The 134,176-nt window shown below is 37.0% G+C and overlaps 3 protein-coding genes and 1 long non-coding RNA gene across 12 annotated transcripts; 3 read left to right on the top strand and 1 right to left on the bottom strand.

The window, feature by feature from the left end:
• The first annotated feature begins 32,899 nt into the window (after window positions 1-32,899).
• On the top strand, window positions 32,900-55,296 carry LOC121265343 (L-2-hydroxyglutarate dehydrogenase, mitochondrial). Of its 3 annotated transcripts, XR_005940652.1 has the most exons (6): window positions 32,900-33,313; window positions 34,625-34,906; window positions 35,081-35,517; window positions 52,856-53,015; window positions 53,802-53,964; window positions 54,974-55,197. XR_005940652.1 is itself a non-coding variant. In XM_041168934.1 (5 exons), exons 1-5 carry the CDS (start codon window positions 32,996-32,998, stop codon window positions 55,085-55,087), a joined length of 1,311 nt encoding a protein of 436 aa, XP_041024868.1. In that variant the 5' UTR covers window positions 32,900-32,995; the 3' UTR covers window positions 55,088-55,296. The 3 variants fall into 3 exon arrangements, 2 of the variants coding, with proteins under 2 accessions (XP_041024868.1, XP_041024869.1); XM_041168934.1 differs by lacking the exon at window positions 53,802-53,964 and having other exon boundaries at window positions 54,974-55,296; XM_041168935.1 differs by lacking the exons at window positions 32,900-33,313; window positions 53,802-53,964 and adding an exon at window positions 33,357-33,532 and having other exon boundaries at window positions 54,974-55,296.
• Window positions 55,297-72,466: 17,170 nt separating this feature from the next.
• Window positions 72,467-80,234, top strand: LOC121264848 (myb family transcription factor PHL7-like). Of its 6 annotated transcripts, none has more exons than XM_041168157.1 (7): window positions 72,468-72,980; window positions 73,134-73,388; window positions 77,919-77,995; window positions 78,078-78,120; window positions 78,199-78,262; window positions 78,377-78,446; window positions 79,709-80,234. In XM_041168157.1, exons 2-7 carry the CDS (start codon window positions 73,154-73,156, stop codon window positions 80,009-80,011), a joined length of 792 nt encoding a protein of 263 aa, XP_041024091.1. In that variant the 5' UTR covers window positions 72,468-72,980; window positions 73,134-73,153; the 3' UTR covers window positions 80,012-80,234. The 6 variants fall into 6 exon arrangements, with proteins under 6 accessions (XP_041024094.1, XP_041024091.1, XP_041024093.1 ...); XM_041168158.1 differs by having other exon boundaries at window positions 72,469-72,980; window positions 78,205-78,262; XM_041168156.1 differs by having other exon boundaries at window positions 72,469-72,980; window positions 78,078-78,126; window positions 78,205-78,262.
• On the bottom strand, window positions 77,870-115,607 carry LOC121264850. 2 transcript variants are annotated; one of them, XR_005940565.1, is made up of 3 exons: window positions 115,486-115,579; window positions 114,124-114,167; window positions 77,870-78,538 (listed from the first exon to the last, which is right to left on the bottom strand). It is a non-coding gene; the product is annotated as an uncharacterized LOC121264850 (long non-coding RNA). The 2 variants fall into 2 exon arrangements; XR_005940566.1 differs by lacking the exon at window positions 114,124-114,167 and having other exon boundaries at window positions 115,486-115,607.
• Window positions 115,608-118,162: 2,555 nt separating this feature from the next.
• LOC121266216 (protein PHYTOCHROME KINASE SUBSTRATE 4) lies at window positions 118,163-120,232 on the top strand. The gene has a single exon (XM_041169987.1). The coding sequence runs from the start codon at window positions 118,298-118,300 to the stop codon at window positions 120,035-120,037; it is 1,740 nt and encodes a 579-aa protein (XP_041025921.1). The 5' UTR covers window positions 118,163-118,297; the 3' UTR covers window positions 120,038-120,232.
• The last annotated feature ends 13,944 nt before the right edge of the window (window positions 120,233-134,176 follow it).

The following is a 134,176-nucleotide window of genomic DNA, read 5'->3' as shown; positions in this document are numbered from 1 at the left end:
AACAAAAAAAAGGAGAAAGAGAGAGAAAAGAACGGGGAGACCTCGAAAGTGAATGACCACAGAAGATAAACAAAAAGCAAAAGGATAATGATATTGACAACATGAAGCGACAAGTTACAACGTGAAGCGACAAGTTACAAGCTTATGATGACATACAATATAAGTCAACTAGATACGACAGAAAGTTGTGGAGGCGCAAGCAAACCAAAACCTGATCAGATCATATTCCAGTGGAAGTGGCAGATAGGGATCTCCATCATTACAACGTGCCAATAACGCCAAATATTACCTCAAAGAAAATCAACAAGGGACGTAATGAGGTAGCTAATTAGGCCGTACGGAGACAACAACCACCAAGATGTTGTCAAGTGTTGCCCACCTGCTCTAGAGAGGTATGAGGAACTGTTGGAAGGGGTGAAGATAAGAGGGTGAGATGACGATAGAAGGGTAATTTTGGAGCTTAAGAAGAAGCATTGCGTGCTGGAATGTGAGAAAATGAAGGCTGAAAGCGAGGTTGAGCTTTAAAAGATGAGGTTTGGAACTAAAACCTCGAACAACAGAGAAGAGCAAGACTCGTCAGCAGAGCCGGTCGAATTGCAGCTGAGGAGAATCAACCATCAGCGGGCGCGATTATGTCCCGCAGAGTTACCCCTAAGGGCCCTTGGAATTAGATCCCTCCTGAGGAGAGTAGCCCGTTCCACAGACACTTCGTCCGGGGGAAGCTCCCTCACACTCAGAGCCCTCAAATTAGATCAAGGATTCCAGAGGATATGAGTCTTCATTCTTTCCAAGCCCTCAGTATAACCAAAGTGCCAAGCATCATCGTGGATACCACGGACATACGACAGCTCCTCTCGCAGACCCTAGATGGTAGCGTCAAGGACCTCCAAAGCGCGTCTAGCTTTAGCCTGATCAGTCTCTAAGTCCCTCCTCCGTTTCCTCTCGTCTAGGGTCTTTTTCTTGTCTATCAGAGACTGGGAGATCTTTTCGAACTCCCCCGACAACCACTTGTACGACCAAGCGTTAGAGCCTTACTGCTTGTGCAACTCCAAGTTTTCTGCCAGTAGCCGCTTAAGCTTTTGTTGACAGTCTTCAAGTGAAGTTTGTATCCCATCCCTCACCTCGAAGGCAAGTGGCACCTTGAGAAGAAGAAGGCTAGCCTCATCCTGGGACTTCAACATGTCAACAAGGGCCTCATAAAACCTCTTCATTCTTCTTCCGCTCCTCTGCTGCACATCGTAAAGCCAGCCAGGTGAGCGAGCAAAGTGCTCAATTCTCACTCGCCACCTTCTCTTGGCCATCCTCAATAAACACTGCCAAACGCTCCAAGCCCTGCCATAAAAGTCTAGGTCAAAATCGAAGAAGCAATCAAGCAAGAGGCACATGATGTATTCACGTCTATGTCGCAACTCCCAAGAAACAACACGATTAACCAGCAGTGAGTACAAACACAATATCGATGTGTTACCAAATAGTCTTTTCTTTGCCCTCATGTCATTCAATCTCAATCCAATCGTTTTCCCATCAATGTCTCTTTAGACTACATCATTCATGGTCATGGATAATATGCGAAAGTAGCAGACACTAAAACCTCAACCTTGTGATATGGTCAAATGTTTCCTAAAGGCATAAATAAATTAAGATCATCAATTATGAGCTACAGGACTCACACGATGAAGAAGTAAGGATCCATTCATTCACTTCTCTTGTTGGTTGTAAAAATACATGTAGTATGAAATACATGCTACGGTAGAGTTCTATTTCCAAAAAGAGCATATGTCTAAACTCAATACATCGTGCATATTTTAGTCTGGTCGTTATATCAATGCCTAACCCGAGTCCTTCAATTTCGTCACTATCCAAAGAGCCAAAGAGGATATCACATCTGGCTAAATATAAGCTACAAAGAATATGGGCTATCCATGCATAGTCTTAACAAATAATAAAGACCTCAACTTAGCCTAGCTAAGGTGACATATATATTTGTGTCAACCTTCTCTATATGCTAAGTAAGTATCAAGGGACACAATGTCTCATCTCCGCTCACTACCTAAGTGCCAAAGGTGATCGCTCATGTGAGTGAGTCGATCTAAGTCTGTTGACATACATTTTTAACCAAAACCTCAAAAAATTCGGGGTGAATATGTGTGCTCACTAAATGCTCCTAACCATGCCACATGATCATAAAACACATCACTATCATGTGTACGACGAGCAATACCATGAGGGAGAGAAATCCTGTGGTCAACTACAAATGATTAAACCACAAGTCTAAAATGGTATTTAACAACCATTTCTCTCCATGCGTAATCGCATATTTAGTATCTTTCCAAAAACATGCGCCTACCAAGAGACTCTACTTTTATATATAAACAAAATTTAACACAACAATTAAGTCAGTGACTTATCATGAATCTCATTTAGGGTCAAACTCATAATTTAGATTTTAGTTAGCAAGTCCAACTGTGACTTTTGGAAATATACAAGGTGACCATAAATATCATTCAATAAATTTAATTTGTGATTTCAAGGTTTCAAAATGAATCTCATGTTTCAACAATAGCATGTGAGATAACCAACCGTTATCTTTATTACGTGTAATGCTCGTCCTTATGGTGAGACTTTTGGAAATAGTTTTAAAAAAAGAGATGAGAAATACTGAACTTTTTAAAACTTTTTCATTTCCTTCCCAGGATATAAAAAATTCTATGATTAAAAATTTAACAGCTTTATAAATTAAAAGAGAGTTTGCAATGGTATTCATTAAATAATAAAAAATACAAAGTCTTTTTAGAGAATATTCTTTCATATATTACGTAAAAATGTGCCTAGGCTTCTGTCACATTTCCCTTGGGCGATATCTATCTTGATACTTCATCCTCATTTTGTTCCTAGGAGGGGGAGGGGTATACATAAAAATAAAATGAGTTGAATATTCAATAAACATTACTTCGTACTGAAAAAATATACTAACATAGGTTTTCATTCATGAATTTATTATTCATCTACATACGTTACATAAATCATTTATTTCCTTTGAAAACATTACAAGGTAGAGTTTTTCTTTAAAAGGGTTTTCATTTCTCATAAAACATCTCCCACACCTTATGGGTTCCTTCATAAAAGGCTAAACAATTTCATAACATTCAATAACTATTATCAATTTCCATTGGCCAATACACACAATTACGCCCCGTGTGTTGGGGTTAACAGTCTTTTGAACCCGAATTCTACCTGTGGCCACAAGTTGAGAACCCTTTTTAGTTAGGGGTAGCACTGAGTGCACTACTAGTACTACTTATTTTGCATTGCAATCTGTCCAATCCATTGGTACCATCATTCATTCCGTCATGGCTAGGCCTGTGCAAAAAACCCGAAAACTCGGCCTACCCGAAAGACCCGAACAGACCTGTCTGTTAAAATTAGTTTGGATTACATTTCAGGTCGAACCCATTAAAAATCGATTTCAACACAATCAACCTGCCTGTTTATAAATTCTCAGTTCAAACCCTAGTCATCTTGCCCTCCCATTCTCTTCGTCATCACCATCGCTGAATTCTTCTTGAGGGCAACAAAAGCACAGGGGTTCTCTCCCCAGTGAGGGTGCGGCGTTGCCACAGGCCCACTGACTGCAGCCAGCTTGTCGGTTACGCTAAAGTTCTTTTCCCTTTTTTTCTTCATCATCTTCTTTTCCTTTCAATGTCTTTTGCATCATCTGGGTTCCAACAATTCAGATTTTATTTGTTCAGAGGGAGTTTCAGATATGACACAAGCACACAAACATAGAGAGAGAGAGAGAGCTTTCATTTGCATGTAGGTAGTACTTCTTATAAGCAAAGAAGTTACATGTACCTCCAAAGGCGAAGCGTGAATGTGATAGGTGAACCTCTGGTTACGATTGGAGAGCAGCTAGAGAATGGGTGCATTATGTATAGATTGAAGTCCTCCATGAGCATTGGGATGCAACGAATTGAGAATAAAATTTCCCCAACAGCTTGGTCATTGTCCTTAGAGTCTAGCCAGTCCAACGTTTCTCCGACTTCTGAGTCTGATGACCACAAAGGTTTTTCATCTTCCTCTTTCTCTTCGTCTTCTTCTAGGTCTACATAACTAAATGTATACGAAGACCTACACAAAATAAAAACAGAGCAAAGCAAAGAGAAATTTAGAGAAGACTAGATTTCTCTAATTACCATCCTAAAGTCATCCTCCCCATTCTTGTAAAGAACAGGGCAAAGAGAGAGAGAGAGAGAGAGAGAGAGAGAGTTCGGACAAATGTCGGATGAGGAGCACCATTTTGAGTCAAAGGGCGATGCAGGAGCGTCAAAGACCTAGCCCCAGCAAGCTGGTACCATTTGTAAGAATGGCTATATCGTCATCAAGAATAGGCCTTGCAAGGGTGGGCTTGCGCTTTGAGGGTGGGGCTCAATTAATGAGAGAGAGAGAGAAAAAAAAAACTCGGTTTGACCCGACCCGAACATCTTCGGGTTAGGTTGTTGCTTCTTGTTGGTGGGTTGGACTGGGTCGAGCCCAAACCCAGCTCGGATTGACCGAGTTGCAGCCCTAGTCATGGCTATTACATAGCTTCATATGTTAAAACATTTGTTTCCTTTTAGTCCTTTCATTTTCTTTATTTTCATTCATTAGTTCATTTCATTTTATAAACATCATTTAGCATGAGCATAAGTTTCATCAATAAATATCATTTCATAGCATCATTTAAACACCATTTTTTTTCATAAAAAAAATGATTTTATTTTCATTTTCATATCATTTAGAAAACTCTTGAAGTGCATGAACATAATACTTACTTGGACTTCATGTTATTTTCATTTCATGTAATCCAGTCATGTGCATGCCAAATGGTACATGCATTCATAACTTAACGTCATTTCCTTTTCAAGTGTATATGCAACTTTAACTTAAGAAAATGCATAAAACCACTCTTAACTTGGATTTTCTTCACTTAAACACTCTCTATTATCCAATTCCTTCCTCCATACATTCCTTCACTACCTTTTCTAAATTTCAAAGCCATAGCTTGTGACCCATCAAAGTCACACTTCCAACACATGACATTCAACTTCATGTTCTTATATTTTAAAGTGAACCTTTATGCTTCACTTTAAAGGCAAAGACACAAACCCTATTATTACCTTTATCATTCCCTTCCTACCAAACAATCACTTCTGATGCATAACTTGAACCATGTTACATAACTCAATCTTAGCCAATACATACATCCCTTTCTCCATTCATGTGTCATATAACCCAATACTTCAATATGGCACAATCTAAAACTTCAACCATTTTCATCATATAACAAAAGACAAGCATAATATACAATTTTAAGCCAACTTTGATGCTTAAACATTGTATACTCATGTGTAAGACAAATTATACATTATATATTGTAAACTTGTCCAACACGAATACTATGTTTCACAAATCCCAAATCAACACAATCCTATCCAAGTATACATGTACAACCAACCAAAACACTCATAGACATGGCTTCCCAAGTTATATATATATATATATATATATATATATACATGAGACATTCAAAGTACACAAAGCTACTCATTACACACAATCAATCTAATTACACATGTACCCTACCCTTTTTATCATCTAAGATCAACATACAGTTCAGCAATCTTGATATATTCAACTTCAAGCATACTTCACTTAAAAATCCAGCCCATGACACCATGTACTATCAACATATTTCTGTAATCACAATACTAACATCCAAATCAATTAAAGAAAAGGGAAAAAAGGAGCTTACTAAAGAAAAGTTGATGTCCAAATTAAACCAATGGTCTTACGCAATAAAATTATGTTACGATCATGAATTCAAGGTGTTTAGGTGCTAGAAATAGCAAAGAATGAAAAAACTAAAAGAATAGTACAAGACTGAAACTTCTTGCAGTTGGAACTCAAATGTTGTTTCCTTGTTCCCCTTGTTGTCATGGTTAGCATCCTTGCTTCCATGACATACTTGATGTGCGATGATGGTTTACATAGGGGAAGGGAGAGGAGTGGCTAGAGAATAAGATGAAGAATTGAGAAAATGTACCAAATAGTCACAAGAAGTGAATTGGTTAAATTATCTAAGTGTTTCAGGACTAATTTGTTTTTTGTATTTTTCCTCTTTTTTCTTGTTGCTCATGGAAATTTAAGGTCTGGGAATGGTATATAGACCATGGCTCAGGTTCTGTGAAGAAGAACAATAAAGGATCAAGGGAGGACAAGAAAGAACTATGTTGTATCTTGTTTCACTACCTATTTCTAGCTACTGACATTTGCAACTTGGGTTGATTCCATGCCTACTTGAAGCTTCTATGGTAGCTGAATGATGCTTTTACATAGTATTTTGGGTGGAGCATCTAACTATTGTGTGAGAGAAAGGAAATTCTATGATGAAGGGTTGGATAAACTACTGCTATTGCTATTTATTTACTATTATTGTTGTTGTTGCTGCACTAGAGCTTTCTAAATCTATCATAGGTTTTGGTTGTTCTCTGCTAGTGTATCTATTTATTAGTGCCTCAAGAAGTGCAAATAAGAGATGGTGGCTATAAGAAGAAACTTAAAACTAAAGAGAGTTGGAGTTGAAGAGAATAACCCAAGAGCTTGAACTTGTTGGTTGGTCTGCTGCTATTTCTATTTTATTTTTTGTTTTGTAGTTCACTAAAGGTGACTGCTAGATGTTGTGGTGGCTGAGATACTTTTGAGGTGGTTTTTAAAGGTAAATTAGTGACTAAGGTGGTGAGATTTGAGAGGAAGGAAGTTTGAATTTTTTTCCCTACTGATGCAACAAGATTTGTTGCATTGTTCACGTCAGTTTAAGCTTGAAGAGGTGGCTCACAAGTACACTGATTCTAATGTTTGATGTACAAAAATGGAGGTTTAAACCCAATAAATAACAACCAATATGAACACATTGTTTCACAAATTCTCAAACCCATACAATCATCACGCTCCACAATTTCTCAACCTCCACAATCCCAACACTTCACAAGGCATCCTACCACTTCACAAACTATACAATCATCCCATCACTTCATACAACACAATCAGATCATAAACTTCACATTCACAATTCACAACATAGAGCATATTTCACAACATTCCATAACACCATATATTTACTTCTCATTCCAAAAGACATGTATGTTGATAATAAATATGACTTAGCCAGTAAGCCACTAATAACCTAAATTGGAGAGAGTTATACTGTTAAATCGAGGGGTGGTGCTCCTGGTGGCTTACAGTTGTACAACCACATAGGCTTGTTGCTATTGTTGGTGGTTCTTCATGGTGGGTCTTTTGTTAATGGCTCTCGATAGGGGTGAAACAAAAAATCAGTGAACCGGTAAACCGAGCCGGACCGAACTGGTGGGTTTGGTCCTGTATCAGGTTTGGTCTGGTCCAATATCAATTTCGATTTTTCTTTTTCTATCACTGGACTGATTCATATATATATTTTTTAATATTTTACATTATATAAAATATTTTTTTATATATAATTATATATAAAATAATTTTGCATTATAGGAAAAATTACTAATTAATATAATATTAAATTCTAAAATCCCATATAAATAACTATATATTATCACTATAGTCTAATACTAATACTATATCACTATATATTATAATATACTATAATATATCACTATAGTCTATAATATAATTATAATATATGTTATAATATACTACAATATATTATTACTATATTATTCTATACTATAATACATATACTATATAATATACTGAAAAAACTGGACTGAGTCGGACCGGAATTGGTAATACCAGTTTAGGGGTGTAACCGGTGTTGTATCAATTTTTCAAATCTCAAAACTGGACCGAACCAGACCGGTTACACCCCTAGTAGCTCTTGGTGGTGTAAGGAAAAGAGGTAGTGGCTGGCTTGAGATTGAGGGGGGTGGAGCTTGGTCATGGGCTTCCGATGGGTGGAGGAGAATATGTGGTCTGAAGTGGGGGTTGTCTAGCAGTGCACAGTGGAGAGAGAGAGAGAGAGAGAGAGAGAGAGAGAGATGCTGTTTTGCTATTGTTTCATATTACACAAGACAGGGCTTTGGTGGCATTCGGTGGTGGTTTAAGGATGGAGGAGATGGTGGGGCTGCCAACTAGCGTGACGAATGAGAAACAGAGTTGGGGGAGAGAAGCCGAGCTAGGGGAAAGAGAGTTTCTGCTAATGGAGGAGCAATGGTGGTGGAGGTGGTGGAAAGGGGCTGAGCTTCGGTGGAGAGAGAAGCAGAGAGACGGGAGAGAGATCGAGAGAGTATTGGGAGGGAGAAGGAGAAATCTTGAGAGAGTGGGGGGTCGAGAGAGAGAGAGGAGCGGGTAGTCGATCGGTGATGGTGTGCTAGTGGTGGCCAGGGTGGCTGCTCCCAATGGCGCCTAGCGGCTTGGCACAGGGGAGGGCGAGAGAGGATCGACGCTGAGGGGAGAAAGGGAAATAAAAGAAAAGAGAAAAGAGAGAGTGGAGGGGAACCAGGGTCTTGGTTAACAGATCCTAGCCCAACATTTGGTATTCCTAATTTTAATCTAAGGGTAGAGATTAAACATAGAGAAAATGAAAATAAATTAAACAACAAAAAGTAGAGAAATGAAAATAACATGGAATAAGACTACATTTAAAATTCAACTTTGATATATTGATCCAAAAATAATACTTATCATTATAAAGTAAAATGATGAGTTTTAATAAATAGTTCTTAGAGAAATAAAATCATCTAAATAAATTGAGTTTTTAACATAAATTAAAATGATGAATCTTAATAAATATTTCTAAGAAAATAAAGTCATATAAATAAATGAACTACCAAAAATATATTTTATTTTCAGGGTTCCAAATTTAAGAGGCTTACTTTAAAAATTAGGGTTATTTCAATAACACTAAAAATATCCCATATAAAATAATTTTGAACTTTTAAAATATTTTGAAGATTTTGAAACACTTAGCTAGATTTAAAAATCATCCCCTAAATTTAAAAACAAAGATTCAAAAATAAAGACTTTTAGGTGATGCTCATGACCAACATGAGGGGAAAAATGAGCGGTTAGTCACATTAAGGGTAAAACGATTAGAGCGAAGTTTTGAATACCGTTTCAGTCAAAGCATTGGAACGAAATATTTCGATACCGGTACAATTTCGGAATAGTATATACATGGATAAATTATATATATATATATATATATATACATAAATTATATTCTAAAATAACAACAAAATAAGTTATAAACTCAATAATACTTTTCAATACAAATCTTAAATTTTAATAACACACATGTAAAACTAAATAATACTTCTAAGTTTTCAATCCAACTATTAAAATAAAATCACTCATTTTCATCAATAAGACAATAAAAATCAATATTCTAAATGGTAATCAAAATGTTTTCATCAATATCACCATTATCATCAACACTTGAATCGCACGGAAGGGTAACTACTGCCTTACTCTGATAGTAAAAACAGTGGATGGCTCATGGCTCGATGCACGATGCATTGGAAATCAAAAAAGTGAAAAACCTATTCCTAAGAGCATTCCCATTGGATTCCCGATAACCTATTTTTTTCCTATAATTTGAGAAAAAATTTAGGGAATGCTCTCAAAACCTCCCTTCGTCTGGATCCCTATTTTAGGGAAAAGATTTAGGGAATGAATAGTGGTATTTGGGGAACCACTATTCATCCCCTAAATCACTTTTATCAATATTTTATTCATTTCAATTAAATTAATTCTTCTTCCAATTATCTACACTTTCTCTCATACTCATATTTGTTATAATTTTAAATAATAGTTTTAAAAATAATTTAAATAACTTAATTTAAATAACTACGAAAATATAAAAAAATAACAATTTTTAAAATATTGAAAATAATTTAAAATATTTACAAGAGTAATAGTTCAAAACATAAGAAAAAATATTGAGTAGTTAAATTTGTAAATGGAAGTGAGAGAAAAAAGTAATAAAGAAAGAATAGAAAAATATTATTTTAATAGAATAGAGAATGAATAGGGAATGAGATGTAGAAGGTTTTTGAATGATGAGTAAAATTTAGGAAAAATTTTAGGGAATGTACTTTTTAGTTAAATTATATGAAATTTTATGGGGAACCCAATGAGAATGCTCTAAATACTAACTCTGTAAACTGTAAAAGAGCAAAAGAAGGGAGAGGAAAGGAATTTTTTCTTCTTTAGTTCTCTTGAAGCTGGGCATCGATTGAAGTGTTTTATAGATGACCATCAGTAGCACAACAGATGATGGCTGGAAGGGTAAAGGAAAACTCTATTCATAGTTCGGTTCTACCGATCACACGCCACACGAAGATCCACCTGGCAACTCGATTCACTTCTTCCATCGGTCCAATTCGAAATTCAAACTCACCATCTCCCCAACACTCATTTCCCTATCTAGTTCATCCCTCTCTTGCCTTCCCTCCCCGACACCCCCTCTCTCGCCTCTCCCTTCCTGAATCAACTCACCATCTCTTGCCTCTCCCTCCCTGACACTCCCTTTCTTGCCACTCCCTCCCTGAATCAACTTCTTCCTCTCTCAATTCTCTCCCTCCCTGAATCTCGAGACTACCACAACTGAGTATCATCTTGTCCCTCTCTCAAGACCTTGACTACCATTACCATGAAGGCAACTCGACGGAGCTGGACTCCCAAAGCCACGACGATGGACTAAGCTCAACCCCCAGAAAAATCACATATCTCGACCCCGAGAGAAGCTTCCTGCCATTGTTCTTCACAAAGTTGATTTGGGTAACTTTTTAAATGTCGTGTAATTTTTTGAGTGATTGTAATCTCATTGTTATGGTGATTGTAATCTAGGCTATGGAAATATGTAGATATATGGATTGATAACGCCACTTTGAGAAATGAATAGCAAGTGTTTGTAAAAAGACTCAAAGAAAACATTCTACCCTAATACTCCCGGTGCCCCTCAATTTGGTACCCTTGATATGTCTTATGTAGAAGGTATTTTTTGGCAATGTTGTTTGCCTAATGAATTTTGCATGGGGTGTACTTTCTAGAGCTATTTCCGTGTGTATGGATCACTTTATTTTGGCACAAGGATGCTTATGTGATGGATCATTGTCAGCCTTTGAGTCACTCTCTTCAGCGGTGTGTTTATTTTGTTAGAGTCTAATGATTGGATGCTGCAATACATTCTTCTACTTTTTTATGTTTAAAGGTTTAGTTAGATATTATTTGTGTATTATTACACTGATTTCTCTTTTGTAATTTGATACTATACTTTTTCCTTTTTTTTTTTATAAGTGATACTATACTTTTTACTTTTGTGAATGGTAAGGACTAAACATATGCTAATGTGGCTTTGATGATGTCTTCTACTACAAATGAACTCATCTAGGGTACTCTATTAATTGGTTCAAATCTAGGTTGACCAGATTATATGAACTTAGAATGGATAGGACTGTGAATTTAAGACACTTTGCATTTTGAAAAGGAAATCAGTTTTGTTATCTTGAAGCATCTTTTGGCACATAATATTCTTAGTACTCTCTTTTCTTTGTTATTTCTTATATAATTAAAGTTTATTGAAAATGATTGTTCTTTTTTACTTTCATACGTAACTTCTAACATACAACAAGGTGAAACAAACAATACTCAACTCAGCGAAAAAGATAAATGATAAAAGATCATTTCCTTTGTAGAATTATATTTTCCTTCAATTCTCTATTAATCAATAAGTGCTAATGTAGAAAGTAGAAGTTTTCCATATGTTGTAACAACTTAAAGCATATGATAATTATGTTTTCAATTAGATTCATTGGAAAATGCATGTAAGAGCTTGAAGACTCGGAAATTATTTATAATATGGGGAGGATGGAGCTGAGACCCAAGTGTAGCTGAGTTTAGCATTAGTATCACTGAGGCGGTAGATAAAATTAGTGCTTTTGTAGATAAAATTAGGGTGGTGACATTATGTGCATAGATGCCCATTTGACCTAGTTTTGGTTTTAGTCAAGTAAATTATATTTTTAAGATTTATAAGTAAGTTTACCTTTTTTTTTTTTATCTTTTTTCTCTCTAGTTTTTGAGAATCCAGAGGTTGTACTCATCCTTTGAGACAAGCTTCTATTGAACTTCAAGTATTGGAGGTAAAGCTATCTTACGAGGTTGAATGCAAGAATATCTATCCATTTGTCAGTGAAATATGAGGTTTCCCTTTTCTTTGTTCTTCTCTTAACTATGTATGCCATGACTTTGTATCTTATAAAAATTGAAATCTGCAACTATCAATCTTTCTAGCTATGCTTAAACTATGTGGTAAATAGACTTTGCATTCTTGAATTCCCATCTATTTTGCAATGTGCACCCAAAGTATCTATTTACCAATGGCACAACAACCTATGTTTATCTATTTACCAATGACAATGTTTATCTATTTTTCAGCAAATGACAAGTTCAATTACCAATATCGGTTCAAGTACGTGGACTTCAAGAGGGAAAGACAAAGCAATTTTGGATAGACCACTTTGTTACTGTGGCATTCTATCGAAACTCCGAATCTCTGGAAATGGTAATAGTTTTGGCATAAGATTTTAAAACTGCTCAAACTATAAGATCAATAAACAATGTGGATTTTTTGAATGGATTAATCTTGAAAGTCAACAAAATTCATGCTGTAAGATAAAGTTGGAGTTAGCTCAATAAAGGAATGAGCGGTTATTTCATGAACTTGTAACGATCAAACAAGCCAAATATAAAGCAATGGAGAAGAAGTATAAGGGAACCTTAAAAGCGTTGTTGACATCGGAGCTGTTTTTTATTGTGATTTTTGTTGCAATTTTTATGTATCCTAAAAACATTTCTGTATGTCGGGCAATGCTTCGACTCATGTAAGCTATTTTAGTTTTGGACAACTGATTGTAATGAACATGTGATATAATTAGTTATATTTAGTGAATTGAATGAACATGTGATGTAATGAGTTGGCTTTTGTCAATGTTTTAGAATATTATGGATATGTCTTGTACATGTTTTGACATGGGGGCACTCTCTGTCTTTCTTGCTAGTGCAAAATGCTCAAGTTGTAATGCATGCAGATAAGCGCACTTAAGCATGTTGAGTTCCTTGGTTAATGTTTTACTTTACTTTTTGGCGTCAACAAATTAATTAAGATTGCAGGCAAAAATATATAACAAACTAATTAAGAAGAATCCTGAAAATGCTACAATTAGACACTATATATACATGCAGCAACTTGTATATTCAAGATACTTCAACCTATACATGCAACAACTTTTTTTTTCTATTTTTTGAAACAAAATAACTAGTATTTTATATACCAAAAGGTGGCATACCAAAATTGAAAAATATTGGATCGAGCATGATACGAGAAAGTCACAAAGCAAGACAATAATCCTAGGAAATGTAGTGGTAGCTCTTTTTTTCCCATTTATAATAATGAAATGCAGCAAAACAAAGCAAAACTCACAAAGAAAGTCACAAAGCAAGACAATAGTCCTAAGAAATGCAGCAAAACTCAAGGTTAGCACAACCTTCAATAATCCCATTCCATTCCACCAACAATTGTTACATACAACCACAACCTCTAACATAAATTGTAATAAATTTGCACAAAATACTTCAAGATTTTTATGATTTATAGAATAATGATTTTTATACAAGTAGAGCACCTACAAATCTGTACATTCTTTACAACCACAACCGCCAACAAAAAGGCTCCAGATCTTCACAAAATACTTCAAATAACCCATAAAAAATAGAATAATGATTTTCATACATATTCAACACCCACAAATCTATACATTCTTTACAACCATAACCTCCAAAAGAAAACCTCTAGATTTTCACAAAAAACTTCAAGCAACCCATAAAAAATACTTCACAAATTTTCATCATTGTCCGATGGTGTTTGTTGTGTGACATTACTATATTGGGTTTCAATAACAACATCTTCAACGTTAGCACCAACTTGGGGGTCGGGACCTCACCAACTCCAACTTGTTCATCATCAAATATTTTCCTGCAAGTCTGATTTTCAAAATGCCAGAAAATACACATCTATAGAAAAGAAACAAACACTAGTCAAACATATATACAATTAACTTTAAAAAATCGAGTACATGTTTCTTCTTTCTATTGGTTGCGGCCTTCTTTCTTCTTTCTCTTCGTTGGGGGTCTCCCTTTCCCTCGAACAATATGAGGGCTTAATATTTTCTTGCCCTTATCCACAACGTCGCTCTCATTGACCTTGGTTGAACCAAACTCAAATGGTAATCCTTTAAAATTATGCTCAAACTCATCCAAAACCCGCATGAATGCATTAACATGGTTATCACTTGGGGATACACGCATTGCTAATTTCAAACATCTCTTAACCACAACCTCGTACCATCGTGCATTCGCATTATCCCGCAAGTCATCATAGCTACTTTTGACAAGTGTGTATCTCCTCCTTAAGTCTTTCCTCCACCCATCCAAGATGTACCTCTCTGGCAACATATGAATCTTCTTCATTTGACAAACGTTAAATATATGCCTACAAATAATGCCCCTCATCTCAAACAGTACACACGTGCATTTGATATCACATTCCTCCTCGTTATAGTAAACTACATAATGGGCGGTTTTGACATGGTCATCCGTGGAAATTTCATCCAAGACATCGAAGGTGGAAATACAACCATGTTTGCTAACAAGTATGCAATTACAACAAATCATCTCCCACACCTCCCTTTGAACTTCTTTAAACTTGTCATTTGTATACACCGCTTGAAACTATTTCTCAATGTGGAATGGGATACACATGAGATAGTTTAGTTGCATGAATTGAAATCAGTTGTCGTCTCTACTTCCATCTTCTTCCTCAGGGCATTATCAAATTGATTGACAAATTCCTTCAATGTTGTAACAGAATGCATATATCCATCGAAAAAAGTATTTATGCTTTCAGACCGCTGTGTAATGCTCATACCAGCCCAAAACACACCCTTCAAGTAAGCTGGCACCCAAAATGATCTCTCGATATACAACCCTTGCAGCCACGCATTATCACCAAGGTCATATTTTTGAATTACTTTCCCCCACTTGGCATCAAATTTTGCATAGGTATGCAAATTATATAGGGCACTCTGAATGGCAGTCTTCAACGCTGCGTTGAATTGGGAGTGAGATCCCAATTTCACGGGCAGTTTCTGCATGATATGCCATAGACAATATCTATGGCGAGTTTCTGGGAATACAATCGCAATGACACTCTTTATTGCCCGGTCTTGGTTTGTTATGATTACTTTTGGAGCCTGACCATTCATGTTGCCCAACCGTGCTTGGAATAACCACACAAAAATACTTGTATCCTCGCTTGAAATCAAGGTAGCCCATAACAGTATAGACTGCCCAAGATGGTTTACCCAAACAAAGGGAGTAAAAGGCATACCGTGCCTATTTGTTAGGTACGTTGTATCGAAGGTGATCACATCTCCAAAATACTCGTACGTGGCCTTCTCTACAGGCGAAACCTTTCTCTTCATTGGGGGTCTCTCTTTCTCTCGAACAACATGAGGGCTTAATATTTTCTTACCCTTATCCACGACGTCGCTCTTGTTGATCTTGGTTGAACTGGACTCAAGTGGTAATCCTTTAAAATTATGCTCAAACTCATTCAAAACTCGCATGAATGCATTAACATGGTCATCACTTGGGATACACGCGTCCCTAATTTCAGACATCTCTTAACCACAACCTCGCACCTTCGTGCGTCTGCATTATCCTACAAGTCATCATAGCTACTTTTGACAAGTGTGTATCTCCTCTTTAAGTCTTTCCTCCACAGATCCAAGATGTACCTCTCTGGCAACACATGAATCTTCTTCATTTGACAAACTTTAAATACATGCCTTTAAATAATGCCCCTCATCTCAAACAGTACACACATACATTTGATATCACATTCCTCCTCGTTATAGTAAACTACGTAATAGGTAGTTTTGACATGGTCATATGTGGAAATTTCATCCAAGACATCAAAGGTGGAAATACAACCCTGTTTCCTGACAAGTATGCAATTACAACAAATCATCCCCCACACCTCCCTTTGGACTTCTTTAAACTTGTCATTTGTACACACCACTTGAAACTACTTCTAATGTGGAATGAGGATACACATGTGATAGTTTGGTTGCACGAATTGAAATCAGTTGTTGTCTCTACTTCCACCTTCTTTCTCAGAGCATTGTCAAATTGATCGACAAATTCCTTCAACGGTGTAGCAGAATGCACATATCCATTGAAAAAAGCATTCATGCTTTCAGACCGCTGTGTAGTGCTCATACCAGCCCAAAATACACCCTTCAAGTAAGTTGGTACCCAAAATGATCTCTCGATATACTACCTTTACAGCCACACATTATCATAAAGGTCATATTTCTGAATTACTTCCCCCCACTTGGCATCAAATTCTGCACAGGTATGCGAATCATATAGGGCACATTGGATGACAGTCTTCAACACTGCATTGAATTAGGAGTGGGATCCCAATTTCTCGGGCAGTTTCTGCATGACAAGTTTCTGGGAAAACCATCGCAATGACACTCTTCATTGCCTAGCCTTGGTCTGTTATGATTGCTTTTGGAGCCTGACCATTCATGCAGTCCAACCATGCTTGGAACAACCACACAAAAGTACTTGTATCCTCGCCTGAAATCAAGACAGCCCCTAATAGTATAGACTGCCCATGATGGTTTACCCAAACAAAGGGAGCAAAAGGCATATTGTACCTATTTGTTAGGTACGTTGTATCGAAGGTAATCATTTCTCCAAAATACTTATACGCGGCTTGACTACTTGCGTTAGCCCAAAACACATTTCTAAGTTGCAACTCGTCATACACATCCATCACAGAAATAAATCCATCATTCATCTTCCTCATCCTCTTAAAGTGATCACTAAATGCTTCTGTAACAACCCCACCCTACCAAGCATGAGGCCATTACCTTTGACCTATTCTTTCCCTATTATATCTGTGTATATATATATATATATATATATTTAAAGTAACATGGGATAAGTGTGAACATATTATGCATGTACTCTATGTTTCTAATTTAACAAAAGGAAACACCTGATAGACATTCTATTCAACATTTTTTATAAAGGACTCTCAGAGTCTATCATTCATTCATCAAAACGTAACTAGTCCTAAATAAGAAGTGACTCAGCCCCTACAATACATACAAAAAGGTGTTAAGTCAACGTATGGGGGGTTACCATCACCCCACCATAGAAATTACACCATACCAAAAGATATATTGTCTAAAAGTTAATTCAACAAAATGTCCCAACACGAGACCCATCCTAAAACATAAAATCATAAACCATCATCATCAAAAGGGTCGAACCAACAGGGGAACACTAAGTATTGGCCCCTCCCTCCTCGGTAGTGCCTGGCTCCGCAGCCTCTCCATCAATACCTGGACATTTAAAACATAAACACAAAGTGAGTCTAATACTCAATAAGCAGTACACCATGCTGTTAACTTACTAATCACCTAATCTTTGTCTTTTACAACATGCATACATAAAAATTTGCTAATTTTTTACAATGCTTTCATACATAAACGGTTTAAGGAATAAGCCATACTTTCATGCATAAACATTTAAGAAATAAGCAATACTTTCATACATAAACATTTTAAGAAATAACTATACTTTCATGTTTCACTTTCCTTTGGCCAGTACATACTATTACGTAACGTGTGTTGGGGTTAGCAGTCTTTTGGACCTGGACTCCGCCCGTGGCCACAAGTTGGGAATCCCTTTTAGTCAGGGGCAGCAATGGGTGCACTACCAGTATAACTTACCCGGCATTGCAATCTGCCAAATCCTTTGATACCCTTTTCATTCATATGACCATTACATATTTTCATACCTTAACCTTCGTTTCATTTCTTTCCTTTCTTTGCAGTCAAACGTTTTTGTTATCTTTCCTTAGTCTGATGCATATGCATTTCTTTGAAAAAGAGCATTTCGTGTCATGCTATGTATAAGTAAGGCGTTAGTTATTTGAGAGAGCATCTATGAAAATCTAATGATTTAGAACCTATTTGCATGCATTACCTTATACATATACACACAATTATAATCGATAGAGTGCTTAAAAGGGGCTACCAAGAAAGGTTTGTACATAATATATACCTTTATGCGTTCTTTAGAAGAACATTTGAAAAGAGAGAGAGACATTTTTTCATAAGAGAACTTTGTGTAAGGAGCATGGTCATAGCTACTTACCTCAATGTATCTCGACACTTCCAACTGAACAGTAGGTCCTATTCCAATAAATAATAAGTGTGTTAATACTCATTCAATATCCTTTAAGCCTCCCTTTAAACGAGAAAGCCATGAGATTAACCTAACTCCCTTTCCACACTTAGCATTATCCCAATTAACTAACCTCTCTTCTAACCCTTACAAGAATCACATAATTAATACTAAAGCATGTTAGCTGTCCATGAAGGGGTCACTTGGGTATTTTATATGGAAAGGTAGTTGAGGACTCATGGGCTTAACAAAGTTTATTGGATTTTAGCTTACTTTGAAATTAATAGAGATAAAGGCTCAAATCTGGAAATTTGCTTAATAAAGGGGCTTAGGACATATTTGACATCTTGGACAAGCTAATCAATTTAGAAATACATGCCTTTTAGAATAGCTAGTTGTCCTTTATTAACCTAATGCTCCTTCTACACTTAGCGTTTTCCCAATTAACTAACCTCTCGTCTAACCCTTACAAAAATCACATAATTAATACTAAAGCATGTTAGTTGTCCATGAAAGGGCCACTTGAGTATTTTATATGGAATGGTAGTTGAGGACTCATGGGCTTAACAAAGTTTATTGGATTTAAGCTTACTTTGAAATTAATGGAGATAAATGCTCACATCTGAAAATTTACTTAATAAATGGGGTTTGGACAGATTTGGCATCTCGGACAAGCTAATCAATTTAGAAAGGCATGCCCTTTAAAAGGCTCACTTGTCATCAAAACAAGGTATACACATGGGATTAGTCTTGCTGGACAGCTCACACACAATAGTATAACATGCACAAATAATTATCTACTTCTAATACCAACTCATACTATAAATCTAGTGACATTGGAATCAAAGAAAAGTTTGTTAAAACATAATTATTTGGTTAAACATAGCATAAAACAGCTAGGTTAAACCCATTAAGTGAGCTTGAAAACTTTAAACACCCAAGATTATAATTTACTCATTTAATACATTTTAGAAGCAAGCTATAAAATTAAAAGGAACCAGGCCAAACCTTTAAACCAATCCTCTATCATCCTAATAACAAGTCACCAACCAGACCTCAACACAAAACACATGGCATCAACATACCTATATATATATATATACATATATCAAAAGATTAACTAACATCACTTATGACTAACCAAGTTAAATAGCAAAAATACCATTTTTGAATGATAGGAAAATACATAGCAAGATAGCTTCAACACACTCGGTTTTGGCAAAAAATAGAGCATTCACGTTTATTGACAACATAGATAATAACTATAATTAAGATACAAGCTAAAATAATTTAGTTGGCCTCCAAAATCAAAATAAAACCAAATGGGTCAAGCTAGGGTTTTTACCTTTGGTGAATCCTTCCCAAAACATGAAAATGGAGAAGCAGAAAGGGGGGTTCAGCTTAGTGAACTAGAGAGCACACGAACCCTCGGCTGGAAATCCAAAACCGAAACATCAACAACAACAAAAAGAAAACCCATTTGATTAAACCATGGCTAGGTTTGAAATACACAAAGGAGAAGGGTTAAGGGTACTCTTACCTTGCTATTTTTCTCTTGAGAAGAAGAAATATGGGTGATTGGCTTAAGATTGGAAGGAGAATGGAAATGGGAAAGGACGGGTGGTAGTGTCGCACGGTTGAGGGCTTGAGAATTTTCTTCTTTTCTTGCCTTAGAAGCCGACGGGTTCAAGAGAATAAAGATTTAATTGCTTTAGTCAAACCTTGTTTCATAAGCTAGGGAGGATGGATGGTGGGGATCAAGTGTGGAAAGATATTTCCCTTACCTACCTATCCAATGGTGGAGGGAGCTTGGGCCATTTCTTGAATAAATGAAAATTAGAGGGCTTAAGAGAAAAATATTGTAAGGTTTTAAAGTCATGCCCTTGAATTATTTTAATAACCCACATAAAAATAAAAGCACACCCATCTTAAAATAAAATAATAAAATAATAAAAATTTTTATCTCAAAATATTTAACTTAAAGAATTAATAAAATGATGTAAGGACTTACGTAGCAGGACTCGAGTATTACAGCTTCGCCTCCTCCTTTACCCAGCCTCAAGTGTCTGGTTTTGTCAATAAAATTTCGACAATTTTTTTCTTGAAATTCAAGAATCTCAAACCCCCCTCATCAACAACAAGTGCTCCAAAATTTTTGTTCATTCGAATACCTGCTTTGTCATTCAGATCTCTTTGACTGTATTCATCTAAACGCTTGTGACTTCTAAAAAATTTAGACTTATGTGGACTGACAGTATCATGATTGTGAGTATTCTCAGCAGTGGTCAAAACCCAAATACCCTTTTTGTCCAAGTGAGCGTTTACCTTTAACTGTTGGTCGCAGCTTCGAGATATTATTGTGACTCGGATGGTACTTGCCGCCATGTGCACACCCAATTGTCACATACTTCAGTTTCCAAATGCATCTCTCTTCGTCCTTTGTGTGATAACATCAAAACCTTGTTGCTTGACATATCACTTATAATATGGCAGAAGCTCTTTATCAGTGGTGAACTCTATACCAGGTTTTGGCTCCTTAACTCATTTATCATCATCTGATATTTCATTAGTTTCCTCGGCCTATGCCTCTGCCTCTTTATTTACGTCCGACGAAGTTTCTGAAAATGAAAATGTATATTTCATATTAGAATTTATATTATAACACTGGACGTTTAATAATTGGGATAAAAGTCTAATACCGTTAGTCAGGTGACAGCTTTTATCAGTCATGTGTGATGTACTTCCAAAATTCTTTTCACTTTCAGCACCCAATGGCAACGGCACAATTGATGATTCACTTGCTAGTTTGGGAGTCTTTTCAAATCTTGTTGACTCATCCGAATTACTCGATGGTGGCATCGATAGATGCTGTAATGAGGCACTATGTTCAAATAAATTAAATATATATAAGAAAAAAAAACTAAAAAAGATTAAAAGGAATATGCCTGGTAGGTATGTGAAACTTGTGTGGACTCCTCCAGATTACTCCACGGAGGGTAGGGTATCATTAGTCCAAAATGTGGCATCGACGGAAGTTGTAGGTAGGCACGATGTTAGAACATCTAAATGCATATAAGGAAAAAAAAACCTAAAAACGTTTAAAAAGAATCTACCTAGCTACCCCAAGCGTATGTAAATAGATTTGGATATGCATTTTGAGGCATGATAAATGGTGGGTAGTACGGGTTTCCTAGACCATAATATGCCTAGAATACACAAATAAAAAAGACATTTAACTATGTATAAAAAAATACATTTAACTAAATGGCAATATCAGACACAACGGAAATTCCAAATGATCAATATGTTTCATACCTGAGTCAGTGAAATCGATGTAGAAGGTGTAGGTGCTGTTTCATCTTCCTCTTTGTCCATCCCACTGTTCAACTGAGTTTTTAGGACAAAGTTACTAAACAAAAAGACATAAATTATTACACAATTGAGTACGCTAAAAGCATAGTGGTTAAATATAAATCTTCAACTTAAATCTAGAATTTAAATACTTCAGTTTAAAAGCATGGTGGTTGAATGCTTTAAACGCATAAATCATTCCACAATTGAGTACGCTACTTCTCTCTTTTTCTCTTGCCTATTTTTTTTATTTGTCAAATATTACAAGCTTCTTTTTATAAATCCTAAAAATGAGGAGATAAAGGGGGGGTGTTTGGTAGATCATGCATTTTGCGCTCAATAGCGAATTATGTTTATCGCTACTTTCTATCCAATGCAATTCTATAAATCTCTTCCCCCACTTCTCCCACCCCTTGGTAAGTTGAATTTTATGAACCTTAATAGATTCTACTTCAGTGAATCAATAGACAATCACCATGTAAATTTTCCATTAAAAAAAGCAAGTATAAAGGAATCATAGTTTTGAAATGAATTACAGTGGTCTTCATTAATAGGTAGGAATCCCTGCACTGCATGTTTATTTATACATGTAGCTGAGAAATAAAGATATTTGTTGTTCATAAATGTAGCTGGAGCAACAACAAAAAAATGATTACTTGTTCATTTAAATTACAAACAGCTTACATTTGAAAACTAAAAGAAAAAAATAATTGGTTTTTTATGTGATTTTCTCATACTTCATCAACTCTCAGAAGTTACACAGCGCATAAAAAAAAAAAAAAAAAATCAGCTCGCAATGGCACTCATATGTGCAACCCAATTGGCTTTTAATACAATTCCCACTCTTACACAGTGCATAAAAAAAGTTACCCTATACTAACACTCCAAGTTCCAAGTTCACAAACAGATTGAGAAATGAAACCTGTCAAATATATAGACAAAATAGTAAAAATTAATAAAAAGACATACTAAAAACACTAAAAAAATATGCACCTAGTAATAACTCAAATAAGTCACAGTTCATAAAATTCAAATTCTAGTAGACAAAAAAAAAAACAAAACAAAAGCAAAGAAAAACCCAAACTTTATCTACTGTGATTTTCGGTGCTTCGATTTTCTTTGCAAGAGTTGATAGAGGGCAATAAATCTCTCAAATGGGAGCCCCATGTAGAATCGAACAACAAGCAATGATATTGGAAGTGAGCTGAATGCCTGTGTGAGTTGAAAGAAAAAAATAAAAACGAGATTGTAACACATAAGAAAAATGAAAATGGGTCAAAGATTATAAAACAGAAAAGAAAAAAAAAAGAGTAAAAATCTGTGAGGTTGAACGTAGAGGTGAAGGTTCATGGATGCGAGCTAACGTGGCTGTGGGTCGGTCGTGGCTAGGTTCTCGTCGGCGGTCCCAGACAGTGGTGAACGTGAAGAGGCAGCTAGCGGAGGAAGAAGAGGCTACTGGCAGGAAGAAGATGTTTGCTTGGCAGAAAGTGGGCGTGGGGGGGGGGGGGGGAATAAATTTGAAACTGGGTATAATTTTAGACTATTTAGATTTAACTAAACGTACGTTTAACATGTTAAAAAAAAAAAAAAAAAGGAAGAAGAATCAGAAGAAGAAGAAGAAATGTCACACCATGCTTTGTGTGGTGTATGAGAAAGATAGGTGTAGAGAAGAACTCAACGGTAAAACGCCCCTAAAGTTTTGTGTAAATTACAAAACTGCTAACCTATAACAACCCCTATTTAGCATACCAGGCAAAATGTAGATTCCGGCCGAAACACCCTAGTACGACCAATATTTGCCATACCGAGACAGTAACCGATACAAGAGAAGGTTGTGCTTCGTACCGGATCAAATATTGGCCATACCGGCCGGTACGGTACAATTTTTAAAACATTGGATTAGAGTCTTTACCCCAAGGACAATCACAATAGTCTAGCTATTACTTTTAATGATTTGTCCAAATTGCATCACAAACTCACTGAAGGCAAAGTCAATTTATGTTCATGAGAACATGTAACTTCTTGGATTTTTTGAGATACTTGGGATCATCATTAGATAAAAATAATTGCACTGCTGGTTTCATTAGAGTTTTTAGAAATTTATGATTTAATAAAAATATTTTTGATTTCTGGATGACGAATAGCCCAATAGGAGAGCGCCATGTGTCACCCATTTGAGCGACACCACCAGCCGGTTTCACCAAGTTTTTAAACGCCCCAAAGATAGCTGGAAATATTTTGGACAACAGCAAATCACTTGTGGTCCCATTTCCACCCTTCATTTGATCTTCACTTACACATGTCATTAAAGTACAACTTTGTAAGAGGTGTGCGAGACAAGGAAGCTCCATGCCAAGACCCACAACCTGCTGCTGCACGTCCCTGCCTTGTACAGAAAGTACTCTCCCTCTCCTCTAGTCCTTCCCAGTTCCCAAACACACAAGCAAGTCACACTACACAGCCAACCCAATTTGTTGGTAGGAAACTGAGTGTGAAGTGTGTGGTGAAGTGAAAAACTCCTAAACCTCTAGCAGAGAGCCTCAACTTTTGGTAAGCTAGTTTTCTCTCTATATTATTATATATGTTAGATGATTAAGTTAGTAAGTTATTGAAAGATTTTCCGTAGAAAAGATAGTAACGATAGTTTGAGTTTAATCTTTGTAAGTTAGGTTTTCTAATGGCTTAAATGACGAGTACAAGTTTTTGATGAACTTGAAAATGAAGTATATTTGTTTGGATATATGAGTTTTGAAAATGAAGTATATTAGAGTTAGAATACCACTTGGAGTTAATACAAGTTTCGGTTAGCATATTGTTGGAGGTTCATGAAGATGATTCAAGTTTTTGGTTGATAATTTTGAGCTTATATAGGGGCTTTGTGATGAATTTAGTTGTGGTTTAAGCTTCTAACCTAAGCATAATGTGCAGCTATGTGGTTTTTGTTTGAGTTACAGTTAATAGACAACTAGTGTTGGGCATTGTTTTGGTTAGCATCTCTATGGGTGATTTGAACTTTGAAATGGTTTATAGATTTGATTTTTTTATTGGGTTGTTTGAAGTGTTTATAACCAGATTAAGTGATGAAAGGGATTTCCTTAAATGTTTTATGTGTTTATATCATGGATGAACAAATTTTTTAGTTATGTTCTAGAGATAAACCAAGTATTTATTTTCGGGTTAAATGATAACAAGTACGAAATTAGGCTTAAATGCACTTAGTGATATGTTTATGTTTAAAAAATCTGGATTTGGTTTTTTCTTGGATTTACAACGTGACGAATCATATTCTAAAGTCAGAAATGGATTTAGAATAGAAAATACACGTAGTTTATGAAGTTTGTTGAATTGCGGGCCCAAAATGCAATTATTGAAAATTTAGGAATGAAAATACAATTTTTGAAAGTTGAAGGACTATTTTGCTATTTTGCTAATTTTGGAAGTTCCTAAAATTATTGATCATATTCTCATGCTTAATTAAGAAGTCTCTAATCTTGGTATACACTTATTTTAGCATTTAAAGATTTCAGTGTTTAAGCTAAAGACAGTCTGTAGGTTAACTTCTAACTTACTAATGGTTTATGATAGCATGATTGATGATAAAGGTTGTACTATGATTAATGATTATGCTCTAAATTTCATTGATATCCGATTTATTTTTTTTTTTTTTTATGTCGGGGAACCTCTCTAACGCAATGCCCTTCATACCCACCCCTACAGAGTAAACCTCGATCCCGTGCACCGCACCCTCGGAAGTTTTCCTACACAGAATTGGTTAAATCATTGGCTTTTCACAGGGGGTGTGGCCCCAAAGAATTATTTGCACTCATGAGGTATTAAACCTTAGATCTTGAAGGGAGTAAGACCCAACGACCAAGACATTCACCACTTGGGCTGCAAAGAATATTCATGTCATGATATTCTGTCATCTCTCATGAAGTATATGTACATGCCATAAAGCATGAGTTAAGCATAAAAAATATTTTATCACGAATTCAATGCTAGGATGAGGGATTATTCTAGTGAAACTCTTCTGTCCATTATGGAGTGAGAGCACTAGCATTGGTTTCTCTATATGTATCTTCAAAATTACATCTTTTGAAGATTGATTTTGCATATCAAGAAAAATCCTCATATTGGATTATGCATCTTTGAACAAAATAATAATAAAATATTATTACTTTAAATTTTTTTTCTTAAAATTATTATTATTTTTATATATTTTATAATTAGCACCATTTGCTCAAAAATAAAAATTCCATATATCTAAATATTATCAATTTCATATATCAAAATGACCAATTTTATCAATAAATATTCATATGTACTAAAAAACACTTTGTATCCTCAACTTAATACAAATTTCATATATCAAAATCATCTTAATACAAATTTCACAAAGTTGATTTTAATAGGTAGGAGAGAGAAAAAATATTAAAAATAATGTTTGGAGAGTGAATAGTGCTTCTTCAAACTTGAAGAAGCACTATTCATAGCTATTTAAAAATTTAGAGATGCATAAGCCAATATAGATGAATTTAAAGACATATTATGTGGCGCTCTCGACCCCCACGTGTTATTTTTTGTGGAGTTCGTGACACCGGAATGATGACCACACGGATCACGCACCCCAACGACCAGTGCTCAAAGTGTGTACAACATACAATAAATGTACAACATAATATTCGCAGCGGAGAAAATAAAAGGTCTTTCTTTATTAAGTACTAGAATTGTACAAAAAGCAGTAAAATAATTTTACAAGAATTTTACAGTCTTCCGATAGATAATTTAAAGAAAACAAATAACATAAAGGAAACAAGTCCCAAAACGCTGAACAACATATCATCGACTTAAGCTTTTGGTAGAGTCGGTCCTTCAGGTTCATACTCGGGCTCTACGTCAAACTCTATGGCACCATAAAACGGAACCGTATGGTAAAACACCACTATGAGATTATGACATCTCAGCAAATAATCAACCAAAACAACATCCAAGAGATTTAAAACACATTTATATAAACACGCATCCCCATACGGACAGAATAACAACCCACATTCATTTTCTCAAAAATACCATTTTTATACTTACATCAAAATCTCATTTTTGGTCCCAATCATATTTATTATGAAATTACGCATGCACCACGGTCTCCCCTATGGACCGTCCGCACACCCTGGCTCTCTTCGTCACATCACGGGCATGAGACTTCATAACGAGCGATGCCCAGTTCCGTGCCCAGCGCGTACATGGCCAAGCATCCCCTAACCTCGCCAGCCAAAAGGTCATGGAATCGGTACGAGAGCGTTACTGTCTCGTCCGTTCCCGTCGTCGCCCTACGACAACTCAGGGGATGTCATGTCAGTCTGTTACACTCCCGAGTGACTAGAGGAGCTCCACCGAGATAATACCCCATCTCGGCTTGGGGTCGTGTTACACACGCACCCACATATTCAGTAACCAATGCAACAGACTACGTAACATCACAACACATTTTAATAAAACCATAAATATACAGTTCAATCGTTTAATAGGAATATATAATTCATTTAGTCATTAATTTACAATTTCACCATTTCCACAATACACGTCATACCCCGTCCTCCACATCGGCAAAGGCCCAATTCCAACAATTTCAACAGTTACAACCAAACGTTTTAACAGCCCATGACCCATTTCCAACAGATCATTTCAATCAACAGTTACAACAAAATTACAGTTTACAAAATATAATTACAACAACTTTATTATTAAAAACTGAGAAATTACATACACACGAAGATGAATATTTCTGAAAGATCACTCGAAAGGGCGTTGCTCAAGGTGGCGGCTCAACGGCGGCACACGGCAATTACCAAAAATTTCACCAAAAACCCGTTTGAAATTACACAATTATAGAAGAAAACAGGGCTCGGCAAAGCTTCACAAGCTCACGGGTTCACCAAAAAAATTCACAGAACAAGACACAAATCAACAAGAATAGAAGATGGCTAAGACAAGAGAGGAAGATGATGAACTCGAAAGGTTTTAATCAAACAACCCGTGGCCTATTTATAGGCCAAGTATGGCGGTGGGAGGAGCCGCGTGTCGCACAGGCGGAAGAAGAACAAAAACGCAGCAAACCGTGCGTGGTAGTGCGAGTTGACAACAGGCGGAAGAATGGACACAGAGAAACCATGGAAGCTCGAGGTGGAAGGTGGTGGTGGCCGTGTGAAGCCACGGCTTGACAGCAAGGCTTCAGAGCCTCCATCGAACGACACGGAGAGGAAGAGGCAAGGTGGAGGTGGCGGCTTGCGGCTGAATTGCGGAACAAAGGCTCGGATGGCTTTGGCAGCAGTTGCGTGGAGGAAGGAAGAAGAAGAAGCCTGTAGAAGAAACTATAAGAAAGGAAGAAGAAGGAGCACGGCGCAAGGGAGAAATAGATGAAGCCCTAGTGGTCATCCTCCAAAACGATGCCGTATTGCTAAATGGGAGCTGGGTTCTCACGGGCCGCACGGGCTGGGCCCTGCTGGGCTGGGCTTCGGCTCAAACACACACACACACACAAGGCTGAGTTGGGCTTCGGGCTTCACACAACACTAAGCCCAAAAACAAACACTCACACACAGCCCACAATAAATAATCACCACAATAAAATTACACACAAAAATACTAACACATATATAAAATAAATAATATTAAGAAAATTAAAAACCCAACATACCAAAATAATTAACAATAAAATAATACACTTAAAAATAACATAAATAAAATAACACAATAACATAATTAAATAAATAATTAAAAACCCATAAAAATAGGGATCTCACATATTATGCAAATATGAAGATAAAGATAAAGACGAATAAGCCATTACTAGTACTCTTAAATGGAGTGGAATCTCCTGAGTTGATGAACAACAGTCAACGAGTTTTGAATGAGATCAAAAGATTTTCTGAGCGAAGTCTTGATGAGAGCATCTAATGTTGATGGGTGCAAAATGAATAAATACTCTTGTAATGGTTAATTCAAACTACCTGAATATCTTTATATGACATATTTACAGCTAGTCAAATGTTTAATTCAAACTACTTGAAGACCTCTTTATAACGTATTCACAGCTGGTCAAAGGGCCTGTGATGTGGTGTTGTAACCAGAAGGTGCACATTGTATATGGGGGAATCATGAGGTATCCACCCTTGTAAAAACAAGAATGAATGAAGATGTTTTATGAAAGGAAACATCTCATGCAAGTATAAGATTCTAATGATGAAGATGTTTTATGAAAGCAAGCATATCATGAAAGTATGAAGCTATGATATTTTTTTTAATGTCACTCATGCATTCTATAAATATGTAATTATCATTTGTATGATCGGTTTTAAGTAGTGTATTTCACCCCACTTGTACTTTGACATTCATTAAGATAATAAAATCATTTGCAACTCCGTAGATGTAGGCACGTTACCAAACCACGTACATTTTTGTGTCATGTGATTGATTTCTTGTTTTACTTTACTTTTCTTGCATCATTGCTACAAAATTTTGTGCATTGCAGAGTCTACAACTACGGACTCTATCATGGTTTGCGGTGCTCTGTGCGCGACAGAGGGTGGCCATTCCACACCTAAGGCATTGCCCAATAGTTTTAGCCAACAACATTAGAACACGCCGCTTTGACAATAGATATTGTGGCCAAGGCTTGGTGCACAACAGAAGTCAACACATCAGCCAGCTGAGCATGCCCCACTGGCTAGGTGTGCAGCTCTGGCGCACTGCATGCATTAGAGGCAGCCACAACGCACCTAAGTGCCTCTTGCATCTCTAGGTGTTTGCGTAACGTGGCAGTGGTGCACACACTTACCAGTTCTGGATCACCTGTGATGTTGCTTGTTGTCCCGTGCAGCATTACGGTGCGGAAGACATGACCAATTCTAGCTACGATACCGGTTGTTGCAGCACCAGGGGTGTAGAGGTGTAGCACCAATGTGAAGGCAACGCAGTCCACTTATGTACATTGTGCACTATTGGTTGGCACTATGCCATGGCAGCCGAGCACCCAACGGGTGTGCGTAATGCTCTTGTCAGCTTTACACCGATGTGCATGGTGCCAGGGGAGGCACAATATCGGTAGCATCACACCATAAATGACGCATCAACGACGCACCCAGATGGTGCTCACTGTTCCACCTAGATCATGCAGCACTTTAGGTGTGGCCAACATCATCTAGCACGAGCAACACTGTGGTGCTCGATTGCATTGCCCCGGGCGTGATGGTCCACGTTGTTGCCTCGTGCGGCCCAACACCGATATGCATAATCACCTCTTGCTTATCAGGTAGCCTTGGTTACCAAAAAAAATGACATGCAAAAAAAAAAAAAAAAGGTAATAAATCGCAAATCATGCCAAATTAAGCCAAGAACAATCGACTCAAACTCTGGTAACAATGTTAGAAATGCTATATTAGAGTACAACGAAAGCGTTTACCTTAAGCAGTTTATCATAGATCTAATATGGTTGTTTTGTGGACTTGCATAGTTGATGGTAAAGTGTGTTACGTAGTAATACAGGAGCAGAACTCACAAATCCTACAGCCTAAATGCTAGGACTAGATAGACGCACATTTTGAGTGAGAGATTTTTGTTCTTGTAAGAGTGAGTACCCACTTAAAAGTTAAAGGGGAGGGGGCTATATATATAGCCGCTCCAATTGTAACCTCCGGCTGGCCTTTAAGGCCAATCATCAAGGCCCTAAGGGAATTTCAATTACTAAGCATAACGTATGGCTTTTAAGTCAGGTGTTACTTGCCTTGCAACCCACTTTATTACACCTTCAAAAGATAAGATTAAATTAAATCACAAACTTGAATCGAGATACCAAAAAATAAAAAATAAAAAATAAAAAATAAAAAATAAAAAAGAAAGAGTTGAGAAATTAATAAAAATAATGAGATTAAAAAAAGAGAGAATGATGTGACATATTTAAAGTAACAAAAAAATTTTAACTTATATAAAATATTTTTAGATTTTAAAATTAAATGAATGTCATATAGATTTAAAATTAACAAAAATGTCATCCAAGCACAAGAAAATCATAAAATTGCCATTAAAATAGTTCAAAATGGACCAATTGTGCTAGCCAACTAGGCGATATGTACACCTTTAAGTGATTTTGATACCCACGGTGTGACCAAAAGTGCTAGCCAGCAAGGCGAGCGAAGGGTGATTGAACCAAGGGAGCAAGTGAAGAGTTTTCGCACCCGTGGCAATAAAAGCGTGCTTGTATCCAATGATCATGTCGGGGTGAGCAACAATAGCTCATACCAGGTAAGCAAATAGGGCTCACTCGATGGGGTGGTGGGGGGGGGGGGTGAGGAAACGTGATTGTCCTTGGGGCCATTAGAAGTACTTGATTTGGGCAACGACTATGTTGATCAAAAGTGCCCGTCACACTTATGAGTGAGCAATATGTTAATCAACAACACTCAACACCTCAGAAGGCAAGCAAAGCTCTCATTCCAAGAGACGAGTGAAGCACTCGAACCTCGGGCGAGAGCTAATATTAAAGAAGTGCTTGTCCCTAGGGGCGAGCAAGGCACTTTTGCTTGTGACCCAGCAAGGCAAGTGCTCGCACCCTAGGGCGAGCAAAAGTACCTAATCCTATGGGAGCTTGGCAAATAGTACCAGCTCCACAATAAGTGCTCCTTTAATGGCGAGCGCATTTAAAAAAGATTAATGAAGTGATACTTGTAAAAGTGCTTGTTGCCCTGGGAGAGCAACAACATCCCACTCCCAGGGGCAAGTACTTTACTAGCATAACATGCTCGAGAATTGTGCTCGATGGCTGTGGGAGCTCAAGCAAATCATATTAGTTCAACTAGATCTAATGCCTATGTGGGAGCTTGGCTCTTGAGCATGTAAAGCGTACCTAATCTCCATAAGTATTTGATCTCTGATCAGGTTGATCTGATAACCCTCCAATCAAATTGGTGACTTAGGATATCCAACCCTTGATCAATCTCATGCCCAAGGATGCTCGAACCCATCTCAGAACCAAGACAGCAGTGCCACAACCAAAAATCTCCATCTCAAAACCCATCTTAGAACCATCAAGTCCATGGTAGAAATGCTTACCAGAAATCTCCATCTTGTACCCATAGGAACAACAACAACGTGAGTCTCTGGTATGAAAGTGAAAATATTTCTAGTTGCTTTATATTTCCATCTCTGCCATGGTCACGGGTGGTGTTGTGGTTAGAACTGGTCACGTCGATGTAGTTGCCCATCTCTGGTGTGGGTAGCGTCATTGTCAACGAACAATCATAGTTCTACCATTTCTTTAAAGAATAAGAAGTGTGAAGCTGAAGAAGAAGAGATAGAACATAAGAATGAATAACAAGAAGAGGATAGATAGAGAGTGGAGAGCGTGAGAGAAGATGAAGTTTGAAGTTGGTTTTGGAGATAGATTCTCATGCCTATCGTTCAGCTTCAAGAGGTGTCAAAAGTTGGTTGGTTTAATTTGGATTAAGGTTGTTTCTGTCTAATTCAATTTGTTGTAAAGATGTATATTAGTTAATTCGAATATGTGACAAGGGCATTTTAGCGTAACCTGAGTCTCTTTCAGGATCATTTTGGTCAGATTACCATATGTAATAAGGCATTTAGTCTAATGTGGAATCTATAGAGGGATATTTTGGCACAACTCATCATATTCTTACAGACTCTAAACCCTCCATTTTGTATTAGGAGTTTGGCTACTGGTACCGATAAAAGGTATGATAGTTTGGACCGATAATTGTAATTTGTTTTTTTTTTTTTTTTTTTTTTTTTTTTTTTTTTTTTAAATATCTGCAAATATTTTTGAAAAATAAAAAAATTCACAAATTCATTAATAATCATTTCATTAACCATTAAAAGAAATAAAAAATAATAATTGTTTCAACTTATCGGAAGCATCGTTTAATTTAGCATTTCTCTTTGTAGTAGATTGATCTTTTCTCTGTTACTTATAATTCTCACACATTATATATTATATATTTTTTTTTAATTTTTTTAATTTTCTTTCTAATTTTATTATTTTTAAATTAATTGATATATTCTATTAATCTACACATCACATATTTTGATAAGAAAAAATAATAAAAAAATTAAAAATATGAAAAATAAAAATATGATGGGTGATGCGAGAGGATGATAAGGAAAATTTTTCTTACGGGTGAACAAAGCCGCTTTCCATGATACCCGCATGGACCGTAACTATTGCTGATGATGCCATCCTAGAAGCCAGACCCTCGCTCCAGAAGAAAGCAAGAAAATGTTGAAGCACGCGCTTGAGCGTCTTCTGAGAAACTCGGAGAGAAATTTACGATCTTCGTTCTTGCTATCATCATCAAGAATTATGAGACGGAGGAGTTTGTGCACGAAAGCTGTCCGAGCAGAGAGTGGAAGGGAGAGAGCGGAGTGCGTGGTGATTGGGGCCGGTGTGGTGGGACTAGCAGTGGCCAGAGAGCTCGCCCTCAGAGGCAAGGAAGTACTGGTTCTCGATTCCGCCCCCACTTTCGGCACCGGCACCAGCTCTCGCAACAGCGAAGTCATCCACGCCGGCATTTACTACCCTCCCCATTCTCTCAAGGTCTTTCTTCTTCTATCTTCTTCTTTACTTGCGAATACAATCCAAGTTCGAAGTTTAACGCTTGGAATCGCACTTTCGCCTTGCTTCTATTAAATCCGGCCACGCTATGATTCAAAACCGATTTGTTTCCATCATATAATGATAATTACCTTCTGGGTCAAGACGAACCGGTTGCACAGCTTAGCCATTGGAAAGGAAAGGCGGCAAGTCGGAGATATAGTAAATATTAAAGAAAAATAAGATATAGTAAATATTAAAGGAAAATATTCCTGTGGTGCTTCCCAATAAACCCTGATGCTGTCTAATGTATTATCTTGGACTTGTTACTTAGCTAGTACGTCCAAGCTAGATAAAGGGTTGATTTAGATGGTCTCAATTTGAGAAAGCTCGATAATGGTTTGCCTCCAGATCACTCAATGAATAATCGAAATAAGCTTCAGCCGGATACTTGGATCATTTACAGTTCATTTGTTTTTTGAAAACTTCTAAAGCATAACACCTTCATGTGCCAAACAGTTAATGGTGCTACATGGGTGTTACACTAGTGGCATTACGAGTAGCAGGACTCTTTTGGATGACTGAGCTAGTGAAAGACAATAGTCAAATGCTAAATCAACCAATCAGACAGTATTCCGTTCATTCACAGTAGCAAAAACTGTAAAGGACTGTTATTCAACTACTTATCATGTTATAACTAGATACGAAGGCTGACTGAAGGACTGCCTAGCTTTCACACAGCAGCATGTCGGCAATGTCATCATCTGTATAAACATTGACATAGGAATATAACATATGTGCGGAGCTGAATCCTTATTCAGTACATATGAAAAACTGGTAGTTATAGAATGCATAATCATATCATATGGTAGTTATAGAATGTATAATCATATCATATGATTCACTGGCCATTTCTTCGACTAACTATTCCTCAGGTGGATAAATTAAGACTAATCATAATTGTTCCTCTCAGAATCCAATTTGCTTTTTTGATCTTCAAAGGTCCAACCTTCTAAGTTGACATAATTTATTACTTTCAACTTACAATAAGGAAAACGCTTCATGTAAACATGTAATTGATTTGACCAATCTGTTGTCATGGCTACTTGGAAGCCATTTAGTCATTTTTGACGTTCTCCACTGAATGAAAGGGAGAGAAGAAGGGACTTTGTGGATCAGTAGTATGGTCACTCTGTCTCTCACTTGTAAGATTTGAGGCTTTCGATTTTACAACGTTCATTCCTAGTTTTTAAACCGAACATGATATAAACATTTTGTATTTAGTCTAGAATGTAACTTCAACCATTTTCTCAGGCAATTCTCTGTGTAAGAGGAAGAGAAATGCTGTACGAGCTCTGCTCTGAGCATGACATTCCTCATAAACAAATTGGTAAGCTCATAGTTGCCACTGGAGCCTCAGAGATTCCAAAGTTGAATAATTTAATGAATCTTGGAATTCAGAATGGGGTTAATGGCTTGAGGATGATAGAGAGTTCTGAAGCCAAGAGAATGGAACCTGAACTGCAATGTGTCAAAGCCTTACTATCACCTGTTTCTGGGATTGTTGATACTCATTCCCTAATGCTATCTCTAGTGGTATGAACTTCTATTTTTATTGTTTCTTAGATTGAATATTTATGAACTAATTACATGCTTTTATATATTTCCAATACATCTTTGCTGGAGATCTGTTCTTCATTCTATGAAAAAATTATCTATATTTAGAATTATCTCTATATTGACAGGGATATTACCCACATGTGGGTCCAGGGGGAAGCTGAAAGTCATGGAACAACATTTTCCTTTAATACTACCGTCATTGGTGCCCATCTCGAAAGAAACAACTTGTGCCTCCATGTTTCTGATACAAAACGCCTCGAGAACTGGAATGGAAGATTTCTACTGCACCCGGACCTAGTACTCATTCCAGAGTTGGTAGTGAACTGCACAGGCTTGAGTGCACCTGCCCTTGCAAAGAGATTTGATGGCCTGCATAGTGGAGTTATTCCCCCTGCATATTATGCCCGGGGCTGCTATTTCACACTCTCTAGTACCAGGATCCCTCCTTTCAGTCATTTGATATACCCAATACCAGAAGATGGTGGCCTTGGAGTGCATGTTACTGTGGATCTGGATGGGCAAGTCAAGTTTGGTCCAGATGTTGAATGGATCAAAGGTATAGATGATATTTCAAGCTTCCTGAACAGGTATTTCCTTTTGTTCTGTGCCTATTTTATTTGATACTTCCCTTACTTATCCACAAAAAAAAAAAAAAAAAAAAATTGATACTTCCCGTATTTTTTCAATTGAGGGCTAAGTTCTATCTAGAAAAAGGAAAACACAGGAGTGCTTCAGTTATACATTTAACTTGATCAGTCACTACCCTGATTGAAGTTTTGAACAAAATGCTTTACAAAGTGTACTGGAGGAGAAACTCCTTTCACTAATTTAATATTTTATGCATTAATGACTGAAACGAGTTTCTCGGGTCTGGGATTTTACTGGGTAAAAGACATGTTGCATTTGCAGGGTATCTGGGATTCCTCTTAAAAAAAAATGTATATTTATATGCTTTGATTTTTCATATATGAAGGTAATGTCTGAGGTAGAAGTACCTTAATTTGTTCTGCGACTTCAGAAGTTTTATTATATGCATGTAATCACCTAAGCAGATTAGGGATGACATGGAGTTTATTTAAATTGTGTGTTGGAGAGGCCAAATATTGAGTGTTCTGTATAGAAATGTGGTGGCACTTGTAGGATAATTCGGGTGGAGTATTAAATGTGTGGGAGACAAAGGGTTGGGGTAGTTGTAGTGACTTGCTTTGCTTTTGGAAGGCGTGTTTTGTCCCAATAGGGCTTGGTGTACATTGGATAGGTCTCTAATTTCTCCTTCTTTGGGTGATGTTCATTTAGGGGCTCTCTATTATGGGCTAGGTGTTCTCTCTTGTATACACTTAGTGTACTTGGTTACACCTATTGATATTAATATATTTTTACTTATCAAAAAAAAAAAAAAAATGTGGTGGCAAATGTAGTCAGGGTCACATACAGTGAAAATATTTTATTGGTTTGCAGAATGAAATGGTCATTTTGTGCATTTGAATGTGCATGCTTGCAAAATCATTTGGGATAAATGCTTTTTTAGGTTGTGATGATGTTGATCAATTGAAATCAAATTAGCTGACATGTGTTTGTTTATGCTTTATCTGTTGGTTTGTCTCTTTGTTTCATAATGATCGCATCTATGTTGTTAATTCCTATATTTAATGCTGAACTTTTATTTCATGCTAATGCATGGGGTTGACTTCTAGACTGTGCTTTGTGGTCAATATCATTTTCGTTATTTAGGTCTGATTTACTTCATTCACCTTGTGACTAGACATCTATGTGCTTTTATGGGATTTCTGGGAATAATAGAGCTTTTGCCTGTGGAGCTTTAAGCTGTAGAGTTTTGCCCAAAAGCTCTACTTTTATAAATTTGTATTTGTTGGTAAACACGTCTAAAGAGCTTTAAAACTATTATGCTCATTTGGTATCCCAAAAAAATGCTTTTACAAGTAAGAAAGAACAAAAAAGGACACTTAAAGTTTCTCATTATCTATGAAGAAATGGAATTATAATAGTTAATATGTGCTTTAATGAAATAATACTTTTACTTATATAGTATAATTTTTATATCAAAATGGTTAAAATGAGTTTATTAAAGTTCTTAATGGTTTGATTTCATACTACTAACTTTTTAAAACTATTAACTGGGTAAAAGACATGTTGTGTTTGCACAATCTCTAGGGTTCCTCGCCTAAAAAATTTTTGAAAACTGACTAATTTTTTTGGAACTTCATATAAAATAGTTTTTATTCCTAATACGATAGAAAAATTCGTAAATTGATCTAATATTTTTTTAGTTTAATTTCACATTGCAATAAAATAATATAAATAAATACGAATGATTAATAAAAACTTCTCATTTATACCATAGTAACTCCAGAGGAATTATTACTGCAGGGCAGGCACAAGTAATATATTTAAATTTTTATGGCATCCTTCTTTCATCTATTTTTGTAGTTTGATTAGGCCCAAGTCATAAGCTGGGCCGGTTATATATACTATATTGAAAATATGTTTACGGTATTATGAACCATATGGTTAGAATATTTTTTTTTTGATAAGTAATAAAGAACCATATGGTTAGAATATATTGGGGAGTATGCAAACTACCAAAATGAGAAATTACAGAGCATTTTGTTTTCAAGAACAAAGAATATAGCATCAAATAGGAGTATACATGTTTACAATTTAAATATTGAAACAAAAGTGTTGATAAAAATATTCTTTAATATAACTTATTTATTATATAAACTAATAATAAGACAAATACTCTTTTTTTTTTTTCATTCCAATCTTTCAATTATTTAGAAATATATATATATATATATATATATATATATATATATATATATTAGCATATGAATAAGAGAATAAGTCATAAGTTCTAGTTGCATGATATATTGTTATGAAAAATTAATTGTGAATATACGATAGTGCACATTACTAGCTATTATATTTATTAGTGTATTATAGGCATAGGACAGAAATATCTAGTTATGGCATAGAAGCTATTGTGTATACATGCACACACATAGACAGACACAGACACATAAATTGTAGTAGAAGTATATAAAAATATTGAACTACAAGTTGTAAGTGATATTTATAAATCACAATATGTGTTATCATTTACATAGAAGAATAAAAACCATATTATATATAAAATCAATTATATGATTCCCTTGATTATAGGGAAATAGTATCATCACCTTAGGTCATTATGCATATTATAATTAGTTGATTACTACCAATCAATTATAGTTCTATTAATCTATTAATAAGCCATAGTGATTGCGCTATTTGACCTTCAGTGATGATAATGTTAATTGCAATAAATACATACTATATATACAAGTTATAATGTTAATTAGTATATTGTAAAAATACTGGCAAGACTTAACTCCTTTTTCTCTCTTCCAGCAGATCAGTATAACCTCCTCCCTCGGTCCGGCCAATGCCGGACCTGTCCATTGGTTTTTTCCCGGTTTTTCTTTTATTTTCCGTCCATAGCACCGAGATGCATCGATCTGCTGCCTACCGGCCTCCTACGACTACCACGTGCCCCACCACCAGATTCTCCAGCCGTCAATCTGTCGGACTGCAGAAGAAAACTGACCAAAAGAGCGGCGCTTATGTCTCACGCGCGGCTCACACTGCGCTTGGGTCTCATGCGCCACCGCACCATGGGGAGTCTGCCGCCACCACGTGCAGCACCATCGGGGTCAGCGACTTTGGATCTCTTAGATCCAACTTTCACTTTCTTTCCAAGAGTGGTGCGTGACCTACATGCGCCTCCACAACCAGTGTCGGTCATTTGCCGGCAAATCAACCCATCTTCCGGTTGCTATTTCTCTATGTTTATGCTTTCCTTAACCAAAGATCAAGATAAAATGGGCGTGAAAGTCTCCTTCAGCCAGTCTAAACTAGCAGAATGTAGTACACAACAATCCACTACGACTTCTAGTTGTAGTTTTATAGTCTGTTTATCAGACTATGTAAAAATCGCTTCAAGCGGCTTCCTCTTTGTGGGAAATGGGTGGGAGCCAAATCTTTGGCTACAGATCCCGCTGTTTTATTTTTCTGTTGTATGTGTTGGTTTTGGGATGATTGTTGGGGGCTCTCACTGTCAAGATAAGTAGAAATATTGTGTGAGCCTTGTGGTTTCTCTCTAATATATAAACTGTACAAAGGATTCTATACATGGAAAGAACTATGTATATGCAAATTCTATCCCTATACAATCTGTCAAATATTAAGCTAATTATTCTGAAGAGTAAATCAAGAAAACAAATATGGAAACAAGTATAGAAACAAATATGGACAACAAAGCTGTGCATTGATAGCCCCCCACAAATTGATGCGGGTTGATCAACCAGCATCAATTTGCTACTTAGGAAGCAATGTCGATGACGAGTGAGAGCCTTGGTAAAGATATCAGCAATTTGTAGTTCGGTGGAAATATGCGGAAGAGTGATAACACGAGCTTCAAAGGCTTCACGGATAGAGTGATAATCTACTTCAATATGCTTTGTGCACTAATGATAGACAGGATTGACCGTGATCAATAACACTTGTATTATCGGCATGTAAAGATGTAGGATCGGTCTCAGAGAAGTCTAACTCAGCAAGCAAATCTCAAAGCCAAATAATTTCGGAACAAGCAAGAGACATTGCTCGGTATTCAGATTCTGTAGATGACTTAGAAACTCTGTCTTGCTTTTTACTCTTCCAAGAGATCAACGCATCACCTAAGAACACGCACCAAATAGTGATGGAGCGACGTGTATTAGCACAAGCAGCCCAATCAGAATTGCTATAACAACAAGACGGGCAGAAATGCCCCGAACATAGTGTATGATCCTACGGATAGTAGCCAAATGAAGATGACGGGGAGCCTGAAGAAACTGGCTGACTTGCTGTACAGCAAAAGAAATATCTGGTCTAGTGATAGTGAGATAGACAAGGCTACCCACCAACTTTCGATATAAACTGGGATCAGCAAGTAAGTCACCCTCCTCTTTGCAAAGCTTGACATTTAATTCCATGGGAGTATCGATAGAGGTAGCTTCCTGTAGTCTAGCTGTAGCCACCAAATCACTAGCATACTTATGTTGATTGAGTGAAATACCAGAGGAACTATGATGCACTTCAAGACCAAGAAAATACATGAGAGACCCAAGATCTTTCATATGAAAGGATTATGAGAGATGAGTCTTGAGCTGGACAAGTAAAGCAGAATCGGAATCAGTGATCATAATATCATCAACATAAACCAAAAGGACAACAATACCCATGTCTGATTTCCGAAGAAACAATGAAGTGTCATACTTGCTCTGCTTGAAGGAAAATTGTAATAAAGTGGTTCGAAACTTATCAAACCAAGCCCTTGGAGCTTATTTGAGATCATAAAGAGAGCAATGAAGTTTACACACATTGGAGGTCGGAGAGGGAAACAATCCCATGGGTGGCTTCATATAAATACACTCTTTAAGGTCCCCATGAAGAAAAGCATTCTTGACATCCATCTGATGTAGTGGCCAATCATTGGAAGCAGCAAGAGCTAGGATCGTATGAACAATGGTCATCTTAGCCACATGAGCAAAGGTCTCATAATTGACACCATATTCCTGATTATTCCCAAGGGCAACAAGCCGAGCTTTATAATGATCTAAACTTCCATCAGAGCGAACCTTGACTGAGTAAACCCATTTGCAACCCAGCGGAACTATAGTGGAAGGACAAGGCTCATTGTCCTAGGTGTGATTGGCCTCTAGAGCGGCAATCTCTTCGTGCATAGCTTGTCGCCAACAGTCATGCTTGACATCATGTGAGTGGCATGTGGGAATATCAAAATTGGACAATATAGCAGTAAGAGCTGAAATAGAATTGCCAGAAGAGAACCCATACCTATATGGGGGTACAGACACTAGAGGAGAGCGATGTACCAAAGGCTCTGGAGGCGCTGCAACTGACTGATTCCGATGCATGTTAGGATTAGATATCGGGTGAGCCACCGGAAGAGACTGTGGGTGGGAGCGTCTTGTATACACCATACCTAATTTAAAGCGAGAACTGACTTGATGAAGATCTAAGAATTGTTGCTCAAAGGAGGTGAGGACCATAGTAGAAGAATAGGGCACAGAAGACATAGGAAAGAAATGTTGATTTTCAAAGAAAGTAACATTCCTAGAAATGTGTGTGAGATGTAATGTAGGATCATAGCAAACAAATCCCTTTTGACACACATTATATCCCAAGAATGCACATATAACAGATTGAGTAGATAATTTATGTCGCTCATGAGGAGGTAAATGAACAAAACATACACAACCAAAGATACGGAGATTATCATAACTAGGTTGCTTAGCGAACAAACGGAAATAGGGAGACTCCATGTGTGAGACTTGGGAAGGTAAATGATTAATCAAGTGAGTAGCAGTTTTCAGATCCTCGACCCAGAACATGGATGGAACAGATGATTCTAACAAGAGAGTACGTACCACATCAAGAAGATGACGATTTTTGCGTTCGGCTACTCCATTTTGTTGGGGAGTAGTGGGACATGAACGTTGATGGATAATACCTTTAGAAGCCAAGAATGCCTGAAACTCAGTAGACAAATATTCACCACCAGAATCTGTGCGTAATGTCTAATAGTCGCAAAAAATTGATTGTTGACATACGCTAAAAACTCAGTGAAAGTACGAAAAACCTCAAATTTAGAGCGAAGAAAATAAACCCAAGTGAATCTGCTATGATCATCAATGAAAGTCACATGGTATTTAAATTTTTCATGTGAACTAACTGGGGAAGGTCCCCAAACATCACTATGGATAAGATCAAAGTATTGAGAAGCTCTACTGGCATGCAAAGGAAATGGAAGAGTTTTGTTTTTACCAAGTTTACAATAATCACACTCAAGAGATAAAGAAGAAGAACGTTCTTTATTACCAAGAAAGCCAGAGTGCAATACATGAGATAAGATCTGAGTCTTGGGATGGCCTAAATGATGATGCCACACCAAACTCAGATTAGGAACATTATTACAAGCAAAAGACTTAATAGAAGAAACTAGAGAAAATGCTAGAATAGGTAAAAATAGTGGAAACAAGCGCCCTACTTTAGGTCCCTTCGCGATCGGCTCCCCTATGACCTGGTCCTGCACAACACAACCATCACCAGAAAATTAACAGCACAATTGTTATCAATTAATTGACCAATAGAAATAAGATTTGTGGAAATTTGAGGAGCAAGAAACACATCAGTAAATGTAGAAGAGGCATCTCTGACAGCAGCTATTGGCAAAGAACTGCCATTGGCAGTTTGAATGGCAGATTGACCAGCATAGGGTCGAACATGACACAGAGTTGTGGGAGTATTCGTCATGTGTTTAGAAGCACCTAAGTCTACGTACCAGAGTTTAGTAGAATTTTTACCTTGAAATCCCATCGTAGATAATGCCAAAATTAGCATTTGTTGCACCATTTCTGGTGTGCAGTAATTTGCTGCAGGAGGTGCAAGATCAGAGGAAGTACCTGAGAAAGAGCCATTTTCTACAGAAGTCACTGTGGGAGGAATAGTAACAGAAGTCTGGAATGCTTGAGCCTGACAATTATGTGGGTGGATGCAACATTCTTTGATAATGACCTTTTTTCTTGCAATAAGAACAATATTTCTTGGGACAATTGGCAACAATATGCCCATATTCCTTGCAACAGAAACACTGCAAATTTTTAGAAGTCATAGGTGACCTTTGTCCTTGGGCAGCATAAGCCACAGTTGCCGTTCCAGAACTGCCATGAGATTGCTCCAGAATAGCTTGAGTACTTAGACGTTGTTCTTCGTGAAGTAACTTACCAAAACAAATATCAAGAGAAGGAACAGACGATCTGTTCAGTAGAGAGGGGCAAACATATTCATATTCCGGGCGTAGTTTCATAAGAAACTGATCACGCCGACTAGTCTCGTGAAGAGTACAGCCCATGAAGGAGAAGCCTTGAGATTGTTGGATGTGTCAGGATTGGATGTTTGGGCGACATCCATGCCATCAATATGACCCCAAAGATCTTTTCCCTTGAGGAAAAGTTCAAACTGAATCCAAGACAAAGCAAAACAGAAACAGCAATGGAAATCAACTGAGACCAAAAAAAATAAACTAGAAGTTTCGGAAGTCACCAAAAAAGATCAACAAAGAAGCCGAAAGCCACAAAAAGTGCTGACCAAGCCGAGAAAAAAATCCCATGTGATAGTTGCTGCACCCAGACCAAGTCGAGAAGCCCACGGGAAGTCACCATAGATAACCAGACGTGCCGAAAGTCACAACTACGAGAAAGCCAGAGCCGAAAGTCACTAGAGAGCTGCGATGTCAACTACGAAGACACAAAGACGCCAGAAGCACCACCAGAGGGCTGCTCCGACAGTCACCCAACCACAGAAATTGCCGAAAGGCTTAGAGAAGGTTGCGTTGACAGCCACCCAATGACAGAAAGTGCCGAAACCACCAGACTTGAAACGTGATTGCCGAAAGTCTCAAAAAAATTGAAGGCGGCAAGAAAGTAGGAGACGGCTCTTGATACCATGTCAAGATAAGTCGAAATATTGTGTGAAATAGCCGAATCGTCGGCCTTGTGGTTTCTCTCTAATATATAAACTGTACAAAGGATTCTATACATGGAAAGAACTATGTACATGCTAATTCTATCCCTATACAAGCTATCAAATATTAAGCTAATTATTCTGAAGAGTAAATCAAGGAAACAAATATAGAAACAAGTATGGAAACAAATATGGACAACAAAGCTGTCCATTGACACTTTCCCCATTGAATCTTGTATTTTGTAACTACTTAGTTTATATATGAAATGCTTGCTTGCTTATAAAAATATATATATATATGAAATGCTTGCTTGCTTGAAAAAAAAATTAGTATATTGTTATATTTATTGGTGTATTAAAAAAGTTGATATGAGTATAATAAGATCATCACTTTAAGTCATGGTATTTACTATATACAAGTTATAGTTAATTAATAAAGTAATTTAATTATAATTCTATTATCAAACAAATATTAGTTATATTATTTAACTTTAGGTCACAATAAAGCCAGAATCAGTAAATATTTACCCTATATAAAAGTTATACACATGTAACATGTAAACATATATCCACATGACAGTTGACAAGTATAACATATAATACATACATAAAATAACTGGATGAGTCATATAACTTGCAATAAATAGAAGCTAATGGTACAAAACTATATATATACATATACCTAGTTATACGAAATATCCTATACATGCCTTGATAACCTAACAAAATATATTATGCAAGGCAAACTATTACTAACCGCATTATACATAATTAAATACATAAAATACAGCTAACATGCAATACATATATTACGATCTCTAAAATGAGCTGAAACGAGCCATGTCAAGCCTATATGAATTTCGTTCATGAGCCTAGATTAAGTCGAGCAGCTCGTTTAATATTCAAGCCATTATTAGTTTTAACAAACGATTAATTTATTAAATAAACTGAACTCAAACCAAGTATATATGAATGGGGCTCGAGCCGTTCATTAATAACTTTGTTCATTTATAGCTCTACCTTTGTTTCTCCATGTCAAATGACCTGCCGCCTTTGTCATGCTTCACAACATGTTTTCACCTTGAAATACAACTATCATTTTTCTGATTGTGAGTACAGCGACTCTATGATTTATCTCTTCAAACTGTTCACAATGCTCAATGATACGAATGCTGCAAAAAAGCCCTTGGGGGTATGTTTGGATAATTAATATTTTGAGATATTTTTGAGAATTCTTGAAAAAAATAATTTGAAATGTGTTTTGTATTGGGTTTTTATGAAAGTAGGTAAACAAGTCTTTTGGATAAAGATGTTTTTAGATGTGATTTGAATAGGGGATTGTATAAGTGGGTGGGTAGATTTGAAATGTTGTTGGATAAAATTTGTGAGAGGCATTTTTTTGAGTTTTTGTTAAAGTTTATTTGTGTCTTTTTTACAGAAACTGACGCAATGAGTGGATGAAAAGTTTATTTTTTGAGAAATAGAGAACCTTTTTTGTGCTTAAAAGATGTTTGGGTTGAAGTTCAAAATTTGTTTGAAAATTTCTGAAAACAAAAGGCAAATCAGAAACCTAGCACTAGATTTGCTTGAAAAGTTTTTCCAGTACACTACCAAAGTGATATCATCATTCTAAACAAGATCTGTGTAAAAAAAACAAGCAAAACCAAAAAAATAAGATCAGCTCTTGTCCAGATTTTGATGATTATCTGGAACATTTTTAGCAAATGACGTTAATGAAGTATGAAAAGGTCCATTGGATTCTAAACTTAACCATGGATTTGACTTCTCAGATTGACTTCATCATTTGTATGGACCAAAGTTTTTCTGATGATATTCGGTGGCCTTTTAATTTGATGATATTTTGGCCATAGTGTAGTTGAATATTAAAGAGAAAAAGAAAAGACCGAAAAGTCCGAGAGAGAGAGAGAGAGAGAGAGAGAGAGAGAGAGAGAGAGAGGGGGAGAGAACCCAGAATTAGGGTTCTTACTGTTAAGAGAAAACAGAGAAATTAGTGAGTGGAGCTTCAAGATTGGTGAGAGAGAAAACAAAGAGAGAGACACCCCGATTGCACTTGTAGGCATGTCTCGGAAGCCTTTGAGTAGCGGTGGCGTGTGAGAGAGTATCCGTTGGACCCAGTTATGGGTGCATTTTTCTTTGTATATGCAGATATGGTGACTCCAAAGATGTGTTGTTTGGATGGAGGGCGTCCATTTGAGGATCAATTTGTTGAAGAGACGCATTAATTTGTTTAGCCCTTGCAACATAATGCTTTGTTATGGCATATAAGATCTTTTTGTTGGATTTATTAGATTTTGGTTTTTCTTTTCTTTTCCTTTTCACGTCAATTAGTCTCTTTTGTTTGATCTGTGAAGCTTTCTCCTAGTAGACTGTTGTGTTTAAAATGTGTGGTTTGTGGCATCTGATGTTCTGCTCTTGCTCGGCTCTTTTGCGTTGCATACCACCTGGTTGACTAAATGTTTGAAAAGAGTTTTGCGCGCTTGTAGCTTCTGCAATGACGTCTCTTCTTTAGGAGATAGTTTGTTCCACTCTTTTTGCGTTCCAATTAGTGTTGTTGTTGGCGGTTTCTGGCCTCTTGGTTGCTGTGTGGTTAATGGCCTCTTGTTTCTGTTTGGCAACTCAGATTTTGTGGCCTTTGTGCTGTTAATTCAACTTTGTTAAGGCCAGACAGCTATTAGTGTGTTGATGTAACAACCCGACCCAAAAATTAGGATGTTTTCATATTATTATTATTATTATTATTTTATAATATTATAGAGTTTTGTTTGAATTTTAAATATCATTTCTTCCTATCCCAACCCGTTAGCAACAACCTCACACTCATCCTAATCCCTTAAATTGATAAATTCGAATCCTATTAGGAGATGAACTCGTATGAGAAAACCCTACCATAGTTTTTCCTCTATAAAAGCTCACGAAGCCTCTTATTAAATGCACCACAAACCAGATCCACGCACTCAGCCACTACACAGCACCCTCACCGACAGTTCCTCCATGTCAAGACCCCACAGAAAACTGCCATGCATCACGCTGCCATGCACATGCCCCTCATGCACGAAAGCAGCCCTGTTTTGCACCCATTGAACAGAGCATCGTCAGCAACAACCATGAAAGGCCACGACTCGACGACGGAGCCACCGCAGCGACTCCACTACGCAGACCATGCATGACCGCGAGAACCACCAGGGCACGCCGCCAACCACCACAGAAGACATCGGCAGTGGCTCTTTGGCCGTATACTTCTACTGCCGTCACCAACCACTTCAAGGGACATCGGAGCACCACCCACGGTGACAGAAACTGCCGACCGTCCTAGCCCCGTCGCACCCACTCCCTTCCGGGTAGCCTACCGCCGTCCGCCACCCTTGCCTCACTCTTTTCCTCTCGGTAAACATCACTCTCTCTCTCTCTCTCTCTCTCTCTCGGTTGCACTGCCGCATGGTTCATTTCCTTCGGCGTCGCACCACCTCAGACGAGCCCCCAGTCGCGCCGCCGTGACCCCCGCCAGCAACCCAGAACCGCCGCACGTCAGCCTCTCTCTCAGTGAGTCCTCTGCCTCGCACGCGTCTCCCGTTGCCTCTGTTTCTCTACATAACGTATTAGTTGCTTTTTAGGTTTATTTTCACTCAGTGCAAGTGTTTAAAGGAGATTACTTTTATACCCTTTGTAACCCTTTCCCATAGTATCTTCAGTGTTTTTAAGTACGATTACATTTATAACTTATTGTTTAAATGTATGTTAATTTATGAATATTAATATGTCATTGTATTGAAGTTGAGTTTATTTTATTAAATAAATATATTAGTCATGAGCTCATTTTACAAGAAAGTGTTTAAAGAATTGGAAATATATTTTTAAAGTATACTTTTAAGTCTAATATTTTAGTTAATTTTTCCTTTATCAATTTAGTAAGATTTTAATAAAATTAATATGTTAAGAATATTTAAATGATATTATTATTTATTCGATTCTTTGTTTAATTATGTTAATTATAAGAAAGGAAACCTATTTTAAGAATTTAAGTTTTTATGACTTATCTTTAATAGAATTGATTATATCTCAAGTATTATACTAAGTTATATTTTGAAAGTAAGAATATGCTATTAGTATTGTAAATAATTTAAGATATCAGTATTCATTGTTTTAGTGATAAACAGAATATTTATTTGATTATGTTCTACGATGTGAATTTTTTTTAATTAAATAAAACTTAGTTTAAGAATTTAAGTTTATGAATTATTTTGAAATAGTTTGAGTATTCATCTAAATTATAAATAAGTATTTTAAGTAATTTAGATACCAGGATTTATTGAATTGTTTAACACTATCTTTTAGATTGTAGATTTAATTAAGTAAGATATTAGTATGTGTTTCCAAACCAATTTAGTGATAGTTATTATTTTGTATAGGTGTCGAGTTACGAAGTGATATTCAGGAAGAAGCACAGCGAGGTAAGTAAATTTGATCATAAATTAGGATCATCACAGTTAGCTTATATGTATGTATTATCCAAGCCAGTTCATTGATAGCCACTATTTATGAACCGCTCATGTCATATGCAAGCATGTCATCTAGCATAGCATACGAACATGTCATTCCACATCATGTTTAAATTCAGAATTTATGATTATGTATGTAGTATGTCATGCATCTCATGTGTATAAGACACGTAAGCCATCTTAATTTTAAGTGTAAGATAAGATCAGATCAGTTAATAAGATGGCCATTCAGATGCATGGTACCAATGCAGTTCAGTTCAGGGTGGATGTGCAAGCCACGAACTCAGTCGTGGTCCACCATAGTATGCCAGAATACTATCAGCGGCTCCCCTTGCGGCCGCAGGATGTGGGGCCGGTGCACAACCTTGCACACAGGGTTAAGTGTGTTGGCCAGTCAGATAAATCAGTTAAATCAGATAAATCAGTCAGATCAGTAAGTTAAAACAGGCATACATAGCATAAGCATCAGTATGAACAGTCATGAATTTTAAGCTCAGCATGAAAGTTTTTATAAAAATCTTATGTTTATTACGTTTACGTTGTGGTAGATTTCTTGCTGAGTCTTCGACTCATTTTAGTTTGTTTTCATGTTTTTTTTAACCACCCAGGTGAAGATGATGATTACGAGCAGGCAGGCCAGGAGTAGAATGAGCATTTATTTTAAGTTCAGACTTTCTAAAATAAAACATGTTTTTATGACATGAATTTATTCAGTTTATTTCATTAATGTTTTGGAAGACAGTTTTATTAGACGTTTTTCCGCTTAATAAATTTCAGTTTTTAAATTATGAAATTATGGGATCTATTGCCGGGTTTATTTTATGAAAAACACGTGACACACCTAGCCTACGGGAAGGGGGTGTTACAGTTGATCAATTTTATTGATCTTTAAATGTCAGTTGATGCGTCTCCTGTGCATCTTGGTTATTTTGTTTGAATGACCAAGATATTTAATCCTTCAAATTGGATTGCATCATTGTTATGCCTTTTGATGATGTTTTATTGCTGTGCTTTGCTACTATTTCCCATCGTAGGTGGCTGGACAACATCTTTTAGTTCATGAATCAAGCTTGTTAAAACCAGTTTAGGTCTTAATTTTTTTGGTTTATAGAATATTGGTTTAAGTAGACAGGCTCTCATTTTGGGTTGCATCATGGTTATGCATTTTAAAGGTGCTTGAGTGAGAATCACGGAAGTTGGGTGTTTATGTTTATGCCGATTTCACAATAACTTATTTAATTTGTCTCTATACCTATCTCCCTCGGGACGAGGGATTTGTTAGAGCTTGCTATTCTAAAGGGGAGTAGATTATTTGTCTCATCTAATGGATGAGATTCTTTTTCCCCAAGTCCCCCTTTTTGCATTAGGGTTTCTAGTCCCTAAGACATGCTTTTTTAGGTTCTAAGGTATTTAGAGCTACTTTGTCTTCTTTTAAGGGGATTAAGCTACCCGTATCTCCCATTTAAAGGGAGTTAACTTGTAGTGTTGCATTAGGACCTAGGGTCCTGAATGCAAGTATTAATACACACTTACATTATCCTAAAAAAAATATATTTTATCTCAGTGACAGTATATTAAGTGCATTGTTTTATTATTATTTTTTATAAGTAAAAGTAAAACTATATTGATAGAAATAGGCATAGCCCAAGTACACAAGAAGTATACACAGAAAATGCCAAAGTTCCACTAAGCTCTAGTGAGGGATATGAACAAATCTTGAAAACTGTCCTCATTACAATTAAGACCGAAGCCCATGAAAATAAAGTATTATAAAAGAATCTCTTTAGCTCATCCAAGGAATGCTCCCGGTTTTCAAAACACCTCTTATTTCTTTCCATCCACAACAACCACATAATGTAAATGGGAATCATTTTCCACATAGCGACAATGGAGCATTTCCCCTAATACCTTTCCAGCACCTAAGAATATCCACAACTCTTCTAGGCATAACCCATGCCACACCAGTTCGGTTAAAGATCTCATTCCACAAGAACCGAGCCACCTCACAATGTAACAAAAGATGATACATAGATTCCCCGTTTTTCTTACACAAGAAAAACCAATCTATAATGATGAGACCAAGTTTCCTCAAATTATCAGTGGTGAGCAATCTCCCAAGAGAAGCAGTCCATACAAAGAAAGCAATCTTTGGAGGGACCTTACACTTCCAAATAGCCTTCCAAGGAAAAGAATGATCATTAGAGAATCCTGAGAGAGCCTTGTAATAGGAACGCCCGTGAACCTATTACTCCCAACAGGAATTCAAATCATCTTATCCTCCGTCACATTACTGAATGACATCAGCATACAAGGAATCGAAAAAGTCAGCAAACATTCCAAGTTCTAATTCATGAGCTGCTCTAAAAAAACTAACATTCCAATGGAAAGAATCATTAGAACACACCAACAAATCAGCCACAACAACCTCTTTATTACTAGAAATATGGTAAAAAGAGATGGAAAAACACACCAAAAAAATCAGCCACATCAAATATCGTGTCAAAAGTAAACACCATGCTCATTTCCAACTGCCAACATGCAAAGGTTGGAGAACCCCTCCCATCCGGAACAAATATATTTCCACAAACCCACACCATATGCCCCCTAACTTCATTAGAACACAAACCCCCCTCTAGCTCCCATATTTTGAATCCATAACAGCTCTCCACAAGCCTTCCCTTTCCCAACGATATCTCTATAACCATTCCCCTAAAAGTGTTTTCTCGAAGGTCCTCAAGTTGCGCACCCCCAAACCACCACAAGTTACTGGAGAACATAATTTATCCCAACCAACAAGATGAAACTTGGCTTCCTCCCCAATACCTCCCCAAAGGAAACTACATATAGTTTTCTCAATATGAGATGCCACACCTACAGGTAGTGGAAATAAAGACAAAATGTAGGGATGTTAGATAAAGTGCTTTTGATAAGAGTTAGGGGAGGTTTGGATAGTGAGTTGAGATGAAAGTTGAAATTCGAATAAAATATTGTTAGAATATCATTTTTGTTTTGGGATTTGGAAAAGTTGAATTGTTTGTTATATTTTGTTTGGGAATTTGAAAAAGTTGTAATGATTAGATTAGATGAGATGAGTTGAGATGTTTTTGGTATCCAAACAACACCTTAATCTACTGCCTTTGACAAATAAATTATTTTCCATCCTGACAACCTTCTATCAATCTTTTCTAACACACCATCCTAGATAGAGTTCCTCTTGAAAGCAGCCTCAATGGAAGACCAAGATATTTCATGGGTAGCGATGATACCTTACAGCCCAAGATGTTTGCCAATCCCTAAATATTAATGTAACGCTCCAATGGAAGATCCAAACCACATGAGATATACTCTAAAAGGACTACTCAATGATACAATTGGAGCCCTATTGGAACCTTATAAAGAGCAAGAACTCCTCATTCCCAAGCCATGTGGGATCGATCCTATACACCAGCTACTCTTATCTATCATATGGGGTATCATAATTAAACATTGCACGCATAGGAACCCTTTCAGACTTTGAAAGAGTCACCTTCAAACCCGAAACAACTTCAAAACAAAGCGAAAGAGCTCTCAAATATTGAATATGACCACAGTCCGGCTCACCAAAAAGTGAAGTATCATCAGCAAAAAGAAGATGAGAAATATTAACACCTCCCACGGAATAACTGGCAAGAAGACTTCCATCAACAGCAGCACCAACATGCGACTAAGTGCATCCATCACAATAACAAACAAAAAAGGGGAAAGAGGATCCCCTTGTCTTAATCCCCTAGAGCTGTGAAAAAACCCCCTGATGCTGCATTCACCAAAACTAAAAAACGAATAGTAGAGATATAATGCCTAATCCATGAAATTCATCTTTCTCCAAAACCTCCCCTCTCAAGTAAGTAACACACAAAGTCCTAGCTGACATGATCATATGCCTTCTCTGTATCTAATTTGCAAAGGATCCCAGGTGTAACCGCCTTGATTCTACTATCCAAACATTCATTGACAATTAGAACTAAATCCAAGATTTTTCTTCCCTTCATGAAAGCATTACGAGGTTTTGATATAATGCTACTCATAATGGTTGTCATTCTAAAGTGCATTATTTCCCTTTAAATTTTAAAATATTGCAACACACTGACACTTTAGTTACATCCAACAATTACAGACATTGCTGGAATATGATTGGCATAATGAACTTAAATAAAAAGCTAATTATAAACTAAATTAACATACTATAGAATCATCAATTGTCCTGAAAATTTAAGATGGTGAGAAATTATGAGTTTAATCATTCATTTAATACTTCAATAATCCCTCTTCCTTGTGGACCCAGAAATGTGAGGCCAAACTCATGACCTACTTAAGTACATGTGGGGAGAATAAAGAGTGGGTTCCAACACAAATCCACTTATCTATTATCATTTGTCCTTAAAACTATAGCTGGTGGATCAGGATGAATTTAGTCATTTAATGATACTAGTGAAGAAAATATCACGGACAGTTGTTACAAACCCAAAAGAATTCTATATGTGCTGCCCATAATTTTAGCCCTTGGCTTCTTGAGGGAATTTTTTTTTATTATTCCTCCATCCTAATATGTGGTGCGCCATCATATGGTAATATGTGCTTCAAGTGCTGTTTTTAACAGAGTAAAAATAAAATGATTTACTTAGAAGTGCAATGTAAGAGGCAAGGAATTCATTCGTATGTGCTTTTCAATGAGTGGTTCCAGTTGCTTTCTGACATGTTGGATTCTTTTGGCATTGCTTTCACTTCATTGTGGTATCTTTGCATAAATAAATGGTATTTGATACCAAGGAAACCTTGATCCCAGGTTTGAGTATTCTGTATGCCCTGATCGTGCCAAGCGATTTTACCCAGAGATAAGAAAGTACTACCCGAATCTGACAGATGGATCTCTAGAACCGGGATATGCTGGGATTCGACCTAAACTGTCAGGACCTCAGCAGTCTCCTGTTGATTTTGTAATACAGGTTGTTTCTTTCACCCTCATTTTTTATGTGAACTTATACCGTTGATAAACAACCAAGTATTCCTGAGCCTTATTATTGGCTAGAAAATGCATGCATGTCAAAGTAGCTTTAGATAATAACTCCCACTCGTTTAATGATACCCCTTTTGTCAAGTAATTAATTTTGGAAAAGCTTAAATGGCTTTGATTGGCATCTTAAAAAGTTAAAATTGATAGTTGTGAGTCGGGAGCTATTGGATATCATGCACACTGAAACCAGAGACAGATGCATTTACATATTTATGAAATTTCATTATTGTTTTTCATGCGTATGAATGTTTGCAATGTTTATGGCTTAGGTTTTTTAATTTTCCATACTCTTTTATCCCATCGTAGTTTTCCCAAAATTAAAATGCTAACAATGAGGCCAAAGGCTTCTGCTGAGGCTAACAATTCATGCAATTGGAGATGTTAAATCAGTCCCGGCCTGCTCTGATATAGAGTATCAAAATAATAACGTGAAAATATGATTGCCGATGTTGGTACTTTAAGTTGGTGTCAACATTGAGATGTGGTACTGGCACCTTTCCATGTCTTCATTGCAGGCCTCCTTTGGTTTCTTCCGTCATGGTTACAGCTATGTGGGTTATTATTTTCAAGAGATGTGGAATGACACTAGTGTAGGGCGTTACCACGAAGAGATGTGAGATGAGATTATCTTTCTAAATCCAGGCAATTTACTCTTAAAATTGCCATTTGGTTAGCATACTTATATTATGCCCTCTTACCTATCCGTGCTTCTGAACAGTTGACAGGTTAGAGGAACTTCAGTGAGAATCTTTTTGAACCTGGTATTTAGAGAAGGGTTCAAGTATCATCCTTTTGAATCAGGGGAGTTTGGAATTATGAGCTAATAATGTCCCATGGAAATGGCTGAGGAGATATGCAGTGAAGAATTATTCTTCTTGAATGTAGGTGATGGGTTTAGAAGATTGGAAAGGGAGTGGTGATTCAGCTAATTTGGCAAGGGAGGGAAAATATTATCAAATTACTGTTTGTCCTAAAAGTTTAAATAGAAAATGATAAATTTATCACTTAACCCTTATTTTAACAGATAAAACTTTCTTCAAATGTAGAGTTCTAATGGGACTACTACTATTGTAAAGAAAACCCCTAGTTGATGGGCTGTTTTTGGGCTCTTCCTTGAGGAGGGATGAGAGGAGTGTGATTTCCTATTGGCATGATGGTATTTGGAGACGTTTTGCTGAAGTTTGTTACCCCAGATGTATCAACCAAGTTGGAAATGTTTGTTATATAGTTTTCAGGGGATTGGGAAGTGAATTAATGGAAGCTCCTTTTTCGCATATTTTTCACTGGCAAAAGACTTTGGCATCAACTAATTACAAAAATCTTGAAGGAAATTCCTATTTTAAGGTGACAAGGAATGAATTCGAGGAATAATGCTTTTGTGATGCTTTGTATGGCTATGCTTTATGTGGATTTTGGAGCATCTGGAATGAGCCTAATAATAAAGCATTGAAGAGTGAGGAGATTTCACTTCGTTATTTTTTATAAATTTTCTTGACCACTATACATTTGGCTTTTGGCACATCTTGGAATTGACTATTATCTTTTCTTGAAGTTTTTATGTTTAAGCATGCTTTTTTATCTTACATTTGTATGCCGAGTCTTTTGATCCTTCTCTTTGGTGTACTAAGGCTGCCATGTCTTTTAAAAAAAACTAAACTTGTCAGAAAATCCCGCCCCAATTTGTCCATCCCCAAATGATATTGGGCTGTCTTTCCATTTAAAACGCAGTGAAGTGGCTCCCTCAATTGAGATGGAACTGTAGTTTAAATACATGTGTATTAATAATATGTAGAGTCTAGTTTTGTTCTGTTCTTTTCATGGGTGCTGCAGAGGTAGTTGAGGATGGTATAGCACTGGGTTAAGTGGCTAATTGTAATTTCATTGATGCAGGGTGAAGACGCTCATGGGATACCTGGTCTTATTAACCTTTTTGGGATTGAGTCACCTGGTTTGACTTCATGCTTGGCAATTGCAGAACATATTGCTGCTAGATTCTCGAGATAAATTACTTTGATAAGATGGAAGTCCATTCTGTAATTTATATATATTTGAACGAAAAGATCTGTCGATCATGATTCTATATGTCTTATGCTGATCGTAAGTTTTTTTTTTTTCGTTTCAGTAAGCCATTCCGATTTAAGTTTCGGAACAAAATATATGGATTCAGAGTTCCCATTATACTAAGTGTAAAAAATTCGTGTTTCAACAATTGTTAAACTTCACCTTTTATTTGTGTACAACAAGTTGGCAACTTATCCTTTGTTATGCCAAGTTTGAGCTATCATATAAGTTGATATAATTCGGGTCAACCTCATATTTCTAAATTAATGATTAGTAGGTTCGACTACAATTACCTGGCATGTGGTTGTTGCAGATGATTGTTGCTTGCTCATAAAATTATACAAAGATTGTTGAAAGCATAAAACATAAAAATCTAAGTATTCTAAGCTATTACAAAAATACAAGTAAATCTAAAACTATTACAAATTAATCTAAAACTATTATAAATTGTCAAGTAATTGAAATGAATAATATTACAATATTAGAAATTGTATATGGTAGACTAGCAACTTAGCAAGTTGACTTGAGTCTTGAGATAGAAATTTGGGGGTGGTGGGCTAGTGAGACTGTGAGAATATAAAACCTGAAATATTAAAAGGAAAACAAATTAAAATTACAAATAATATAATGATTATATATATATGTAAAAACAAAATATAAACATTGGGAATTTGGGATGAAACTTGGCCAAGTGAGGGTGTGAGACAATAAAACCTGAAAAACAAAATAAGAAAAAAAATCATAAATATAAATATTATATAGATATGCGATAAAGTTACAAAATTAAAATTACAAACCAAGACGAGATTGAGATTGAAGAAGAGATCATTGGGATTGAGAATGTGAAAATGAGACTATAAAAGCTGAACAAAGACAGATGACAACCAATTAGAATTACAAACAATAAATATTATATATATACTATGAACAAATAAGTGAATCATTATACAAACCAATAGTAATGGTGGATAGAACGGAGAAGTCATATTGTGGTCGATGTAGACATAGGGGCATTTGTCAAAGTTGTCATTACAACAATTAAATTTGAATACAAGTAATAACACAATATATTATAAGTAAAAGCAATATTATAGCAATATCAAAGGTAAGAGCAATTGCTAGATGCAGGTTGTGAACCATCGGTCTTCTCCTCAAGTCTCCACAAAGTCTACCACATCCGGAATATGAATTGGCTTCCCTTTGATTTAATTTTAAGTGCAGATCAATGCCTCTACAGTAGTAGGAGACAGTGAACTCCAAAACTGATCCAATATGTGTCCCCCGATACTAAAGGCAGACTTTGAGGCTACTATGATAATAGAGATGACCCAAATACTGTGGGCTATGTCTCCAAAGATGGGACACTTGACGATATTGACCTTCCACCAAGACAATATATCAAAACCCTACGTGAATAGGTGCATCTCCGCTGCCAATTATCTATCTAATTCCGACTGTGTGTCTGAAGGCCGAAACTCTGCAAATTTATCCAATCTCTCACCCTACCCTAACCTACGCTTTTTCTCCATCCCGACTTCGGGAGGAGGTGATGCGGTAGGTGTAGGTGTAGGTACCGGAATATTACCACCCCTGAGTGCGGCAAACTTATGAAGCAATCTTTTAAGAGTTTCCCTAACCCTTACTGCAATATGATCTGCTTATGCCTTCCCATTCATCAATGCCAATCCATACACCATACTATCAATTTTGTACTCAAGAACAATAGCCATATATAGGAAGATATTTAACTTACTCAAATCCCCCCAATATTTGTCATACTTAACCCGCATGCTCATTGTCATTTCCCACAGCCGTGTTTGGTCAATCCTGCACATTTCATCTAATTGTTTTTTCACCTGACATACTTGCTGACAAAACTCATTAGATGTAACGTACAAAGAACCGAAAATGGTGGTTGTGACCTCGTCGAAAAGTCTAAAAACTTCTACAAAAATCCCAACAACCACATAATCATCATTATTAGACTTGCCCAATCCTCCCTCATCACTGAAATGGTCGACATATTGTATGTCCTCCTCACCCAATAATTTAAAGGTCTTCTTAAACTCTTGACTCATCTCCAACATCAGAAGGTTAAGTTCCATCTTGTAGGAACATCAATTCACAATCCCTTCTTGTATTCAATATTCGTAGTCTTTACAACCTTGAATTTATCAAGCTGTGTCGGTGAGGATCTCACAAACCTCACCGCAGTTCTAACCCTTGCAACCGAATTATACACATCTTTCAAACTGTCGGTCACAATAAGATTTAGAATATGTGCATCACATCTCACATGTAGACAATCACTACCCATGCTTGTATTATTGTCATCTCTAAACTTTTTCTTAAGATACCTCAAAGCGTATCGTTAGAAGAGACATTGTCTTACCAATCCCCACTCATTTATCGCGACCTCCAAAGCCTTCCCAATGGTCTTACCTTTTGATTGACAATTTGACAAAACTTGAGAATTGTTTTTGTTTAATTGCCAATCAGAATCTACAAATGTGCCGTCAAAGACATATAATTAGAATTTTGGACCGATATCCATGTATCGGTCACGAGGCAAACTCTTTGACCCTTCAATTGGTTTCTCAACTGTTTTCTATGTATACTATATAGTTTCATAATATCCTTTGCCACCATGTGGTGAGAAAGAATGTCAAACCTAGGTTCCAAGTACTAGAGTATGTTTGGAGCCCTTCACTCTCCACAAACCGAAAGGGTAACTCGTCTACTACCACCGTATGAGCTAGATATCTCCTATACTCATCTAGATAATACTTAGTATACGCCTTCAATGTTGCCCTCCCCATTACTCCCATCCGCCATTTTTTAAGTCAAATCTCAAACCTTGATTTCCTTGTAAAGAATATCTAATTGGACTCTTTTTGCATTGTTCTTCTAAGTACACCTTCAATTGGGATATACCATATCTCCTATAGTGACATTCGTACACTTTACCACAATAGTTACACTTAGTTTGGGGTTATTGAGATCACCATCTTGTATTTTGGTAAAGTTAGACCACATAATGGAAACTAGTTTCTTACTTGGTGGCCCATGGGTGTAGGATTAGAGGTAGGGTCAAGGTTAGGGAGTCTAAGAGAGAGAGAGAGAGGTCAGAGGTAAGAAAGGGAGAGGGAAAGAGAGAGAGAGCTGAGGGAGTCTAAGAGAAAGAGAAGTCAATAATTTATGCATTAAATAAAATGACGCCATTTTGGGAATACTTAAAATGGAGTCATTTTGTTTGATGTATAAGTTATATATGTGTGTGTGTGTGTGTGTGTGTGTGTGTGTGTGTGTAATGTGCGGGGTAGCGTGAATGTAGACGGGGCCAAGCCTAGTCCATCCTTTGCACCCATAGGGGTGCTTGAATGCGGATGAATTGCCCCGCCACCCGCATCCGACGAATGGGGCCACTGCCTCGCCCAGGCGAGGGTGGGGTGGGGCCCTGTTGTCCCTTACAAATAGCTACTTCATCCTTTTGAAGATATTGAAGTTTAAGGTTGAAAAATTCTACTAGCCATTGCCTAATCTTACAGAACTGGGTTCCTCGGTGTTGGATCACTAGGCCATTTTCAATGAGTCTGTCTGGCATTGCAATCTGCCCCTCTATGTTACCTAATGCTCATGGATTATTAATATTTTAAACAATGGATTCATTCACGAACCTTTTCCTTCCCTTTCATCGACTCTTCTATGTCTAGGTTTTGGTTTTGCATTTTATTATACAAAAACATCTAAGCTTACTTGATCTTATGAAGATACATTTTTTACATAGACTTATTCAATAAAATGAAATGAACATAGACGGAACAAAATAAGGGGTAACCCAAAACTTACCTAGATTTTCAAGTTTCCAAAACATTGTTCTATGTTTGAGGTGGTGGAAGATCGTTTGGCTTGTGGGAGAATGAAAGAAAAATGAAGGAAATTTGGAGACTAAGTTTGAGAAAAGGCTTGAGAGTGAGAGAAAGTTTGAGTGTTTTGTAAAACGAAAATGCTATAGGTACTTATGCCTTTACTTGTTGTTTCCACTTTTTTTTTTAAATTATTATTATTATTTAAATAAAAGAGGCTAAGAGTCAAGACTCACACGATACCCTACACCTGGTGCACTTTCCCCTTTCCTACTTTACACCTAAAAGTGTTGTCTTCTTCCCTTCGCCATTGTGAGGATCATGCAAGGGGACATACTACCTTTCGAGGGCAAAGGGAAGGTGAAGAAGTGAGTCTTTCCTTAGAAAGTGGAAGGTAAAGATGATCTTCCCTCATTGGTTTGGTGCAAAATGTGGAGGCAATGTCTATAGAGTGTAGCTAGTGCAAATAAAGGGCAAGCAACACCATATAGAAAGCCTGACAGAAAGATTTCAGCATAAGGTGTAACATGTAACTTCTCATCCTGTGTCGGGCGAGTAAACACAAAGGCGAGAAAGGCTGGTGTAGAAGGCAAGAAAGATGAGCTTAGGAGTCTGGTAGCCCGGATGAAAGTCAAGTATGAGTGAGCGTAGGTGAGCAACATTCAAGGACAAGACCCATGCAGTTGTACAAGATTTTTGGATTAATACGGAAATGCTTAAAGGGCAGCATTACCATACGCAGAAGTCCACACTCCATCTGAAAGGTCACATCTAGAGTGGGTTTGCAGGAAAAGGCTACAGCTTTGTTGGCCATATCTCCTGAACCCAGATTATGGTCATCACCACGTGGAAGGCACGGACTTGGGAAGGACAGCAGATTGGATGCAAGGTAAGCCATAGAGACGTGCATGCCTTATCTTGTTAGTCTGTCGTTGTCATCCTACATATGGATGGGTGAGACTAAAGGGCTCATATTCGGTAACATCAATAGTCAAAAGGATGTTGGAAGGATACCTGAAGATCCCACCCTATAAATGACTTAAGGTAAAAGCCAACATCTCACTTTTGATATCGTGTAGTGTTGGATCTTCTTAGAAGTTGGAACCTTCAAAGAAAGAAAATAACTTCGAGGGTGCGACGAAGTGAAGAGGAAGAGCAGCGCCAGTGCCGTTGTAGCATTTCTATTTTTGTGAGGTAGGTTAGTTTCTTAGATAGTATTGAAAAATGTGGGATAAATATTGTGGGTATTTTGTAGGATTTACATTGCATATTCTATAACCTTTCCCTTTCTGATCATCATGGGGACTGGTTCTTCAGATGCAATCACTGCAAGTGGGCTGGAGAATGTCGTGGTATGGCTTGGTGATGGTGCTGCCAAGGTTATGACCATGAAGGGTTGGAGGAAACCATTGTTTGAGTTGACTGAGGCTGTTGCCACCATGAATGCAATACATGTGAAGAAGACAAATGACCAGGAGTTAGAGTAGCATATGAGGCAGAAGGTTATTGATAACATTCTTGAGATGAAAGCTTCTTTAAGAAGCATAATGAAATTTGTAATGGGGGGCTTCAGTTAGGTGGTTCAAGAGAGAAAGGAAGAGAGTGTATTCCACACTTTTGGAGATGAGAGTGGGTTAACAATGCCTGTTGGGAAGCTTGGTCATCATGTTGTTAAGCCTGCAGCCACTAAAAAATAGATTGCAAAATTGCATGACAATAGTGCTGGTAGTGGATAAAAGAAGGGAAAAGAAGGGTTTTCAAATTCAAGAAGTAGGGATAAGTGATCTAACGGGCTTGTGGAAATCAATCAATTAGGGTAGGCCATTATAAAGGCCCAATGAAACCTATAACCCAACTAAATGAAACATTAAGGCTAGGTAAGATGCATCATGAGGTAGCTTTGGCCCAAAATGAGAGCCCAACTGGTGGATTTCAATTGGACACAAATGGAGGGAGCTCCAGCCAGGAGGGAGATGCTGCCACTGTTCTGAAAGCCAGAGTACAAGGTGTGTCTGACCATGCAAGGGAGAATGCAGGCTTTATAGAAGCGTCTCCCATCACAGAGGAAACTGCTAGTATTAAGGTAACTAGCTTTGCTACAGCCATTAAGGGGACATCCTCAGCTGCAGTTAGATGATCTAATTCTCTAGATGGTGCTACCAGCTATGCAAATGCTGTTAAAGAACTAGTCTCAGTAGAGAATGGAGAGAAGGGCTTAACATGTAAGACTTTGACTCCTATGGACTTAAGTTACATTAAGTTGGTTATAGAGAATTGTAGGGTTAAGGTGATGCCCCATTGGAGGTGGCTGCAATAGGTTGTGAGGAATGGCAAAACACCCTGATTGGGTACATCATTGGCCAAAAATTGCATTTTTTGGTGGTGAACCCGATTATTCATAGAATTTGGGGCAAGCCAAGTGTAGGTGAAGTCCTTTCCTCTTAAAATGACTTTATTTTCTTCAAATTGAATTGCTATGACAATTTGAATTCAGTTTCGGAGAGAACTCCGTGGCATATGGCCAATAGGCCATTGGTCCTCAAACAATGGCATCCAAATTTGTCTCTTCTCAAGGAGGATTTAAGGCCCATCCCTATTTGGGTTAAGCTTCACGGAGTGCCTCTTGAATGTTGGACTCCAGTAGGCTTAAGTCACATAGCCAGCACGGTGGGAAAATTGCTTCACATAGACAAGTTGACAGCTCCAAATAAAGAATTAGCTTTGCTCGTATTTGTGTAGAAGTTGAGGCTTCCAAGGAATTGCCTAAGGACTTTTATATTTAGTGAGAAAATGGTGACTGGATCAATATTCTTGTGGAGTATGACTGGAAGCCTCAAGTATGTACTCATCGCAAAGTCTTTGGACACATCAATGCCCAATGTCCCCTGCTTAAATCAAGCTCAAAATCAGCTTACAAGGATTCTAATGGGGATCAGAAGGGGGGACTAGCAACCTTCAGTCTATTAAGGAAGGTAGTGAGAGTAGGCCGTCTAGCAAGGAATCTACTTGCCCTACCTAGAAAAATTACATTTAAGATCTTACTTCTTAAACAACTAAGGGACGATTCAAAAATTCCTTTACGCCTGAAGGGTCCCAATACATGGGTAGGAAGGGAGCCATTTTCTGGATCCAAAAGAGAGTACTTGGCCTCTCACTATAACTAAAAGATGAATCATGCCCGAATCTAAATGAGGTTTGTGGTGGTGGAGGAACTAGATCGAAAAAAAGAGGGATTCTAGTTGTAAGATATCTAATGAAACCGTCGCTGAAATTGATATCTCATTCCAAGAGAAAGATATCAAATATCTGAAGTTTCTTTTTGTATATTATATTTGTGATCTAATTCTCAAGGACCATGATTGGAAATTGTTTGATTGTCTTTCTTTGAGGAAGAGGTGAAACATTTTCCATTATTATGTTTATGATTATTTTTACATGAAGATTTTGAGATCTTGATGTTTGGATGGTTCAGATTGGTGATGTGGTGATATTGGGTGTGTGTGTGTGTGTGTCTTACCATGAGTCAATCATCATGGATGGGTCAAGGATTCCCTAGACCGATTCTACGACATTTTACCATGAGTTTCATAGGGAAGGAGAATGCCTCGTGATGTTTGGGATGAAACATTTTTGTATTGGCTTCACCTGATAGATGGGAAGGAGAATACCTCAAGCGTATCACATGTGGTGTCTTCGAGTTGGTTTGTCTAGTAGAATGTGACCCCGGTGTAACATGTATTTCATTGTGCATGATTGGATAATTTGAAACAAGCAAATTAGCTTGCATGTTGGTCGGGGTGGGAGTGATTTCCCGAGTCGAATGGTGAAGTGATTTCTCCTACTTGAAATTTATATGATGAGATTTTATGTGATGTGATACGATGAGTTTTACACGCCTGAGAAAAAGGTGATTCCTCGGCTTGTTGATACATATATATATATATATATATATATATATATTCTTATACTTGAGTTTTGTACAAAGGTAATTCTTTAGAGGGTGATTCCTTGCCAAAATTGTGAATGAATCATGTTTTGCTTAGATGGTGATTCCTTTCCAAGCATAATACACCTGTTCACAATATATTTTACATGAAACTGTGCATTACACCATCATGTACGTTGTCTCTTATTAGCAGTCTTATCATAGCTGTTTAATCTACTTATAGTTTCGTTTGTTAGAACCGTAGGTTCTGATGTATAGTTAGCTCTAGGAAAGGTACCCAAGAAAGGAGGACTAACCCTGCCCGAACAATAGATACGGAGGTCTATCCTCGCCATTAAGTAACTGCATTGTTTATTTGGAGTTGTGTTATTTAGTCCAACAACCAATCATGTTTGGTTCACCATATTTGGTTATAGGGAACAAATACATGGTTTTGTATATTATTTGAGAAATGAAGTGACATATGGATATTTGGGTGATTAATGAATGAACCCTATTTATGGTTTAAAACTTTGGTACAAATAGTGCTTAACCTTTACTTATTTTGCTGCAGTTTAAGCGTCCAATAACTTACATGTACATTTCTTTGTGAACACTGCACACCTAATCTCAATTTAAATCTTGGGTGTTGTCGATCTACTGACACCCTTGGTACCATGGATCCTCGTCAGGTCGCCAGGTCCTTTATCGAGGATCGGGACGCCACAACCATAAACCATTTTACTTCCAAGTTCTAAAATCTTTCATTTCCACAACATCATTTTCTCATGTAGGAATGTCACTTTCTTTTCAACAACCCAGTTCTCTCCGGTTTGCAAGATATAAAATTTATTATTTATTTCTCAATTTTCTAAGTTATAATTTTTTTTCTCATTACAAACTGGATGTGAAAAATCGAAAATTTTGACAACACAATTTTCTTATGTAGGAGCGCCATTTTCTTTTCAACAACCCAATTCTCTCCGACTTGCAAGGTATAGAATTTATTATTTATTTTTTAATTTTTCAGTTTATACAAATTGGATGCGAGAAACCCTAACATTTATAGTGTTTGAGAAACCCCATAACTCATTGATTTTGTTAGAAACCAAATATTATGTTAGATATGTTGTTTTAGATTGTATTGGGTAGTTGATTCACGACTTGTTGTGTATTGTGGTTTGCTGAATCTGCCAAGACTTCACAAAGTTGCAACTTGCTTATGTAGTGTTTCTTGACTTGTTACTTCCAAATGTATTGTGGTTCTAACTTTTTTCTTTGTTTATACATTTTTGGTAGTGTAGTATCTCTGATATTTTTTTCGTTTACGTGGTAGTATCTCTGATATTTTCTTAGCTATGATTGGTTGAGTTTGTGCATCCGAGAAGCAATTATGTCATACTCGTGTCTAGATTGTAGCATATCATTTGGAATTTGTGGTATCTCACAAACACCATCAAGTACAACATCAATTGAGGAACCACATTGTTATTGTGGTGATAAAATATCTATGAAGACTTCTGGTAAGGATGAAAGTTACAAACGACGATTTTTTTCATATAGAAATTGGAAGGTAAATATTTTTTCTACTGCTATTTGTTTTTCATTAGAGCTTACTAAAAAAAATCTATTGAGGTTTGCAGTTTGGATGATCATGTAAATATTTTTATTTGATTGACCCTAAGAGTCCTGATTATGGAAAATGTTAATTAAACAACAATATGGTATAAATGAATGCTTGATGACCTTTCAATTAGTCTTGGCCTACGAATGGTATCAATGAATTAGTGACCAATCCAATGAATTAGTGCATTCATTTATCAAAGTTGATGTTTGATGACCTTGATTTTGATGTGCCTTGGCGAACACATGCGCATCGTCGACAAGACAAAGTGATTTATATTGTTTATTTGATAAAGATCTAGATTCTAACTACAATATTAAGAATTGTCTCCCTGAAGGCTGCTAAATTATAGGATATAAATGAACAAAAGATGTTAATAAGGTTTGTGGCTGAACCTCATAAGCACAAACCCAGATAAAAAAAAGTAATGTAGAAAGAAGGAAGAAGATATCCAAACTAGATCTCGAATACCACACACCACTAGGAGAAATCAGCACTATCAGTGGAGTAGGGGTGTTCATCCGGATCCGGATCCAGATTTAAAAAACCGGGCTGTTATCCGCCTAGATTAATCCGGATTTAATCCGGGCAGATATCCGGATTATAACCAGATATCCGGGTTAAATCCGGATATCTGGATTATAACCGGATTTAATCCGGTTTTTAATTTTTTTTAAAGACTCTAAAACTTCTAAAACAAATTTATAGCAGGTTTTTAAAAAGAAAATTCTGATATCATGCTTAAATTTTCCAGATTTAAAAAAAATAATTTAAACACTTTCTAAAATTAATTTATAAAAAAAAAATTAAAATACAAAAAAGATAATATTGTTGTTACATCACAATGCAAAACATAAATTTACAATAAATAAATAAATAATAATACATCACAACTAATTAAACTAATACATAACAATGCAAAATAAATAACATTGTTCAATATTTTCTGGATCATTCTGATCGATTCTAGATTATGCATTAGTCTTCACATCTTAAATCTGGAATTGGGGAAAAAAATTGATTTCTTTCACCTTGATCTGGTGATGACCATTTTGGAAAATTTTCTACTGGACTGAGTCTCCATAAGCTGCCAATAGCATCCATTACAACAGAAAAATGAAAACTATAGTGATTAGAAACAAGTAAAAAAGAACAAGAGAAGAAAACTTGAAACAAAATCTCACAAAGACACTACAATAATTACTGTCTTACAACTTTTGTTCTTGGGTCTATATTAGCAGACAGACGCAACCAAGAAAAAAGATGACTGATTCTTCTACAGTTATTTGAGGAGATAATCAATAAAGATAATAGAAAATTCTACATGAAGTATGAAGGTTTCTTTCTATTCCCCTAGTGGCAACAAGTCGAACAGTCTTTTTTATGTAAATTAAAAAAAAAAAAAAAGTCAAACAGAGTCTTTTCCAACAACAAGAGGCAAAAGGACATATAGATTCCCCTCATGCACTAATTGAAAAGCATACCAAATAAAACTTGAAAATGCAGGGTTTATTCCTTGCCTACTTCAACTTTAGTTCCTATTTGGAATAATTGGATACCAAAAATAAAAAGGTTTCTGAAAGCACTCTGCACCTGTAGAAGAACCTAATTGAGTGGTTTTTCAAATTTATTTAGTTGCTACTTGAGACAAGGTCACCCAATACATTGTCACTCTGCTGATACATGCAAGGAAATGATAACATGACTAGCACAAGATTGACAAAGGAATTACCGCAATAGAAAATTCGAGTCACCAAACTTCTGCCACAACATTATATAGGGAGATTGAAGATTTAATCTCAATCTGAGTCACACATTTAAACTAAAACATAAAAATGCATTAGTCTTCACATCTTGAATCTAGAATTGGGGGGAAATTTTCTACTGGACTGTCTCTCCATAAGCTGCCAACAACATCTAACGTGAAGTTGAAGTTACTTAAGTTGCTGAAGTTGAAGGAAGATGGTTACCTTGAGCAGAAAAAAATGTAGAGGTTAAGTTAAATGAATAAATTAATAATAAAAAATCAAACTTAACAAATAAAAGTGTTTACCAAACAAACCAACAGCTAATGTGATAGCCAAAAAAATTGTTGTGCATGGAAGATATTCTGCTTGCAACGCAAAAATAAAAAATAAAAAAACAAAAAGGTAACTTAAACTTTAGGTTAGGGTGTGAAGCTCCAAAACTGATAATCTGGATCTCACCTTACAAAATAAAATAATAAAGTGGGAAAAGAGTGATAAAAGGGCTTTAATGGTTGCAAGCACCATGCCATTCCATAGCTATGTGATTGAAATCAAAAATGGTGTAGATAGGTCAAATTATGGCTGTAAGTTGGTGTAGATATTTATTAATTAACATTAGTATAAAAAAGAATAGCAACAATGTTTATTCATTTTAGTGTCTTCATCAGCTCTACTTTCAACACTCAAACATAAAAGTAGTTTTCTAGGGCCCCAATTTTCTAAACAAATGTTTCTAAAACAGTGACAAAAATACATGAAATTTAACCTATACGTATGTTCCTTTGCATCTATTTCAAAATATTTTACTTTCTCTTAAATAGTGAAAAATAATTTGTAAGGCTGTAAGGGCACTCCACCACAATCCTTCAATTTTTTAGACAAGTATACTTCAATTTTTTCCTTTGCAATATTGATGCATTTTATTTTTATACCAACCCTCCACCACAATCCTCAACCAGGTAAGGCCGTAAGGGCACTACAAGTACAAGGAGTTCCTTTTGACAAACATGGGAAAAGAATAAAATGGGCCATTCAAAGTCTCCCTCAAAAGCAGACGGAAATAAAAGGCATAATGCCATAAACCCACTGTAATAGCAAGAAAACTAGATCCCATGTGAAAAATAAAGCAAAGGAAAAAATCCACTAATAAGGTATCGAAATAAACTTACAGAGCAGAGGAAAAATAATATAAACCAAACAAATCTGAGCTTTTTTTGAGAAAAATCTGAGAAAAATTCCTAAGTAGAAAGAAAGATACCTTAAGAGCTTAGAGAGACAGAGAATATCGATGGTAGCCTCCGCGTGTCTCACCCAGATGTGCAAAGCACTTCGAAGTTTCTGTTTCCGTGTTTCGGTGAGATCGAAAGACTTGAGAGAGAACAGAGCCTTGAGAGAGAAGGCCAGAAGGGATTCGAGAAGATGAGAAAGCTGTAAGTTTGCAAAGGACTTCAAGACCAAGAGAGAAGGTGGATTCAAGAAGACGTCGAGATGAAGTTGCTAAGTGCAAACCCTAGCGATGCGAGAAGACGATAAAGGGGATAAAGTGCGATTTTTTTCTTTTTAAAGGACCCGGTTACGGATAACTAGGTCACATAACGGATCTAGAATATTCTTAACCGCCCAGGTGTAATCCGAGCGGATAACCGCCCAGATGCACCCATGTTTCTGGGTTCCGGACCGAACTGGAAAAAAAAAAACCGATCCGGATGCACACCCCTACAGTAGAGGGTTGAGACAAGGATCTTTACCTTATCTGCAAGGAAAGCATATACGAGTGTTGGTCACAACAGTAAGGATTTATTTGATGAGTGAATTGCAGAAAGCAAACGGCCTATAGAAAGCCTTGCAATAACTTTAATTGATGAAGACTGCAAATGGGAAAATTATACACAACACAACACACTAGATCACAACAAAAATTTTCCGTAGAAAGGATCTTGGTGGACAACAAGATTTCGACCAACATTCTATATTGAAAAAAAATTAATAAAATAGGGTTCAAAGAAGAAATGTTTAACTCACATTGATCATGCTAAAGGGTGTCATTAGATATATAAAAAGTACACCATGTGAGGGCAGTGACCTTGCATGTCTCCGTTGGAACTAACTCCCACACAGTGACTGCTTTGGTTGATTTCTTGGTGCTCAATAGCCCATCATCATATCATGTTTCCAACTTAGAGTACCCTACGCTGATCAAGATGAAGGCGATGACTTTAACATACCAATTCAAAATGAATCTCCCAACGAAAGTAGGAGTGGGCAAGGTAAGAGGCAAGCAGGCAGTGGTAAGGGAATGTCATGATGTACATGCACTCAAGGTAACCCATGCAAAGGACATAGTACTGGCCATGTATATGGGGCAGGTGTGGCCCCGCAGACCAGCAGTATATAGTTTCTTTGTGTGCCCAAATACTATGACAATACTATAGAAGTAACGGATGAAAAGGCCGGCCTCCATCAAGCAAAGCTAGCTAAATAATTGGAATTAGTCTATGTTAATGGAGACAACCATGAGCGTTGGTGCATATGATGCTACTACTTCCCAAAGATCTCAAGGTCAAAGTAATTGATGACCTCAACAAACATAAAGAAGTGCATGTTCACATGGAATCATGAAGAAGTGCCCAAAAGTAACATTAAGAAAACCATAGGCTGGGCTTGGACCCCAAGTAGAGGGAGTAGCATATATAAGAAAATGTTTCATATTGGAGGCCGAAATGAAGAAATTGTTGGAAGCTAAAAGGAGTGTACTATCCAACTAGCTGTCAAATATGGTCATAGTTTAGAAGGCCAATATCGAATGGAAAATGTGTGTGCACTATACATATTTGAACAAGGACTACTCAAGGGATATCGTTCCATTACCACGGATTGACCTAATTGTATATTCCATCAAATATCACAAATTTATCAGCTTCACAGATACTTTCTATGAATAAGGACGTGTAAATAAGTCGAGTCAGAGCTTTTTATATATCAAGCTATATTTTATGTTTACGAGCAGTCTATTTAATATTCGAGCGAGCTTGAGCTTGTTTGCAAGTTGTTTCATTTAAATAAAATAGATTATTTATATTATCTCTCTCTAACTTTATTTATGAATCTTGAGAAACAAACATTGACATTTTGATAATATCTTTATAAAGTTTATAAATATATATATGCCAATGATAATGTTTATAATGATTCAAGTAACATGTTTAGTATTAGGAACCTGATTTCCTCTAAGCTCTAACCTTTATAAATACTTAAAATATTTTCATTGTAAATATAGAGATAATACTATAAAGATTAATAATAAATATGAAGTTATTCAAGGTTATTATAAGCTTATATGAGTCGAGTTAAATTTTATACGAGTTGCATCATTTAATAATCGATTATAATTTCTTGTTCACGAACATCTCATTTAGTAAATGAAGCCAAACTCGAGGGGCCGGCTTGTCGAGTAGTCTTGTTTATTTACAACTATATCTACGAATACAACTTAATAAAGATTAATATTCTTGCTAAGCAAGGAAAAGCTTCCTTCAATACCGACCAAAGGCTATATTAATGCTTCAAAGTGATGCCTTTGAACTTAATAAAGTTAGAGCAACCTATAAGTGGTTGGGGAACAAAATATTGCACATGGTGGGAGGAATGTAGAAGTCTACATTAATGATTTGCTAGTGAAAAGAAATGAAAGTACACATTACATAGCAAACGGCCTTGAGGAAGCATTAACATTGCGAAATTATCAAATGAAGTTGAATTCCATGATAAACTGCACCTTTGGTATATGGTTGGACAAGTTCCTTGGACTGATAGTCTTTAGAAATTAGAAGAATTGAGGCAAAGTTGGAGAAGATCGGTGCTACCTTGAACAGCCGCCCCATTTTATATTTATATTCGACATTAATAAACACTAATATTATTATTAGTTGTTCGTCAATTATAGTCCAAATATCTATAGAATAGATTGGCACTAGGATTTTGATACATTTAGATATCAAATTAAACGAAATTTATTGATAAGTGCCTCTTGTTCTTTATGATATTGAGGAAGAAAAATGATAGACATACATCACTTTCCACAACACATTATACAACTATATTTTAAAATGAATGATATTTTTATAAAATAATTTATAAAAGTAAATCAGTTTAGAAAAATATCCTCGCTTTAAAATATGTATTGTAAAATGTGTTATATGGATATCATTACTAAATACCCATGAATGTAACAAAGTTTGTTGGTTACTTTCGGGTAATTGAAAGACAACTAACCTAAGTTGCCCACCACTACTCAGCCAACTAGGATAAGTTCATGTGTAGTTAGTCCGATGTTGATGAGAAAAGACAAAATGGTTGAAAAACCAGCATACTATAGCAATAAGAATCTAGGAGCATAGGAGAGATATATGTCCTATAGGATTGAAACATCAGCCTTCACAATATAATGGTGGCGCCAAAATTAATGTAGTATTGTCACGTCCACACTACACATAGCTAAGACTTTTGTGTGGTAACGCCAAACTAAATATAAAGATTTAAACAAAAAAACCATAATATAACTTAAAAACGTGCTTGTAAATATATATATTCTTAACTACAAGTTTAAATATACAGGTCGACGTCTTTTGGATCAATTGACAACATCTTGATTTCTCACTAAAAAAATCAAGAATCGAATCTCTTCTCTCCATGTATAAAAAAAAAAAGTTTAAATATACAGTAAAATATAAAAATAACGTTAATTATACTAATTAAAAGTCATTACTAATTATCAGTACCCCATACTAGATTTTCTTGCAATTTCAATCTCGTTGTAAATAACAAGAAAATTTGCAAGAAAGTCAACCTCCATTTCTTGAATTCTTATTTGACAATGATTATTGTTGAAAGAACTCACTAACTAATTAATTATCAATAAAATTGGAAGAGTTAAGAATAATTTAGATTGATTCAAATGCAAGCCATCAAATATTTTTGAACTGGCCGGATGATAAACTTTTGACTTACTAATTGTCGCCAATACTCGACATAAGTTAGAAATTGTGAAAGAATATTATAGACCTAAAGAACTAAAAGTTTAATCGAATTTTAATGTAATTTTATATGTAAATTAAGAATCTTAAAAATCCCTTTTAAAAAAATCTTTACGATAAACTACATGAATTGGAATCTCTATTAATGTTTTGAACACTTTTATAATAAATACAAAACTAATTAGGTTGTGCTTTTATTAGTGCCTAATGAAGAAAGAATTTGAGCAGTTTGAGGTTAATTAGGTTTTGAACAGTGAGTTCAGATGAGATGAAAATTAAAATTTAAATATTATTATTGTTTTAGGATTTGAAAATATTGAATTATTTATTGTATTTTGAGTGAAAATATATGAAAATTATAATGATGAGTTGAGTTGAGAATGTGCACTCTCAATCCAAATCGAGCCTAAGGTACTTATTCAAAATTTTTCAAGAGTTTTTGGAAAACAATTTCAACTTCAACTCAAATATTTTTCAATCTTAGCAACTTTTTCCCAACTTTTCAACTTTTGCCCAATAATTTTCCTGGATTTCTATGATTAGTAAAAAAATACAAAAACCACATCAACATTTTTCAAAAACAAAAGTATCTTAAAAAAATTATATTTAAACATTTTCAATTCTACCCATATAATTTTACAAATATCGATACAAAACATATTTTTAAACAAAATTTATTCAGATCTTCTTATCTATTTTCACAAAATCTAAAAAATAATCTCGAAATTAAAAAAAAAAAAAAAATTTTTAATCAAACGCACCTTTTAAGTTTCTGCCACAACCCAACATTATTCACATTTATTTTGGAAATCTATTCAATCAAATATTAAATATGTTATAAACGTCTATAAATTATGTTTTAAGTCAGCCTCAAATGGTAAAATGATTAATGTGTTTTCTTTTTTTAAAATATGGCAATTTCGAAAAAACATAAGTGATATTTGTTTACATCGCATCATATATTTTCTAAGATAACATTAACAACAAATAAATAAGGACTAAGGAGCACAGAAAACATTGACAAAAAAATAAAGACAAAAAATCTGACACGTGGCAGAATGAAAGTGGGGAAGGGGTTCATAGGATCAGAACCTAAACAAAGTAAATGTCATTGATAAAGCTAACGTCACTTTAAACGCCGCCGTCCTTTCCACGCTATCTGTCTGTCACACCCCGCAGCGCAGCTGCCTCTCTCTCTCTCTCTCTCTCAGAGTCACGTTTCTCTCCTGAAAAGGGTTACTGAAATCTGATTAGTTTCAGGGACGACGATACGAATCCCACGTCGATTCCTGAAGCAAAAATTTCCCAGTTTGAATTTTCTCTGTCTGCTCTCTTGACTGCTTTGCTTTTCATTATAGACAGTCTTCTTTTTCTCTCTCGCAGCAGCAGCTCTGCTGCTTTCCGTTTTCGTACAAATCCCATTCATTTCCCCAACTATAGCTTCCATTTGATTTGACCCAACATTTTCAACGGTCAAAACGGCACGCTTTTCCATTTTGGAGCACCTCTGCTGCTGCATACCGATTCACCCCATTTGCTTTTATGGACAAGCAAAGTAAGATTGGCTTTCGCTAAAGTCAGCCTCAAACACTACTACTGGACTTCTCTCATATGGTTCTACACTTTTTGCCTTCGGTCAGGTAAAACAAACAATTATACCGTTTGTCTTATCACAAAGTTCATTTCCTTTTTCTAAATTATATGGTTTATTCGATGTTTAAGTTTTCTATTTGATCTGATGGCTGTTTTTTTTTTTTTTTCTCCTTTCGGGAATAACTGTATGGAAAGTGTAGTTAAGTTTGTTATTCGGAGCATGTATCACGCAAAGAAATTCTCGATGACGAGTTTAGTGCCTCACAAAGGTCAAGGTGGAGGTGGTGAGCCGGTTTCAACGGGTTCTGGAGTCTCGGGGGGATGTGCTGCCGTCGTGATAAAAAACTCAACGCCTGCTGCTTCTGCTGGGGGAACTGGGAAGCAACGTTTGCGCTGGACTTCCGACCTTCACGACCGTTTTGTCGACGCCATCAGTCAACTTGGCGGACCAGATAGTGGGTATTTTTTTTTTTTTTAAAGTATTTTTCTCCTGCTGCTTACTTTTCATGTGAGTAGTTCTCTTAAATAATTTAAAAAAGAAGAAGAAAAAGAAAAAGAGTAGACTTTTTTTTTAAGGTAAGGGGTGGTGCTACTTTACCTTTCTTGCTTTCATTTTTCATTGGGAACTGGGAAGCTATGTGGTATTTGATTGTTTTCATTTGGATCAGGTAGATTATTGGTGTCTTGAGTCTTGACTCTTATGTTGTTTTCATCTTTTTAATTTACGTGGGCAGACTCCTTCTTTCTTGAATATCTGTTTGCGCTTTTCAAGGAACACTAATTAACTATTGCCTCATCTTGTTCAGTGTCACTTCGTTTGGTTAGTGGGACTCAAAATGTAACAAAGTTTCTATGTGGCCAATTACAAATTAATCTAATACAATCAAGTTGATTTGAACCACCCGGGCCAGTGTGTGCTTAAATAGATATCTATATTTCTATTCAGGTGATTTTGATGCTTTGAAGTTGCGTACTTCATGGAATTTTGTCCTGTTTACTTATTTGTTGTTGATGTACTTGATCTCCCTTTTATAAGAGAGCAGAATCATCATCTGTGAAATTTCATTGTGCTTAACGAATCAGTGGGCTACCTAGAAAAGTAACATTGACGTATTATAATTGCAGTTTCTGATGTACTGTGTCCGTCAACCCGAATCACTTGTGCATCCTTACATGAGGTTCAAAATGCATAACAGTGATGCCCTTGATCAGCTAACACTGTGCTTATATAGATGCATCATCTGAAGTAGATGGGTTGGTTTTACTTAAGACCAATATCCGATAATGGTTGTGGGTTTGATATAGCTGGTCATCTGTCGTGACTGATTGATAGTTATAAATTGTGGCTGCAGCTGAGGTTGTGTCACGTGAAGACTGCAGATTTCCAAGCTATTTGATTGTAGGATTTGGTTGCTCAGGGGGCATTGAAAGCTTGTGATGCCGTCAAGTGTAATGTGTAGATTGAGTTCCAATAAAAAGCAGGGTTTTAGTGTTCTTTTTGCTGGTTGCTTATCACAAACCTCTTTTCTAAATGTTGGAGGACAGCTTATGCCATCCAATATTCAGTTTCTTCTTAGTTCTACATGATTAAGATGCTTCTCTGGTTCAACCGATGACTTTGCGGATAATATTGATGTGTTGAACATATATGAATCTATTGGATTGTTTTTAGTTTACCTTATAGGCTAGCCATTATTAACAAGAAGTGCATGGTTCAGTTCTGTTTCCATCGAGGATCCTAGGCAGGCCAGTGCGTAGTGATTTTGGTCATGATAGATCACTCCTTTCTCTGACCTCTTGAAAATGATAGCAAATAAAAGATTTCCTTGGTTTGAATGCTAAGCATTAGCATTGTGAAGTATTTTGGAGAAATTGTGATGTGTTTTGAAGCAGAGTGTACAACAAAATGCCGTCCAGCCTCTTTCAATGGCCTGATGAAAAGGGAAAAGTAAGAGTTGGAAAGGACTAGAATTAAAGAAAAGGTGAAATAAAATAATTGGCATGGTTATTCCAAGGGTTCACCAATTCATAAAGAGAAAAGACTAAAAAATGTTGTTTCCTATAAAATATAATAAATTTGTAGGCAATTTTTTTCTCTTGGGAGGTAGAAGTTCTTGCTCTTTATAATGAATCAAATGGGGCTCCAATTATACCATTGACCTAGTTCTTTTACACAATGGCCCATTTGTGGCTCGGGTCTTCTTTTGGGACATTACATTTAGAAAGACAATTTGAGCTAATTCTTAGCTAACATCATGAGACTGGGATGGAGAGCAGTTTTGGTAATTAAGTACTTGATAAGTGATACTCATAAAAAAACCAGTACTTGATAAGTGTCATCAAATGCTGATAATAATAATACCAATACCAAATCATTAGAAACCTTGTCACATGATTTGCTGGTTTGTGTGGTTAGAGGAGTAAAGCTTCCTTCAAAACGATATTCTTTGTTTGGGTGGTACTGCTAGGAAAATCTTTATGTTGGAAAATTTCAAGAGTTAACAGGTGATAGTTATACATTGGTGTTGTATATGTAGGAGGAATGGGAAAACCTTGGATCGTTTGTTTTACATTGTGACGTTTATAGTGATTTAAGCAAAGCTTTCTTTAGCATTTTTAGATTGGAATGGGTCATGCCACAACATGTGATGGACTTTTCTTGTGTTGGAACGGTCGATTTGACAGTCAAAAGAGTGGAGTTTTGTGGAAGATGATCCCGATCTTTTTAATGTAGTGCATATGGTGGGAGATATATGACCGAAGCTGCAAGGATTGTGAGAAGACTGCAGAGGAGATTAAAAATTTCCTTTTAGAATTCTTTATCATTGGATATCAGCTTATAAATGTTGTTCCAGATTTTTTGATAAAAAAACAAAAGAAATGTTGTTCCAGATTTAGCTTTCAGGACTTTGTTTATGCTTTTCTATCTCTAACAAGGTGTGTACTGAGATAGTTCCTTTTAGCTCATTAATAAATTTATCCTACTTTTGCATTCTCTTGTATAGTTCGTTTTATTTGTATTAATAAAATTTCTTATACTTTTGAAAAAAAGTATAATTATCCTACTTTTTGTACCTATCAAAAAATAATTATCCTACTTTTAAAAAATGGATCCAAATCCAATCAACTACTTGCATTTTGAAATTTAGCACTTGTAAAAAAAATTTGAGATCTAGGAGAAGCATAAAGTTTTTGCTTGAAAGATATAAGAAACTATATTTGCAAACTCTAGTTTAACCTGGCAAAAGAAATTTTGCGTTTGCAGGGTCTCCTGGTTTCCTCATTATATTAAAACTATTGTATTATCAATGAATGGTTATGGTTTTAATGTATCACTTGTCAAAAAAAAAAAAAAAAAGACTGTCTTATTTATCATGCAAACACCTAGGCAATTTCTTTGCTGGAAATTGGAGTTGCTTACGAAGAGACTCTAGTATATTGGAAGCAAATGCACATATATGTAACAAGTCGGCTGGAAGTGGTGAAATGAGATGTGGGGTTGTGAAGAAGAAGAGAAGTCTTTCGTGAGAAGAAAATGAAAGTCATTTGTTGGGGGTGGAAGACTCAAGATGATAAGTGTTCAGCAAATGGTTAAACATGGCTGCTGAGAAATGTAGAAGTGATGTCTTTTTGCACATAAGAAGAGTTGAGGAGCGGTGTCGTTTGGAGAAGCTGAAGTTTCATCGAAGAGTTAAAGAATACGCATTGTATAGTATGTGATACCCCATACTAACTGATAAGTGACAAGGGTAGATGGTGTGTGAGATTCCACATTGCATGGGAAAGAGAAATTCTTGCTCTTTATAGTGGTTCCAATGGAGCTCCAATTGTATCACTGACTAGTCCTTTTGGAGTATAGTCCTAGATGTGGCTTGGGCCTCCCTTGGGGTGCTACAAATGGTATCAGAAGCCTAATCCAACCAGAAATGTGAGATTTGAGCCGTGCCACCTATGATGGCTGGCCCGACTAGGACGTCGGAATTTTGAGTAGGGTGTATAGGATCCCCCACATTGCTTGGGAATGAGAAGTTCGTGCTTTTTATAATATTTCCAATGGAGCTCCAATTGTATTATTGACTAGTTATTTTGAGTATAGGCCTAAGGCTTCGTTTGTTTTCAGAAAACATCTCATCTCATCTCACCTCATCATTACAACTTTCCCAAATCCCCACACAAAATAAAATAAATAATTCAACTTTTTCAAATCCTAAAACAAAAATAATATTAAAAAATATATTCTAACAATATTTTATTCAACTTTTTAACTTTAATCTCATCTCATCTCATCTCTTAAGACAAACGAGCCCTAAATGTGGCTTGGGCCTCTCTTGGGGCGTTACATAGCTATACTTAAGCAGATTCTGTAGAACCGTTTTCTGTTGTAACTCTTTTAGATTCTGTTAATTGTAATAAGATGGAGATTGTATAAAAGGAGTCATTCAGGAGAAAACAAACAAACAAACAAACAAACAAGTATAAGAGGAGTTGAAGGGGAGAACAGAAGGTTCATTAAAGAAGATTTCTTGAACTTTACTTTTTCTTGTAAGGAGACTTGTTTCATCATTCAATGCAATTTTTCCAAGTTCTCATTGTCATCATTTCATTCTTAGTTTTTATTATATATTTATAAGGCTCTGCGTGTAACAATGTAAGAGAACTGTTTACCATGTATCAAATATGTAGAAGTAATATGTCCTCACTAGTTGTAGGAATTCCTTATCGCCTATTAGATATCTGTTTTAACCAAGGAGAAGTTTGAAATTCTCATTTTGCTTTGATAAATTCTGTACTTCAATTAGATTTCTGTTTTAATTCTCACTGAAATTGCTTGAAGGTTGTTGGATTTTGTAAACTGCTTACTGTGAATGAGATAGATTTGTGGATAGAAATCACTGCCCTTAATGGCCAATCTATAGTCTTTGTAAATGTTGATGGCTTAATTAAAAGCTTTCACTTGTGTTTTTCTTTCTATTTGTTGGTTTCAGGGGCTACACCGAAAGGTGTTCTGAGAGTGATGGGTGTACCTGGACTTACCATCTATCATGTGAAAAGTCATTTACAGGTGCAGAAATCTCACTAGTCATTTTTTTCATATATTGAATACCTGAAATAAGTGGAAAATGTCTTTGTGTTTCTACTCGTAGAAGTATCGCCTTGCAAAGTATCTTCCGGAATCTCCTGGTGATGGTAAAGGTGCTCCTTTTTCCTTTTTCTTCGTGTTTCAGCAAATTGGGCTATGAATCTTAATTTTGAGGATTCGTTAAGCTTCAGGTTTTAATGATGAGAAGAAAAGTTCCGGAGACAGCCTTTCTGCCACAGATTCTTCACCGTGGGTATCTTTGTCCTCCTCCAAAAACTATACACTTTTACATGCACAGTTTTTTGCCTCTCATTTTCTTTTAACTTGACTTCTACCAATCTACAAATTCTTCCCGTCCTTTAGGGGAATGCAAATTAATGAGGCACTGAGGATGCAAATGGAGGTTCAGAAGCGTCTTCATGAACAGCTTGAGGTCTGGTCCCATGCTTTCATTTCACTTTTATAATTGCTTCTAGTCAGCAGCTTTTCAAATTCCATTTTTAATCTGCAACATTTTAGTTTTTTCTTTAAGGAAAAAGGAGATTTTTAGGAAATACAAATGAACTAAAGAGGAAAGAAAAAACATAAGAAAGGGAAATCCTTCTAACAAACAAATAGCAATAACATTACATTGTAAAGAGTGTACATTCAAACCCCAAGGGGTGGCCCAATTGGTAAAGGCCTTAGTCTTGGGGTATCACTCCCTTCGAGGTCCAAGGTTCAACACCTCATGAGTGCAAACAATCATTTTGGGGCCACACCCCCTAGTTAAAAGCTAGCGATTTAACCAGTTTCGTGTAGAGAAACTTCCGAGGGTGCGGTGCACAGAACCGGGGTTTATTCTGCAGGGGTGGGTCTGAAGGACCCTGCCTTGGAGAGGTTGTGTACATTCAATGGAAAGCAAATCTTGAATTGATAAGCTCATTCTATGAGGAGAATGCATCAATTTATGTGCCCCTTTATGGGAAGAAGTCTGGTGCTTGCGATGTTCTCATAGAGGGTGTTTCGGGTAGAGTATTAGTCTATGGGAATCAATGGGTTGGGGTTGGGGAGGTGTGTTTTATTCCAACTCGGGCTTGATGTATTTTGGGTAGTTTTTCATGGGCTTTTTGGGTCATTAGGAGCTCTCTAGTATGAGCTAGGTGTTTTCTTGTATACATCCAGTTTACTTGGCTTATATAATATTTTTACTCAAAAAAAAAAAAAAAAAGAAGTCTGGTGCTTGTCTGGTGCTTGTGTTCCGTATAGGTATGTGTAAATTATAAGAAAGTCACTGTCCATGCAACCTTTAAACTAACTGAAAAGTTTTAGGACTTTCTTTCTTTCACAACTTGTATCAAGTCTTGTTTTTATTAGCCAGAGTTGGAAAACAAACTTATGTAGTTAGAAATGGCAGCATGCATTATGTAATCTTAGGGGTCATACTTGCAGTGTTCCATCCCATCTAATTTTCTGCATGCTGTGCTTGTTATCTTCTGTATGAGATTTCATTAGCAAATGGATAAAAAGGTAGCTAATGGGTTCAAATGTAGCTTTCAATGGTTTTGCTTGGCATGATATCAATATTTACTTGCACTGGAACTTTTTCATGATTACCAAATGCAGCCTTATCACGAATGATGAGTGCATTCTGGGGGCAGTTTTTGTGTTGATTAATTGTATGTCTATAGATTTATTTGAATGCATGCATTTCAGGTACAAAGACAGTTGCAAATGAGAATAGAAGCTCAGGGAAAATACTTGCAGAAGATCATTGAGGAGCAGCAGAAACTAGGTGGTGCACCGGAAGCTTCTGAGACTTCCCCATTGGATGATGGCAAACAAAAGACATCTCATTCAGAATCACCCGGTGATGATTCTGCAGGGCCCTCTTCTACCCAGAAGAAACAAAAGGTGGATGATGGACTTGCAGTTGGCCTTGCCTCCTTAGCAGCACCAAAACGTGATCAAAACAAAGAGTTTGTTAATCATTGGGATCAGGAACTTTTATGGAAGTGATGATGGGTTTGGATCAGTCTTGGGGACTGAGTTCAAGGAGGGAGAAGCTGGCGTAGCGCAGAGAGCACCCCTGGAACTGGGTTGTGTGAGGTTCAAAAATATAGTATACTCCCCATTGTTAATGTTTATGATGTTTGTGGCAGAAATTATATATCATGATTTGTGTAAATCTATATGTGCACTCCCTTTGTAGATAATGATCAAATACAGAATTCCTAGTTAATCTCTCGTTGGTTTAAGTGGCTTATATATATTCATCCTCGAAGCCCAGCACATAGACTAGATGTTCCTACCATCTCCATTGTTGAGTCCAAACTCCGTACTCCACGGTGACTGTCTAACTTCCCCTCATCTAGCCAATTCCCCTCAATTTTCTCCATTCCCAACCATTCGACCATCATTATTGTTAGGCCCAATCTCTGCCTATGAAAATGGGCCTAGTCCCATCAGGCCAATTGATCCCTACATACTCCGATCGTGTTAGGTGCATAGAAGGGCAAGGGCAACGATTGACAGGCCAGAGGCCTTTTCCTCACGTGGTAAATAGGCTCATCGGGGAGAAAACAAGAAGTCGACAAGGCCATATTCTCATGTCCAACTGGAGTACAGCTCGTGGGAACTCACACCGTCGAAGTAGGCCAACACATACTTGCTAACTCGGTCTTTTGTTAAGTCAATGCAGAGCGGCTCTCTATACCTCGTGCCTAGGAGGGGTTCCTTTATTAAATACATGAAAGTGCCCTCTCAAGGGACATGCTCGTGTTAGGTCATGCAGGTTGGGGTGTCCGAGTAGGGTTACCACCTTCAATGCTACAGTTATCTCTGTAAAAGAGGTGCTACTATTAGGCTACAAGGAGAAGGAGAGGCTACGTGCACCTCCAAACGATATATAGAAAGGGAAAAAGGCCCAAAACAAAGTAATATCCCTCTTCCCTCTAAAGACAAATCAACTTTACTTAGAAAGTAGTTGAACCACATTGACTTAGGCATAGAAGGCGTCATCCACTTGAACCCCAGCCATTCTTTCCCCTTTCTGGTCACAGGTACATTCAGGGTGATTGAAGGTGTGCAAAACACGTCATCAACAATTGGCGCCGTCCATGGGATCGGTTTATTACAACATGCCTTTCACATGCCAGCGACGACGCACTCAGAGGAAGCGACCACCATGGACAAACAAGCGAACGACAGGGTGGAGAGAAGATTTGCAGAGATGGTTTCCAAATTATCACTCCCAAGTGTAGAAGTGTATGGGTTGTAATAATATAAAAATCCCAATGTCATTTCCACAGGGGCAAGTGTGTTTCAAACTCTTGTATGCCTCATGGATTAAGTAATCGAAATATATAAAAACAAAGATTTAAAACCAAACAAGTGGAGAATTTGTTTTGATATGAAAGTGGTTTTTACACACTAAACTATTTACTGTCACTGGAATGTATGGTTGAGCATGGAGGATTTCAGATTCACATTTGTTGGGAAATTGAAATAACTAGTACAAAAAATAGTACTTAGGAAAGTGAGGCAATTAAAAATGAAACAATTGCAATACTTGATTTTACTAACTTCAGGTCTCAGGATTTAAAAGCAATAATTAATATAGAGACAATCTAACAAACACTTGGGTTGCAGGGTATCCTTCCTCTAATTCATTTCACAAGAATTTCTGGATACCTATCATCAATTACTAACTCAATCAAGATGTTAATAACTTGGGTTAATTACACTTCGTCTCCTCGAACTTTCACTCAATTTACAATGTGTATCCGAAACTACTAATTACATCAAAGTGCACTCTCGAACTTTCAAAACTTGTCAATCCCCCTTTTCAGTCTACCAGCAGCGTTAAATCTAATGGAAATTCACTGCAAAAATATAATTTTCATCTAATTATTATCATTGACCATATAAAATATAAAATAATATATGCTATCAATTAATAATAAATCATTAATTATTAACCATATATAAAATTATTTTATACCTAAGTTACAACCAAGTATGAATAATCTATGTACACAATGAAATTAATTGATATTCATTAATCATATATAAATTAATAAAAAAAATTATTGAATGATTTATAATTTATTATTAATTGATAGCATATATTATTTTATATTTTTTATGGTCAATGATAATAAGTTAGATGAAAATTATATCTTTGCAGTGAATATTATACACATGAGCATTACATGTAGTGAATTTTGTTAGATTTAACGACGGAAAGGGGGATTGAGAAGTTTTGAAAGTTCAAGGGTTTACTTTGATGCAATTAGTAGTTTCAGAGGCACATTGTGTATTGAGTGAAAGTTCGGGAGAGTAAAGTGTAATTAACCCTAAAATTTTGGAAATACACGTTCAGAGGTGTCTGTACCAAAACTTAGAAAATTTCCTCGTTGTAGCTACAACGAGATTTGATTTTAACATTCAGCTGAAAGAAAACTTGATTAATTCAAGGTTCTATTGTGCCTTATGTCAATAATAGAACAAAAGCAAGCAAATCTTTCAAACTCCCAATTTTTAGAATCTGATTCTCAACAACAAGAAGCATATCATGTTGCAAGAAAAATCCAGCAAAAATTGAGGACAAAAGAAGGCTTTTACCACAACCCAAGCTTCAAACTTAGCCGATCTTTCCCATTGTAAATGTGAAAAATTGACTCAAGAGAGACCCTAAAAACTTTCGATGGTTTCCTACGGAATGTAAAATAGGACAACAGATTTATGCTCTAACTGACTCCTTTTCTCTTGTACCTCCTCTCATTTTTATACCCATTTTCAGGATCTCTCTCTCTCTTTGCCCCATTGATTTATCTTCCTCCATGCTCTGCTCCCGTAATCATTTCTCTCTCCCTCTTCTCTTGCTTTTCGTATCCTCTGTGATGCAAACCAAAGAGCCGGTCATGCTGATCATACAAGTGGGAATGGAGCTGAACTTGCACAAGACCCTTTGTCACTTCCTAGTGGCCCAATTACAAGACTTCGAGCCAAACGTTTCAAGGAAGCACTAAATGGGCTGATCCAAAAGAATTGAGCTGATTCTAAAAAGACCAAGATGGGCTCAAATAATAATCAAGGCTTAGTCTATGTCATCAAAGCAATTGAAGAGGCTAATTAGCAAGCAGAAACGTGATGCATGGTCTGACCATTAAAGGATGTGAATTTGTTGAGTTTCAAGGATATTAAATAAGAGAATGAACAAGGTGTTGGCTGGGTATGTTAAATATATTGAATCTAGTCATTTAGTTATTTTTGGCTGCCTCTAGAAGTCCAAGAGGCCTAAAAAACGTGGGGGCTTGTTTATGTTAATATTTGTGTTGCTTTTAAAGTTGTAGTTATGACTTTTCCTATTCTTGGAGGGTTGTTCCAAGTATGTAGATGGATATTTCGAGTTTTAATATCAGATTTGAATTTCAGAGGCTTATTCTCTTTGTGAGGTCTTGTGTTCCTCTTGGTTCTTCAAAGAACTCTTTGAACTTATCAAGTTAATCTTGTGGCGTTCAAGCTCCAAACTTATCACCTTGATTCTGGAGAGATTCTTAGGATTTCTTGGTGTGGCGTTTCAATCCTTCGTAGTCTTGGTTTTCATCTAGTTGGGTGACTAGTCAAGGCTCAACAAATCTTGTCTATACGATCTTGGGGTTCCAAACCATCATTGTTATTAGGTTTCATCACAATTGTTGGTGGAGTTCATATCATTTCTTTCTCCCCCTCTTGAGAAGGATTTGTCCTCAAATCATCACCTACATCAAAAGGAGACAAATCAGCAACATTAAAGCTTGCACTGACACCATACTCACCTGGTAAGTCAAGCTTGTAGGCATTATCATTGATGCGTTCCACTACTTGAAATGGTCTGTCACCCCGAGGTAAGAGTTTTGAACGCCGTTTCTCCGGAAAACGGTCCTTCCTTAAGTGCAACCAAACCCAATCTCCTGGTTGAAACACTACCTTCTTGCGTCCCTTGTTGGCTTGATGGACATATTGGTTAGTCCTCCTTTCAATGTTCAGTCGTGCCTTTTCATGAATCATCTTTACAAATTTTGCCTTCTTTTTGCCATCGAAGTTCACATGTTCACTCAAAGGTAAAGAAGTTAAATCCAAAGGTGACAATGGGTTAAAGCCATAAACAATTTCAAATGGTAAAAACTTAGTTGCAGAATGTATACTTCTATTGTAAGCAAATTCAACATATGGCAAACAATCTTCCCACGTTTTCAAATTCTTTTTAATGATAGCACGCAACAAAGAAGACAAAGTTCTATTCACTACTTCAGTTTGACCATCCGTTTGTGGATGACAAGTAGTAGAAAACAACAACTTAGTTCCCAACTTTCCCCACAAAGTCTTCCAAAAGTAACTCAAAAACTTTGCATCTCTATCAAAAACAATGGTCCTAGGCACACTTCATTGCATGTCATAAAACTGATGATGGGCCTCAACCTGTAATACACACATGAGAATTAAGCCCGTATTTGTCTAAGTCAAGTAAAACTGAACCCAATTCTATTTTCAATGGGTAAACAGTCTTTGCTCATGTCAATAGCCTAATTGCTATCCATTGTTTATTTAATACTCTTTTACAAATAAAACTTACTTAATCAAGTGTAGTAAGAGTACTTAAAACAACATTAATTCCCTTTTGTCACACCCCCAACTAACTTTTTGCTAGCCTCTAGCAAATAAAATGATTTATACCATAGAGAAGGGAGGTTCCCAATTGTTGTTTCTCTAAATCCAAAGATTCAGGCCATGAAGTAAAATTCACTGAGGTTAAGAACACTAGAAATAGATTGATCAGAAACTTAGTGCCACTAGGAAGGTTTATACACGGTTTAGTTAATGAACTAAGAGGGATAAGTATAGTAAAATCGTGATTTTTCCTTTGAGTGCATGGAGGTAAGGTCAGAATTCTAGAATTGACTACCAAGGGACATTAGAAGTTTCAACCACTGCAGTAGATCTGAGATGACCACATGGTCTTACTCTAATTTAAAACCATTGTACTGTTGGCTTTCATGCTATTACACTTTAAAAGGCTCCTCCTTTCTTGTGGAAGGCCCCGGTAATAGGCACCCTTTTCCAATACACAAGATTAAAGTTTTGTATATTTTTTTTATTATTATTATCCCTGGCTTGTCCCTTTTCTCATTTGATTTATTTCCTTATCATCAGATTTCTTCCTAAACCATTAGGTTATAGTTCATTAGAGCCCCAAGCAACTGAAATGTAAATCAACAAGTAATGGCACATTGGTGTCTTTCTATTTCTTCTGAGTATGTGTGTGTGTGCTCAACAAGACTTAACTTTTATCCCTTGGTTTAAGCAACTAAACAAACTGGATAAACTTCCATTTTGACCTAACTTCTGAATTTGATTGAATTTTAAATGTGCCATAACCTCAACAAATCATCTCAGAGCACAACAAGTTCAGAAACAAGGATGTTAATTTGCTACTAACTCATTCACAACACTTTGAAAGATGAATTAGAATGTGTATAAGGCATACAAAACTAAATTCACTCCCCCCAGTAGACTATAGCATTGTTCTCAATGATGCAAAACAACTTGGAAAGGTAAAAACAAAGTATTGCAATGAAAGATTCTGAGTAACATTTAGAAGAGAAGAAAAATAGTAGATAAAAAAAAATGTTTGTGGAAGGGGAAGAAATAGTACCTGATTGAGTTGTGAAGAGAGCAACCACAGAAATATTGACTAAAAAAAACATAAAAAAAAAAAAAAAAAATCTCGTGACAGATCAAGAAACTAAATCAATTTGATTCTACAAGAAGATTATTATTTGGGCCAAGCAAATGTAGAGTAGACTCTTCAGGTAAAAAATTAGAAATGGAGGGTTCGAGTCTTTGGCCATTAACTTTGAACATGTTACCATTTTGAGGATTCATGATCTCCACAACACCATGGGGAAAAATAGTTTTGACCACTTATGGACCACTCCACCGAGACCTTAACTTGCCAGGAAACAAGTGTAATCGAGAATTGTACTATAACACTTGTTACTGAGGCTCAAAGGTTTTACGTTGGATATGTTTATCATGAAATTTCTTCATCCTTTCCTTGGATAGCTTGGAATTGTCGTAGGCATCCATCCTAAGCTCATCCAATTCAGCCATCTACAATTTTCTTACAAAACCAACCTGGTCAGTGTTAAAATTGAACTGTTTAATGGCCCAATACGCCTTGTGTTCTAACTCTACAGGCAGATGACAAGTCTTACCATACACTAGTCTATATGGAGACATGCCCAAAATGTTTTTATAGGCTGTTTTGTAAGCCCAAAGAGCATCATCTAAATGCAATGATCAGTCCTTTTTGTTAGGGCTAATTATTGTTTCAAGAATGTTTTTTATTTCCCTATTAGCTAGTTCAGCTTGGCCATTAATTTGAGGATGATAAGGTGTGGAGACTTTATGATGGATGTCATATTTCTTCATTAAGGCAGAAAAATGCTTATTACAAAAGTGAGTGTCATTATCACTGATTATGGCCTTAGGCATGCCAAACCTTGCAAAAATATTTTCCTTTAAAAATTTTAAGACCACTTGATGGTCATTGTTTTTGCAAGGGACTGCCTCAACCCACTTATAAATATAGTCCACAGCAAGCAATATATACAAAAAGCCATAAGAAGAGGGAAATGGACCCGTAAAATCAATCCCCCAACAATAAAAAATTTCAATTAATAATATAGGCTGCATAGGCATCATATTTCTTTTAGTGATACTTCTTGATTTTTGACAGGGTTCACAAGCCTTACAAAAGCTATATGCATCTTTGAAAATATAAGGCCAATCGAATCCACTCTGAAGGATTTAAGCTACTGTTTTGTGGGCTGAAAAATGCCTACCACAAGCTTATGAATGGTAGAAGGACAAAATACCAGAAATTTCAGTATTAGGCACACACTTCCTAATAATCTGGTTTGAGCAATACTTAAGAAGGTATGGATCATCATAGAAAAATACCTAGCTTTAGATTTTAGCCTTTTGATGTCTTGAGCAGTCCAATGAAGATGAGCTTTTCCTGTAACTAGAAAATTTATAAGGTCAGCGTACCATAGTAAAGTTTCAATTGAAAATAATTGTTGATCAGGAAAATAATCAGAAATTAAAGGAGAGTGCTCAGAGTTTTCAGATGTAAGCCGAGACAAATGATCTGTCACCACATTTTCACTCCTTTTTTGTCCTTTATTACGAGGTCAAATTCCTGCAGCAGGAGAATCCACCTTATTAGCCTCGACTTTGTCTCTTTTTTGGATAGTAGAAACTTGAGTGCTGCATGGTCAGTAAATATGGTGATTGAGGAACTAGCAAATAAGATCTAAATTTATCCAAAGCAAATACAACAGCTAGGAGTTCTTTTTCTGTGGTAGAGTAATTTCTTTGGGCAACATTCAGGTTTTTACTAGCATAATAGATGACATGTGGCATCTTATTTTTTCGCTGCCCAAGTGTAGCTCCTACAACAAAGTCACTAGCATCACACATTAATTCAAAGGGAAGTTTCCAATCAGGGGGCTAAACAATGGGTGCAGCGGTGAGGAAAGATTTTAACTGATCAAAATAGTTTTGACATTCATTGGTCCATTCAAACTTGACATCATGCATTAGAAGTTGACAAAGAGGTTTAGAGATAAAACTAAAATTCTTTATAAATCTTCTGTAAAAACCAGCATGGCCTAAGAAAGATCTAACATCTTTTACACTCCTAGGCACAAGCAAGTTTGAAATTAAATCTATCTTAGCCTTATCAACCTCAATGCTTCGTAAGGACACAATGTCCTTACGAGAACACAATGTCCTCAATTAAATCACTAAAGATGCTTAACATGCATCTTTGAAAAGTGGTCAGAGCATTGCATAACCCAAATGGTATTCTTTTGAAAGCAAAAGTGCCAAAGGGACAAGTAAACGTGGTTTTCTCTTGGTCCTTAGGGGCTATCTCTATTTGACAGTATCCAGAAAACCCATCTACGAAGCAGTAATACTCATGCCTCACCACTTTTTCTAAAATTTGGTCAACGAAAAGTAAGGGAAAATGATCCTTCCTAGAGGCTGCATTGAGTTTCCTATTGTCTAAACACATTCTTTAGCCTGTGGTTACTCTAGTAAGCACTAATTCCCCTTTGTTGTTTTCTATTACAATCACCTCAGATTTTTTTTGGAACAACTTGGATTGGACTAACCCATTTGCTGTCTGCAATGGGATATATGATGCCTATGTCTAAAAGTTTCAAAACTTCAGTTTTCACTACTTCCTTCATTGTAGGATTTAATTTCCTTTGCATCTCCCTAGAAGGTTTCCTTCAGTCCACTGCTTATTACAATCATAATTTAGTAAAAAAATTTCAGAAAGGAGGTACTCTAGTGCATTGACTTCTTGAAGTTCCTCGAGCTCTTAAGGTTGCCTGCACAAATTTAAAATGTTCAATTCTAAATTCATATTCCCAAAACTTAATTTTAAGACACCACTCCTACAATTAATTATGGCATTAGATGTTGCTAAGAATGGTCTCCCTAAAATCACAGGTGCTGTAGAATTTGAATGGGCTATTAATTTCATATCCAGTACCACAAAATCTAATGGGTAGTAGAATTTATCTACTTGGACCAAGACATATTCCACAATACCCTTAGATATTTTGACAGACGTATCAACTAGCTGTAAAATAATAGAAATGGCCTTTAATTCTCCCAACCCCAACTGTTCATACACACTAAAAGGCAGCAAATTAACCCTTGAACCCAAGTCAAGTAAAGCCTAGCCAAATTTGAATTTCCAATGATACAATAAATAGTTGGTGAACCAGGGTCTTTATACTTGGGTGGTATATGCTTTTGAATTATTGCACTGACTTGTTCAGTGAGGAAGACCTTTTTCTGCACATCTAACTTCCTTTTTACAGTACATAAATCCTTTAGAAATTTAGCATAAGCAGGAATTTGCTTAATGGCGAAGAGGAATATTAATTCTGACTTGCTTAAAAATTTCCAGAATTTCGGCATGCTGTTTTTCTTTATGCAGAGAAAATAATCTATGTGGGAATGGGGCAAGTATGGGACATCTATTTGTATCAGACTCTAGCATGCTTGGCTCACCTTTATCTTGAGAAGGGTTAGAATTTTTACCTGAGCTGGTGCACTATGTGCAGGAATGTCCACAAACTTATCACTCCTTAGAGTTGTGATGGCCTTGACAGATTTGACATTGGCACTTTCAGCATTACTCTGAATTTGTTGATTCTGTCCTTGTGGGTTGGGTTGAGGCTGAGCAAGAAACTTCCCTTTCTCTAGAGCACTCAGAGAGGTGGTCACTCTTGTGAGTATTCCTCTAATGTCGTTTAATTCTTGTGAATTCTGATTGTTTATTATATTCTGACTTTGCATGAATTGCTAGAGGCTCACAGACAGCTGCTGTATAGTATCTTCCAAGTTCTTCTTTTGCATTGGAGGTGCTTGATTTACATACTATGAAGGTCCTGGGGCTGCTGGTGTTGAATATGAAGCATATTGAGCAAGTCCTGGGACTGTTGGCTGCTTATTTCTCCAACCAAAATTGGGATGGTTTCTCTAACCTGGATTATAGGTGTTAGAATATGGTCTAGATAAATTTTTTTAGATCATATTTACAGCATTAGATTGGTCGAGTAAAACTTCTTTAAAAGTAGGAATTGTTGGGCATGCACTAGTCACATGCCCTGGATCTTCACATATATTACATTTTTCAGAAGTTAATAGTAAGACTTGCAACTCGTTGACTTTCTTAAGCTCTATAGACTCTAACTTCTTAGAGATTAATGCAAGTCTAGCATTTAAATCATCAGATTCTTTCAAATGGTATTTTCCACCCCCATTTAAAGATCTTTGATATTGGGATCAAACATACACCTCAGAAACATCCCAAGATTGAGCATTCTCAGCCAAGTAATCAAAATATTCAGAAGTTTCATCAGGTTCTTTGTTAAAAAATTTACCATTGCACATGGTTTCTACAAATTGTCTCATTTTTTATTGTAACCCCTCATAGAAAAAACTTATGACCCTCCAATTCCCATATCCATGATGAGAACATGCACTTAATAGGTTTTTAAATTGTTCTCAGCACTGATAAAATGTTTCCACATCTTTTTAGCCAAAATTCATAATTTTTCTTTTCGAGGCATTGGTCTTATGCATAGGAAATAATTTTTTCAGAAATTCAGTTTGCATTTCCTGCCAAGTCCTAATAGACCTTGGTCTTAATGAATTAAGCCAGGTCTTAGCCTTGTCCTTTAAGGAAAATGGAAATAGTTTTAACCTAATGAACTCTTCAGTACATGTTCTATCCATGAAGGTTGAACAAACTTCCTCAAACTCTTTGATGTGCAAATAAGGATTTTCAGGTCCTATGTCATGGAAATGTGGCAACAATGGAATCATTAGAGGTTTGAAGTTAAAATTAATTGCATTCAAAGGTTGAATGATACAAGAGGTGGACTAGTCCTAATAGGCTGTAAATATTCTTTAAGTGTCCTGTTATGATTTACCATTTCCCCATCATTATGATCACTTTCAGCCATGGTACTTTGACTGTCAGATGAGGATTCTAGTGAGATGGAAACAAAATTTGAAGAGGTTAATGACTTTGTCCTAACTAGTTGAGATGTATGGTCCATAGTCCAACCAGTCATACAAACAAAAACAGAAAAATAAAAACAAATAAAGAGCAAACAAATAAAATGTAAGGGAGCAGATATCACCCAAGCTATGAAGAGGTTCACAACTCCACAAACATCCGTTCAACAATAAGATAATGTTCTAAAAAACACCAGTTGTCCTTGGCAATGGCGCTAAAAACTTGATGGTCTCCAAATTATCACTCCCAAAGTGTAGAAGTGTATCAGTTGTAATAATAGGGGAATCCCAAGGTCATTTCCACAGAGACAAGTGTGTTTCAAACTCTTGTATGCCTCACGGATTAAGTCATGGAAATATATAAAAATAAAGATTTAAAACCAAACAAGTGGAGAATTTGTTTTGAGATGAAAGTGGTTTTTACACATTGAACTATTTACTGTCATTGGAATGTATTGTTGAGCATGGAGGATTTTAGATTCATAGTTGTTGGGAAATTGAAAGAACTAGTAAAAAAATCAGCACTCAGGAAAGTGAGGCAATTAAAAATGAAACAATTTCAATACTTTATTTTACTAACTTCAGGTCATGAAAACTTTCAAGATTTAAAAGCAACAATTAATATAGAGACAATCTAATAAACACTTGGGTTGCGGGGCATTACCTTCCTCTGATTCATCATTTCACAATAATTTCTGGATAACTCTCACCATTACTAACTCAATTAAGATGTTAATAACTTGAAAATTTGGAAATACACACACAGAGGTCACTATACCAAAACTTAGAAAACATCCTCACTATAGCTACAATCAAATTTGATTTTAACATTCTGCTAAAAAAAACCTTGATTAATTCAAGGTTCTGTGTTGTGCCCTATGTCAACAATAAAACAAGAGCAAGTAAATCTTTCGAACTCCCAATTTTTAGAATCTGATTCTCAACAACTGGAAGCATATAATGTTTACAAGAAAAATCCAGCAAAAGTTGAGGACAAAAGAAGACTTTTACCTCAACCCAAGCTTCAAACTTAGCCGATCTTCTCCATTGTGAATGTGAGAAATCGACTCAAGAGAAACCCTAAAAACTTTTTATGGTTTCCTATGGAATGTAAAGTAGAACAACAGATTTATGCTCCTAACCAACTCCTTTCTTTGGTACCTCCTCTCCTTTTTATACCAATTTTCAAGATCTCTCTCTCTTTGCGCCACTGATTTTTCTTCCTCCATGCTCTACTCCTGTAACTGTTTCTCTCTCCCTCTTCTCTTGCTTTTCGTATCCTCTGTCTAGCATCTTTCCTTCTTTTCCTTTGAGTTAGCATACGTGGGCCTCAACCTACAATACATACATAAGAATTAAGCATGTATTTGTTTGAGTCAAATAAACTGAGCTCAATTCTATTTTTAATGGGTAAACAGTCTTTACTCATGTCAATAGCCCAACTACTGTACATTGTTTATTTAATACTCTCTTACAAATAAAACTTACTTAATCAAGTGTAGTAATAGTACTTAAAACAACATTAATACCCTCTTATCAGGTGGAGAGAAGATTTGCAGAGATGGATAGAGGCTGAAAAAGGTGATGTTGTAGATGAGACCTTACACAAGGAGAACAAGGCTTTGAGACATCAAGACGTGAGGTTCGGAGGAGGTGTAGCTTTGAATTGTAGTGAGAAAAATGGAGAAGAGTCACAGAGTGAGGGTGAGCCAACCCTAAATGGCAAGGACCAAAAAAAAAAAAAAAGATGCACGATGATTTGCTACTCAGTAGCACAAGTATGCCATATAGCACGGCGATCATCCTTATGGACAAATATGAAGAGATGTCTAGGAAAATAGGTTGATCGTCCTTCGTGGATTACCTACTCAGTAGCACGAGTATGCCATATAGCGCGGTGATCATGAGGGTCCCGCTTCCCCTGAAGTTTGAAGTCCTATAGATCGAAGTATATAATGGATCAAAAGACCCCATTGAGCATCTAGAAACATTTAAGGTCCACATGAAGTTGCATGGGTTTTTGGGAAAGTTAGCATGCCAAACCTTCCCATTGACCCTTAAAAGGGTAGCCAGAGGATAGTTCGAGACTTTGTAGCTAGGCTCCATCGACAGCTTCAAAGAACTGGGCAGACATAACGTAGTTTATGGCTAGCAAACGGAAAAAGCAACCAGCCGCATACCTCCTATTGTATAGCAACAAGAGGACGAAAATGTGAAGACATACCTTGCAAGGTTGAACAAAGAATGCATGATGATGGATGATCAAGATGGAAATATAATGCCTGCAATGCTTCTGCGAGGAATCTGGCCCATGAGCCCTTTTATAGTAGATTTGGCAAGGAGAACACCAACAACTCTATGTAAGTTCATGGACAGGGCGAACGTCTTTGTTAACACGAAAGGCACTTTAAGGGCATTGATAGCCTCAAAAAGATTCGAGGTAGAATAGGCGGACTGAAATTTGAAAGACGAAAGAAGGTGAAGAAAAACCAATAAGAGAGAAGGAAAGAGGGAAGTGCCCTTTCTAAAGGCCACAAGTCAAGGACGACACATTCAAGCCTGAGTGTATAGACAGAAAGCAAGGCACGACCATGAGGGAATGATGGCCGAGAGGTGGTAATGAGAGATGTTCTTCATTATTACACCTACCGCAAAAAGGAGGGACACAGAATGTAAGATTGCCACAACCTCAAGCAGAGAATAGTGGTCATGCAAGAGACAGTCCAGCCCGTTAGCACCATTGCACTACTTGTGTCCATGGGAGTAGCAACGTGCATCATCGTTGCTGCTCCTAAAATTTTCGTAGTGAAGGCCCGCTTTTCATACAATATAGTCATTGGACACCCGACTCTTAACAATTTGAAGGTTGTCACCTCCACCTATCATCTGAAGATAAAATTCACAATAAAAGCGGACAATAAGGAAGTCCGTGGCAAACAAGTACTCACAAGGGAATGCTATGTACAAGATTTTAGGAGCGGGGGGAAGGATGTACACACAATGGAGATACTCTGACCAGGTGAAGTTTTTCCTCCCCCACCGCCCAAGCTCATGGAGCAAGGGATCGAAGCATGGGATGGATAGAATCTAAAGCAGGGAGAAGCTGACAAGCCTTTGGAGTTAATAGACTTGGACCAAGATTGGCCTGGGTTGACGACATGAATTGGGACCCAGATGGAATCCGAGATCAAGCAGCAGTTGGAGCAACTATTGATCGAACACAAAGATGTGTTCTCCTGAAGTCATGAAGACATGCCCAGCATCAATGCTGAAGTAATGGAGCACTTCATTTGCATATACCTAGAAGCCAAGAAGGTCTGACAAAAGCAGAGGAGTTTTAGCATAGACAAATATGCTGCAATTGCAGACGAAGTTGACCTCTTGGCCGCAAGGTTCATTCTAGAGGCCCATTATCCGGAATGGCTCTCCAATGTGGTACTAGTGAAGAAGGCCAATTGCAAATGGAGGATATGCATGGATTTCACCGACCTGAACAAGGCATGCCCAAAGGACAGATTCCCTCTACTATGCATTCATTGGTTAGTCAACTCCACAGCAGGCTACCAGATGTTAAGCTTCATGGATGCATACTCTGGTTATAATCAAATTCAGATGAGTCAAGACGATCAAGAGAAAACCTTCTTCATCACAGATCGGGGCTTGTGTTGCTATCAAGTGATGCCCTTGCTAAAACAATGCCAGGACAACGTACTAAAGACTAGTCAACCGTGTGTTCAAAGCACGGGTCAGGCGGAGTATGGAAGTCTATGTATATGATTTGCTTGTTATGAGCAAAGAGCCCAACAACCATGTGGAGGGTCTGTGGGAAGTTTTTGCAGCCCTCTGGAAATATAAGGTGAAATTTAACTTGGCCAATTGTGCCTTTGGCATAGGATAGGGCAAGTTTCTAGGTTTCATGGTCTCAAAAAGAGAGATTGAGGCTAATCCTAAGAAGATCAAGACGATACTGGACATGAGGCCTCCCAAGAATATGAACAAAGTGCAGAATTTGATGGGCAGGATAGCGGCTCTTAACAGATTTGCATCTAAATCTATAGATGAGTGCCTCCCATTCTTTTAGGTACTATGAAAGACCCACACTTGGAACGATGAGTGCAATAAGGCATTCGAACAACTCAAGGAATACTTGTCCAACCCTCCTCTCCTAAGCCAAATACAATAAGGAGAGGTCCTATCACAGGACACAATATCTTTTGCCCAAATAAGAGAAGAGAAGAAAGTATAGAAGCCAGTTTATTATACAAGTCGTGCCTTGAGAGGTGCTGAACGCTGTTATCCTCGAATGGAGCTACTGGCATTCGCCCTAATAATGGCAGCCCGCTGGCTAAGACCTTACTTCCAAGCACACTCGATAAAGGTCTTGACATAAGTGCCTTTAAAGAAGATATTGCGAAGAGCTGATACGTCCGATCGCCTTGTGAACTAGTCAGTTGAGCTGAGCGAGTTTGATATTGGCTACCTCCTTTGAAGCACCATCAAAGGGTGAGTGTTGGTAGATTTCTTCGATGAGTTCACCAACTTTCTAGATGAAATCTAAGCCAAACCCGCAGGAAACCCTTGGCGAGTTTATGTTGATGGCTCCTTATGCTGGGTTGCCAGGGGAGTAGGTGTATACCTTATAACTGAAGTTGGCAAGGATTCCACTAAGCGATAAGGCCCACATTTAAAACCACTAATAATGAAGCGGAGTATAAGGCACTGCTAATAGGGCCCGACATAGTAGTAGGATTGGGGCGAGAGAAGTTCAGTTGCACACTGATTCACAAGTACTAGTTAACCAAGTGACAGGAAAGTACCTAGTGAAGGAGAAAAGCACAAAAAGTATCTGTAGCAGGTGTGGAAACGACGTGATCACTTCCTATACTTTGACATCAAACGAATATCGAAAAAGGACAATTGGAAAGCGGACAAGCTAGTGTGGTCAACCTTTGGCATAGATGGCATGCCTCCACCATGGGTCATAGTAACCAAGGTGTTGGAGACTCCCTCGGTTGGACTCGAAGTATCAGAAATAAGGGCAAAAGCTCTTGAGTGGGCGCATGATGTAACAAATACTTGACCACTGGAGAACTCCCTAATGAAAGCTTGGAGGCGAGTAGAGTAAAAAAAAAAAGGACAGCCAGATTCACCCTCATGGAGGGAGTATTATACAAGCAAGGCTTCTCTACCCAACTTCTGAGGTGTATTTGTTTAGAGGAGGTGCAACACGTGATGACAGAAATACATGAGAGATTGTGCAAAAATCACTTTGAAGGGAGGGCTTTGGCAGGAAAGGTGTTGAGACCAGGGTACTATTGGCCCCATTTACTAAAGATTTAGAAGGGTTCATCAACAAATGAGCGAAGTGCCAGTTGCACGTGCCCTTAACCCATAACCCTCCTAAAGAGTTAACATCAATCACTGCACCATGGCCATTTGCATAATGGGGAGTCCACATCATGGGACCCATACTGCTGGTCAAAAGAGGGGTCAAGTTCGTCGTCGTCGTGATATACTACTTCACGAAGTGGGTAAAGGTAGAAGCGTTGGCAATAATTACAACTAACACCATCACCAAGTTTCTCTAAAAGACCGTGATTGACATACATCACGTAGTGATTTCAAATAATGGGTGACAATTGGACTGTGGTCAGTACTACAACTGGTGCATGAAGCTAAGAATAAAATTTAGGTACTCTTCGCGAGGCCACCAACAAGACTATGTCTGACATAATAAGGTTGTTGAATAAGAAGGCAGCGTCGGCCAAAGAACTACTAGGGGTCCTATGGGCATACAGAGTGACAGTTAAAACTAAAATCTGGGAAAATCCTTTCACAATGACTTACGGTAGTGAAGCAATAATACTCGTGGAAATCAGCCTAACTAGCCATAGAGTTCTGCATTACAGGGAAGAAGTGAATGACAGAGGACTAGAGGAGAATCTCGATTTGTTGGATGAAAGAAGAGACGGGGGGAAGATCAAGGTCATGACTTACAAAAGAAAGATCAAGCACTACTTCAATAAGAGAGTGAGGCCCCTGATAGGAGGGACCATATGTGGTCATAGCTAGCCAAAGGCTGAGGTCATATCACCTCAAGACATGAATGGGAGGGAGCTACCCCATCCATGGAATGATGAACATTTAAGTAAAAACACTTTGATTAAAACATGAGAAAATAATGAGATAGTTCTTCTTTGAAAATTGTCTCCCACTCGAAATTTCTACCGATTCAACGATTAAAAAGTACGGTCAAGCATCTCTCCCACCACATCGAAACCTAAGTGTTAGTAATGCACATGTGATTAGGGCTAACACTCGCACTTGGCGACTAGGGCCTAACCACACTCGAGCACTCGGGTTTGCCCTCACCCTCAATGCAGTCAAGCATCTCCCACTATAGCCGGGTTCTCCTCTTCCCTCAGCATGGTAGAGCATCTCTCCTGCCACATCGAAAGCCAAGTGCTAGCAACACACATGAGATCGGGGCTAACACTTGCACTTGGCGACCGAGGCCTAACCACACTCGACTAGTCGGGTTAGTCTTACCTTCATGCAGTTGAGCGTCTCCCATTGGTCTAACCCCACTCGAGTAGCCAAGCTCGCCATCTCATAAAGTGTGGTCGAGCATCTCTTTGACAATATCGAAAGTCGTGTGTTAGCAACACGTATGCAATTGAGGCTAAGACTTGCACATGGCAACTAGGGCCTAACCACACTCAAGCAGCCGAGTTAGTCTTACCCTAAAGGCAGTTGAGCGTCTCCCTTCGAGTCTAGCCCTACTCAAGCAGACGGGTTCGCCCTCACGCTCGGTGTGGTCGAGCATCTCTCCAGCCACTTCGAAAGGTATGGGCGCGCAACATACTCACCCTAGGTGTGGGTTTGGGTAGGTGACTAAAAAATAAGTTGGCATGTGGCTGAGGGATGGGTGGGTACCCCACTCGCCCAGATGTATGTTTACCCACTAGCCCTTCTAATATATATATATATATATATATATATATATATATAATAAAAGTAGCTATACAAACTAAAAGACCTAATTGTTTCCTCTCTCCTCTCACTTTATAGCTACCCACCTTTCTTCTCTCCCTTTCTCTTCTCTTTTTCTCCTTCCTCTAACGATGGCACCTCTCTTCTTCCGCTCATGCCAGCACCTCTCTCACCTTGTCCTATTCTCCTCCTCTTCTTTTTCTTCTCCTCCTCCACTTGTCTTCTTCCTTTTCTCCTCATCTCAATCATGATTTTCTTCTTCTCCAGAATCTCCACACCCATGGCCAAGTTATGGTCGTGGATTACGACCAAGCCGTGATGTATGATGACACGAATTGTACAACCATAATACCATGGTTGCCAATACACTACAATGGATTTAAGATTTCTTGGTACGATTTTCTAATTTGAGTATATTGTTGCAGCACAAATCAATAAGTTTGAGTATAGATACGATATTTCTTGATTTTGTTTTGTGCAATTGTTGTTAGTTTTGCAATTTTTTTTATATATTTTCATTTTTATTTTTATTTTATGCAATTTTTTAAGAATGAACTATTAGTAGTCAAGGTGGCCAGATGATGGTGGTGTCAATCCTCCTAGAAATCGAATGCAGATGGCAAGGGATGTGGGCCGGGATGGGCCATGGGGGTCAATTTAGACACCCCACCTAGGTGGGAACAAGGTGGGATATGGATGGCTACCTAATCATATACGGCGGGTAACACCCTAGCTTGCAGCTAAAAATGTGAATTACCCATAAAGCTTCAATGGGATAACTTCAACGGGAAGAAATAAGATAGATAAAAAGGAAAGGACCCTCTGTCTTCAGGGACTTCCAAACTCTCAATGTCTACACAGCCAGGACGTAGATGGCATCTTCATGAACCTTTCCTCAGCCCTTATTTTTGCCCTTATACTGTGAATAGAGTGAGGCATAAGCAATTGTAAAATCACCAAATATAGTAGATTTCATCCCCAGAAAATCTGTGGACATAGGCCTTAGTGTTGAATCACATAAATTTCAATATCTCTCTATTTATATTTTATGTGTTTTATTTACTGTTAAATCCATGGACGAGCATCCAAGCATCACATTACTGCCCAAGCACCATCGTGGGCCATTCGACCCTATTGTTGATGTATGGCCCTTGAGGAAAATTACATCAACAAGAAGTGGGCCCAAAATAAAAAGAAAGGTAATGCCAAACCCCGTAGCTAAGAGCACAATTAGAAAAAATGTGACTAGGATTTTTAATAGAGCCATCAAAACAACAATTACACTTAGAAGTAATAGGGATCGCACACTGTTAAGTCTTGTCATCCTGGAGAACATCATTATGACATAATCTCCAAACAAAAGCAAAGACTTCGATAGGAAGGACTTGATTCCAAATAAAGGACGTGGATGGGAAGGGGGAAGGGTTGTCCCTAAAAAGCTAAAAAGGCTCCTCAACAATTTAGAAGAGTCTTTTCAATCTAGAGTGTGCTTCCATACTTAAATGCCAGAGCTAAACTTGAGGAACATAGGGAATAATTGACCAACTTCTTGGACAAGGGAGTGGTCACCAAGGGAAGAGATCAAATCAATGTTCCAGTTGGTGGAAGAGCAAACATCCACGATTTGCATGTTGGGATTATAAATACTGAAACCCTTTTAGGTCAGGGAACCATTCTCGAGCCATTTATCATGGCAAAAATTTAAAGCACCTTCATGGACTTTCCACTGACTCTCTTGATGAATGATGGGAGCTTTCTTAGAGATAGAATAAAAAGTTTTGGCAACAATGAGATCCAAAGATGGAGCATTTTGCATGTATCTTTTATGGAAAAAATTAGCCTAAGGAGAGTGGGTCGTCACTCTAAAACAGTTTATAATTAAGAGCTTTGGGAACATTATACAATTTTGTGAGACCCAGACCTCCTTAAGAGGAAGGCTGGTATATATGGTTTCAAGAGATCCATTTTCTATTTGGGTAGCCATCATTACCCCCACATAAAAAAAATAGCAAAAGCTTTGTAAATAGAGTCAATAACTTTTTTCCTGGGTTTTGAACCGAGAGGATATACAACAACATATAGATATGTGATAATCAATACTAGCCATCTAATATGACCTAACTTGAACTTAGTTAGCTCGATGAAGTAGCCTCAAAGAGTCGATACCTATAAAATAGTCCAATTCATAAGTACAAGGTAAGGCCAAAAGAGCCTACCAAATACCTTGCTAATTATTGGGAATGAAAATGCCATATATTGAAATTAGGGCAGAGCTCCGACTTCGACGGAGTCAGAGTTGTCGTTTCCAAACTTCGACTCCGATAGGAATCGAAGCGGGATTTTTACTTCGACTCCGACTCCAATCGGAGGTCGGAGCTTCGAACGGAGGTCGGAACTCTGAACAAAGGTCGGAGCTCCAACTGTCTATTGAGCTAAATGAATGCCCTTTTTTGACTTTTGGGCTCACCAAAGCCCAAGTCTGAACCTATAAAAACAAATACTGAAAAGATTAAAAAAAAAAAAAAAAAAGCTTAGATACAATAGTTTAAAAACTAAATAACATGTATGATGTAGTCATAAGTTATAACAGTCTCATTTATAACATAATAACAACATTGACTTAGCCTTGAAAGATAACTACATAAATATTAAACACGGATTTCACTCAAATCTCAATGGTCTATTGGTCATGCCTAAAATGAAGATAGAAAGTTGCAATCAATAAATGGGGTTCTCCATAATCCATATTCTCTCAACTCTATCCCAACTCTCAAGGGGCGTCTGTCTCAAACTTTCAGTCATCAACAATTATGTTAGAGTTCATAATTAGGTCTATAAAATCATAAAAAGTAGAAGTTAGAAACATTAAAAATAATTAAATAATCATTTAAAAGTATATAAAGTTACCCTATTCAAGCTTATAGCTATCGGCATCAACGCCAACGGTATCTAGTCCAATAGGTATTTCACTTATCCAATTCTGTGTGCAAACGAGAGCCTCCATAGTTGACGTTGACAATGAACTCCGATAAACATCCAACACTCGACCTCCAGTGCTAAACGCTGACTGTGAAGCAATCGTAATGACAGGAATGACTAGCACATCTCGGGATTTACGGGAAAGGACTGGATACGTGGTGGAATTAACTTCCACCAAGTTAATAACTGAAATACAGCACTAGGTACCTTGAAAGTTTCCATAAAATATTGTTCAACCTTAGATGTACACTGCGTAACATTCCTCATTGCAATGAGTTGTTGATACTGCTGCAAAATAAGATGGCCTGTAACCCCTACATATGGGTCAGTATCATTTAAGGAAGCCGTCGACCCCATAGGCCGTGAATGTGAGGAGCTACCAACTACTGATGAAGGCTGACAACTATTGCTGTAGTGACTATATAGGTCATCATTATCACTTTTTAGAACTCTAATAAACTATGTAGCTTTCACTGCCCTGAGGATGGAATTTATCCAAAATTCTAGCACGACCAACTTATATCGGGGCTCAAGAATCACAACCACAAATAGTAATCTATTTATTTTCTCAATATTCTCCCAATATTTATCATATTTGATCTTCATCCTCGTAGCCATAGCAGATAACAATCCCCTAGAGTCAACACAACTATTTTCCAAGTGGAAGTGAAGCTCCGAGAGCTCACTGAAGTACAAGTTCGCAGTCGTATATTTGGATCCAAATATCCGCATGGTTATGTTATAAAAAATTTTTAAAAATTGAACAACGTACCTCACACTAGTCCAATCATGTCCGAGCCCCTGTCCTGCTGGCTCCAACAAAGCATACCTCAAGCCTCCATCCTCGACCTCCATCCACTCGAACGCTCTTTGGTATTTCTGTGCCATATCCAACATCATGTATGTAGAGTTCTATCGAGTTGGAACGTCCAAGCACAACATACTAGAGCATCCAATCTGAAGATCTTTTGCTATTGCCTTAAACTCGGCAAGCCTTTGGGGGGAACCCCTCACATATCGCACAATGTTGCAGATTCATGTAATGGAATCATCAACCTCTTTTAACCCCTCAACAACTATGAGGTTGATGATATGAGCACAACATTGCACATGAATAAACTCGTGGGCCCGAATTACATCATCTTTCATCATCGTGTTCTGCTTAATCCAATCAATTGTTGTTTCATTAGCATTGGTATTGGTATTGTCAACTGTAATACACAACATTTTTTGAATTTCCCAGTCCTTTATACAATCATCCATATTCTCCCTAATGGATGCACCTTTATGATCCACAATTTCTTTGAAGTTAATAATTCTTTTATGCAAAATCCACTCATTGTCAATGTAGTGTGCTGTGATACACATGTAGCAGACGTTCTATATAGACGTCCATGTGTCAGTCGTAAACGACACTCTCTGGCCAGTGGTAATAAACATCTTCCCATCTCCGCCTTGTCCTTCGCATTCCTCTTCATACAATCTCGCATCACCGCATACCTTGATGGAATGAGAAATCGTGGCTCAACAAAGTTTAGAAACTTTCAAAAGCCTCTTTTCTCAACTGTGGTAAAGGGCATCTCATCAGTAATTATCTTCTCTTCAAGCATGTCTCTCAACATAGTAGGATAGGAACACAATGTGAGTAAAGTATGTAGGACCTAAAAAAACAGAAAGAATACAAAATTATATTTAAATGGAGTAGATAAAAACTTAGGGAATAGAATATATGTGTTTGTGGCCTTTTCAAAAGTGGTTTGATGGAATTAAAAAGAAAGATTCTATTTATCTTCCATTTAGTCATCATCTTCTCACCTTTCCTGATTTGGCATCAAAAGATTGGCCCATAAGTAAAATGTAACGGCCCTAAACTCCATCTGGAATTTAATGAAGCTTGAAGTATCGGGACATCAACATAAGGTCATATATCCTCATTCATGACAATTAAGGATGTAGTGCACCTAGCATGCATCTAACAGTATACAGTATTCGAAGCGGATAAAATTTTTTTTAGCAATACTTAATGTACCATAATGCTAAATCTCAAAACATAACATATTTTCATAAATATTCACATGTCCAAAAGTTATCCAATAAGTCTGTAATCAAAACACATAGTACTAAAGATAAAACTCCATAAGTACAATCATTAAAAAAAAAAAAAAAAACTATTTCATTAAACACCAAGTTGCTTAGGCAACTTAGCTATAAGCACAAATATGGAATCCAAAAGTTGGAGCACCAACTCTAAAGCTCCTCGAGCGTCCTTTATGGCCTACTTAACTTCCTCCAACGGGTCACATCCTAATCCCCAATCCCCTGACACATCACCTACTATTCCAAAGTAATAGTAGTTGGAACTACCAAGTGAGATTTACAAATCTCAACAAGTACAGCTTCTAAACTACCAACAGTATGAATAGGCATGCATGACAGTAATATGACATGTATACTTCGTGACGTGGACTTGTACATGCGTGACGTGAATTTAAAATAACATAACTTTACGTGAACATGAGACCTTGCTACATATACATGTTTGTTTACATGACAATGGAAGCTCCACGATGCCCCAAGGGTCGTGTGCTCCTGCTGAATACCAGACCACATCATAGGCTCTTACACCAGCTGTGAGTACGTCATGATAACTTATACTTGTAAGCTTTTAATTTTTGGCACCACTAGCATTGGGTGCCTAACTTTGCACCGGAAACCAGTTACTTAGGTCTCATTCGAGACTTATTGACTGTACTTTGTCAATCCAAGAGATTCCACATTCAACTTAAACACTCCAGAGTGGATAGAGGCATTCAACTAGGATAACTCCCCTTCCTTACATTTGGGGCTGTGATAAAATAAAAGACTAATGCATGACTTAAAAATATTTCATGACATACTCAATGCTTGTGACATGTCATTCATGGCATGTAACAGAATACCATTGTAACATATATGATGACATGACATTCATGGCATGTGATAGAATAACATGTAATAGTAATGTATGACATGGAATAGCATATTACAAACAACTAAAATAGGCATAAATGAATAAGAAGATGAACAGTGCAATCTTACTACCATACATACGTAAAAATACAATGAGTAAGTTAGAAGATAACTCACCGAATGTAGCGTATTACGTAATTCGAGTGTAAAAAACGTGTAAGCTACAATGAGATACGTTATAGGGTTAGAATATCTCACTTGATCCTCATAATAATAAAATTCACTAATTTAGGACCAAATTTGCAAAGTTACCACTCAACTTATGGGAAATTATAAATTTCCCCTAAAAATAAGGAATTTGTAAATGGACTACAAAACTTACTAAAATTTACATTTCTCATGTAAAGTTTATCCTAAATCCAAATATGAACTCAGAATTTCTAAAAACTAAACCCAAATATGACATCTCTCCCTTGGCCGATTCACTCCTAGGCTAAAAGTCATGTTTTTGTTGCTACTTAGCCATTTAGCATACTAACATGCTTAAACCGAATTTTGCACTCTCAAAAATTCACATCCTTAATTCTAAAATTGTGTTAAAATACTAAATCACACATTTCATAAAAACTTGGACTCACTACATCAAAGGAAATGCCAAAACATCAAGATTAGGTTAAATAAAACCAACTCTTGATATTCTTGGTCTGCACTTTCATATCTACTCCAATGACTCCAAAAGTCCTTAAATAATACTTCTAACATATTCATCATTCAAACTTAGGTAATAGCATGCTTGACTAATCAACCAAAAATCATAAAACACAACATTTGTTTGCATAAAAGCTTAGAAACCGACATGCATGCTTTTGGACTTGAAACAAAGTGACTAGATCTTTGATTTTCATGCAATAACTCTTGAAAGAATATAACCATATACCTAAAATTCAAATTCTAACTAGATCTAAGGATCAAATCTAGCATATCATAGCAAATACTTCATTAAAATAAACATTGAACCCTAGAGCCTCTAGTTTATGCTTAAACTCAAACTCTTGCATGTTCTTCAAAAATCCAACAAAGACCTAAGTTATAAAATTCCAAAAACTCATTCTTAATCCATAGATCTATGGTTTAAAAACAAGAATATAAAAATCAGGGCCATAGAATCAAAATCCTAAAGCTAAAATAAAAACCTAAATCAAACTTAACTCACTTTGCACCAATTGATTTCTACCACTTTAAAGATCATGCAAAAAATATTTTATAAAATCCTAACATGCTTCAAATCATACGTTGAACTTGCATGTAATGATGCTTACACTTCATCAAACCAGGATCTTCCCAACATTTCATCAAAATTTCACAAAACTTCCAAAGTTCATAAAAAACCATCAACATTGAATCTTTCCACCATCAATGCCAACTTTCATCCAACAGAACTCTAAGAAAAACTTACCAACACACACCCAATTAAACTAGACTCATTACTAGAAAAAATGTAAGGGGTTTTAATCCAAGAAAACACATACAACGGTTGGAAGCTCAAGAGGCAAAAACAGTTTGACATTCTCCTCTCTAGCTCTCTCTGTTTGCTCTTAGAAAAATGGGTGAAAAGTGCAAGTGTGGGGAAGCAAATGGATGAGGTGTGGGGTATAGTTGAAGGGATGACTCGGTGGTTGAGTGAGTGACTTTTGAGGTAAGTTTGACTTGTGAAAAGAGGGAGAAAAGCTTAAGGGAGTGGGTTGTCTTGCTACTACTGAGTGTGTGAGGCTTGAGTGTTGCTTGTTTGAGTGGCCATAAATGTCAATCAAACAAGTGAGGTGGCTTGGCAGTCATGGTATGGCCTTGTAAGGAGGAAGAAGCTTGAGGCAAACGGTGATTTCAGCTGGACAAAAAAGGGCTAACCGAATGGGGTTTGTTTTGGCGTATAGTTATGGTTTCAATTTGGGTTTGGTCCAAATGCAACTTTTTTTGGTCAAATGCAATTACCAAGATGCAAGAGAGTGGATGAGGGTGTACTTGAGTGGTTGATTTTTTTGGAAGTGACTAAACCAAGTGAGTAACACTAAGTTACAAACCAAGTATGTTTAGGGTTTGGGAACCATTTAGTGTTTTGGGATTTCGGTTTGCCTAAAACATTTTGGGGTTTCATTAGGGTTGAAACCATCTTTTGGTTTGACAAATAGTGTGTGGTTGGATGGAATGGTGAATAGTATAAGAGAGCATTATCACAAGCTTCATTCACACTCCATCACTTACACACTTGTTCTCTTCTTGACAAGTGTCCTAGGGTTTCCAAGTGAATGACTAAGATTGTGCCATGTGTCCAAATAAAACTTTTTCTACTGATCCTAAGTGTATTTGGATATCCTACGTGGCGATTTGACAACTCTTTGAAATAGATGTCACGTGGCTCTCTCCCGAAGGGTTACTATTCACCTGAGAAACTCAAAACTTTTTATTGCACCGTAAAATCCTAAATATTCATACGAGTCTAATTGTGCAATTTCTTTCATAAAATTATACTCCTAAGTGTCTTAATTAAATACAAAGGCAATTCTATCATCAATGTGGATCAGGATCCGAGTATGCTAACAAACTAAAACCTAATCGATTGCTCGATTCATGAAATCTTGTTTAGATTTTCATGACATTTCTAAGGTCTAAAGAAATAGATGAACTTCTTTTGGGACGTTACATCCTCTCGTCCTTAAAAGAAGATTTTATCTTCGAAATTTGAGTGCGCATACATAAATATAACTAACTACCACAATGAAAGAAGCAGTAATACTCACCAGGTCTACTGCCTGTTGCTAGTCATAGAGTCACTGGGTGATGTGGGTGGAGGTAAATCGGACTCCACTAATGTGGTATCCTACAGTAGGTTAGTATAATGCGTCGTCGTCAAAGTCGTAAATCATGTTGCCGAAATGCTCCTAGTCAACCTACTACATAACATCCTCGTCATCGTCTTTGTCGGGTACATGCCCTTACATGAGTAGATGTCCTCGATGTGTCAACGACATCAATGATCTGAATGCCTTGACCTCAGGAACGGTAGCATGCTCCTCGATAGGTCGGCTCAACTCTGCCTTGTCCAGTGGTCTCCTCACACGGAAACTATCTTTAGCAATCCACCTAGAGGGTAGCGAGGTGTAAATCACTCCTTATGGGGGAAGGCCCTCCATTCGTAGCCCTTCCTATCATTGTCTATGTCCATGACATGGGTGCACTAATGATCTCACTTCTTCATTGCCTTCAAGTAGGCAGCGACCTGCCTGTCTAGCTCAAAGAGTCACCTCCGACAGTGCTCCTCTCTCATCTCTCTCACTTGTTGGGCGAAAAGCGTGGAATTCCTTCAAGTCTTTCTCTCTCGCACCATAAAAGCTACAAAAGGCAAAGTCATTGATAGAAAACAAATCCCATAGAACAAACCATACATGGGGCCACAACATATCTGAGGTGAATATACTTTATTTGATATCAAGTACAAAAACTATCGGATGCAATGGAACCTTGTATGAAATAGTGAATACAAAATTGGCTAAGCCAAGCTCACACACAAAACAAGGACTACACTATAATCCAAACAAATGAGGGTACTTGACTTTCATATCAGCTTCCTTCTCCCAAGTTGCTTACTGAACATTATGATTTTGCCACAGTATTTTGTCCAGTGGACCCTTGCGGTTACGTAATTCCTTCTATTTCTAATCACTAATTTGCATTGGTTTTTACTCATATGTCAGGTTCGGTTGCAATGGTATACTTTTAGGGTCTAAGACTGCTAGAGCCTGATTCCCAAAGCTTTTCCTCAAGCAAGATACGTGGAATGCATTGTGGATTCCATGGAACTCAGTTGGTAAATCCAAATGGTACGCAACTGCTCCCACTTTTTTTTCCATTATCTCATAAGATCCCACCTACCTTCGGCTCAATCTTCACTTAATGTCGAATTGTGTCACTCCCCTCATGGGGGAGACTTCCATATAGACCCTGTCTCTAACTCCAAAGTCCAAATTTCTTCTTCTGTTGTCAGCGTAACTCTTATACCGACTCTATGCCATTCTTATTCTTTCTTTGATCACTACAACCTAGGCCTTTATCACCTACAGCACTTCTGGTCCAATGACCTTGTTTTCCCTGACTTTGTCCCAACACAATGGGGATCTACACTTCCTTCCATACAAAACTTCATAGGGAGCCATCTGAATGGTGGCCTTAAAGCTGTTATTGTAAGTGAACTCTACCAGAGGTTGTAGCTTCTCCCAATTCCCTTATGCTCTAGAACACAGGCCCTAGCATGTCTTCCAGAGTCAATATTGTCCTCTCAGTTTGTCCATTTGTTTGATGATGTAGGCACTGCTAAATTTTAGACTGGTGCCTATCAAACTCTGTAGACTCTACCAAAACCGAGATATTAAATGAGGGTCTTTGTCTGACACAATCATTCTTGGTACTTCCTGCAGTCTAACGATCTTTGACACATAAACCATGCCAACCTCTCCAAAGAATTTGTATTCTTTATGGGTATCAAGTGGGCACTTTTTGTCAACCTATTAACTATCACCAAGATAGTACTATTCCCAACATTAGTTTTTGGATAATCCACCACAAAATCCATCGAGATATCTTCCCATTTCTATTTTGGGATCAATAGTGGCTTTAAAACACCTGACAGCTTCTGATGCTTTGCCTTAACGAGCCTCCAGACAGAACAATCGTTCACAAATTTTCCACATCTTTCTTCATTCCTTCCCACTAGAAATGTCATTCTAAATCCCGGAACATCTTCGTACTACTAGGGTGGGCCGTATAGGGAGTATTATGAACCTCCCTTAGTACTCTATCTCTTAGTTCCAGATCAGATAGAAATACTCTCTGATCTTTGTAAAATAGTATCCCATCTTTTCTAACCCTAAAGTCTTTTGGCCCTTTTGACATCTTGATCTTCTGAATAACTTTCATAAATTTGTTGTCCTCTCTTTGACTGTTCTTCAGTTCTTCCCAATCTAATGGGACAATCTCTTGGACTGGGGTCAGAATGATCTCCTAAGTCCTAACTACGGTCCCCGATCAATAGCTTTCTCATAATATTCAAAACAGCTACCACGTTCGTCTTAGGTGTTACTTTATGTTGCACTAATAATCACTTATCAATTCTAGCCACCTTCTATGCCTTATATTCAGGTTCATTTTCTCAAATGGGTACTTGAGGCTCTTATGATCAGTTAAAAATTCACACTTCTCTTCCATACAAGCAGTGTCTCCAAATCTTCATAGAAAAAACCACGGCAACTAGCTCCAAATCATGGATAGGATAATTCTGATCATGATCATTCAATTATCATGAAGCATAAGTGACTTCCTATCCTTCTTGTATCAGTACACATCCGAGTCCTACTTTGGATGCGTCACTAATACACCACATAAGACTTTCGACAATGTTAGTACTGATGTCATTGTTGGTCTGTTCTTCAACTCGAGAAAACTAGTCTCACACTTATCGCTCAACACGAACTTCATATTTTTCTTGGTTAGGCTTTAAGTGGTCTGGATAATCTTGAGAATCCTTCCACAAACCTTCTGTAGTAACCGGCCAGTCCCAAGAAACTCTTATGGTTCATTTGTTAGGAGATGAGATGAGTTGAAATTAAAGTTAAAAAGTTGAATAAAGTATTGTTAGAATATATTTTTTAATATTATTTTTATTTTGGGATTTGAAAAAGTTGAATTATTTATTTTATTTTGTATTGGAAGTTGGAAAAATTGTAATGATTAGATGAAATGAGATGTTATCTGAAAACAAACGAGGCATTAATCTCTTACATGTTGGTTGGCCTCTACAAGTTTATCACTGCCTCAATTTTATTGGGACCAGCTGCTACTTCTTCACTAGAAATAATGTAACCCGAGAACTTCACTTCTCGAAGCCAAAACTAACACTTACTGAGCTTGGCATACAACTCCTGATCTCTATGTTTGGTCAGAGCCATACTTAGGTGATTTTGATGTTCTTCTTCGCACTTCAAGTAAATTAGGATGTTGTTAATGAACAAGGCAACAAAACTATCCTGATAGGGTCTGAATATTCTATTCATCATATCAATGCATGTCGCTGGAGCATTGGCTAATCTGAAAGGCATCACCAAAAACTCGAAATGGTCATACCTTGTCCTAAAGGCAGTTTTCGAACCTTCAGCTGATGGTATCCCAATCGCAGATCTATCTTTGAAAACAACAATGCTCCTTGTAGTTGATCTAATTGGTCATTGATTCGTGATAATTGATACTTATTCTTTAACATCACCCTGTTCAACTCTTTGTAGTTCAAGCACATCCTCATTGAGCCATCTTTCTTCTTAACTAACAGTATACGTGCACCCCATGGTGAAAAACTCGAATGAATGCATTTGTTCTCTAGCAGCTCTTCCAACTGCGTCTTTAGCTCCTTCAACTCTGCGAGAGCCATATGATATGGTGTGTTGTAGGTCGGTGCCATCACAAGTTTATTTTGAATTCAATCTCTCTGTCGGGCAGCAATCTGGGTATCTCATCATTGAAAACTATAGGAAAGTCCTTAACTATGGTATCCCACGGACTTCTTCATTTCCTACTGACTTTTCTACCACCATCGCTAGAAATGCTACTGCGCCATTTTCAATACACCTCCTAGCTTGTAAAACATAAATCACTAGAGGGGTGGCTTTAACTGACGTTCATGCATAACTAACACTAGCTTCATTCAGGGGTTCAAGCGCAACTTCCCTCTTCTGACAATCTATCTTAGCATAGTGCTTGAAATCCATTTCCAAAATTATATAGAACTCCATCAGATCGAAAACCATCAAATCAGCCTTCAAAGCTCTACCCTTTATTTCTACAAGACACTCCTTAACTATTTGGGTACAAGCTACTGTATTCCCATCAGGAGTCGTCACTAATACTTTACGAGTTAATAGCTCGATTTGTAAGCCATATATCCGTGCAAATGTTGTAGACATGAAAGATTGTGACGCGCCCTAATCGAATAGTGCACAAGCCATAAATCTTAACAGATTGACGTTTCCTAATATTTACAAGTAGTACTACTATTAATATAGATTCTATCAATGTTATATAGCTTAACGACACAGAGGTCTTAGAGAAATACTAATAATGATGCAAGCTTCTTCTGTCTCTGGAGTGTCAACATCTATGTCTCCAGGAGTGACAATATACACTCTTGCTGGTATATGGGGCCTCAGCTCCGGCTTGTTATCAATTTTGGAAGCGACTCCACTGTTTTGAGCTGCATTGGGACAAGTTCAAATCATATGATCTGGTTGTCCACACTTGAATCAGACTCCGATCCCAAAAAGACATTCCCAGCATGAAACTTGCCACACTTCACACTGTGGGTTCGAGGGAAGCATCTGTTGCCGATAATGACACATCTACCCTTGATTGGCCCAGTAAACGGCCTCTTCTTCTCCATACTTCTGCCAGTCGCATATGGGAAAGCTCTCTTCCATTCAAAATTAATCTAAACAACCAAGCCTTTCTATTCTACTTCAGAAATAACAGCTATATTTGCTAATTCTTGGTAATTATCGATCCTAAAGAAAGCCACTTGGCTATGAACCCTCAGCTGCAGCCCTCCCTAAAACATTTGGGCCTGCATCTTCTCAGTTGAAATCAGGTGAGGTGCAGACCTCCCTAACTCCATGACTCTGGCACCATACTACTCCACAAACATGTTGCCTTGCACCAGAGACGCAAACTCTTGCCCCTTTCGTTTCTTCACTGATTCTTCGAACTCCTCCCAGAATCTTCCCCAAGTTAAGATAGCTAGGGTTCCCAACTCCCTCGCTAGAAGCTGTCTCCTCGAATCCTACCATATGTTTGACTCTCCTTGCAGCAGATACCCGACATACAATACCTTCTGATCTTTGGTGTCCATCATATTCATGTGTTTAACCCCCTACTTCAAGAATTCAAGCCTATTAAAGTACTAACATTCCAATCCAATATTCTACTACCAACTCTTGGGGCCTTATAGGGTTTACTTAGAGACGTATTGCTCTAATACCACCCTGTGACACCCCTAAACTCCACTTGGAACTTGACAAAACTTGAAGTGTCAAGATATACAACACAAGATCACATACCCTCGTTTATGACAGTTACGGAGGTAGTGCACCTAGCATGCACCTAACAATATATAGTATTTGCAACGGATAATTTTTTTTTAGCAATACTTTGTACTAGAATGCTAAATCCCAAAACATAACATATTTCCATAAATATTCAATTGTCCAAAATTTATCCAATAAGTCTGTAATCAAAACACATAGTACTGGAGATAGAACTTCTAGAAGTACAATCATTACAAACAAACCACTGCACTAAACACTAAGTCGCTCACGCAACTTAGCTATAAGCACCAATATGGAATGCAAAGTTGGACCACCCACTCCATTAGCTCCTCAAGCATCCTTTGGGGCCTACTCAACCTCATCCAATGGGTTGCGTCTTGATCCCCAATCCCTTGACACATCATCTATCATTTCGGAGGGAATGATAGTTGGGACTATCAAGTAAGATTTACAAATCTCAGCAAGTAAAGCTCATAAACTAACAACAGTATGAATAGGCATGCACGATAGTAATATGACTTGTATTCTTCGTGACATGGACTTGTACATGCGTGATATAACTTTAAAATAACATGACTTGACTTGAACATGACATGCTTGCATGAAAATGAGACCTTGTTACATATACATGTTTGTTTACTTGAAAATGGATGGCCCATGACTCCCCACGGACCGTGTGCTCCTGCCAGATACTGCGTCACATCACAGGCTCCTGCACCAGCTATGAGTACATCATGATAACTTGTACTTGTAAACTTGTAACTTTTGCACCACCGGTGTTGGGTGCCTAACTTTGCTCCATAAACTAGTTACTTAGATTCAAAACTTGCTGACTGTACTTCATCAATTCAGGGGGTTTCACATCCAATTTAAACACTCCAGAGTGGACAAAGAAATTCCACTAGGATAACTCTGCATCCTAATACTTGAGGTTGTGATAAGATAAAAGACTCAAGCATGACTTAAAAATATTTCATGACATACTACAAAATAACATTGTAATAGATATGATGACATGGGATTAGTGGCATGGATAGGGGATGAATTCAAATTTCACCTGGCCAGCTGGAATAAGGTGTGTAGACCAATCTCGTCAGGTGGTCTGCGTATAAAAAATCTGAGAACATTCAATCAGGTTTTACTTGGGAAATGGCTATGGAGGTATAACAAGGAGCCCGAAGCGCTTTGGAAACTGGCGATTGATTGTAAATATGAAGGCATGTGTGGGGGGGGGGGGGGGCTGGTGCACTAAAAAGATATCTGGGGTCAGTGGTGTGGCAATTTGGAAACACATTAGAAAGGGGTGGGAGGCTTTTAGTAGACATTCTAAACAGGTGTTAGGGAGTGGTTCTTGCATTAAGCTTTGGAGAGACATATGGTGTGAGAATTAGGCTTTAAAGGATGCATTTACAGCTATTTTCTGAGTGGCACGTAACCAGGATACTTCAATAGAGGACCTTATGACTCTATCAGGAGACCAAGTGCAGTGGAATGTCATGTTTAGTAGAGCAGTGCAAGATTGGGAAGTGGACACCTTTGAGGCTTTTTCAACCTTCTATATTCTGTGAAACCCAATAGACAGCAAGGTGATAGGATGCGGTGGACTCTAGCGGGTAAGGGCATTTTCTCAGTTTGATCCTTTTATAAGTCTCTTTCCCAAGCCACAAACATTCCATTCCCATGGAGGAGAATTTGGAGAAATAAGGCGTCGCCTAAAGCGGTCTTCTTTACTTGGATAGCAACGTTGGGGAGGATTTCGACTATCGACAATTTGAGGAAGCTCCGAATAATTATTCTTGACTGGTGTTGTATGTGTAAGAGATCTGGTGAGACAATGGAACACCTCTTACTACCTTACGAGACATCTAGAGCCTTGTGGGTGGAAGTCTTCAGCCGGATTGAGCTATCATTTGTTATGCCTGCTTTTGTGGTAGATCTTTTGGCCAACAGGAGTTCAACAAATCAAGGTGGTGTGGAAAATGATCCCGATCTGTATTGTGTGGTGTATATAGCAAGAGCGCAATGATCGGACTTTCGAAAATAAGGAGTGGTCTTCAGAGGTACTTAGAACCCTATTTTTCAGTACTTTATTTCTATGGGCCATTGTTTTAGATTTTAATAGCCTGAATTTTCATGACTTTTTAGTTTCCCTTACTTCAACCTAGATAGGTCTTATCTCTTATATATCATCTTGTATACTTGGGTTTTGTCTATATTTATTAATATATTCTTGATTACTTATCAAAAAAAAAAAATTAGTGGCATGTGACAGAATAACATGTGACAGTAAAGGATTACATGGCATAGCATATTATAAATAATTAAAATAGGCATAAATGAACATGAATATGAAAAATGCAATCTTACCACCATACATACATAAAACTACTGGGAGTGAGTTAGAAGCTAACTTACAAAATGTAGCATAATACTTAATCCTAGCGTAAAAAGAGTGTAAGCTAAAATGAGATACATTCTAGGGTTAGAATATCTCACTTAATCCTTATAAAAATAAAATTGACTAATTTAGGACTAAATTTTCAAAGTTACCTCTCAACTTATGGAAAATTATAAATTTACCCCTAAAAATAAGGAATTTGCAAACCGACTACAAAACTTACTGAAATTTACATGTCTCATGTAAATTTTGTCCTAAATCCAAATATAAACTCAAGATGTTTTAAAACTAAACCCACGTATGACATCTCTCTCTTGGCCGATTCACTCTAAGGCTAAAAAGTCATGTTTTTGTTGCTACTTGACCATTTAACATACTAATATGCTTAAACCGAATTTAGCACTCTAAAAAAGTCACATCCTTAGTTATAAAATCATGTTAAAACACTAAAGCATACATTTCATAAAAACTTGGACTCACTACATCAAAGAAAATGTGAAAGCATCAAGATTAGCTCAAATAAAACCAACCCTTGATTGTCTTGGTCTAACACTTTCATATCAACTTCAAAGACTCCAAAAGTCCATAAATAATACTTCGAACATGTTTATTATTCAAAACTAAGTGATAGCATGCTTGAATAATCAACCAAAAATCACAAAACACAGCATAAAATAATCAGTTTGCATAAAAGCTTTCAAACTGACATGCATGCTTTTGGACTTGAAACAAAGTGACTAGATCTTTGCTTTTCATGCAATAACTCTTGAAAGAATACAACCATATACCTATAATTCAAGTTCTAACTAAATCTAAGCATCAAATAGCATGTCATAGCAAATATTTCATTAAAATCAACATTGAACCCGAGAGCTTCTAGTTTATGTTTAAACTCAAACTCTTCATGTTCTTCAAAAATCCAACACAAACCTAAGTTCTAAAATTCCAAAAACTCATTCGTAATCCATAGAAATAAGCTTTAAAAATAATATTCATAAAAATCATGGTCATAGAATCAAAATTCAAAAGCTAAAATCACAATCTAAACCAAACATAACTTGGTTTGCACCAATCGGTTTCTACCACTTTAAAGATCATGCAAAAACTATTTTATAAAATCCTAACATGCTGCCATAATCTTTCATATAATCATGTATACACTTCATAAAACCAAGATCTTCCTAACATTTCATAAAAATTTCACAAAACTTCCAAAGGTCATTACAAACATAAAAAACCATCAACACCGAACATTTCCACCATCAATACAAACTTTCATCCAACAAAACTCCAAGAAGAATTTACCAACACACACCCAAGTAAATTAGACTCATTAATAAAAAGAAATGAAAGAGGTTTGAGTCCAAGAAAATACATACAATGGCTGGAAACTCAAGAGGCAAGAACTGTCAAAAGTTCTCCTCTCTAGCTCTCTCAGTTTGCTCTTGAAAAAATGCATGAAAAGTGCAAGTGTGGGGAAGAAAATTGATGAGGAGTGGGGTACAGGTGAAGGGGATAACTTGTTGGTTGAGTGAGTGACATTTGAGGTGAATTTGACTTGTGAAAAGAGGGAGAAAAGCTTAAGGGAGTGGATTGTCCTACTGCTATCAAGTGGGTGAGGATTGATTGTTGCTTGTTTGAGTGGCCATAAATGACACTATTTGGGGGCAACATGTGATTGACATGACAACCTTGGTATGGTCTTGTAAGGAGGACAAAACTTGTTGAAGAAGCTTGAGGTAAATGGTGGTTTCGACTGGACCAAAAAGAGGCTAACCAAATGGGGTTAGTTTTGGGGTATAGTTAGGGTTTCGGTTAGGGTTTAGTTCAAATGCAACTTTTCTTTGTTAAATGCAATTACCAAGATGTAAGATAGTGGATAAGGTTGTACGAGTGTCTACTTGAGTGGTTGGCTGCTTGTGGAATTGACTAAACCAAGTGAGTAAACACTTAGTTACAAACCAAGTATGTTTAGGATTTGGAAACCATTTAGGGTTTGGGTTACCCTAAAGTGTTTTAGGGTTTCTGTTTGCCTCGAACTTTTTGGGGTTTTCTTAGAGTTGAAACCCTCTTTTGGTTGGTCAAATAGTGTTTGGTTGGATGGAACAGTATGTAAGAGATAATGATGACAAGCTTGATTCACACTCCATCCTAGTATTTCCAAGTGGATGGATAGGATTGTGCCATGTGTTCAAATAAAAAGTTTTCTAGTGATCCTAAATATATTTGGACATCCTACATGGTGATTTGGCAGCTGTTTGAAATAGATGCCAGATGGCGCTCTCCCACAGTGTTACTATTCATTCAAAAAACTCAAAACTTTTTATTACAACGTAAAATCCTAAATATTCATTTGACTTTAATATTGCAATTTGTTTCGTAAAATTATACTCCTAAATGCCTTAATTAGATAGAAAGCAATTTCATCACCATAGTGGATCGGGATCTGAGTATGCTAACAGACTAAAACATAATCAATCACTCGATTCATGAAATCTTTTCAGAATTTCACGATATTTTTAAGGTCTATCGAATTTCTTTCGGGACATTACATAAAATGTAACAAATAGTTTCCAATGATTCAATATTAAAAGTCTCTTATCTGAGCTTTTGAGATGTTGAAATATTTTGGATTTAGGTTCCCCCACACACCAACAAGTCACATTCCTTGTGTCTACTTTTCGTGCAAAAGTCCTCCTGCCATTTTTTTTTTTTTTTATTACAATGATATATGAGCTCAGTCCAAACATTGCAATTTGCAACTTTTTGAATTCGGGATGCTGATTGCACATGTGGGGGTAACCAAAGAAAATGGGTATGGGCCATGTATAGGGTTTGCATATGTGGGCAACCAAACAGAATGATTGTCTCCGCCAATCATGTCTTAGTTTAATTAGTAACCTACGCTTTCAAAGCTAAATCAAGTATATACTATAATAAATATTTTTTCATTTTATTTTTATTAAAAATATGAAAAATATATATTTTTTCAATATATATATATATATATCCAAAATGCCTGGGATGTGCACAAATTTAGACCATGAGACACAATGGAGGACGTGAAATCTAGGTTTTAAAAAATAACCGAAGGTAATATATATACAACCTATGTTTATTTGTGGAAGCTGCTGCAAATCCATTTATTTCGGGTCTTTTTGAGAAGATTTGTCACTATTAATAAAAGTGTAACGTTAGATACAATTTTAGAGTATACAAATTTCGCATATTTTCGTTGAAAAGAAAATGAATCCATTATAAAAAAAAATGATTTTTTACATATAAGTTTTAGATTTATCGACTATTTTCAAAATAAATTCACTAAACTTGCATGTTAAGATGTTAATGTAAAATGTCATTTCCTTTTAAGAAACTTATAGTCATTCCTTCAAGGTATTCAAAGCGCGCATTGTCAAAAAAAAATGAGGAATGTGTCTACACGTGCCACGTACCAAAGCACAAAGCAGATTATAACAAAAGAGTAATGTTAGATACAAGTTTTAAATAAATAAGTTTTATACAAGTTCTTTGTAAAAAAGTGTCTCATTAATAAAAAATAATTTTTTTTTTTTTTTTACAATTTTTTAACATTGGGTCTACTTTTTTACAATGGCTTGTAGGGAGTTTGTCTATTTAGAATTTGTACAAATCATTTCTTAGCAAAAAGACATTTCAATATAAAATTTTCGACTATTTAATCTCCACACCACTCAATTAATTGCGAATCATTATCAATTATTTGGTTTTTTGGATAAGGGATCATCTCAATTATCAAAACATCAAAAAAAAATAAAATAAAAAGGAAATAAATAAAGTAACGAAGTATTTTCTATTTATCAAAAATATGATCAAAATAGCTGTATACATTTACATTATTTGTGCATGCATGATGCCATATCTAGTCTACTACTTGGATTTGCCTACCTGTAATGTCTAAGAAGACAACAGATTGTGAATCATGATTAATTATAAACCATCCCCTTATTTTTTAATTCTTTTTTTTTTCTCAAAAAAAAAAAAAAAAAGAAAGTAGAACGTATCCAACCCATACTAATACGTACCATATATGGTCATATGGAATGTTGGAGGCAATTCAGATCCTTGACCCAAATCTCATTCTCTGCAGCTAAGATATAGTGTGTTATATAGCAATCCTTCTCTTTTCCTAATAATTTTCAGAAAACAAGGGAGATGGAAAGAGCAACAGCTGCCAAAACCTTTAATGACAGTTTACCTCAGAAAACACCCGACCGAGGAAACAAGGATGCCTCTTTCTCGGCCTCTAATCTCAAACCAGATGAGCCCTTTAATGGCAAACAAGAACAGCGTGCTGTCGATGGATGCAGTAGTACTATAGTCGATGAGATTAGCATTTTTGACGCTCACAAGTATTTCAACGATTCGAGTAATATTGGCGCTCAGAAAGTTAGCTGCAATAGCAGAGTACTTTCCCGTGTGTTTAATGTCAATGTTGAGAATTTGGAACGTGGTTCGGAGCGATTAGATCTCTCAGCAGCTCTTCCCGGCAGATTCTCTTCTGCTTCGTCCTCCGTGGATGGCTATACTAATGGTAGAAACTATGGAGCTCGTTCTTTCCATGCCACAACTCCGACAACTTCATCGGAGGCTAGTTGGAACAGCCAAGCTGGTCTCTTATCCAAGCCTCCTGGCGCAATTTCAGTTTCCATGCAGAATGTTCGTCATCTTGATGAGAAGAAAGTTAAAGGTTGTGGTAGAACTACTGCCAGATGGTTTTTAGGAAGAAAATGCCCCTGCTCAGGCAAGAAATCCGTTCAAGTACGCGAAGAAAAAGCACCAGAACCCAAAACCACCCCACCACCACTACCATTACTGCATCAACATGATCACCCCAGCACAGGTCCAATCATGAATCTCAAAAGGCAGAGCTCCAAGTTAGAAAATACTTTGGTCGCACCCAACAAATGGAGCCAAAATAGTCTTTTTCCTTCAAATCTGCAGGGGGAGCGTGCTGTTGTGGTGGCCTCCGGGAGGCCCTTTAGTAGTACTAATCATGGTGCTGGCTTCACCTTTCCCATACTAAATCCGTCGTCATTGTCATCGACGGCGAAATCCCCACCAAAACTGCCAGTTGATATCAAAGCTCGAGGCATTAGTATTATTGAAGATCCACCTCGTCATTCCTTGGAAGTGTTCCGTCCCTCGCATGAAACTATCTCCGTTGATACTAATAATAATTCATGCAAGGCCAGTCAGAATTTTACGTTCCCAGCAAGTCCCAAGTCAAGAATGAATATTGATGATGAAGTGGCAAGCGACGCCAGCTCCGACCTGTTTGAGATAGAGAGTTTCTCAACTCAGGCCATTTCCTATCCGATAACATCCCACCGCAGAGATTCCCTGGACGAGGCCTCCATCTTTGATGCAAGACGATTGGCTGCTAACGGGTCTTTCTTGTTTACCAGGCGTAGCCTCGAGGATCCAATGACGCCGTCCAGTATTAGTGATATTGCACGAAGAATCGAGTGCTACGAGCCAAGCGAGGCTAGCATTGATTGGAGCGTGACAACAGCTGAGGGTTTCGATCGAGCTAGCGTCGCAAACTTGTCAGTTGTCGCATCAGAATTTGTCGACGTTGAGACAATGATTATGCAGGCCGGGAGTGATCAACGGCCCGACCCAGAAAAAAGAAAACGGAGGTTGGCATCGGCATCGGCATCAGCTTCGACATCTGGGAATGGGTTGTTGTTGAGCTGTCGATGCGAGAGGGCGGTGAGCGTGGGGCCAAACCCAGTGAAAGGCATGTCTACTGCTGAAGGACATAGGGAGGGTCCACATCTGTCAACGAAGTCGTCCACATTGAGGCATGTGGGTAGTAGGCCACCCATCGCGAATAAGCCACCGCTTGCAAGGTCTCCCCCAGCACGAGTGTCTCTTCCTCTTGCGACATAGACATATGGAGTGCAGAGCCATCAGTTTGTAATACGATGGGATTTTCTATGCCTCCATGCCCATATTTTCCAGTACTGTCTCTCGTTTATAATTTGTTTTTCCAAATAATAATGTCCGTGTGAACTAATTTTTGTTGTTTTTATCATTTCATTGCTCTAGTGTTTTTATTATGTATGAAAAGAACTATTCCGTCTACTATATGATTTTTTACGACTACACACTGATATGACAAATTCTTGATTTAGTTAAAATTTAATTAAAATTTTCAATGCATGAGAAAATCGACCGACACAATTAATACAACTGAAAATTGGGAAGCTGCATGCATGCATTCGGTGAGCTATCACCATCATGCCTTGAAACGCAAACTGACTTACGTACGTATAATGCGTTCACGTGCACGCATGCACCGACGGATGAATGAACAAAGAATAAGAAGTTGGTGATGCAACAGAAATGGGGACACAAACTTGGGAGGGTTTCTGTATGTAATTTGCTCGATGCTGTGGGCAATACTATTGAGCATTGTTCTTTGATTGGACAAATTGTTGGCATGCAGGCAGCTTCACAGTAGTATTTTGATCACACCAACAAGGTTGAGGATGATCATCGAGTTTACTCTGTTCTAACTTGAGTTTTCATTGCCCTAAAGCAATGCATGATTGGAGCAAAATGTAAATACAAAAGGCAATCCAAAAAAGTTTTACGAAGGCAGCCAAAAATGATATTGTTTGGGTGATAAAATGAACGGGGCCAAGCCCTCTAGAAAATGATCACCACGAGAGGAAGGAAAAGAAAGAAAGAGAAAAAAAAAAAAAAGATGAAAGTTGAAAGAAGTAAAAGCAAGAAGTCAAGTTAAACACGTGAAGGAGAAATGTGAAAGGGATATAAAGCTGATAAGAAAGCAACCACTAAAATGTGAAAGGCCTTTGCCTCGATAAAAGTAGATTTTCCAACATATCATTAGCTTCTTAGGCCAAGCTTCTTCTATCTTTCTTTTGGGGGCTCTTGAGAATTCATCTTCTTTCTCTAGGTAAAGTGGTCATCAACCTCTATTGTAACACCTTTATTCATGTACTAAGAGATACATGAGGCCATGAAAGACTGTATACAATAAGCATTGTAAATTTCCCCCCTAACACCTTGTACGTGGACGTAGGCTTGATGTCAAATCATGTAAATATGTATGTCCCTCTTTCAGTTATATTTTCTGGCCCTTTATTTATTATTTATTTTTATAGATGAACACAATTAGGAGCACCGTATCGATGCCCAATCCACTATCGTGAGTCGTACAATCTCATCGTTTGACTCTGGCTATACCAAGAAATGCATCAACAAATACTTTTTATCTTAAATTTTATCCATCAATTTATACACAAGTTTATGTGTCATATTTTAAGTAGATTTTTATTTAAAAAAGTAACCTATGGAGCTACTAAAAGAGTAATAATTGAGCCAGTGTAATTGAAATTGATAATAACCAAAAATAAAAAGTAGCATTCCATAGTTAAATAGTTAGAGATATACATTGGCTGATATCTACATGCCTTAATGGGTTGTATCTTCCTTTTTAAATCCATGCTAAGAGATATACATAGGCTGATATCTACATGCCTTAATGGGTATAAGAAAGAACTAGTCAAGAAAGGTTTTGCCAACTTCCACAAATTTAAAACTTAGAGCGCGCAGTATGTTCTGTTGCTACCTGCTAGCTAGTTGCTATGTACCTAATATTGCAGCTTATTGTAATGAACCCAGAAATTGTAATAGAAAATATGGTAGAGAATGATAGAAAATGAAGGAAAATCTGGAATTAGAGTCACATGTATGGATACAGCTCACTTCGAGGGGAGCAATCCTCTAGAGACCAGGGAAAAATCAACTTTGGAATATTCTGCTTACTCCTCTAAGAACCCCTATCATCCCATATAACAAATCCTGACACTCCTTCCACTACCTGACTTACAATCACTAGAAAATTAGAATTTAAAATACTATATAGACAAAATATCAAATAACCATTCGTAACAAAAAAAAGGATAAAGGCCCATTACAACCCAACTGACTTAAGGCCCAATGGTTTGACCTCCAACTTACATATCTTACTAACTTTATTAAGGCCCCATGTGCTCCAAGGCCCACGGCCCATGACTTCCTCTTCACTTCACCACTTCACCAAACCATTTCACTTCACTTCACTTGAACTCTTATCTGACACGATCATTTCACCAAGTCCCAACCCTAGCCTCCTTTGTTCACCATGTAACATTCCCCCCTCCTTCACAATACCTTGTCCACAAGGTATGAGAAATCCTTACGCATCTGGTGGTAAGGCTCCCAAGAAGTGTCTTCAGCATGCTACCCCTGCCAACGTACTAGGACCTCCACCAAAAGCCTATTCTTTTTCTTCTTCATGCGGCAAGCCAGGACCTCTTCGAGTTCTGGCTTGAGGATGCCCTGCGCATTTACGAGTAGCAACATTGGCACTGGGGTGATGTCTTGACCCATTTTGCGTTTGCATTGAGAAACATGGAAGACATCGTGGATCTGGGCTTTATCTAGTAACTTTAGGGGGTACACCACCTCTCCCAACCTCTGCACCACCTGAAACGGGCCATAGAAGCGAGGGGAGAGCTTCAGGTTGCAATGGTTGTGGACCAAGGACTACCTATACGACTAGAGCCATAGGTACACCCAATACTCCCATAGAGTATTGATGTTCCTTCCAACCTAGAGGCAGTACGCAGGTGATGTTTGATTTGAGAAGTGTCCAGAGATAGTCTCTATCTCTTAGTGTTGAGTCTACCCCCTCCAACCTAGAGGTTCCTAACGTGTAATTAAGTAGTCCAAGAGGTTTGTAGCCATACAACGCCTCAAAGGGAGATAACTTAGTAGAGGCATGTATACTAGAGTTGTAACACCACTCAGCCAACTCCACCCACTTCGACCACTCCATAGGTTTATCACTGGTGAAGCTCCTCAGGTAGTTTTCCAACCACTTGTTGACTGCCACGATTTGCCCATCCATTTGTAGATGGCAAGCTGTGCTAAATCCTAGTTGGACACTCGGTAGAGAAAGCAACTCTTTCTAAAACTTGCTGGTAAATATAGGGTTCCTATTCGAAACAATTGAAGCAGGCATTCCATGTAATTTAAATACATGCTTCATAAACAACTGAACTACAACTCTTGTAGTGTAGGGATGGGACAGTGGCACAAAGTGTGCATATTTGGTGAACCTGTCCACCGTGACCCAAAAAAAAACAAACCGGTAGGTTTGGTCTAGTACCGGGTTTGGTTCAGTTCAGTACCGGTTTCTTTTTTCTCAAAACCGATCAAAATCGATCCAGTTTTGATTTTTCTTTTTCTAACATCAAACAGGACTGGTCCATATATATATATTTTTAATTTTTTATGTTGTATAATTTTTTATATTATACATAATTTTTATATATAATATATATAAGTATATATAAAGTAATTTTGTATTATATGATAAACTACTAATTAATATAATATTAAATTTTAAAATCCTATATCACTATAGTGATCTATTGTATTAATAGTTATACTAATACTATATCACTATATATTATAATATACTATAATATATCATTATCGTTTATAATACAATTATAATATATATTATAATATACTACAATATATTATCACTATATCATTTTATACCATATTAAATATATTATATAATATACCAGAAAAACTGGATCGAATTGGACCGAACCTGGTAAAATCAAAAGTACCGATTTATGGGTATAATCGGTGCGGTATTAGTTATTCAAATCTCAAAATCGATATATACCGGTTTAGTTCTAAAATATGTCAAAAACTAGACCGAGCCAGACCTGTTACACCCCTAATTAAATCCCCCAAAGAGAGGCAACCCATCCACAAAATCCATTATTATATCTATCCAGGGTTTATATGGTATAGGGAGAGGCTACAACAATCCACTAGGTAGTGTATTATCTACCTTCACTACTAGACAGACTTCACAGCTCTTGAGGAGATTGTTTACATCTGACCTTAACCCAAGCTAATAAAAATCTCTTTTTAGCCTATGGTCAGTTTTTTCGAAACCCAAGTAACCCCCCATAGGAGTGCTATGCACCAAAGTTAGCAACCTATTTATAAGTGTCTGGCCAGCTAAGACATACATCCTTCCTTTGTAAAAATAGAGCCCATCCTTCACTAAATAAAGGGCTTGCAAGTCACCTCTAGGATATTTTTCCAGAAGCTCATTTAACTTAGCATCTAAGAGATACGAGACTTTAATATATGTGATCCAATCAAAGTTGGGCAATGAGATCATAGCCACTCAAACCACTTCTTCCCCTTGTCTAGATAAGGCATCAACTACTACATTCTCCTTCCCCATTTTGTATTCGACAATAAAGTCATATCCCATCAATTTGGACACCCATTTTTGCTGCATTGGGCTTCCCACCCTTTGGTACAACAAGCATTTGAGGCTTTGGTGATCAATTTTGACCAGAAAATACTACCCCACCAAATATGGACGCCACTTCTACACTGCATACAACTTATTTTCATAGATAGATAGCATTAGGGCCCTTCTCTTCAAGAACTTACTGTAGAATGCTAAGGCCTACCTTCTTGCATCAACACCGCACCTATAGCATCCCCTGAGGCATCACACTACATGGTAAAGGGAGGCTAAAAGTTGGGCAGTGCTAAAACTGGAGGTTGAGTGATAATTGATTTCAACTTCTCAAATGTTATTTGTGTTTCTTCATCCCGTTTAAAGTTGTCATTTTTTAGCAAATTAGTGAGTTGGCAGTGATCCCACCATAGTCCTTTATGAACCTTCAATAGTACCATGTTAGCCTAAAAAACCCCCCTCAAAGCCTTAAGGGATTTGGGTTTGAGCAATCGCAACATCGCTTCTAACTTCTATGTGTCTGATCGTACCCCTTGTCTAGAGATTAGGTGCTCCAAGTATGAAATTTCCTCACAGCAAAAGCTACATTTACTTAGTTTAGCAAACAGTTTATTCTTCCTCAAGGTGTCAAAAGCAAGCGGCAAATGAATTAACTGTTCCTTGCATCCTTATTCGCATAAAAATATATCTACAAGTGTACCGAATCGTAACAAGTAGTAAAATGTTTTAAAGAAAACGATTATTGAACCCACATGGAATAATTATGCTATTGAGTATTGAAATTGACTAAATTAATTACTATTTGGAAAACCGAAATTTGAAGAATGATTTATCCTATTTAAACTGAAGAAAAAAACATTAAAATTAAGATTTTAAAAATAATAAGAATAGATCTAGAGCATTTGACTTCACCTAGCAAATCTCACACACTTTATTCTTCCTTGTTATAGAGTCTCAATTATCCCAAGTTGATGATAAAAGTCCCTTAACTATTCAATATTTTCTCTCGAACAATACCAAAAATATCTCCAACTAATAACTTCATATCTCTATGTGAATTTAACTAATTTGGGACTCATTAAGTTCTTTGGATTTTTCTTGAAAATCACACTTGTTGCAGTAAAGCATCTCTGCATTCGCTCAATTAATGGTGTTTAATCCTAGAGTTTTAATCACAAATCACCTCTCGATTTCATTGCAATCCAAAAGATTGAACAATAGTTAACTAGAAAATTGTAAGCATTAAGAACAAGGAATAAACACTCAATCATGGAAATATTGAAAATAAAATAACTTGGAATATAAATCGTGTATTCAATACTAGGTTACATCAAAACACTAGAAAATATAATTAGTTCATAATGGAATTGAAAAAAAATAAAATTGGTGTTCTTCATTGAAGTCGGCTGATGAAGCATGCAACTCTTGCCTCTTCCCTCCAATTCTTCCTTCTTGAAAGAACACTTAAAGAATAAATTCTGGAACGCTTTGACTCAGACTAAAACTCAAACTAAGATTCAAAAACAAAAGACCTTTATTCATCCCACAAGATGGGATTAAATAGATGTCAAAACTCAAATCTGAAAACAAAATAAATGCGGCTACAATCTAGCCTAAAAATCTAGAAAATAGCTTCTAAAAATAAATATTAAAATAAAAGGAAAGTATCCCAAGAATATCTGAATTATCTAAAATTGAAGATTCAGTTATATGCAGCTTGATTTGCAGAGTTCAGGAGGATTTGGTCGCCTCTAGATTGGTTACAGAACTCAGAAGGGTAGAGGCGAGTAGATTTCGTGTGTGCTAAATATAACTGGTGAGTATGGAGGTCACAAAGACCACACCCTCTCCTTGCATACCGAGTGGAAAGACTCAAAGTTTTAAATTTCGTACCGTACTGGCCGGTACGGCCGAAATTTTTCGTTTCGGCCGTCCGGCCGATACAGGTACTATACATGTTCCGTACCGGCCAAAATACCGGCCGTACCGGCAGGTACCGGTCATACCGGCCTCAATTTCGGCCTGTACCGGCCTATATTACGGCCTGTGTTTTTTTTTTTTTTCATTTTTTCGTTTTTTCAAACTACAAACTTATTTTTTAACCCTCAATTCAGACTAGACTATTTATAATTTATATATATATGTATTTGTATATAATTTATTTATATATAGACTATTATTTTAGAATATAATTTTTATATATATTTATATATATAATTTATTTATAGATCGACTATCCCGAAACGTTATCCCGAAACGCTATCCCGAAACGGTACAGGTACCGAAATATTTCGTTCCAGTGCCTTGACCGGTACGCTATCTGGTACGGTATTCAAAACATTGGAAAGACTCCCGACCGGGATGAGAGACTCCTCTTGCATTTTCTAGTTGTTGCCTACGATGTCGTTTAGGTTGGTTTCTCAAGTTGGTCGTTTAGACTAGTCGTCTAATCTAACTGCCTAAAGCCTTGTCGCCAAGTCTTCACCTCTTCTGGTCGCGCCTTCTAGTTGCGAGTCTCCTCGCCTACCGAGAGGTAAGTCTTCTCGCCTTTGGGCGAGAAATAACTCTTTACTACCCACGGGACAAGGCTCCTCGCCCAAATCTCATCGACTCTCTTCAGATCTCGCTGCCTCTCATCAGTCTGAATCCGCGGTCTCTTCTTTTGTACCAAAATGTTCTCTTTTTCACTAAATCTTCTCATTCCTTCAAATCCAAAACAAATAAATAAAAATATGTAGAAATAAAATAAAATCAATAGTATTGAAGGGAAAATGATATTTTTCATAGATAAAATAATGATAAAAATCACATATCAATTCTTGCTATAAATCAAAATGTCATAAAAAAACACTAAGAGAAATCTTCTAAGATAGATTTTAAAAACCTCATTCATCAGACTTTGGAACGTTGAGGGTGCGCTAGTTAAGCCAAATTGCCTAACTTGGAACTTTTAGTGTCCTTCATGGGTTTGTAAGGTAGTTTTGGAAACATCTTTTGATTTCACACGGATTTAATGGTAGCCCGACCTCAAATCAAGCTTAGAGAAGATCCTAGTCCCAAACAATTCATCCATTAACTCCTCCACTACTAGTATAGGGAATTTATCCTTAATAGTCACACTATTAAGGGCCCAGTAGCCTACACACAACCTCCAAGTCCCATCCCCCTTTCTCACAAGCAACACGGGTGAAGAGTAAGGACTTTGGCTAGGTCTTACGACCACTAATTCTAGCAGCTCTTTAACTATTGCTTCTATTTCATCGTTCTAAAAATTGGGGTACCGATAAGGCCTTACAGAAATTGGTTTGGTTCCAGGCTGAAGGTTAATGGAATGGTCGTGTGGTCTTGTAGGTGGCAAGATGTTTGGTGAGGCACAGATGTCAGCATACTGGTCATGTAGATGTTGAATACAGGGTGCAATCTCCTGAATTTCTACACTTTTGGAGTTCTCAATCAGATGCACCAAAACTCCTTTTTTCTCCATTTTATGTATTATGCTGATAGAGCCCTCCTCAATCCAGGTATTTACACTCAATTCCTCCAACTTCACTGGTTTGTTTTTATGAAAGAACTATATGGTAAGTTTCTGGAAATTCCATAAAATTGATCCCAAACCTTGGAGCCATTGCACTCCAAGGACCATGTCACACCTTGCTAAAACCAACACATACATGTCAATGTTAAAAATCAGCCCCCATATATGCACATTAACCCCCACAACCTTCCCTTCACTGTCCATTTGTTCCCTACTAGCCACCTTAGCCCGAGTCTATAACGACTACCCACTAGCTGCCAATCTTCCCTTTTACTCTCATAGTTTTGGGGCTTAAAGAGCCTATAATTGCATGCAATGAAATTTCTGGTGTTTTTTCTGCATAAAGTAGTTCCAGGTCCTTAACTTGTTCTGAACCTGAATCATTGTCCTTAAGTTGTTAGGGTTGAACATACTGACAGTCAGCCTTATATCGTCCCTCAATCTGCTTAAAAAATAACTAAGTTTATACTTTTCAAAGAGCCCCCTTAGTCTATTTTAAGGCTTCAAACTAGCCTTGTAAACTTCCACAATACTCATTTTTCTAAGACGAGTTAACTAATCCATCGAATCATCATAGCTACTAGGACCAAACCTGATTAGTAAGGCCTTAACAAATTCTTCACAGCTTGTTAAAACTCTAGACTCATTTAAGTCCTGGAACCAGACTAGGGCCTAGCCCTCCATATGAAAAGATACAAGCATTATTCTGTGTAGTGGTAGGGTATTGTGGAAGGTAAAGAACTAGTTTACCTTATATAGCCATCCCAAGGGATCCTCTCCATGGAAAGTAGGGAAATCCAATCTTACTACCCTTGGTTGCATTTCTCCCATGTGTGTCATTGTTGATTCTTGTCTTGACTCCCTTTAATTGGAAGATGATTCTTCAAACTGAGTATTATTCTTCCTTTGCAGCTTTAGAGTCAAGGAAGAGTGTTGGTGTGTGATGGCCTCCACTTGTCTACGCATAGCTTGCATCTCCACCTCTACAAATTTATCCACCTATCTTAAGGCATGCATCTCCAACTCAACAACCTTGAACTGGGATTCTGCAGATTCCTTTAGGGTGTCAAGAACCTCCTGAAGCTGAGTAACGCAGGTGCCTTCTGTCGTGTGAATTAGGATGCACAGAGAACATACTTCTCTCATACCAATTGTAATGAACCCATAAATTGTAATAGAAAATATGGTAGAGAAGGATAGAAAATGAAGGAAAATCTAGAATTAGAGTCACTCGTATGGATACAGCTCACTTCAAGGGGAGCAATCCTCGAGAGAACAGGGAAAGATCAACTTTGGAATATTCTGCTTACCCCTCTAACAACCCCTGCCATCCTATATAACAAATCCTAACACTCCTTCTAGTACTTGACTTACAACCACTAGGAAATTAGAAATTAAAATACTACATAGACAAAATACCAAATAACCATTCGTAACAAAGGATAAGGATAAAAGCCAATTATACCTCAACTGACTTAAGGCCCAATGGTCTGACCTCCAGCTTAATTATCTTACTAACTTTGTTAAGGCCCCTTGTGCTCCAAGGCCCACGACCCATGACTTCCTCTTCACTTCAACACTTCACTTCCCTTGAACTTTTCTCTGGCACGATAACTTCACCAAGTCCAAACCCTAGCCTCCTTTCTTCACTGTGTAACACTTTTGGTGATTCAACTCTTATGGAAGATGGAGTAATTCCAGAGCTTAGAATGCAATAACAAAAGATGGGGCAATTCCAAAGCGTAGCAAAGTTTTTTAGGAACAATTTTGAGTGTTTTAATAAAAGGAAGTAACTCTTTGAACCATCTACAAATTTTCTGGATGATGTAGTTAGCACTGCAACCGATTGTCTTATATCTTGTTGCATTTCATGTAAGACATAGTTTCCACAGGATAAAGTGCAAGAGTGATACTTAATCATGAGCAGAATGAGAAGAAAACCACCATGAGAAGGGAATTTACCTCCCTGCTTGGGTCGTATGGGGTTTGGGCCCCCTCAGGGCCCAAGCTGGCTAGTAGATAGCCCAGTACAAAACCAATGAATGGAAAAGGACTGGGTTGGGCCCGAGGAGGCTCCTCAGATAGGGTGACTAGTCACGTCACCCACTCAAACAACAACTCACATCACCGAATAGCAGGCATGCCGCATTAAATGATCTGGGAAGCCAACACACTATGATAGAGCTAGACGTCCACTCACCTCTGTGGACAACGTAGTGCGTGCACCTCTCACCCCTTACATGCCGCAAGGGACATATTGGCAACCCACACAAAATGTGGCAGGGTGACGGCCGACGTGACAGAGGGAAACCTACTAATAGTACAGTGTCCGGTACAACCTTCCACGATCTGCTAGCAATGGGCGAGGACCACCACAACCGGGTATATAAACACGTCCCAAGCTCAGGTAAAGGTCTCTGAACACATTCTCCTTACATTCTCACACAAAGAGATCATTCTGATTTAGGCATCGGATGTGTCCTTCACCACCTCGAGCCCTCATCTCCTTGGGTCTTGCAAGTTGAAATAGAGGAATTGTTGAATTGCCCAAGTTACGAAACACGACATCAACACACCACATGAAAGTCATTTTTTCTTTCAAACCAAGAGAAACGTGGCAATGTGAAGGCCAAACATGTTAGAGAAATACGCGGCCTATGTAGTAGCTACAGCAGATAAACAGGCATGCGCAAAATCTTCTATAGCTCCTTGCGTACGACTGCTACATTTAGAAGCAAAAGGAATTCCACACATCTGAATATCAAAATCTAAGGGCACTTCATTAATGTTCTAAAGTGCAGTTATTGCCAATTACTACCAAATAGCCTTTCTTTAATTGGTTTGTTGGTTGACTCCTCCAATGAGCAAGTTTAAGCTAATTAACATTGATGGGGGTGTTGAAAGGGAATCTAGGAGCAGCCCCTTGTGGAGAAGCTATTAGAAATTTAGATGGCCAAATCAATCATTTAGGGTTACTCTAGCTTTTTTGTCCTGGCATGGAACTAATGCATTTGCTGAATTATTTGCTTCAAAAACTAGTCCCTATGCTATATTATTAACAGCTCATCTCTGATCTCATTGTGGATACAAATTCTCTACTCATTGTACTGGTATCATGCACACAATGAACCTCCTAGGCATTACGATGAGAGATGGATAGATATCTTAAGGCTACAAGATTATTTGCACATGAGTTTAAGGCATATCTATAGAGAGGCTAACTATCTTGTGGTTGGATTGGCAAATTATGGTGTAGCTGTCATGATGTTTATTTCTTTAGTTACTCAGCTTCCATGAAGTTTAGTTAAAATTTTAACATTTGATAAGTAAGGGTTACCTAGCTTTCGACATTAAATGGTAATTAGTGCAAGGACTAAACTTTTAAGATAGCTTTTTATGAGCTTAGTTGTGGGTTCTTGTAACCCCTAAATTTATAAGGTATAAAGGAATATGTCTGTCACACCCCATTCCCAGGGTGAAACCTCTTAACTTAAAATCCATAAATATGAAAACTTAAGTACAATAAACCTCTAAAATCAAATGTCCCAAAAATTATTCCAAGTAAAATAAACTCAACACTAGCAAATATTCTCTAAACTCTCACAAATCTACTTATACCACGTGGCACTTATTTCGCATTTATCTTCTAATCCTATCACCAGCCATCAAAATCATCTGAAAAAATAATAGAAAGTTATCAACAATTCAGTAAGCAGTGAACCTCTACTAGTATATAAACACGAGCTAGTTACAAAATAGAAAATAAAACAGTCTCAAAATAACATAGCGATATTTTAGAAGCATCTATTTACAAAGTAGTTTTTGTTCTACTTGGCTAACCACAAATATGCACAACCCTTCCATGGGGTAAACAAAGACCTTAGAAACAAGCATATTGGAACAACATCAGAAACAAAAACAAAGGTCATGTTTACCCTTGTGGCAGTGTTGTGCATATCTGCGATTAGCCAAACAGAATAGAAACCACTTTGTATCCAAAGTGAGTGCAGTCATAATAGAGGACACAATTTTAAACCCATGGCAAGATTAGAACAAAGGTCACATTATATACTCGTGGCAAGGCTAGAACAGAGACCACTATTATAACCTGTGGTAGGGAAAGTAATAGAATAAAAGTCACAATTATAACCCATGGCAATGCTCGTAACCAAAGTAGAACATAATCTTATGCTTTAGGATTTTCAGGTATAATGTAATGACAGAACAATATACTTAATAAATAATATCATATAATCATAAAAAGCGTTCAAGCTTTAGATTCAACAATAGAGAAGCATAGTACAAAAATTACTCATATCTATACCAATCATGATAGGAAAATTCACATTTCATGGTTCAGATACACAGAGTAGTTCACAAAATAATAGAGCTTGGCTTCATAACAAAAAAAAATACATATTTTCTCAAAATCAATCTCAATTCATTTTAAACAAAGTCGAACATAGGAGCATTGTTTACCTAAACTTTTTAACATCTTTGAATTGCCTCACACTGTGCCAAGCGAAAATCAAATGACACCTAAACACAATTGCCACCATCTTGACTTAACAGAGCTGAAAATTGTTTTTAAGAAATAAAACAAATCATACCTAAACTCCTGTCAAGATCTCTACTGGCTCGGAATACAATAAACGTAGTTAAGACCAATTCACCTATGACCCGAATTTAGCAAAAAACCCATATATCCAATTTAATTTCTTCCGAGTATCTTGACTTAGCCCAAAGCTGGTAACGTACTAGCCATTGTACAAACAGTCGTGATACCTATTAGCCAGACATCTTGTACATCTATTTAAAAACATGTCATTTTATTTTTTTATTCTATTTTATTTACAAACATGTTTGGAATCATTTTCATTATGTGGGTAAAAATATAAAATGATATGTTTTTAAGTGAGTATGAGGATATGAGACTTATGTCTAGATTTTTTTGTACAAACCTAAACCTCTAATTTTTAAAAGTATTTAGATTAATACAACTACACAAAAATAACCTTATATTATACGTAAGAAAAACCTTAACCCTTCTTAACATTAAACTTACCACAGCACCACACCCAAAAAACACCACTCCAATGTGACTGCATCTCCACCGTCTAATTAGGCATTGAACATAAACATTCAAATGGCAAAAATCCACTTCTTCAATCGATTACAGCTAACTCCAAACATCAATCCAAAACTTTTGACTACCCGAGACATGCATGTCCAAATTCTCCGTTTTTATTTTCAGCACAAACATAACAAGCAACCTAACAAAATCATTCTCTCTTTGTCGAGATACACTTAAAGGACCTTGAATACCTCAACCTACTACCAACAACCAACAACATTAACAAAACTAACAGCACGTTCAACTCTACTACACCCTCCCAGAACAGTCAAATTAATCAAGAACCCCCAAACTAGCTATAGTTAAAATGACAAGTACACGAGTAGAGAAGGATACCTCACTAAGTGAACTTGGTGATGGAATGACACGAGATGGAATGGTGTTGTGTGGCTGAACTTCTGGCACATCGACCTCCACTAGTCACAGTGGCTGGCCGAACTACCGGCCAATGCTGGCAGCATCCATGTCTAGGTCGCCGTGGCACACAGGTCCTACAAATAATAGGGAGATAAGAGAGAGTAAACAGATAAAAGAAATCATTTGGGCCCTTTTCTATTTCTTAAATGGGCTTATTATTATTTTTCAATAAAGTGATTGATATGTAATTTAAATATTAGCCGTAGAATATCTCATATTATTTGTGAATAGTAGTAAAATAATTTGTGAATAATAGAGAAATAATTTGAGTTAAGATGTTTAACTATATTTTGAAAAATATGAGAAAAAAAAGTTGAATAAAAATATTATAAAGTTCAAAAAATTGTTTAAATATAATTTATTTTTGCAACGATTCGGTAATGATTAGATGAAAAAAATTAAAAATTTTAGAATTGGAAAATATTTTTTGTTTTGTGTAATATTTAGAAAGAAAATTTCAAAAATATTTTAAAAATAGTTTGAAATACTTGTGTCAGTGTTTCCAAACTAACTCAAGTTTTGAGTAACTTTAATGAGTATCTACTATATATATAAATGGGAATGTTAGAGGAACAATATTTTCATCTAACATTTTTATTTTCAATTTTGCTCTTACTTGTATTTTTAAAT

Source organism: Juglans microcarpa x Juglans regia, chromosome 5D (assembly GCF_004785595.1).
Source record: "Juglans microcarpa x Juglans regia isolate MS1-56 chromosome 5D, Jm3101_v1.0, whole genome shotgun sequence".
In the NCBI taxonomy this organism is placed as follows: Eukaryota; Viridiplantae; Streptophyta; class Magnoliopsida; order Fagales; family Juglandaceae; genus Juglans; species Juglans microcarpa x Juglans regia.
This window is presented reverse-complemented; position numbering and strand designations above follow the sequence as displayed.

What these genes read in the sequence shown, in the direction of transcription:
- LOC121265343 (XM_041168934.1), top strand. Translation starts at nt 32,996, where the DNA reads ATGTTGAAGCACGCGCTTGAGCGTCTTCTGAGAAACTCGGAGAGAAAT. An exon ending in ACCCTCCCCATTCTCTCAAG is followed by an intron (nt 33,314 to 34,624) that starts GTCTTTCTTCTT and finishes CCATTTTCTCAG; the next exon opens with GCAATTCTCTGTGTAAGAGG. An exon ending in CTGTTGATTTTGTAATACAG is followed by an intron (nt 53,016 to 54,973) that starts GTTGTTTCTTTC and finishes TCATTGATGCAG; the next exon opens with GGTGAAGACGCTCATGGGAT.
- LOC121264848 (XM_041168155.1), top strand. Translation starts at nt 73,154, where the DNA reads ATGTATCACGCAAAGAAATTCTCGATGACGAGTTTAGTGCCTCACAAA. An exon ending in ATGTGAAAAGTCATTTACAG is followed by an intron (nt 77,996 to 78,077) that starts GTGCAGAAATCT and finishes TTCTACTCGTAG; the next exon opens with AAGTATCGCCTTGCAAAGTA. An exon ending in ATCTCCTGGTGATGGTAAAG is followed by an intron (nt 78,127 to 78,198) that starts GTGCTCCTTTTT and finishes GGATTCGTTAAG; the next exon opens with CTTCAGGTTTTAATGATGAG.
- LOC121266216 (XM_041169987.1), top strand. Translation starts at nt 118,298, where the DNA reads ATGGAAAGAGCAACAGCTGCCAAAACCTTTAATGACAGTTTACCTCAG.